The sequence below is a fragment of the Telopea speciosissima genome, chromosome 3 (genome assembly GCF_018873765.1).
Source record: "Telopea speciosissima isolate NSW1024214 ecotype Mountain lineage chromosome 3, Tspe_v1, whole genome shotgun sequence".
Taxonomy (NCBI): Eukaryota; Viridiplantae; Streptophyta; class Magnoliopsida; order Proteales; family Proteaceae; genus Telopea; species Telopea speciosissima.
In genome coordinates, this window is record NC_057918.1 from 49,042,734 (window position 1) to 49,176,577 (window position 133,844).

At 39.8% G+C, this 133,844-nt stretch overlaps 1 protein-coding gene and 1 long non-coding RNA gene across 4 annotated transcripts; one reads left to right on the forward strand and one right to left on the reverse strand.

The window, feature by feature from the left end:
* The first annotated feature begins 47,375 nt into the window (after positions 1-47,375).
* On the forward strand, positions 47,376-68,123 carry LOC122655709. The gene is made up of 3 exons (XR_006331996.1): positions 47,376-47,387; positions 52,931-52,936; positions 67,987-68,123. It is a non-coding gene; the product is annotated as an uncharacterized LOC122655709 (long non-coding RNA).
* LOC122655708 (protein HLB1) lies at positions 48,770-116,862 on the reverse strand. 3 transcript variants are annotated; one of them, XM_043849997.1, is made up of 14 exons: positions 116,403-116,862; positions 94,173-94,298; positions 89,178-89,247; positions 88,497-88,610; positions 84,181-84,264; positions 82,434-82,484; positions 82,190-82,219; positions 81,961-82,023; positions 81,760-81,825; positions 81,429-81,557; positions 81,031-81,066; positions 51,974-52,093; positions 49,539-49,727; positions 48,770-49,012 (listed from the first exon to the last, which is right to left on the reverse strand). In XM_043849997.1, exons 1-14 carry the CDS (start codon positions 116,798-116,800, stop codon positions 48,902-48,904), a joined length of 1,587 nt encoding a protein of 528 aa, XP_043705932.1. In that variant the 5' UTR covers positions 116,801-116,862; the 3' UTR covers positions 48,770-48,901. The 3 variants fall into 3 exon arrangements, with proteins under 3 accessions (XP_043705932.1, XP_043705931.1, XP_043705933.1); XM_043849996.1 differs by having other exon boundaries at positions 49,539-49,730; XM_043849998.1 differs by lacking the exon at positions 49,539-49,727.
* Between the last annotated feature and the right edge of the window lie 16,982 nt (positions 116,863-133,844).

Genomic DNA, 133,844 nt, shown 5'->3' on the forward strand with positions numbered 1-133,844 from the left:
TTTTTTTCTTTTGGTGTAGTAAATAGTGTTCACTGGTTCACCCTTGTGGCCTTATATAGGCTGGCCTTTGGAACCAGCCAGTCCAATCATGGGTCTGACTTATGGTTCAAGTGAACCCAGTCGAAACAAGAAATAAATTCTCACATGGTATAGGGTATAGTCATTCCACTATTCATTTAAAATATTTATTTAGACTATTTTTCTTAATATATCAGTATTTATGTCCAAATTATGAAATTACCCCATCCATAGAAATTTCAGAATTCAAAACTTTGGGGTATTACATATTATCATCCTATTCTGGATCATGGTCAATATCATAAAAGTATAACTGCATATAGCATAGAGTATCTACTTCATACGGCAATTCATGATATACTTGTCCTTGAGTCTGTGCCTTGTTGTTTATTACACACTCATTCCTTTAATGCTCTCAGAAACAATTCTTTTGGTTGTTTAGTTTTCTAAATTTATTTTAGAGCAAATTACTCAGACCTCCCCTGTACTATTTGACAATTCAGGGAACCTCCCCTGCCCTTTTGACAACTACTCAGACCTCCCCTACTTTTTAAACTGGGCTTCACTTAGCCCCAGTCCGTTAGTTTTTTAACGCTAGGCAACGGATAAATTTGAAAAACTTAAAAAAATTGCAAATAATAACTTTTTTACCTATAGGAAGTTACCCTATTGCCCTTACACTCTTTCCCTTCTTCTTCTTCCTCCTGCAAACCCACTTGCTCCCACCCCTCTGCAACCCCATCCACGCAGGTCACAATCCCCACCCTCCTCCACCTGAGAAACGTATTAAACTTCTCTCTCTCTCTCTCTCTCTCTCTCTAACACTTTTTTTCTTGAAGAGAAGAAGTAAATGCTTCTTAAAGTATGATGATTATTGGACCAGTTTTTACTGTACAGAACTTCAAATGAACCCACGATCTAGGGCGAATTAGATTCACTTACAAAACAAATCTAGGGCAACAAACCCACGATCTCATCAAATTGCACTCCCAGATCACCAGAGAAAACCCTAACTGAACCCAAATCCTAGATCACTAATAGACGAAAGCAAAATGAACAAGCAAAATCATGTTTCCAGATGGAGACACTCAAATCCTCACATATCATGGAGATCCGCTAAGAAAGACACGAATCAAACCAGCTCAAACAAGAATTAAGAATAATACACCGAACATTTGGCGGGGAAAAAAGTCAATTATTTTTTTCCATCAGACAAACAGATTGGATTTGAAAAGGAAATGGCAAGAGAAGTCTAAAACAATGAGGGAACCTCTTGCTCGGACAAAGGCTTCTACTGCATAAGCTGAGAAATCTGCTTATCAATGTGGCCATGGGAGTTCATATTTTATGTCTGGAAATTGTGCAAAGTTCTATGTTGATGGGTTTGATGTGAAGCAAAGTGCGGAACTTAAATTGACCAGACCTACCCCAAATGTTCTGAAGATCCTGCAAATCTGGAATGAACCCTCTTGGATGATCGGCTTCAATTTGGGAAGAATGGAAATTACTAATAATTTATGGTCTGATTTCTGAAACTCTGTTTTGTAGAATTTCGAATGGTTAGAATGAATATATTATTCTTCAATGATGTACTGAGCAAAACTTCTTGGCGAGACATCAAATTGAAGGCACAAATTTTGAAACGTAAGCACCTTATTATCTAGGTTTTCCATGTGGGACTGATGTGATAAAGATGCTGCGAAGGTGGGTTTTGGAGAGAAGAGTGTTGTTGCATCTCATCTGGGTTCAAGGTTTGCAGGAGGAAAAAGAAGAAGAGGAAGAAGAAGAAAAATGGGAAAAGGTGTTGTTGTTGTCTTTTGTAAGTAAGGGCATTTTGGTCACATCAGGTTAATTATTAACACCGTTAACGGCCTGGGGCTAAGTGAAGCCCAATTTGAAAAGTAGGGGAGGTCTGAGTAGTTGTCAGAAGGGCAGGGGAGGTTCTCTGAATTGTTAGATAGTTCAGGGGAGGTCTGAGTAATTTTATTTATCAAGTAGGAACAATATGTTTTTGATATACAATAATGTAATTTCTTTTTATGCTAGTAAGGGGGATAAACAATAAATTATTGGGTCAACATAATTGTTGTAAATTAGTATCTTTCTAAAAAATAATTATTATAAAATAATTTCTTACTTTATTAACTGATTTACTATATTCTGTTGCCGGACATCCTATCAATGTTTCGACATCATCAAATAATGTTACTGTTGTCATTTCAGTTAAATTTGAGGTTTTAAATCTTACCATGTACCTGTCATGTTGAAGTTTTCAAATTATTATAAATATAATAGACAATGAATTGTGGCTTTCTAAGGGATAAGAAAATTAAGCTTACTTTTGTGTGAAATCTGTATTTTTTGTTTTCATATTTTTGGCATCTTGCAGTCTTTATGGCTAATTGTACTTTTTGGTTACAATTTTTGTAAGCATTGTAACATGGATCTTCATTTTCCTAAATCTCGATTATTTCTTTGACATAGTAATAAGGTTTATACAAAATTTGTTTGTTAGATCGATAAGTTATTTTAATGAGTTACCTGAAATGAAATTGTTGATTTTTCGATAAGATCTTTTATTATGACATGCTTTGCATTTTGTATGTGAAATACTTAAATACGCTTGGAATTGTTTTCTGGACACTAGTTACTAATTTAGACCTGTAAAATGTAGAAATATATATATATATATATATATATATATATATATATATATATATATATATATATATTTAAATATGTGATATATATTTTAAATATTTTGTATATTTAATTAATTCTCCTCAAAATTTAAATATTTATTATTTCTTCAATTTCTCTTCCTCTGGAGTTTTTGGGTCTATCTGTATTATTGTTGAGTTAGTTGTAGATAGTGATAAACCTGAAGAACAGTAGGAACATCTATAATTTATATTAAAATATTTTGTACTTTATACTGATCAAATATTTTTATAAACTTTTCCTACCTTGATATGTTGATATAGTCATTGCTGTAAAAGCCAACCACTGGGTTCCCTAACACCATCTCTATTAATTTTTGTCCCTCATTTTCGGCAGTCTCCCCATAGTGCTAGCAATATTGAATTAGAACTGCTAATGTAGTAAATTTAATAATTTAATCAAGAGCTATTTTAAATAATAATATGATAACTATTAAGATTTGTAGACCTTTACTCCCTGCTTAGTAGTTAAATTTCTCCTTTAACCCTTACCTTAGTATTTTTGTTTTTTTAAGGGGGCTAAATTATTGACTTCTACAAGTAATATGAGAATATCTGCAAAATAACTTTGGATTAAATAATTAAATGTTGATTTGTTCTTTTAATGAACATTTTTTTTAATAAAATTTGATGATATTGGAGAATTAAAGTTCTTACCAAATATTTGTTGTAATTGTATATATCCTTCATCTCAATTAAGTTATATTTAACGTTCTCCACAAGATTGATGCCTTCAACTTCTTCAATTGTTGATATATCGTTGAGAGTCAATTCATGTTAGTCGTGTACATTTATAAAGTTTGGGTTCACTCTTTTGACCATTCCTTTTGATATGACATATGTCTTCCCTTCATCTAATATGTTCATAAACTTGTCTACGTTCTCATTAAACAATACTGTTTGAATTTTGACTCCCTACAGAAGTTTATATTTTGATCAATTAGTTACTTATTGATATACTATTTACTGATTAGTTTTGTCATGAAAAGGTTTCTTAAGATACCTCATCATCCATTAATATCAATTTGTGTAATTTCCCAGTTCCCTTCAAAGTATTATAAGTTGTAATGCTACTTTTTTTTGTAGTACTACAACTTTGACTTTCCATTCTTATTGTTAGATAGATAGAGAGAGAAAGTACGTGGCTATTCGAACAAGTGAATAGTGATGGCTGCATCTTTTTACTAATCATAAAGTGAGGTATAGAGCATGATGCAATATGCCAGCTCAGAAACATAGGATTAGATTAGCTTCCTGAAACATTGGATCCTTAACGGGTAAGAGCCTGGAGTTGATAGATGTTATGAGGATACGAAGGATTAATATCGTTTGTATCCAAAAGACTAGATGGAAGGGTAACAAAGCTAAGGTGTTGGACGACTTCAAACTTTGATAATCAGGAGATCAAAGTAATAGAAACGGAGTGGGCATAATGATGGACAAATACCTAAAGAATGATGTAGTGGAGGTCATAAGACTGGGAGATAGGATTATATCCATCATACTAGTGTTAACCTCATGTGGCTTTGCTTGGCTGGTTTAGGACGATGTGCTTCGGTCACGGGGTCCCAGGTTTAAGTCCCCACGAGTGAAGCGTTATATGGGGTGGGGTGGGATGGGGGAGGCTTCATGTAACCGGGGTTTTTCCTTGGCCTGAACCGTAAACCCGGTCAGGTTCAAGGGTTTCCTCGTTAGCCAAAAAAAATAAAGAGGTTGTCAATATCATTTGTGCTTATGCACCCTAAATAGGATTGGATGAAACTAGTAAGCATAGTTCAAAATTTCGATGAAATTTTGGTTGAGCGAAACAAAATGGTACTTCGAACTGAAAAAATGCAAGACTTCGGTTGAAAATTTGACTATTTGTACCATCTCGCCGAATTTTCGGCCAGGCATTACAAAAGTCAAGTATAAAAGGAGAGAATCTCATTAATCTCAGTCGAAATTTTGATTGAGACCTCTCTGGGTTACCTCATTTTGACTTTTGAAGTTCCAGCTTGCTAGTTTGTGCTTTGTTCTTCGATTTTTCGCCACATCAACGTTGGAATCACTTGGAAACACATCATTGAAGCTTCCTAGCACATTATTGAAGCTTAAAAAAAAGGCCATACCAAGTGCACAAGGCTCCCGCGTTTAGCAGGGTCTAGGGAAGGTCAAATGTACGCAGCCTTACCCTTGTTTCCAGAGAGGTTGTTTCGAGGACTTGAACCTGTGACCAAGCGTTCAGCAAGTGAGCACTTGACCAACGCGCCAAGCACGACCTTCCTAGCACTTTATTGAAGCTTGTTCTACAATTTCAGGTAAACCATATTCTCCAAAAAAAATTTTGGAGAAAAATATGATCAATACACGTTGGTTGGTGATGAATTTATTATATTTTAAACACCGGAGGCCGATCTACAACCTCACGGTGTTGAATTCTATATGGTATTTTTTTTCTTCAAAAATTTGATTATCCTACAACAAAAATCTAAAAAAATGGGGTCATGTAAACTGTATGGGGATCAATTAAATATATGTTACACACTATTGGCCGATTCACAGCCTCACAGCGTCGAAAATATTTTTTTGCCAATAAATAATTATTTTTAATTTTCTAAGATTATAAATTTATTTAAAAACTCAAAAAAAAAAAAAAAAAAAAGAAAGGAAAAAAATGAAAAAATATGAGGTGTTGGTTTGAAAATTAGTGAAAAATATGAAAGTAAATTCTACATGTTTTTGAAGTGTTGCCCCTTGTATATCATTTTCGGTTTTGTTTACTAGGCCAATATTTATTTGACATATTTTAAAATTTTGTTTTTAAATATAAGAAAAATATAAGGGTTCGGGGAAAGATACTAAATAGCTATATACTTGTTTTAGTGCTCTTAAACTAAAATAATTGATGTGCTTCAGTAATTAATGAATTGTTTTATTTATGCAACAATAAACAAGTCAGATTATAGCGGACCGTGATAGACGATAGAGGCAAGGGGAGCAGGGATCACCTAGGTACCCCAGGGTTGGCATTGTATGGTTGCACGGAGTGCCAATTGATGGGGATAAAAGAAAAACAGAGTGCAATTACTGTCACCAGAATTTTTTGGGAGGTGGGACCACTAGACTCAAACAACATCTGGTTGGGAGTTCTTCTGAAATGGTCTCATGTCATATGATCCCTATTGGGGTAGCTAGGACCATAAGTGACTATATGAAGGAAAGAAGTAAGAGGAAGGCTCAGAGGGAGAAGGCAAGGGTAGAACTTGAGGATTCAGTGAGAAGTACAGTGGAAGGCTATGATGATGTTGATGATGATGATGACGACAATGATGATCCTGTCTATGTGCCTAATGATATACAGATTGAGGAAGAGGCTAGGGATTTTCGACCAGCACATGCGAGGAGCAGTGCCACTTATCATGAGGACTAGGAGAGATTTAGAGTAGGTGGTAGTGGAGGAGCTAGTACCTCTAGAGCAGGTGGTAGGCAACCTGGGTTGCCTAATCCCTTTAGGAGGAGATCACAGAGTACGAGGGTAGCTCCGCCTCCACCACCTCCAGTAGTACCACCACGAGTTGACCCCACACTACACCAGGATCCTGTTGTCTACAGGTTGAAAGGCAACAATCAGCCTAAGATAAAGGGAGCATGAAAAAATATGAAGGGGATGGTGAAGGAATCTATAGCTAAGTGGATGTTATACAATACCATCCCAACAAACACTGTCCAAGGCCCCTTTTATCAGACTACGATAGATTCAATTGCTGAGGCTGCCTAGGGTATAAGGGGCCCACCCCATATGAGATCATGAATGTTTATTTGCCCCAACAGAAGAATGAGCTTGAGGAGTATATTGCTGAAATAAGGGGGGTGTTGGAGAACTATGGGGTGCCTATCATGTGTGATGGTTGGACTGGTCCTACAAGAAAGTCCATCATCAACTTTATGGTGTATTGTGATGGGAGGACAATATTTCTCAAAACTGTGGATGTATCCAAGGAGAAAAAGGTTGCAAAATATATCTACAAGTTGTTGAAGGAGGTGGTAGCAGAGGTAGGAGTAGAGAACGTTGTCCAAGTTGTAACGGAAATTGAAGCAGCTTCATGAAGACTGGTGAGAGGTTGATGGAGTTACAAAAGAAAATGAGAAAAGTCAATGGCAACTGCTGAAAAAGTATGCATATTCATAATTTTTAAGCAAAAAATTCCTTATATTGTGCATTATGTGCTAAGGAGTATAATAGAGTAGTTACTTGTAATTCTGCTTAAGAAATTTGGATGACTCTTGAAGTCACTAATGGATGTACTAGTCAAATTAAAGAGTCTAAGATCAACATGTTGGTTTTTAAGCAAAAGATTCCTTATATTGTGCATTATGTGCTAAGGAGTATAATAGAGTAGCTATTTGTAAATCTGCTTAAGCAATTTGGATGACTCTTGAAGTCACTGATGGATGTACTAGTCAAGTTAAAGAGTCTAAGATCAACATATTGGTACATCAATATGAATTGTTTAAAATGGATGGTGGAGAATCCATTAAGGAAATGTTTACTAGGTTTACTAATATTGTGAATGGTTGAAGTTCTTTTGGAAATGTGATACCCACTAAAGATCTAGTTAGTAAAGTACTTAGAAGTCTGACCAAGAGCTGGGATTCTAAGGTCACAACTATTCTAGAAGCTAAAACCATAACCGATTGATCATGGATGAATTAATTGATTCGTTGATTACTCATGAAATGGTGATAGTACCTAATGATCATAAAATGAAAAATAGTCTTGCTTTAAAGGCTAACAATCCGATTCCGAAAGTAAAGGAGATTTGAATGAAAAAGATGAGATTGCTCTTCTTCCAAAGAGAATATCAAGATTCTGCAGAACAAAAGAGAGTTTGGGAAGAAAAATTTGAAGTATTATAATTTCAATAAATTTGTATCCTTTTGCAGGAGATTGCCCCCAAAAGAAACCTAGTGAGGATAGGTCCACTAAAGGTAAAAAGAAGCCAAATGCATTTGTTTGTATGTGGGTTATATGACTATGAATCAGAATCTGATTCTGATAATAATGAACAATGTAATTTATGTTTTATGGGCTTTGAAAATTGTCAACAGGATCATCCAAGTCTTACTTGCACTGGCTGGCAATCCTCACATTCAACACATTTTGCACATATAATATGAAGTTCTCAATCAAATATTGGCCTTCCTTTCTTGTAAAGATTATGTTTCCTTTGTATTTCCTATTCCAATTAGCTAGGATCTGAATCCTAGAAGATTTACGTAACTAATGGTGATCATCTATTGTTAACAAAACAGAAAATTAGTGAATGCTTGAATGATCAATTAGACCAAGCAAGCCATGTATTTATAAAATAAGAATTACATCCTAAAGGACAGAATTGTCCCTACTCTAGCCAACTCTAACTAGTAGAGTCAGCAGTGTATAAAACAAGAAGAATAAAAGCCCAAAAAGATCAGAATACCCCCACGGTATTCGGGTGTACATTAGTCAACATCTATAAATACAAAGATCTTCTATTGGAGGAGTGTGGATTGAATACTATATTACCAAGTTATCATGGTATCTAGAGCCAAGCACTCCAATGAGTCATCTTCTTAACACTTTAATTTTTTTCTTTCATTACCTTCACTCATGGAAGACCTATATTACCAAGTTATCATGGTATCTAGAGCCAAGCACTCCAATGAGTCATCTTCTTAACACTTTAATTTTTTTCTTTCATTACCTTCACTCATGGAAGACCACCAAGAAACGATGGAGCAGCACTCCACTCCTCAGACGACATCTCTCAACACCACCACCGTGGGTCTCACCGCTTCCACCGATCCGCCACCATCCATCTCATCTACCACCGTCACTTCTTTACTGCCCATCGCACCCGCCATCATCACCTCTTCCACAGTTCATCTATCATTTCTTGGTGCTCAAAATTTCTTATCCTTGAAGCTCTCCGCGAATAATGTTCTATACTAGAAAACGCAACTAGTTCCATATCTTCGTGCACAAAATCTCTTTGGTTTTCTCGACGTCACTCGCCCATGTCCATCTGATTCAACTGCTGCCCAAACTTGGCTCCAACAAGACTCCTTAATCTTGAGTCGTCTCATAACATCTCTCTCTGAAGATGTGATACATCTGGCCATAGGCAAAACAACCAGCAAAGAACTGTGAGAGGCGCTTCATGCATCTTACGGATCTGCCTTCAATACACGTAGTCTCTCCCGTCACATGGCCCTGTAGGACCTTTCTCACAAGGCTGATGAGCCCCATCTCTCAATTTCTTCAGCATGCAAAGGCTATTTTCGATGAACTTGCTGCTGCGGGTAACCCTATAGCGCCATTTGTCTTCAATATTGCCTCCTTCACGCTGATTTCAACCCGCTGATTCCAACATTATTTGCCTGTCCCAATGCTATTGCATATGATGAACTACACAGCTTGCTTCTCAGTCAGGAGTTTCTCAATGCCACTTATATGTAGCAACTCACTATCAAAGACGCGAGTTCCTCCCCTGCCCCCACTGCCTATATTACACAACAAAACACCAGCCCTCCCTCCAATGGCTCCCCTACATCAGCAGGCCGTATAGGGAGCAAGCATGTGGCTGTGGCCGTGGTGGTCATTTTCAGAACCAAAGACGCTTATTTTGCACTATTTGTCACCGCACCAACCAATTGGCCGCCACTTGTTTCTATCTCCAACACTTTGAAAAATTCATTAAGAAATTGAAAGAATTTTCTTGAAAGAACAAAGTTCTATTGGACCATGTTAAGAGATTTGAAGTTGAAAACAATGTTCTTAAAGTATCAAAAGAAAGTTTGGAGCATCCGGTAGAAGAAGAAAAGTCTTTACTATTTAACACTATTGCTTGTTGTAAGAAGGATCTTGAGGTACAAAAAACGAAGAGAACTTATCACAATTTATCTTATAAGGAAGATATATAAGACTCCAAAGTATTGGCCCAAGAAGAATTCTTTGTCATATGTTTATTGGTACAACTATGGTAAAAAGGGTCATATGAAATATACATATTGTGAAAGGACTAACTTCTATGGACCCAAGTTCAAATGAGTACCAAAAGAGAAAAAGAGTTCTGTTTGCAGGATGAACTTAAAGACAAGTCAAAGAAATTTGACAAAGAAAAAAGCTACATTACAAATTACATTGTCAAAGCAAAAGCAAAGGTAAGGAAAAGGACGTGAATAATGAACCTTCAAAGTTTCACACATGTTTCAGCTCCGCAAGAAAAAAGGTTAGAGAAAGGGATCCTCCCTACTCACAAAGTCGGCTATGTCGATGAGAAAAAGGTTCAATAAGTTGACTTCACCCATACTCTGTAGCGTAGTTCATCAGACCTAGTGTAGGTTCAAGTCCGATAGACACCTGCAACGATGTGTCCTATTGAGTCTAATACGCTCACTAAACTCATTCATGTTTTATCAGAAACAAAATACAAAACAAATAAAAGATATTAGACTATAACTAACATTCAAATGTGAGCTCAATCCTTGCTAGCTCACAACTCAAGCATGTAGTAGACTCTACTATCTACCAACATGCCATAGGCCCTTTGGTATGCTCAAAATAGAACTTGATCACGCTCACCAGCCATATCCTATTGGTCGACCTTAATGATCAATCCCTTTTAAACATGGACATTTTTTAAACCGGCCTTGTCACCCTATCTTGGTCTCATGGATGTTTAGAGAGTTCGCATATAAAAACTCTCATCGGTAAACGGCCCCACCTCCTACATCCACTTCGATCAACCCACAATGTGCACCACAGTTTACACACCCCCACATTTTATGAGAATTGGCTTGATTAAAAGTATATTACTCATCCTCATTTCTTTGTGGTGGTATTACTTTAACTATCTAACTAGAATGAGCGACATATAGTAGTATAAAACAAGTCATCCAATGACTTTGTTGTCACCCTTGAACCTAATTTAGGATTATACCTCCTCTTCACGTAGGTTGGCTGTCCATCACATGACTTTATGTCAGAGGCCTTAAGCCCATTCCTTTAGATACATTGTGTATAATCTTTGTACACAAAGGCTTTGTGAATATATCTGCCAGTTTGCTTTCTGACTTCACAAAGTCGATAGATATCATTCCTTCACTTATAAACTGTCGTCCAAAATTATGTTTAAAACAGATATGTCTTTTTTTCCCATTGTACACCTTGCTTTTTGCCTTAGCAATAGCTGACTGATTATCACAATGTAGTGATATTGAGGGTACCGACTTTAGCTACAATGGTATATCCACCAACAACCATTCAATTTCAGTGCCGGCTTTTCTAAAGCTATGAATTTCGCTTCCATGGTGGGTCCTGTTCCACAGGATTGTTTTATCGACTTTCATGAAATCTTTCCACCCCCTAGTGTAAAAACATAACCACTAGTAGCCAATGTTTCATTTGTATCTAAAATCCAATTGACATCATAGTAGCTTTCTAAGACAGATGGGTTACTGCTATAATGTAAACCATAATTCATAGTACCCCTCAAATATCTTAGAAACCTTTCCAAAGCATGCCAATGTTCCTTACTTGGTTTATAAGTAAATTGACTCAACTTACCAATGACTAATGTAATGTCAGGTCTTATACTATTTATTAGATACGAGCTTGAATCGATAATTTGAGAATCTCTCTTTTGATATAAAAGTTCACCCGTATTTTTCTCTAAATGACATCCAACTTCAAGAGGCATTTTAATCGTTGGATAATCAAAATATCCATATTTTTTAAGCATGGCTTCAACATAGTGAGCATGAGACAAAATAATCTCATTTTCTTTCCTGAAGATCTTGATTCCAAGAATCACATCAGCTTCTCCCATATCTTTTGTATCAAAATTAAACATTAGGAGCTTCTTTGTTTGATTCACTATGTCCAAACTTATTCCCATGATCAACATAGCATCTACATAAAGTATGATAAATACACATTTACCATGATGAAACTTACTATACAAACAACTTTCTGCATCGTTTATGAGAAATCCATTTGATAACAATACTGTATCAAGTTTCTCATGCCACTACTTCGGTGCTTGTTTTAGTCCATACAAGGATCTCACAAGTTTACAAACTTTGTGTTCTTGTCCTTGTACAACACAACCTTTCGGTTGTTTAATATATATTTTCTCTTCCAAGTCCCCGTTTAGGAAAGCTGTTTTTACATCCATTTGATGTATTACTAAATTATATATTGATGCTACAATTATCATAACACGTATAAAAGCAATTCCAGCCACTAAGGCATAAGTGTCAAAATAATCATCATTTTATTTTTGTTGAAACCCTTTAATAACAAGTCTTGCATCTGGAGAGGTTACAGCTTTTCTATAGGTTAGAGGATCTTAAATAGACAAGTCATTCATTTTCCTGAATAAATAGACTTTCTGCGTCTTTTACCTCTTTCAGGTTGACTTTCTTCAACCAGTAAGAGGTCATAATTAATTGATACTTCTTTTCCCAAGTTAAAATTACTATTATCATCAGTATTTGTAGGTGAACTAGACTTGAAAGGAAATACATGTTCAAAGAATTCGGCATCCTGGGATTCTATTATCGTGTTTTCTTCAAACACATCTTCCATGGTTTTAACGACTAAAAATCAATATGCCAAATTATGTTTTGTGTAACTTATAAATACGCAATCACAGGTCTTCAGACCTAATTTTCTTTTCTTCGGCTCTGGTATTGCTACCTTAGCCAAACAACCCCAAATTCTTAAGTGTTTGAAACTCGATTTGTTTCCAAACCATAATTCATAAGGTAACAACCAAGTCTTTTTGTGAGGTATTCTATTCAAAACATGACAAGCAAATAATATAGCATCTCCCCATATATCCAGCGGTTACCCCGAACTTATCAACATGGAGTTCATCATTTCTTTAAATGACTCATTTTTTCTTTCCGCTACTTCATTCGACTTGGGTTGATAAGGAGTTGTTTTTTCATGGATAATACCATTAATTTTGCAAAGTTTAGCGAGACTAGTGGTACCCATATTCAGTGCCCATATCGGTCCAAAGACGTTTTATCTGTCTACCTAGTTAATTTTCTACCTCCGTTTTAAAGGACATTAAAGCATTTTCCATTTCATCTTTAGTCTTAAGAAGATAGATCATGGCATATCTAGAATAGTCATCAATAAAAGTAATTACATACCTATTTCCACCCCTCAACTCGTACGACTTAAAGTCGCATAAATCACTACGAATTAAATCATGAAGACCACTTTGCCTGTTCACCGATTTATGGGGTTTCTTAGAGAACTTGGCCTCTACACATATAGGACATCTACTGATATTTGATTTAAAATCAACATTAATCAGTCATACTTTTTGAAATTTTCTGAATATAGGATGAATTACAATGACCTAATCTAGCATGTTTCACATGTCATAAGGCTCAACAAGGTAAACCGAATAAGCACTAGGCTTGTCTTTCATTATTTCATTAATACTGAGTACAAAAAAGGCCCTCATAACCTTTCCCAACAAATACATAATTCGTTAAAAGAATACACTTATTCGACTCAAAACATAACTTCATCCCAACCTTATTCAAAAGCGGTCCTGAAACCAAGTTCCGACGAATGTCTGGCAAATTTAGTACGTCCTTCAAATCCAAAGCTTTTCCAGATTTAAGTTTGAGCATAACTTGTCCCTTGTTGATCACTCTTGAAACTTGAGAGTTTCCCATAAATACCTTTTCTTCGGAGACATTTGTAATATATTTCAAAAATGAATTTCTTTCCCCACTTATGTGCCTAGTGGCATCGGTGTCTAATATCCAATCATCGGGTTTTTCAACCATGTTGATTTCGGTGGTCATAGCAGTAAAATATCATCTTCGGTGAGATACTTTTGCCTTGTCGAGTTTGTTGGACTTGTCGGATTTGTTCTTCTTCTTCTTTCGACAGTCCTTTTTGTAATGTCCCGGCTTTTCGCATACAAAACAGTTGCCTTTCTTTTTCTTGAAATCATCTCTTGGAAGAAGTTTTCTTTTCAGTATCAACCAAATTGGCCTTGAGTTTAGGATGCTCCGCTTGGACTTTGGTTCGGTTTCGCCTCAGTCTTGATACGGACAACCACTTGGTCAAACGACCAATCTTCCTTTTATGCTTCATAGTAAGTTTGAAAGCATCCTAGGAGGTTGGTAGTTTCTCAATCTATGAACCAGTTACAAATGCATCGGGTAGAATAATGTTCTCCTTCGACAATTTACCAACTAAAATTTGATATTGGTCTATTTGAGAGAAAATATTTCACCGTCCTTCATCTGAAAATTCAAAAAATTGCCAATAATATACTTGCTACTCCCGGCATTGTCAAGAGTATATTTTTTCGTTAGTGCATTCCATATCATATAAGCATATTTATATGCGCTATAGACATTATATAGTTCAATAGAAAATACATTAAGAATGCGATTCTTGCACTGAAAATTAGCTTGTATCCAAGATAATCTTTTGGCATCTTGAATTGGATCATCAGATTGAGGCGGTTTGGGGTTTGTGAGAGCAAAAGTAACTCCCAATTGAGTAAGAGCGAAAAACACCACTTGCTTCCTCAGTTGATGGCAACAACTTTAAGAGGTGGAAGCAAATGGTGTTTTTCGCTCTTACTCAGTTGGGAGTTGCTTTTGCTCTCACGGACCCCAAAGCGCCTCAATCTGATGATCCAGTTCAAGATGCCAAAAGATTAGCTTGGATACAAGCTAATTTCCAGTGCAAGAATCGCATTCTTAATGTGCTTTCTATTGAACTATATAATGTCTATAACGCATATGAATATGCTTATATGATATGGAATGCATTGACGAAAAAATATACTTTTGACGATACTGGAAGTAGCAAATATGTTATTGACAATCTTTTGAATTTTCAGATGAAGGACGGTGAGAATATTTCCTCTCAAATAGACAAATACCAAATTTTAGTTGGTAAATTGTCAAAGGAGAACATTATTCTACCCGATGCATTTGTAACCGGTTCATTGATTGAGAAACTACCAACCTCTTGAGATGCTTTCAAACTTACTATGAAGCATAAAGGGAAAGATTGGTTGTTTGACCAAGTGGTTGTCCGTATCAGGATTGAGGAGTGAAACCGAGCCAAGTACAAAGCGTTGCCTCCTAAACTCAAGGCCAATTTTGTTGATACTGAAAAGGGAACTTCTTCCAAGAAACAGAAGATGAATGATTCCAAGAAAAAGAAAGGCAACTGTTTTGAATGCAGCAAGCCGGGACATTACAAAAAGGACTATCGAAAGAGGAAGTAGAACAAATCTGACAAGGCAAAAGTACATCTCACTGAAGATGAAATTTTTACTGCTATGATCACCGAAATCAATATGGTTGAAAAACCCGATGATTGAAAATTAGACACCGATGTCACTAGGCACATTAGTGGAGACATAAATTTGTTTTTGAAATATCCTACAAATGTCTCCGAAGAAAAGGTATTTATGGGAAACTCCCAAGTTTTAAGAGTGATCGACAAGGGACAAGTAGTGCTCAAACTTATTCCTGGAAAGGCTTCGGTTTTGAAGGATGGGCTACATGTGCCAAACATTCGTCAGAACTTGGTTTCGGGACCGCTTTTGAATAAGGCCGAGATGAAGTTATGTTTTGAGCCGAATAAGTGTATCTTTAAAGAATGATGTATTTGTTGGGAAAGGTTACCTACATGAGGGCCTTTTTTGTACTCAGTATTAATGAAATAATGAAAGACAAGCCTAGTGCTTATTCGGTTTACCTTGTTGAGTCCTATGACATGTGAGGCATGCTAGATTAGGTCATTGAAATTCATCGTATATTCAGAAAATTTCAAAAGTAGGATTGATTAATATTGATTTTAAATTAAATATCAGTAGATGTCCTATATGTGTAGAGGCCAAGTTCTCTAAGAAACCCTATAAATCGGTGAACAGGCAAAGTGGTCTTCTCGATTTAATTCATAGTGACTTATGCGACTTTAAGTCGTATGAGTCGAGGGGTGGAAATAGGTGTGTAATTACTTTTATTGATGGCTATTTTAGATATGATATGATCTATCTTCTTATGACTAAAGATGAAGTGGAAAACGCTTTTATGTCCTTAAAGCGGAGGTAGAAAATCAACTAGGTAGACAGATAAAACATCTTTGGACCGATAGGGGCACTGAATATGGTACTTTATCTATGAAAAAATAACCCCTTATCAACCTGAGTCAAATGGAGTAGCGGAAAGAAAAAACCGGTCATTGAAAGAAATGATGTACTCCATGTTGATAAGTTCGGGGTTACCGTTGGATATGTGGGGGGGATGCTATATTTACTTGTCATATTTTGAATAGAATATCTCACAAAAGATCGGGTTGTTACCTTATGAGTTATGGTTTGGAAACAAATAGAGTTTGAAACACTTAAGAGTTTGGGGTTGTTTGGCTAAGGTAGCAATACCAGAGTCTAAGAAAAGAAAATTACCAAAAACATGTAATTGCATATTTATAAGTTACGCAAAACATAGTTAAACATATCGATTTTTAGTCGTTAAAATCGTGGAAGATGTGTTTGAAGAAAACACGATAATAGAATCCCAGGATGCCAAATTTTTTGAACATGTATTTCCTTTTAAGTCCAGTTCACATACAAATACTGATGATAGTAGTATTTCTAACTTGGGAAAAGAAGTGTCAATTAATCATGAACCGTTACCGATTAAAGAAAGTCAACTTGGAAGAGGTAAAACACGAAGAAAGTCTGCTTATTCATTTTTATACGTATTATGATAGTTGTAGCATCAATATATAATTTAGTAATACATTAAATGGATGTTAAAATAGTTTTCCTAAACGGGGACCCTGAAGAGGAAATATATATTAAACAACCGGAAGGTTGTGTTGTACAAGGACAAGAACACAAAGTTTGTAAACTTGTGAGATCCTTATGGACTAAAACAAACACCGAAGCAGTGGCATGAGAAACTTGATAAAGTGTTGTTATCAAATGGATTTCTCATAAACGATGCAGAAAGGTGTTTGAATAGTAAGTTCCATCATGGTAAGGGTGTATTTATCATACTTTATGTAGATGATATGCTGATCATAGGAACGAGTTTGGACATAGTGAATCAAACAAAAAAGCTCCTAATGTCTAATTTTGACACAAAAGATATGGGAAAAACTGATGTAATTCTTAGAATCAAGATCATCAGGAAAGAAAATGAGATTATTTTATCTCGAGCTCACTATGTTGAATCCATACTTATGGATATTTTGATTATCCAACGATTAAAACGTCTTTTAAAGTTGGATGTCATTTAGAGTATATCAAAAGAGATATTCTCAAATTATCGGTTCAGTCTCGTATCTAATGAACAATACAAGACCTGACATTGCATTAGCCGTTGGTAAGTTGAGTCAATTTACTCATAAACCTAGTAAGGAACATTGGCATGCTTTAGAAAGGCTTTTAAGATGTTTAAGGGCTACTATGAAATATGGTTTACATTATAGTGGTAACCCATCTGTCTTAGAAGGAAATTGTGACGCCAATTGGATTTCAGATATAAATGAAACATTGGTTACTGGTGGTTATGTTTTTACATTAGTGGGTGAATGATTTCATGGAAGTCGGTAAAACAATCATGTGAAAAAGAATTTAACATGGAAGTGGAATTCATAGCTCTAGAAAAAGCCGACAATGAAGCTGAATGGCTTAGAAACTTTTTGGTGGATATACCGTTGTGGCCAAAGCCGGTACCCTCGATATCATTACATGTTAATCAGGCAGCTATTGCTAAGGCAAAAATCAAGGTGTACAATGGAAAAAGAAGTCATATCCGTCTTAGACATAATTTTTTACGGCAGTTTATAAGTGAAGTAACGTTTGTGAAGTCAGAAAGCAATCTGGCGAATTCACAAAGTCTTTGCCAACAAAGATTATACAAGATGTATCTAAAGGAATGGGTTTAAGGCCTGTGACTTAAAATCATTTGATAGACACCCAACCTATGTGAAGAGGAGGTACATTCGTGAATTAGGTTCAAAGAATAACAACAAAGTCACCGGATGACTTGTTTTGTACTACTATATGTCGCTCATTCTGGTTAGATAGTTAATGTAGTACCACCACAAAGAAAGGAGGATGAATAATATACTCTTAATCAAGCCAATTCTCATAAAACGTGGGGGTGTGTAAACTGTTGGTGCATACTATGGGCTGACCTAAGTGGATGTAAGAGGTAGGGCCGCTTACTGATAACAGTTTTTATAGACGAACTCTCTAAACATCCATGAGACCAAGATAGGGGACAAGGCTGGTTTAAAAAATATTCATGTGTAAAAGGGATTGATCGCTAAGGTGGACTGATAGGATATATGATTGGTGAGCTAGTCGGCTATGTCGATGAGGAAAATTTCAAGAAGCCTGACTTCACCTGTACTCTATTACGTAGTTCAACAAACCTAGTGGAGGTTCAAGTCCAATACACACCTACAACGATGTGTCCTATTGAGTCTAATTAGCTTACTAAACTCATTCATGTTTTATTGGTGTTTTCGAAACTTGTGGGGGGATTGTTGTATTTATTTGTTTTTAGAATTGCATTTGAAAGTTTCAAAAGCTTACTGTCAACGGATATCCGCAAACTGGGACTGTAATAGACGGACTTCCGTCATCTTGTTTGTGTTGTTTACGGTCATCCGGTGTTTACCACTGACATCCATGTGAAGTTCTAGGAGTTTAAGATGAACTCCCGCGAGTTTCAAATTTAAATGTTTGTTTCATTTATTGCTTTATCATTTTCTTTTAGAGCTTTTAAACTCAAAATTAGTAATTCATATCTGCATTTAATGCTTGGTTTGTGTTTTCTAAGAACTATTGATATGTCCAACAAAGGTTGTTTTAAAGATTGAACTCATTGCTTTGGGTAACGTATGGATGATTAATGTTATGATATTGTTGATTGATTTCACATTGAAATTTATGTATTTGTCTAGGAATTTGAAAGGACAAATCTTGATTACTGCGTCTTCAATCCTTTCGTATTCTTTATTCTTGCCTAGAACATGGCTGAGCCATTTGCTCATTTTACATCAATCCAATACTCTCCATCTATTCTTATTCTTTCTTCTAATTGATCCTATGAAATAGAAGGTGAAAGTTCCTTTAGCAAGCCTAGCAACATCGCTCCCTTGCTACTAAGAAAGCGATTTGAAGTGAGCTCGCTTTTCACAAGCTCTCATCTCCTCGAACTAGAAGGTAGCATATTCTGCTGAAAGTTTACGAAGGGATAATAGAAGACGCTGATATGATTTCCCATGATGAGCTCAAATTCAAGACCATGATGGATTATTTGAGTGATCATATAGAAAGTCTGGATCAAAGGATCATTAATGTAAGGTGGAAATCCTAAATGATGTTTTCTCATGTCTAAATAAGGATAGAGAAGAATTTATGGGAGAAAATGTGAAGGCAAAAGACATGTTAATTGGACTAAAGATGAAAGTGTTTGATCTGGAAGAATTGGAGGAAGAATGCCACATTGTTTTAATTTTTCTCCTTGATTATTTTGCCAAAATTTCCTTCCTTTTAAGGACTTGGATCAGTCCTATTTTCTTCTTGGCTATCAAGCCAAGCTTTCTTATTGTTTCTTTTGAATGTAAATACATATAATATAGTTCTATTTTAACAATGATTTGCTGTGTGTGTGTGAATTAATTTTGATTGGAATGATTCATTAATCTTTTATTTAACAATAAATTCATATTCTCACTAATGTCTCAATTGCATAAACATCACCTAGATTAATTCTCTAATCTTTTACCTAACAAGAAATTCATATTCTCACTAATATCTCTATTGCATAAGCACCACTTTGATTCACTAAACTTTTATATAACAATAAATTCATTAAGTGTCTATATATAAGACCTATGTTTTGACACTCATTTTTATATATCCATTTTTTTTTTTTTTGGGAGAAAGTTAAATGATAACAACTCATCCTTCTTCTAAGTAGATAATGTGTTTTGGATATTAAACGTTGTGTGATGTGTGTTGGGTATTCTAACATATTTTTTTATGTATTAAGAGAATGATGAAACCCAAGTCCTTGAGGTGGAACCATTGATGGAAAAAATAACATGTTGATGGGAAAAGAACTGGTATTGACGAACATCCATGTGGAGAAAGATTGAAGAACTTCAAAGCTGCATCAAGTTGAAGAATCTTTCAAGATTAGGGTTTAATTTTATTTCTATGTTGTAATCTTAATGTAAGCTATCCACAAGATGAAAAAGTCCAGGTAAAAGCAACCTAAAGAGCTTAATGAACAGACCTAAGAAACTAGGTGGTTTGATTTAGAAAAAATGTCTGAAATTACTATTCATAGATTTTCGTGAGTCAATGACAGACATCCGTTCTTACAAAGAAAAAAGAAGTTAGATTAGTTTTCTCGGACGGACAACCATGCTTTAAGTTAAGTGTTCATGGACGGTCCTACGGAGTTCCGTTAGCTATCTTCCATCCTAACAGAGACTAAGGTGCGGGGAGCTTTTAATGTTCTATGGTAGTTCTATTTGAATTCTTTCAACTTATTGAATATACCACTTGGACTCTAATCAACTGTGTGAGAACTCTAACATCTTCACTAATGTTGAGGATCACCAACAATTAGTTTATCTTAGTAAACAAAGTTGATTTTTTGGAGACCAAAATATTTGAATACTTCCAAACTTTTGGAAAAACTATGCTCGACTCTAACATCTAGTTTGTTTCCTCTGTATAGGCTTGTGGAGCTTGGATTGTACTTTGTGTATTTGCTTGTGGATGTGTTCCATTGTTGTGAAAGAAATCCTTGAACCTAGGTAGAGGTTCCGGGTAGAAATCCTTGAACCATGGAGTATTCCAGGAGCTTAATCCGAAGGACTGTGATTGAGAGGTGTAAGGCTTGATTCCTGGCATTTGGAAAGGAACTGTTTATAGTAGAAATCCTTGGTCTGTGTGACCCGGGTAGTGGACATAGAACTAGTTGGATCCGAACCACGAACCACTCTAAATCGGTTGTGTACCCAATTGTCTCTATCTCTCTCCCTTGCACTCACAACACAGTTTCTTTATATTTGTTTTTGCACTGTTATTATAATTGTTTGTTATATTTTGCAAGAAAAATTCATCACCCAATTCACCCCCTCTTCGGTGTTGCTATCGATCCTACACCTCCTGTGCGTTCAAATGCTTAGCCGTGATTCCATTTTTATTAGATATCATCAATTTTTTAGTAAACTCTCAGCTTCATTATAGGTAGCACCATATATTTCATGAATACAATCATGTTAAATCATTAGTTCAATTGATTTTATGTCAAGGACAAGGTGCTTTGTTCAAATTATTCTATTCTGCAACTTATTATCATGATGCATTAAATTTCTACAAGGGAAACAGTCATGGCTTTCCAACATTATATAGTGATGCTAGGAACTACGATCATGATTACCTCCCTTGTTGTTCCTTAAATGGGTGGGGACAGTGTGAGTTCTCTTCATCTTATATCTCATCGAAACTTAAACAGTTGGATTATTCAATAAATTTGAGTTGCTGACTGCTCTTCTAAAAGAATTACCAGTCGATCATGAATAAAAATTGAAATTAATCTCTTTGAATGATGTTTGTTTCTCTTTCTCAAGAATTTACACTAGGCTTACAACTTGGACTAGGCTGGTTTGAGCAATTGATGATTTTTTAATAGGGCTGAATTTGCGTGTTCAAAATCTAGGCAGCCTGCAGTGAACTTCAATTCCCAACTCTCTCATGACTAGAAAATTGCGTGGGTAAGTTCAAATCTATGAGCTACCAGTTGTTTCTCTTATCTCTTGTATTTCTTATGCTTCAACTGATTGATGTGATTTATTTGGCCCCTCATTTATAATATTAATTTTCAGTTCTATAATTTTGAAAGATTAATTTGTCAAATTATAACCACCTATGCTAGCATGGAACTCAGAACACTGCTCAAGGCAAGGAGGAACACTCTCGGGTATAACTAAAGGATCCCCACATTTCAGGGGAATTCCGAACTCATCAATGTTCGGGCCACTGCAGCTTGACATATTGAGGTGTTTACAAGGTGGTCGAACTCACTATCCACCATGTGGCAGATCAAGTAGAGCCTAAATTTTGTGTAATAAGGATAGTTTGGGCACTAGTGTAGTATCTTATTTTCTTATGGTTTATTTTTCTTGTTTTTCTTTTTACCTCCCTACGGAGGTGGTTGTAATTCTTATTTCATATTAGTGAATCAAATAGGGGAGAGGAAAAATCTTTCTCCATCATTCGGTTACCATCACTTTCTCTCTTCTCTTACTTTCTACCTTCTCCTCTTATCTCTTGGATTGATAATTACACAATTTCCAACTTGGTATTAGAGCACTCTCAGATTCTGGTTTGAGTGGTTTTACAAGCTAATTGCCTTCTCTCCCTCTCTTTGGAACCCTAGGATACAAAGGGGTTCCAAGGAAGGGGCTGCTATGTTAAAACATTGAAGGAATCATGTCATATGTCTTGATGAAGACTATGGAAGCACCAAGATAGGTATTCAGGTGAAGATTTGACTATTCGAATCTTAAATCAACAAAGGAATGTTCAAACTAGTTTACCGCCAGTCCCTAAGTTTATAGCTTGCCTCTCCTTCATCCTACATTTGTTGAAGTTCAATCTTGGCTCTTTGAAGTTGCCCAAGGCTCCCCTTTCAAGCCTCCAAAAGCTTGGTTGCAAAAGAAGAAAACTTAAGGCCTACAACTCATGTTTATGCTGCTGCTACAGTACCGCCAGCTTCCTCTCTTTTTTTTTGATTCTCCATTATTCCACCATAGTTTGCAGTGGGGGCGGGCTTGTTAGAATCACCCAAAGGCACCCTTTAAAGTCCTTAGGGACTCAGTTGGTTATATGGAATGGTTGAAGAACATAGGAGTGTTATTGATTATTGTGGAATGAAGCTAAAGTGCAAATGTTGCTTTTGATTAAGCAATTTTCAAGAAACTGTTGTTTGTTTGCTTACTAGTGGTGGACTTGATTATTGGTTTGGGTATCATCCCTACTTTCTAAGTGTGTTCTTACATTATGTCAGAGATCAGAAGAAGGGGCCAAGGGCCACCCCAGGGGAACTACAGGGATAAATTCAGTTGTGATCACTGTGGGATCTGGGCACACTAGAGAGAGGTGTTGGATGCTTTATGGTTGTCCCCTTGGTATGTATGAAAGCAGGAGAGGGGGAGCCACAAAACATACTATGGATTGAGGTTGAACCTAAGGAATATATATCTAGACTGCAGACAAACATTAGTTCCCTCACACGGGCTGATATTGCAGCGTGTAACAGGTTTATATCATATCTGGATTGCTCTTCTTCTACACTTACAATGCAAGATTCTTTAGCTTCCACCTTACAGGCCTCTACATCTGCTTCCTCCACTATCCCTTCGTGGGTCATTGACTCTGGAGCCACTGATCATATGACCAACATATCCTAGTATTATGACTCCTACTCTATTTGATCTGGCAAAGATAAGGTTAGGGTCGCTGATGGTTCTCTTTGTTTTATCTCTGGTAAGGGTAGTGTCCGTGTTACTTCTCTACATCTGCTTCCTCCACTATCCCTTCGTGGGTCATTGACTCTGGAGCCACTGATCATATGACCGACATATCCCAGTGTTATGACTCCTACTCTATTTGATTTGGCAAGGATAAGGTTAGGGTCGCTGATGGTTCTCTTTGTTCTATCTCTGGTAAGGGTAGTGTCCTTGTTACTTCTTCTATTTCACTTTACTCTGTTCTTTATGTTCCTAAGTTTAACACTAACCTCTTATTTGTAAGCCGCCTAACCAAATCCTTAAATTGTTGTGTCACTTTTTTTTCCATCTCATTGTGTTTTTCATAATTTGGTATCAAAGAGGATTATTGGCAGTGGACGTCAGGAATAGGGACTCTATCTTCTTGATTCAGGGACACCCCCCTTACCTACTGTTCAGTCTTACGCATGTGGGCATAATGACAACAGTATTGTTGACTTTGTGATTTTTTGGCATCAATGTTTGGGCCACTCTTCTTTCGGTGTTATGAGTATAAAATTGCCACACTTGTTTTCGTCCATTCCTTCTTCCCATGTGTTTCAGTGTGAATCCTGTTTGTTTGCCAAACATTGTCGTTCTCCTTATCCTTATCATGTTAATAGATCCAATGTTCCTTTCCATATTATGCACTCTGATGTTTGGAGGCCTTCTCTGTTACATCTGTACCCAAACCCTGACCCGAACTCCGAATGTAGGTCTGGAACCCGATGAATCCAAGGTCTTACCCACTAGCAACCTGTGGTGCACTGACTCGGTGATCATTTTTTAGGGGAAAACTCCGATGATGTCATACCTACCAGTCCGGAGGCAACCACTAGACCTATGTTGTTGTTCTATGCATCAGATGATGTACAACCTAAGGTAAAGCTCCTATTTAACTAAGTTAGGTTTTAAATTATTTATAAAATGGTTAAACACTGCATGATGGCCAAAATTATGCATGGATAATGCCCAAGCCATGGCATAGGCCTCTGTGGAGCCCAAATGCAAAAACAACAAGGATTCACCTACTAGTCCATCCACAATGGTCGATTGGATCGACCACTGCTGTTGTCACCTGTGTTTTCCATTTCTAGTTTGTGGGGCCCAGTGTCTCGCACCCCGAATCACCTCCCCATACTTAAATAGACCCGAGAGAATATTGTTCCAACAATGTGGCCATGTGGGACCCACCTAATAGCCCATGTGCCTTTAAAAGGAACCTTAGAATGAGTTTTTGGGCAAAAAGGCTCCTAGCCAAACAGGCCCTATGGCAGCTCTTATATAAGCCAACTCAAAAACAGAAACCCTCTCCTATTCATTGCGTTGGAGAGAAAGAGGAGAGGAAGAAGAAGAGAAAGAAGGAGAAGAGAGGAGAGAGAGGAAGCTTGGGTCTCTCCTTGTCTTTGGAAATTCATCAAGGTAACCTTTCTTAGCTAAGTTTTCCTTTGATGTCAATGCTGTCCATAAGTTATAGCATGATCATCCTTCATTCCCTATGATGTACCATGATCTTTCATGATAGTTTGATGATATGCCTTGGGTTTTTAGTATAAAGGACTAGGATCCTTACATGCATGGCAAGATTCATCATTCTTAACCTGTCATCTACCTTTTTCCATGTTTTATAATCTGTAACCATCCTTTCCAGCCTTGGATGATTAATCTTTATGTCTATGGTGGGCCTTGAATGCATCTCATAGTGTAGGATATGTTTTCCCTTGATGTTTATGGCAATTCCATGACCTTGTGCCCATAACAGTACTAATTTTAAGTTGATTGAACTCCTTCTTAGTTGATCTCTGTTGGTTCTCATATGTACAACCATGCATACTAGCCATAGATGCCAAGAATCCCAAACTCCCCCATGCATGTTGGATTTATCACCATGTATATGATGGTTGTCTTGTATGGAACCCAACTGTAATCCATGATCATCCATGCATGCTGCTGATCCAAAGAACTAAGCCAAAACAACATTACTTTTAAAAAATTTCGAACTGCACCGGTACTGATCAATTGCCAGTGGTCGATTGGATAGACCACTATGAATCGACCACTACAGGATTTTGGGGTCTATGTCATCTCAGACCTACCCACAGGTCTGAGATGCCTTGCATGAAGCCCTGATAGTGAACCAAAGTGAAGATCCTATTCTGATGCTGTCTTGTAAGGAAGAACTGGCTCCTGGGACATGTATCGGGGAACCAAAACCTTGTTTAAATGGAACCAATACCAAGAACCTTGATGGAACTACTGGAATGGCACCTAAAAACCCTTGGTGTGAACCCATGACCCTTCCCCTAAAAATCTTGTTAATTTTTGCAGCTATGACCCTACTGGTCCATTGCTACTGGAGTACCAATCGACCACTACAAGAAATTTAGCCCTATGTTGTCTCAGACCTACCCCAAGGTCTGAAATACCTTTCTTGGAGCCATTGGTATAATCCATAATATAAAACACATTATTTCAGCTTTGTTCTTACACTTTGAGCAATGGGTTGATGGCTATTGGTCCATTGGATAGACAAGTCCAATCAACCAGTACTGATCATGATTGAATGACATGACCCTAACCCCTGAAGTTACTTAAAACAGTACCTGGGTACCCTTTTGATCTAAAACCTATAAATCTCTTTTGATTTTGACCATTGCAGTTCTACTGGTCCATTGCCACTAGTCCGTTGGATGGACCAGTGCCAATCGACCACTACTGCTTTCCTATCTGTTTTGAGTCTGGCTTTGGTTTAGGACTTGAACCAAGGGTACCCCCATACTCCATTACTCATTTAACACTCATTGATGTATGCTTTTGAATTAGTAAACCTAGGCTTTGACTATTTACCTGGTGACGCGTATCCGAGCACTTTTGTGGACCGGCAATCCTCAGAGCAAGTGGGGCATAGTCAAGGTGAGTGGATATGAATCATCCCTGTAGGTGTAACCTTGTGAACACTTCAAAGATAACAAAATAACTTATCTTATATAATATCTATTTTATATTCCTATTTATATGCTTTTGGATATTGAAATTAAGATCATGACTGTGAAATGTGGTTATGGATGTGTTGATAAAATATTTAATGGCATTAATGCATGATGGTTGAACTGCTAGATTAGATGTCGTAGTAGATGGCTTGGGAATGAAAGGTATGGTGAGTTGTAGTATGGGCCACGGGAGTATTGTACATTTCTTACTTGGAAATGGGGTGTGTGATAGCCCGTAGAATGGAATACGGTTGACACCACTCAACTCATACTTATCATGTAGATCATTTGGCTAGGTGAACATACCCTTATGCTACAGTCCTTACCAATAGGGGTACATATGTTGGGTGATCATGGCCTCTTGAAAGACGAGGAGGGCAGAATCCGGGATAGGTTGTAATGATTATCTTGGGGTTTGCCAAGGGAGGGAGTCAGTGCTCCCGGACTACCGCGGGTCCCACCCACAATGATTGAGGTGGCAACCGAAGAACGAAAGAGAAGCAACTGAGGTTGTCGCCCGAGTCATTGCAAGTAACATATACCTAGTGACTTAGTTGTGTTTCTAGGTGGACTAGAGTAATAAAATTGAACTCAAGCATGTAGTATGATGATGATGATGGTTGTATTTGCTTGTATGATTTATTATTCATTTGTTGGGCTCGGCGGAGCTCATCTCTTGTAGATTGTTTTTTTTAGATGATTTTGCAGGAGGATGTCTCCCTGAATGGGAGGATCATTTCGGACAATATGTTGATGGTGATCATGGTCATTTTGGTATGGACCCCGACAGAGGTGATCCCTCTAATGCGGGTGCACAGAGTTAGGTTGGAGGAGGTGATCTGATGGCGACTGTCGTTCTCTTGATGTTCATAGAACATTCTTTTTGTGGATAACCTGTTGGCATTTTTCTTTTGTATAGCTTACAGATGCAGCTTTTGTTTATTTGTATCTTGATGTAAGGCTATGAAAAGGCCATGTATGTATGTAGAGAAATATTGTGGGTTGTTGGCTACCATTGAACAATGTAATTATGGTGGCTCATTTATGTAAATATAACACTTTAGCTTCTGTTGCACTCTGTTTCCAATATTATATTGTAAATGTTGTGTGTGTCTGTTGAATGATATTTGCTTCTAGTTCCTGGAGATTTGGCGGATGTGGTTTGACATCCGGGTCACCCGCTCAACCCGCCTAGGGGGTGGTTTGGGGTGTGACAGAACTTGGTATCAGAGCGAGAAGCTCTCTAAACTTATAGACAACGGAAATAGGATTTACAAGCAAACTAGATATGAGAAAACAAGAACATTAGAATATATAGACAACGAGAAAGTAGAATGACATAACAGAGCATTGATTCAAATTCATGAGTTTAAATTACATAATATTTAGAGGGGGCATAAAGCCATTACACCAAAATTGGAAGTACTACTTCCCAAGATACGTTTAAAAAAAAAAGTTTAGAAAAAGTAGTACAACTAGCAAGTTAGAAAATCAGAAACAAACAGAAAGTAAAGTCCTAGAGTTCCTAGTAGGAATAAAACACAGCTACTCCTGAGTTGGATCCTGTGGTGGCTGTGGTGGACGTGAATCGACCTGAAAGCGTGCATCCCAGAAGTCTAACCTCTGCTCCATGGTGCCCATCCTACCACCTAGCGATGAGAAACCCTGCTGCATTGTGGTAGAAAGCTCCCTAAGCTGACCACCCATGGCTCGAAGCTCCATCATCATGTCCCTCATGCTGTAGGTCTCTGGGGAAGGAGGTGCTGCCTGAGAAGTCGAAGCAGTAAACTGTTCCACACCTGGAAGGTCTCCTGACTGTGGATCAGCCTCTGTTGGATCATCTGCTTGACCCGCATTTTCACCCTCATCATCGATCCCTAGGGCACCCAACAACCCCATCTTCTTAATGGTAGTCTTGCTAATAGGAGCTTTGCCCTCCCCTCCTTTAGCCTCACCAGTAAAATCAACCCCAAAATGCCTGAACACCTGGGATAGAAGCCTACCATATGGCAGGTTGCCATCCGATCGGTGCTTAGCATGATACATCATCACCTCCATGATCAGATATGGCAGGCAAATCTTTGGACCCCCAATGCCTACCCTATACAAGCAGTAGGTGATAAAGGCCCGTAACATAGAAACACCTCGCCTGTTCCCACCTTTGGGGCAAATGTTGTACTAAACACACCTGCTCAACAACCGGGCTGATGGCTTGAAATCAACTTCTGATCCAGGGAATTCCTCCCTACCAGTCAATGTCTTAAACATCCGATTGTGGGATTCCATAGAGAGATTTTCTGTGGTGTCAGCTCTCGGTCTACAATAAAACCTTGTACCTCTGTTGGCTACCTGTAGCAAGGCAGCTAGCTCTGCATAGTTAAACACTATCTTGACCCCCTTCACCCAACTTGTAAGGCCATAGCCTTGGCACTCATCACTATCAGCCGGCCTAAGATTGCAATAGAAATGCCTAACCAAATTTGGGTAACAGGGAAGCTCTGGGTTTAGCATTGGAGCCCAACCCATTGCATTGAACCTCTCATATACCTTGAACTCTGGGAAGTCCTCTACTTTCACTATCTTCCCATTCTCGATCTTCTTGTGTTGAAAGCCTCTCTAATCTTGAGCATGTTGGTGGTTGGAAAACCAAAACTCATCATACCCACCTTCTTCTGATGATGAGTCATGCTTAGAAGAATAATCCTCGGACTCCGGAGATGGAGGTTCCGATGCAGAAGACTCAGATTCAACTCTTGGGCGTTTACTGGTCGTAGCCTCCTTGCCCTTGCCACGAGTTTGGCGTATTGACATCTAATAAAAGAGCATGAATACAATAAGATGAAGCAATAAAACCATAGGTTTTACTTTGACGGGCATTTGAAATGAAGAAAACAAGAAGAAGTGCAAAAAAAAAAAAAAAAAAAACTAGGTTATTTGGTAGAGAACAAGAAGGAAACAAAAAAAAAAAAAAAAAAAACCTACAAAAGAAATGGAAAGTTTTAGGTTTTTCATGGAAACTCACCTTGGTACTTCAATTGGTTGCAAGGATCCTTGGAAAGCACCTTGGATTGGTGGGGGAAGATGAGTACAAGTCCCTTTGGTCGTTACTAGAGCTCCCTCTCAACTAAAACAGAAAATAGAGTGAAGGAAAGATGAATCGCGGGCTAGTTTATAACCTGCCCGATGCACTAGTTGAATCGACCAGTACCAAACGACCAGTAGAAAATAGTAACGGATTTTGAAAATTTTTTTCCCAAGACAGCATGAACCAAGTTAGAGCCCGAGTACAATGTTTAAAAAAAAAAAAAGAATCTGTGCTTACTTGGGTACCCTCCCATTATGAATAATATATATATATAAATAAATAAAACAAAAAAAATATACAAATTGTGTGCATATGCACATACTACAAAATATGAGTGGCATATATGCTTGATGACTGATGGTTGGACATTTCTTTTCACATTCTACCACCCATTTTGAAAGAACATTAACCCAATGGGTAGTCATGGTTCATTACCTAGAACAAAACACCTAGGCAATTGATAAGTTAATTCCTGTATATAAGCTCTTGACTGTGTACTATGCTGAAATTGTAAAGTCAGTGTAAGACCTTATATGAGTGTATTATTATGCTATTGTGATCTACGCTTTTCTTTTGTATATTGATGCGGACTTGTGACCAATAAACCTACCATAGATTGGACCATCCCTGGTGGACTAACAACAGATTTTCCTACGACAGGGAATGGTCGTGTTGTTTGGACTTGGCAGCATGCGTTACCTTAGGAAATTAAGGAAAAGACTAGCCAAAATTTGTGCAATCAAGACTGCAGCCAAGAGAGTACTAAAAGAACACTTGGATTGGGCTGAAGTTTGTAGGATCGAGGAACGAGAGTTTTTCCTCGGGTTAGCGGAATAGGCTAGAGCCAACATCTTCTACCTAGACTTGGACGCGTATATGACCAGACAGCAACTTGAGAGCCTAGCTTGCTGATCTCAGGTACCTAAGAATGCGTATATCTATACACACATGCATAACAGAGGATATTCATGCACGGGCATGCATTTAGTAAAGTGCAAGATGCATGCCAACTTGGATTGGTAATGCAGAGTTTGTGCATACTTGTATGTGTGATGTTGTTCTACTGCTTAGGTTACCTCAAATGTATGATTATTTTAAGAGATACATAGAAAATTTAGATGTATCCCAGAGCACAAAAATAACAAGCATATTGCCCTCCCTTTCAGAGAGAAATCATGGTTAGGACAAGGTCAAACAAGAAAGCTCGTAGCAAGATGCAATCTCAATTCGTACATGAAGCGGGACCATCCAATGATCCGGCCCTGACCATTGAAACATCTGCTACCTCTGAGGGCGTGCCTGAGGTCCCTCCTACACAAACACACGAGTTTCCCCCAACACCTGAGATTCCTCCGGCTCATGCACCTCCCCCTCCACCAATTATGACTGCCGGATAAGTCTCTGCAATTATGGCTACTATGATGCAGTCTATACAACAACAGCAGCAAGTTCAACTGCAGATTCAGCAACAACAACAAGAGCTGATGACCAGCATGAATGCATAACTCATGGCTGCCACGCAACAGAGAATAATGCCGCAACCTAACCATCCCCGAACTTTCCTCCTCTTGTGCCTCAGGTTACACTAGAAAACTCCACCGTTAGAGTGATGGAGAAGTTCAAGAAGTACTGGATGTACCAATGCCCAGAAACTGATATACGCTGGGTACCAGTTGCAAAATGAAGCCGCAGCTTGGTGGAAATCAGCTCGGCCAAATCTTGAACCAACTCATCCTGACCCAACTTGGGATCAGTTCAAAGAGGTATTCTTCAAGAATTACTTCCCAGAGAGCCTCAAAGATAGAAAGGAAGCAGAGTTCTCTGCCCTCACACAAGGATCAAAGACAGTACTGGAATACCAACAAGAGTTTGAGGACCTGCTCCATTTTGCACCAGAACATCTGAGGAATGAGGCAAGCAAGACTAAGAAATTCGAGAAAGGACTTAAACTGAAAATTGGAGCTATGTTGTTAATCATGGAGATTGAAACCTATGGTCGGATGGTTGATAAGGCTAAGACCGTTGAAGATAGACTGAAGGAAAAGTCGACTGCATCGCAAGGATCAACTAAAAGGCCTAAAAATTTCTAGAATTACAACTGGCCTAACAAGACTTTCAAGAGTCCTAGCAGCCCCAATCCACTGCAATACCGGTGGCCGCAAGCGGGTCAAAACTCGCAACCATACCGTTCGGTCTATAATCAATCAAATCAGTATGCTCATCAGGCTTTTGGTCAAGCTACAACTTCTGTTCAGACTCCGCAGTCGGTGACAAGCCAAGCAGGTCAAGCTTCTTCTCAATTTGCCCGCTCTGTGCCTCCTTCCCAATCTACTGATTCCATCCAATGTTTCGAATGTGGTCAACTTGGTCATTGGGCAAAGGACTGTATGCGTCGGAGAAACAACGTACCCTCAAGATTCCTATCATCTAGCCAACCCTACCTGCTCCAAGACGGCCAGACTCAAGGAAAAGTGTGCGCGTTAACCAATGAGGAAGCAGAAGCAGATCCGGAAGTAATGATAGGTATTTCCCAAAAGAAACCACAAAATCAAATTTAGATAAGCTATATAACATAAGGTAGACTTTTGATTGCATCATTATCTTAATTCAAACTTAAGCACTCTCAACCTAGCATCCATCCCTGCGTATGTGCTATTTGATTATGGTGCATCGCATTCCTTCATCTCTAATACCTTTGCAAGTAGATTGAACATATCTCTAAGAAATATAGGGCACAAGTTTACAGTTAGCACCCCAGCCGGAAGTGTGGTAAGTTTGAAGGAAGTGTGCGATGCTTGCCCGATAGAAATTTGCAGGCAGAACTTGGTGGCACGTTTGATCAAGTTTGACATGAAGAACTTTGACGTAATCCTTGGAATGAATTGATTGTCCGCTTTCATGGGGCAAACGTTATGTGTGCAGAAAGATGGATTGTATTTAAGCCTAAGAATGGGGACGAGTTTGTTTATTGGAGCAAACGGCTACGAAAACCCAAAAAGGTGACGATATCAGCACTCCAAGTGAAGAAACTATTAGAAGGCAGATGCAAGGGATATCTGGCTGCAGTTATGGACATGGAAGCAAAAATAAGGCCATTAGAGGAGTTAGATGTAGTTCGGGAATTTGCGGATGTTTTTCCTGATGACCTAACTCAACTGCCACCAGAGCGAGAAATAGAATTTGCAATAGATCTAATCCCTAGCGCAGCCCCGGTGTCTAAAGCACCGTATCGTATGGCACCTATAGAACTGAAAGAACTACAAATTCAACTGCAGGATCTATTGAAGAAAAGGTTTATCCGGCCCAGTGTGTAGCCTTGGGGAGTGCCGGTCCTTTTTGTAAAGAAAAAGGACAGAAGTATGCGTATGTCCATCAATTATCGGGAACTGAACAAACTTACAATCAAGAACCGATACCCGTTGCCTCGCATCGATGACCTGTTCGATCAGCTGCAAGATGCAAATGTTTTCTCAAAGATTGACCTCAGATTCGGGTATCACCACCTGAGGATCAAGGGTAGTGATATCCATAAGACTGCATTCAGAACAAGGTGCAAACACTATGAATTCTTTGTGTTATCCTTCGGACTAATGAATGCCCCCGCAACATTCATGGATATGATGAATAGGGTGTTTCACGACGTCCTGGATAAGTATGTCATAGTTTTCATAGATGACATCTTGATCTATTCAAAGAATGCAAAGGAACATGCACATCACTTGAGGTTTGTACTTCAACGGCTAAGGGAACATCAATTGTTCGCAAAATTCAGCAAGTGCAAATTTTGGCTCCGCCAGATAGGGTTCTTGGGACATATAGTCTCAAGTAAGGGCATTGAAGTCGACCCAGGGAAGGTCAAGGGGTCCTCGAATGGGAGACACCGAAGAGTGCCACGAAAATCCATAGTTTCCTGGGACTAGCCGGTTATTACCGTCGATTTATTGAAAACTTCTCACGAATATCGGCACCTATGACTCGACTGACCAGGAAAGGAGCAAAGTTTGAATGGTCAGATGCATGTGAGAAGAGTTTCTGCGAGCTTAGAAGACTATTGGTAACAACCCCGGTTTTGACCATCCCAGATGGCACAGGTGGCATGACTGTGTACACAGATGCATCAGGAACCGGCTTGGGCTATGTATTGATGCAAAAAGGGAAGGTGGTTGCCTACGCATCGAGACAGCTAAAGGAACATGAGAAAAACTACCCCACTCACGACCTAAAGTTAGCGGTGGTGGTTTTTGGCTTGAAAATTTGGCGGCAGTACTTATATGGCGAGAAGAGTGAAATCTTCAGCGAGACAAAAGCCTGAAGTACTTCTTCACATAGAAGGACCTAAATATGAGACAAAGAAGGTGGCTGGAGTTAGTAAAGGATTACAACTGCAACATACAATACCACCCCGGAAAGGCCAATGTAGTCGCGGAGGCATTAAGTAGGAAGGTCCAGACACAATCCCTTGCCTCCCTAGTCATTAGTGAGCAGTTGATAGAGGAAGCCAGGAGGTTCGACTTAGAACTCATGATTGATAGGACAACAGCATTGTTGGCAGCTCTGGATGTCCAACCATCAATCAGAGAAGAGATAATAGAAAAGCAGCTGAGAGATCCGGAGTTGTGCAAGATTATCAGAGGCATCCAACAAGGAACTTGGGGAGACCCAGACTTCTCAATTGCTAGTGATGGAGTGCAAAAATTTAGAGATAGATTGTGCGTCCCAGTCGATTATGACGTGCAGGATCGAATCCTCAAGGAAGCCCACAATTCGTCATACTCCGTATACCCGGGCAGCACAAAGATTTATAAAGACCTGAAGGAGTATTATTGGTGGATCAAAATGAAGGAGACCGTAGCATTGTACGTTTTGGAATGTCTTTCCTACCAATAGATAAAGGCAGAGAGGCACAGGCCATATAGGTTGTTGCAGCCATTACCGGTCCCTAAATGGAAATGGGATCATATTACCATGGATTTTATGATTGGTCTACCATTGAAGAAGAAGGGCATGAATGTAATTTGGGTGATTATTAGTAGATTGATGAAATCGGCCCACTTCATCCCTATAAAGGTCACTTACCCGTTGGACAAGCTGGCACAGCTATACATCGATGGCGTGGTTCGTCTTCATGGTGTGCCTGTCAGCATCATATCTGATCGAGACCCTAGATTCACCTCAAGATTTTGGAGATGCCTTCAACAAGCTACGGGTACTCGATTGAACCTCAGTACTGCCTTCCACCCTCATACCGACGGGCAATCCGAGCGGACCAAACAGACATTGGAAGATATGCTCAAGGCATGTACCTTGGAGATGAAAGACAGTTGGGACTCTCATGTTTCCCTGATAGAGTTTGCTTATAATAATAGCTACCATTCCACTATTGGAATGACACCTTATGAAGCACTATACGGAAGGAAATTCCGCACGCCCCTCTACTGGGATGAAGTTGGAGAGTGGCGCATGATAGGCCCAGAGATAGTACAGATCACTTGTGAGAAAGTAGATATGATTAGAGAAAAGATCAAGGCGGCTCAATCAAGGCAGAAGGGCTATATAGATAATAGAGGAAAGATTTTGAGTTTACGGTAGGCAAAAAGGTATTTCTTCAGATTTCACCAACTAAAGGCATCACACACTTTAGCAAGAAAGGAAGTTGAGCCCAAGATATATTGGCTCGTACAAAATCCTAACTAGGGTTGGACCGGTGGCGTACTGGTTAGCTCTACCTCCAAAATTTGAAGGCGTTCATAATGTGTTCCATGTGTCGATGTTAAAAAAGTACATCACCAATCCGACACATGTATTTTGGTTGAACCAGAACATCTTGACTCCGACCTAACCAATGTGGAGCAACTTAAAGAAATTTTGGATCGAAAGGAACATAAGCTCCGCAATCGTACCGTTGCTTACGTCAAGGTTCGATGGAGAAACCACACCCCCAAGGAAGCATCGTGGAAAAATGAAGAAAAAATGCGTAAAGAATACCCTCACCTTTTCAACTTACACGGTAAGTCAAATTTCGAGGATGAAATTATTATAAGGGGGGGAGGATGTTACATTTGTACCTGAACCCTGACCCGAACTTCGAATGTAGGTCCAGAACTTGATGGATCCAAGGTCTTACCCACTAGCAACCTGTGGTGCACTGACCCGGTGATCATTTTTAAGGGGGAAACTCTGGTGACGCCATACCTACCAGTCCGGAGGCAACCACCAGACCTATGTTGCTATTCTATACATCAGATGATGTACAACCTAAGGTAAAGCTCCTACTTAACCAAGTTAGGTTTTAAATTATTTATAAAATGGTTAAACACTATATGATGGCCAAAATTATGGATGGACAATACCTAAGTCATTGCATAGGCCTCTGTTGAGCCCAAATGCAAAAATAACAAGGATTCACCTACTAGTCCATCCACAGTGGTCGATTGGATCAACCAGTTCGATCGACCACTGCTACTGTCACCTGTGTTTTCCATTTCTGGTTTGTGGGGCCTAGTGTCTCGCACCCCGAATCACCTCCCCGTACTTAAATAGGCCCGTGAGAATATTATCCCAACAATGTGGCCATGTGGGACCCACCTAATAGCCCATGTGCCTTTAAAAGGAGCCTTAGAATGAGTTTTTGGGCAAAAAGGCTCCTAGCCAAATAGGCCCTATGGCAGCTCTTATATAAGCCAACTCAAAAACAGAAACCCTCTCCAATTCATTTTGTTGGAGAGAAAGAGGAGAGGAAGAAGAAGAGAGGAGAGAGAGGAAGCTTGGGTCTCTCCTTGTCTTTGGAAATTCGTCAAGGTAACCTTTCTTAGCTAAGTTTTGCTTTGATGTCAATGATGTCCATAAGTTATAGCATGATCATCCTTCATTCCCTATGATGTACCATGATGTTTCATGATAGTTTGATGATATGCCTTGGGTTTCATCTACCTTTTTCCATGTTTCATAATCTGTAACCATCCTTTCCAGCCTTGGATGGTTAATCTTTATGTCTATGGTGGGCCTTGAATGCATCTCATAGTGTAGGATATGTTTTCCCTTGATGTTTATGGCAATTCCATGACCTTGTGCCCATAACAGTACTGATTTTAAGTTGATTGAACTCCTTAGTTGATCTCTGTTGGTTCTCGTATGTACAACCATGCATACTAGCCATAGATGCCAAGAATCCCAAATACCCCATGCATGTTGGATTTATCACCATGTATATGATGGTTGTCTTGTATGGAACCCAACTGTAATCCATGATCATCCATGCATGCTGCTGATCCAAAGAACTAAGCCAAAACAACATTACTTTTTAAATTTTTTGAACTGCACAGGTACAGGTCGATTGCCAGTGATCGATTGGATCGACCATTACAGGATTTTGGGGTCTTGTCATCTCAGACCTTCCCATAGGTCTGAGATGCCTTACATAAAGCCCTGATAGTGAACCCAAGTGAAGACCCTGTTCTGATGCTGTTCTGCAAGGAAGAATTGGCTCCCAGGACATGTATCGGGCAGCCAAAACCTTGTTTAAATGGAACCAAGACCAAGAACCTTGATGGAACTGCTGGAATGGCACCTAAAAACCCTTGGTGTGAACCCATGACCCTTCCCCTAAAAAACTTGCTAATTTTTACAGCTGTGACTCTACTCGTCCATTGGATGGACCAGTACCAATCGACCACTACAGGAAATTTAGCCCTATGTTGTCTCAAACCTACCCCAAGGTCCGAAACACCTTTCTTGAAGCCATTGGCATAATCCATAATATAAAACACATCATTTCAACCCTATTCTTACACTTTGAGCAATGGGTTGATGGCTACTGGTCCATTAGATATACTAGTCCAATCAACAAGTACTGATCATGATTGAATGACATGACCCTAACCCCTGAAGTGAGTTAAAACAGTACCTGGGCACCCTTTTGGTCTAAAATCATAAACCTCTTTTGATTTTGACCACTGCAGTCCTACTGGTCCATTGCCACTGGTCCATTGGATGGACCAGTGCCAATCGACCACTACTGCTGTCCTATCTGTTTGGAGTCTAGCTTTGGTTTAGGACGTGAACCAAGGGTACCCCCAGACTCCATTACTCATTTAACACTCATTGATGTATTTTTTTGAATTAATAAACCTAAGCTTGGACTATTTGCCCGGTGACACGTATCCGAGCACTTTTGTGGACCGACAGTCCTCGGAGCAAGTGTAGCATAGTCAAGTGAGTGGATACGAATCATCCCTGTAGGTGTAACCTTGTGAACACTTCAAAGATAACAAAATTACTTATCTTATATAATATCTGTTTTATATTCCTGTTTATATGCTTTTGGATATTGGAATTAAGATCATGACTATGAAATGTGGTTATGAATGTGTTGATAAAATATTTGATGGCATTAATGCATGATGGTTGAATTGCTACATTAGATGCCGTAGTAGACGGCTTGGGAATGAAAGATATGGTGAGCCATAGTATGGGCTACGGGAACACTGTACATTTCTTACTTGGAAATGGGGTACGTGTGGTACCACTGAACTGGGATACTTGACACCACTCAGACTCATTTGGCTAGGTGAACATACCCTTATGCTACACCCCTTACCAATAGGGGTGCATGTGTTGGGTGATCATGGCCTCCTAAAAGTCGAGGAGGGCAAAAATCCGGGATAGGTTGTCATGATTATCTTGATCAAAGTTCAGCTACCCTAGGCGCCAAGCCTTACCAAAAAATTGATCAAGTTCAGCTACCCTAGGGACCAAGCCTTACAAAAGGCAGTCATCTATACATGGAATGCCCTACTCAAGAGGCTAGTCACGATCGGGGGATAAGAGGAAGAACACGGTCACCAGTGTTCAAGGCCGGAAGCTGGTCGACAACCAGTTAGTCATCCATCGCATGGTGGACACCTTGCTGATCGGAGGTATCAACCTCCTCCTCCAAAGCGGAATCCTCATAGGCGAACACCGAACACCCATGGAAGCCGATGTTGGGGTACTTCACGAGGGCCCAGTCTCGCACCTACGAGTCTCCTTACAGTAAGGCGTCTGTCCCCTCCTTGGCAACGGCTTGACTAAATTCTTAGGATTTCTTGAACTCCTCCACCGTCGCGATCTGGGCTTCACGTATTACAGCCCCCTTCTCCAGCTACCTCTCAAAATCCTTCTTATGCAAGGAAACAACCTTCTTTGCTAGATCATCCCGCTATTTTGCTAGCCCCAACTCCTTTTCAACCGCCCAATCATACAGGGTTGTCATTTCTTTCAGTCGGGTAGCCACCTCGGTAGTGCATAACACAGCCTGACATCAAGGACAATCAAGTAAAAAAAAAAACCAAACAACAAGGGGTAACGAAAGTAAGTGAGAGAAGCTTACTTAGCCCAATCATGGCCAAGTAGGAGCGATTGGTAGCTACCCCCATTGGTGAGTTTCTTCAAAACCACGATATCCCTTGGGAGGCGGCTTCCCAAAATAATCTCCTGGGAAACTTGAGGATCACCCAAGGCAGTTTCGTCATCCTTCACGACCCAACCCGGGCTTAAGAGGATCTTATTACGAACAGGACGAGGCCGCTCAATCGATGGTGGCAAAAGGTTGCCGCTTGAAGTCGAACCAGGGGCAGACAAGGAAAGGACGGCCGGGGGCCATAGCATAACACGTGCGTGTTGAGGAGAACTCTCCTTGATGGCCGGCTCGTCGAAACATGCTTGCTTCCCCCCTTTCTTCACGTGACAGGAAGCTAAGGTAGCAAAGAAAATTCACTAGAGCAAACAAAGCACATATCAGAGGTCAACCTAAGGGCTCACCATGGCTCAACCCATATTTGACCAAAAGGGCCTCCTCAATCTCAAACGATTGAAGTCGCCCACTGCCACACTTAGCTAAGGCCAGAGAGGTTTTGTCCTCCGCGTCAAGAAAAGGTTTTTCGTTCAACTCGGCACAGACAACGGCACCCCACATGGTACTAAAAGAAAATCTCTCCTCGGATTTAATGAAGAAGAACCGATTCTTCCATCCATGGATAGACAACTTGACCTTATCGAGGATTTTCACCCCATCCCGTTTGCAAAAATAGTACCAACCATCACTCCCAGAGAGGCTATAGAGGGAGAAACAGTGAATAAATAAGTCCATGTTCACCCTTCTCTTCAACCGAGAAAAAAAGATGAGGAAGGCGATGACCAGACGCCAACAATTCGGAGCAAATTGTGCGGGAGCTAACTTGTAAAAACATAATACTAGCACAAAGAAATCATGGAAAGGCAAGCGAAGACCAGCATCGAAATGATCCCAATAGAGGCACACCTCATTCCGATTCTTGAAGCTAGCCTTTCCCCATCCCTTGCCGCCCTAACTCTAAAAGAATTAGGAATGCCAAATAGGTCCCTAATCCTAATCAAGTCTGCTTCTTTACAGAGTAGGGAACATTCCTAGCCGCCACCCCTAAGATGGGGTCCGCATAAGTCGTGGCTGTCGCACGCACCTCTATGAAACCCTCCCCCTCATCCTCCACAACGGAAAGAGCAGGGGATGGCGTCCCACTCACGATGCACGATCAATCGGTTGAATTTGACTGTGTCTGCTCAGGGTTGGAGCTCGAGGCCAATTCACAAGAAGGAACCTCGGTGACCAAGGGAATAGTGTTATCAGAAGCCATGAAAAAAGGTAAGAAAGACTTACTCATGGGAACCCTTGACCGACCATAATAGAGCACCCTTAACCGAGCAAAGCAGATCACTCTGCGACTAGAGTTTTTTGTTTATCAAAACAAGATCATCTTACAAGGGCAACAGAAAGATATCTCTCAAGTGTGAACAATTGCCATGCTCTCGGGTCACACTTCGCTCCCCCTATTGTTGCCACCTTGCTAACCTACCACTGCCTTCTCTTTTATTCACCCCTGAATGACACCTACGTCATTTACTTTCTTCTCACCCTCCCTTGGATGGATTAAGTGCGACTGGACGTTGTATGAACTGGATCTAGGCTTTTTTATCTTCTGAGTGGGACATTTGAGCCTGTGCAGTCGTCTTTGTCTCTTCCTTCTGTGGCTTTCGTTTGCTGCTTACTGTGGCTCTAGTTTCTCGTGCTTGAGGAGCGCCCTGCTACGTTGGGGTTTACTCTTCTTGCGACCTCGTTGTCCACGGTTTTGCTTGATTCCTGTTTGGGGGTCATGCGCATCTTTTCTCTTCTCTTTTTAATTCCTTTTTTTCCTATTTGTCTGTGTCTGATTCGGTGGGTTTGATCCTTTGTGGGGTCTTGCTCTTCTAATACTATTTTGGTTTGTGTTTACCTTCTGTTTCAACTGCTATGTTGCCACACTCCTCTCGTCGAGGATCGGTTGGACCTTCAAACCGATGCCCCAACCGAAGCCGTCGCAGGCTAGACTTTGACACCAATTGGCGCACTTCTCCTTCACGTCCTCGACCTGTTGAAGAAGTTCCTTTAGACTCTGATTGGATTATCAATGCTGAGGCTCTGGCTGCGGGGGTGAATAGCAAATCGTTGACCAGGTTCTATAATTTGGACCATCCGGTTCTGTTTGGCTTCTCAGTCAAGTTGCCAAAGCCTTCTAAAGAGGTGCTCTGTAGTCAGTTTCAGCGCCTTTGGGCTCCATTGGGTGTTACTGATATTACATGGGTAGCAGACGGAATGTTTGTGGTTCATATCTCCTGTATGGCTGCTAGGGACCTTTTGTTATCTATGTGTCCCTGGTGGTGTGAACGATGTTTAGTTCAATTGGTGCCTCATACCCTTGACGATGCTCTCTATACCAGTGAACGTGAGAATCTGTCGGTTTGGATGCAAGTTAGCCCGGTTCCCGTCGACGCGTTCCCCTACGAGACTATCAAACAAGCGGTGTCTTGCGTGGGGAAGGTGTTGAGCTTATACATGAAATTTGACCTGGGGTTGCCACTTTCAGTTGCACGTGTTAAGGTCAATCTGAAATGGAAATGGCCGATCTGCACTCACTCTAAAATCAGAAATAGCAGGGGCGATCTTTTGCCGGTTTCCCTTTATTATGAAATATTTCAAATCTGTGGCCTCTGTGGTCGATTAAGCCACAACTGCTCGGTCTGCCCCTTTGTGATTGGGATGAACGTGAATGACGAATCACAAGTTGGTCAGTTTGAAAGGGCTCTTACAACTCCATTGCTGATGAACGCTACTGGTTTAGAGGGTTTGTCTTCTGAGAAAGGTGCTTCAGCGTCAGGCCCTTTATGCATCACGGATGAGTCACTTATTGGAATGCCTTCTGCACCAGTCATCACAGATGTTACCGATGATTATGACCATTTGGCTGATAACCAGGGCCTGGTGATTCCGGAGATGGACTGGGAGGTTTCAGATTATGAACGTGGAGGGATTGGACTGAACGCCGGTTGCTTTGGACCATTGGCTATTATGCCATCGGAGGAGATGCAGGAGCATTCTTCTATTTCACCTTCAGAGGATTTTTTTCTCTTCTCTTTTGGATGATCCCTACCTGGCGGAGTTGAATGTGGATCTCTTGGCGCCCACCGGTGCTGGGGAAAGATTATTGGATTCTGGTTCTCTTCCCATGCCTGTGTCACCCCACGCATTGGACGTGGATCCTTCCTTTGGTGTTCAGTCGAACCCGATAGCTTCGGAAGGGTTTGTCGACCAGTCTATCTTCGATGGAATACCTGTGGATGGACCTCCCCTCAAGAAGCGCAAGTTCTCTCCTACTCGGGTACCTATTTCTCTTGCCCGTGAACTCTTGGAATTTCGTCTCACCCTTGACAACGCTTTGGCTCGGTCCAGTGACCCCTCTGCTTTCCTTTCTATGGTTCTGAATTGGCTGCTTGATCGACGTTCTAATGGCTCATCGGCTCATATCCCACAATCTTCTACGGACTCTGGCCTCGATCCTGGTTCCACAGTGCCTCCAGTCTCACTTAATCCGGTAAGTCTTGCTACCCTGCTGCGTTCTCTTTTTAATATTTACTGTGTCTTTTGCCTTGTTCTATGGTGTACTGCTTTCTTTATTTGGGATTCAAATCAGCGTGCTAACCGAAACCCTTTGGTTGCTACCAGGATTTTCCGTTTCTGTATGTTCTACCCTTCTGATTTGTTTTTTTATTCAAATATGTTGCTTTTAGCTTCGAATGTCCGTGGTTTGAATAGTAAATTTACTTGCAAATGCCTGGATTTTCATTTGAAAAAATCAAAGCTTGATGTAGTTTTTCTTTGTGAGACGAAGTGTATCAGTGTATGGACCATGAGAGCATGGTGCAACGCCAACCTTTATCTCATTATGTCTCTGTGCACTACCAAAATGGTTTTGGGTCACATGGAAAAAAGGGGGGTCTTTGGGTTCTGGCTCAGCAGCATGTTAAAATTAATTCTTGCATCTCTCAGGAAAACTTTATTGCACTTTTAATTTCTGGTGGTACTTTGGAGGATGTTTGGTATATTTGCATTTATGCTTCATCCCAACCTTCGGCTCGTCGTCATTTCTAGAACCAGCTCTCAGTTTTCCTAGAAAGCATGCGGGCTCCCTTCTGCATTTTGGGGGATTTTAATGAAATTATTCGAGCCTCAGACAAGCTCGATGGATCTCAATTTCGCAACTCCCCCTCTGGACTAGCCCTTCATAACATTATAAATCTTCTTTCTCTCGATGAGGTTACTCTCTCTGGGTCTAAATTCACGTGGTCTAATAAAAAAAAAACCCCTCATCTAATTAAAGAATGCCTGGATAGGGTTTTTGCTTCCCGCAGTTGGTTTGATTTATTTCCATTACCTTCCCTGACGAAACTTTCCCCGATTGGATCAGACCATAATCCGATCCTTCTATCCACTGTTGGGCTGCGCCCCTCCTATAAGAAACTTTTTCACTTCCAACAAGCTTGGCTGCAACACCCTTCCTTTCCCACCTTTTGTCTATCCACTTGGAAGTCATTACCATCCTCTAACATTGGCAGCAAACTGTCATCCTTTCCTATTTCCCTAAAACATTGGAACAGGGATGTTTTTGGCCATGTTTCCCGTTTGAAAGAGCAGTTATTCTCTGATTACCTAACCAATGCTAACAGATCCTCGCTTGATCCAGAGTTGCTAAGGAATATTAACAGAAAGGTGGAATGGATTTTCGATGCTGAAGAGATTTTTTGGTTGCAGAAATCCAGACACATGTACATTCGTGACGGGGATCGGAACACCAAGTACTACCACTCTATCTCCAAGACTAATCTTTGTAAACAAAGAATTGATTTTATCTTTGATGATCAAGGACAAAAGGTTTCTAACCCTAAAGCAATTGCTCATATTTTTTTGGGTTTTCTACAAGACTTGTTTACTACTTCCAACCCTTTAGATGCTAATTTTATTGAATGCCTTTTTCCTTCTATTTTCCCCGTGGGGCAGTTGGATTCCTTGGTCTCGCTGCCCTCGTTGGAGGAGGTCAGAAATGCGGTTTTTTCAATTGGGTCTCTTAAAGCACCTGGGTTTGATGGTTTTAATGCTGATTTTTTTCCAAAAGTTTTGGCCAGTTGTTGGTGATGATTTACTTCATTTAGCGGTTGATTTTTTTAATTCTGGCTATCTCCCCCCTGGCCTTAATCACACTTTGATTTGCTTAATTCCTAAATTGGAAAATGCTTCTTCTGTCTTTGATTTTAGACCCATTAGTCTTTGTAATGTATCCTATAAAATTATTGCTAAACTTTTGGCTTTTCGACTTCGGGGTACCCTCCAATCTTTTATTTTCCCCTTTCAAGCTGCTTTTGTTCCTGGGCGTCAAATTGGCGATAATGTTATAATTGCCCAGGAAATTTTCCACTTCCTGAACCACTGTAAGGGCAAACAGGGGTTCGTGGCTCTTAAGATTGATGTCTAAAGCTTATGATAGGGTGGAATGGGGCCTTATTACTTCTATCCTTAGGTTTTTGGGGTTTGGCGATAAATGGGTGAGTCTCATTCTTGCTCTCATATCCACCACTTCCTTTTCCATCAAGCTTGACGCAGTCCTTTTGAATGTTTCTCCGCTACTAGGGGTATTCGACTAGGATGCCCTCTTAGCCCCTACCTTTTTTTGGTTGCCATGGAGGCGCTGTCCCGTCTGTTAACTGCCTACCGTGACTTAAACATGTTTAAAGGGATCAAAATTTCTAGATCTGCTCCCGAAATCTCTCATCTTCTGTTTGCAAATGATATCTTTATTTTTTGCTGGGCTACTTTTGATGATCTTCTGACTATCAAGGTCGTCCTAGATCTCTTCTCTGACTTGTCAGGTCAACAAATTAATCTTTCTAAAAGTTGCATCCATTTTAGTAAAAATGTGTCACTGGAGTCTAAAAGAACCCTTTGCTCCCTGATTGGAATTAAAGAAATGAACTAGGATTCCACTTATCTAGGTACTAATCTGTTTCATGCCAGGTCCAAAGTTAAAGAGTTAGATGGAGTGATTGATCGAATGCAGAGCAAACTTGCTTCTTGGAAAATTTCTCACTTATCTTTTGCAGGACGATGTGTTCTTATCAAATCTGTTCTGGCTTCAACCCCTTCTTACCTTATGAATTTCTTTAAATTCCCTATTAGCATTTGTCATAAGATTGATTCTATTTGTGCTAATTTTTAGAGGGGTCACTGTGTTGGTGCGCAGAAGAGAAAAATTTCTCTTATCTCTTGGGATAGGATGTGTGTCCCTAAATCTAAGGGGGGACTTGGGTTTCGTAAGGCGGAAGTCCATAATAATGCATTATTGTTAAAGCTCAGTTGGCGCTTGATTACGGAACCTGAATCCTTGTGGTGCCGGGTGCTTAAGGCCAAATACTTTCCCAAGTTATCCTTCTTCGACCCATCTACGAGGAACCGAAAAGGATGATGGACCTGGAACAGTATATCGAAGGTCATCCCAAATCTGGAACAAATGGTGATCAAGAAGATTGGGAATGGTAATTCAACTTTTTTCTGGTATGATAGATGGATTCCTCCCTTATCAGGTAATCTCTCTTCAACTACTTCATCAATGCTTACCCATTCTGATAGACAACTTTGTGTCAGCTCTTTTCTACAAGGCTGCGATTGGAACCATCATCGTCTTAACTTGTATATTCCTCCTTCCATTTTTTCCCATATTCAACCTTTGACTATTTCTAATTCAGAAGATAAGTGGTGGTGTTTAAAAGCCAAAAATGGTATTCTTACCACTAAACTTGCTGCTCAATTTCTTAGCTCTGTTAAATGTAGGTGTTCATCTATTGAACTTAATTGGTGGAAATTCTTTTGGAAACTTTCAATTCACTCGAAATTTAAGATTTTCTTCTGGCGTTTGCTAAATGCAGGAATGCCTACCAAGGCAACTCTTTCGAAATGGATCCAGATTGACTCCTCATGTTCTCTTTGTGGAATTGGTGTTGAATCTCCATGGCACCTTTTCATTTCCTGTGATTGGGTCAAACGCATTTGGGCAGCAGGACCTCTAGGATTAAGAACTAACTCGTTGGGGTTTGACTGTCTTAAGAATTTCTCTTTGTTCTTTTATTCTCTCCTCCGGCCGAATAAACAATTGGTCTCTTGGGTCTTTGGTGTCATATTAATAACCTGTTACTTTATTTGGATGGTAAGGAATCGACTTATCTATAGGGCACACCCCCGATCCCACTTGGGTGCTTCAATGCATGCAAAAATGGATTGTTGATCAGAACTTACATCCCCCCCTGTTTATTCCTCGTCTGTAATAGATGACTCTGACTATCTTTCTCTTACTTCTATTGATTTGAAGTTACCAATGCTCAATTTTTTTGTTCAAATATGTGCAGGATACCATACCCCGGGGTTAACCTTAGCAGGGTGGTCCTATTTCTTTTTGATAGATGGCAGACTTAAGTTTTTTGATACAGGCTCTATGCAAGCTGATGATGAGTTAACTGCAGTCCTTTTTGCGATCCGCAGAGGTATCGACCATGCAGCCAGTATTGGGTTGAAGATTAAAGCGATTTGGAGTAACAACAGTTTTGTTGCCGATACGCGTCCATCTCCCACCAAATGCTTATGGCCATGGACTTTGTTTATAGACTGTTTATATATTTCTGATCGTACTCAGGATATAACCTTTGTAAAGAATGGGAACAAGTTGTGTATAACCCTAGCTACAAACTTGGCGAAGAATGTTGTATCTCTTCAGATTAGTTAACTAAAAAAAAAAAATCAACGCATTAAGGAAAACAAGCAACCCAAATGACAAGGCGCCACATCGCGAAGCTTACCTGCTCGGTTGCGCCCAGCGTCATTAGCGACCAGAACGCGCCGAGCAGCCTGCCAGGCCACGCCCAGCCTCGCAGACGGCCAGGTCACTCCGAGCAGCCTGCCCAGCCATGTATAGTGTCGCAGACAGCCAGGTTGCACCGAGCAGGTCTGTCAGGCCACTCCTAGCACCAAGGATGACCAGAACCAGCTGAGCAGATCTGCCCGACCAGATGCCCAAAACCAGCTGAGCAGGTCTGCCCGGCCAGACACCCAGATGGGCAGGACCAGACGAGCAGACCTGCCCAACTAGCCAGAAAAAAAAAAAAAAAAAAAAAAAGAGGAGAGAGAAAGTCCATCCGGTCAGGGTCAGACTAGAACACAACATATGTCGAAATACATGTCATTTCGAAGATCTTGGCGAGCCCTACACAACACACAACCTTTGGCAGTGACCTACGCACTTTTTAAGCCATTCATGCATGTTTCGAGGTCGAAACGGCCCTCCAAAGATTTCCCACACCACTTTCTAGCCGAGATCAAGCTTCAAGAGAGTAGAGGATCACTCCCCAGGTTCCCTACGGCTCCCCGCGGAGTGGGCCTTTTGCAGGTCTCCATGTCATCCATATACTTTTCGGCGGCAACACCAATCAAGTTGGGGCTTGATTGGCTTTGGGGTTGTAGCCCTAGACTATGTACGAACATAGTCAGAAGCAGGTGTTGTTGCACCTAAATCATTGCAACGATCAGAATTTGAGTAGTGTATTGGGAAAATTTGAAACCCTTTACGGGTATTGCTCTGTGGACGTAAGCACTCTTTGGGTGAACCACGTATATCTGGTGTTGTTGCATTGCTTTTATTTTCAGCATATACTTGAAGTGATTGTTGTACAGAGTGGTGGGACACTGTCTGGTAGACCCAACCACATTGTGGTTTGTAGTGGACATGTCTATATGTGATTGATAATTACGGGACTGTCCTGGCCAATCTTGAATATTGTCTGGTAGACCCAACCATATTATGGTGTGTGGTGGACATGTCTATGTGTGATTGATAATTACGAGACTGCCCCACCAATCTTGAATTGCATTTAAGTGAAATGTTACGACTTTGCCTCCACAATGCAGTAACTGGTTCACCTAAGAAACAAAGCCACAATTTACCCTGATTGAATTCATTCACCTCTCTTTTGTCTCCACCACTAAGAACCATACCTTTTTCAACCCATATATTTCAGACAACACTAGATAAGGTGTTGGAAGGGAAAAAAAAAACAGAGGGGACGGGGGGGGGGGGGGGGGGAATGCAGCGCCATCTTCAGCTTTCTTTCTGCAACACTCGCAATAATGTTTCAAGAGCCGTGAGTCCGAGGAGCACAAAGTACCCTCCAAACAAAAGCACTAAACTACATCAAGCATTGTGTCTTCATTCTTTATCAGCTAACCAATCATTTCAAATATCCCAGCATAATGATCAACCCAATGAATGATTACATTTTTCTGCTCCATAGCTGCAAAGTTTCCTCACCAGAACCATCAAATTGCAAATAGTAGAATCTGAGTTGCGCATCACTTTTAAAGACTAACCAAATAGCACAGTTTCTCACTTTTGGAGAATGTCAACAGCGGGCTGACAATGATGGAACTAGGGAAAAACCACCACCAGAAGCACAGGCTGATGTTAGAACCATGGTTGCTTTACTGCTCAGCCTTTATATTTTGGATGATTGGCTCAATTTCCAGTGGATATAATCATAAAGAAATGACCTTAGTCCAGAATAAGCTATGTCAACTCTTCTCCTTTTCAATTGCATAGAATATACACGAGTCAAATTTCTTCTTCATTATCTACCAAATAGTGAACAGAATTTAAGTTCCATAGAATCTCATAAATTTCGTCAGTTCAAAAAAATTTCTTCCATCTTCAATTACATAGAGTTGGCTGAAAACTTTGCCAACTTCATCCAAACTACATGCGCAACTGAACTAATTTGCTCTTACTCAGGAAAAAGATGGGGGGGGAGCCCTGCAAATGGGAGATTACACCAATGGGGATCAAGAATAGCAACACTTCAGTAACTCAAAATGACCACAAAAAAAAAGAAGTTAACTCAAACCCTTGTATAACGCAAGGCTATCTGACCAAACCCAATACAACTGGAACAATCTAATGATACATGTAATTTTGATTTGAACAAATAGATCATGTGTTTTTTTCCCAGGCACCATATTTCTTCAAGAACATGGTTATCAGTGTCTCATTATATGCAATCAGCCAGTTATGATGCCTGCAAGTACATCACTCTTTCCCCGAGCATAGATTGTGTAGACAAGACGGATTGCATCAAGCCACCAGTCCAAGGACTCCCACGTGTCAGAAACCTGTGTATCACATAACAGAAATTAACTATGATCCTTTCCATTAGTTGGTACTTATATTTGTTCAAAGGTGGCTCACCACATACAAGAGATCTTAAATTAGAGACAAGAAGGCGAGGCTATCATATTCGCCATCATAACCACCCTGAATTCACTTATTGTTGAGAATTACAGCAAAAACCTCAAAACCAATGGGATTTTGTGAGAAATAAATTTGCCAAAGATGGGATAAGAAATTGGCCAACAGATGGCATTGATGAACCAGAAAAGGTGAAAAAGTGGCAAGACAGCTGAATGTAATGAATTGTGCTTTTCCATCTTTGATATAAGTAATAGATATTCAATCTTAAAATTACACAGCCAAGAAACCAATTTGCAAACCATGTGAGATACTTCACAGTGGTAGGTACTTAATCCTATATTATGTTTCAAATCTAAGACAAATTTAAAATTTACCTATCAAATAAAATTAAAAAATTTCCCAAGCATATATACAATATGGTTTCACATTGATTAAGGAGACACTTACCAAGTAAATTGGTCCATGAATTGTATCAATACAAAGGCCTGCACCAGGTGGTAATGTAAGGTCCGCACACGCTGACACAGAAACAATATGTGCAACATCAACCTTTACAGCTGATGTATTTGTGTTCACAGCAACTCCTGCCATGCCAGAAAGACTTTGCGGTGACTGCTTTTGATCAACCTTGTTAAGCTGCATGAACAAAGTTGGACAGTTCACTAATGAACAGGATCTGTGTAGCTAACCCCATCTAGTTAGGATAAGATTTTGGGTACATATCAATAACTCAACAGCATAGAGCAAAGTTGTACCATATAACAATGAAGAAATTACGAGGAAAAAAGTTCAATGTGACAGACATTTAGAGGAAATTCTGCAAGCATATGATGCACATTTAAATATCCCAAATACTGATTTAAGGTAAGCAAATCCCACATAAAATTTAATTTACGTGGACAGAATATATAAATATCTAAGAGAAAGTTGAGGATTTTGAAAAATCTGTTTTACCTCTCATATACGTAAGATACCCATGTTAATGGTTGCCACAGATTCTATCCAATCCCTAATTCTGAGTTTGGTTGCTTTCTTAGATGAAAAGAAAGAAAAAAAGGGAAAAGGAACAAAAAAAAATCCTTCACTAGGTGCTTGGTTGCACGAAGAAAATCAAGAGAAATATGACAATAGTCCATCATTATTTGCTTGTCCGAGAACTGTTGTTAGCGGTTCTCCACTTTGTGATAGGGAGAGGAAAAGCCAGGAATGACTAGTTTTCTCTAAGGCCCCGTTTGTTTTGAGGGGACTTAGGTGGGGTGGGAAAATGCTGATGTGGCACTTCAAAATCCCACCCCAACCTTGTTTGGTTAATTTGGGGTGGTGAATTTACAAAAGCTAAGGGTACATCATTAATTGCTTTGTCTGCTGATGTGGCACTTCAAAATCCCATCCCTTTGTTATCCAAAATCCCACCAAATTGGTGGGACTTTGGTTACTGAACTTTACCTCAACTTTACCTCAACATTTCCACCTCAACAAAACCCCACCAACATGTGGGTCCCATCTTCCCAACAATCCCACCCCACCTTCCCCTCTAAACATATGGAGCCTAAGTTTCTGTTTGCCATGTTTTCCCACGTAATGGGTGAGACACAAAACCAGTGATAACCTTTCCCAAAAGCAGTTTTTTTTTAGCAGAAGGTTCTTTGAACAATTTACTAGGAAGGCCTTCCTAGGCGGGTCCACTTGATGTGTGGCATGGAAGGGTGCTTTGGCAACTCTGTCGGTAGGATAGATAGGGCATTGGCTTGATTTGCCTATGTGTCAAATTTCAAAACCAAATTCAATCATGTACTCCTCCATGTATTTTCAGCCATACAATATTTTCAACCATTTATCAAAAGATTCATTTTCTTAAATGGATTTTTAAAGCTTTATTTCGCCACCTGACCATCTCCATCCAAACTGAAACTTGATATGTGAACAGGGGACCATGGGCCTACCTGTCCACAAAATTTGGGCCACATATAATCTGCCACATATCAGATAGTTGGGCCATACAAAAGTACGTCCTTGGTGGCAGATCAGGAATCCGGAGCACCTTTTTTCCACTAGGTTTTCTCCCACTAATGTAATCAAATGATCACATCTCCCGTTTTTCTCTCTGATTTTCCTTTCCACATCATGAAAGAAAGCAATCAAATGCAAAATAAGGTTTCATTTGTTTCACTAGAATTTTTTTCTTCCAGAAAATCAACTTTTAGTTTTTTTATTTTTTATTTTTTGTATATAATTTCCGTTAAGTCTTATTTCACATGGCAAGGAAGAATAACTTAAAATATGAGGTTGAGGAAAAGAATCAAGCCATATGATGGGGCTGGTGGTGCCCCCATGGGTGGCAATTTTCTGATTGACTAAGATACAACCACTGTTTATGGAAAATGACATCATAAATTTTAATTCGAAAATGCTTTCTATATTTTTGTATTTAATTTAAAAAAGTGATTTCTGTTATTTCACCCCAATACAATTAATTTTTCTTTTAAGATAATTACTATAAATTTTTTCACCCGAAAGAAATGGAACCTAAATGGTTTCTGATATGATAAACATGCACACAATTTATAAAATTATAAGGCAACATAAAAGTTCCTATACGAGAAAAGATCATCTGGTGTACCACCTACAAAGATTAGAGGAAATTTGTAAGAATGGATGCATAAATCGATTATGGAAGATGACCTTCCAAGGTTCATACTGATGGATTAAGGCTTCCAATACTTCATAAAATAATTTTGGAACATATATCAGTTATTAAAAATAAAATACATCTCTATCAAGAAAATCACAAAATTTTGCTTTTAATATATCAGAATCTTCCATAAACAGTAAAAACCAGATCAACATCAACAGTTGACACAGAAGAATAAGAGAAGGCTTACCTGTTGGAGTCCTTCATGATTTAAGACAAACATCGATCTTTTCCAATCACTATGTGGTGCAACTGGGTTTCCTGCTGGTGGTGCGATCAAGTTACCCACCTTAAGATAGGGCAAAGGGAGCTGTAATGAAAAAACTTCAGTCAGTAATTCACATAGAAACAAGCATCACAACCACACAACTCCTCCCCCAGCACCACACTTTATTTTTTTGGGGGTTCCAGAAATAAATAACTTGAGTAGTTACAGAAAGAAAAAATGGAAAGAGTGCAGGTCTCTCAGATTAATAGTGGTTCTACAATATCAGGGTGCATCTACAGAAATGTCCTAATACAATTTTAACATCAATTCTAATCTGGTTCATAATTGAAGAAACATCACAAAATATTGAAATTTCACAGTTTCATCAGAGAACTAGGATAACTGAACCATAGTACAGTAGTCAATATCATAATATCACAAAATATTGAAATTTCTCAGTTTCATCAGAGAACTAGGATAACTGAACCATAGCACAGTAGTCAATATCATACAAACTAGTAATGGTTAAGGAAGGTATTTTTTACTAAGGTACTTGCATCCTCACACAAGGATTTGTCCCCTTTAGGGGTTTTCACTGTCATGTAAATTGTACAAATCAATGCATGGAAATTTCTGTTTTTCAAACTTTCTACAACACCCATTGCTGTGTATGCAATATTTACGTGTAGGACAGTAGTAGAAAAGGTGATCGGACTATAGGAGCTCGAAGAACTAAAGGGAAAATATTTCCTAAACAGTGTGGGAGATATTCCCATACGGACAGCTTGTTCTGACACGTTTACAAATAATTTGGTCATCCTAAGTGTTAGATAGATGGGATATCTCTTTGGTATGCCACATGATCCCTCTCAAGTGTATGACCCACAATGTACCCCTTGTTTTTCAAGTAAATTTAATGTTTTCAAACAATTTTTAAAGCATTATGTCCGTGGACAAGATGTTCATAGAGTTTGGGCCCCATCAAACACTTCTATGTGGCAAAAAAACCATTGGTGTGAGAATGGTTTCCCCCACTGTCCGTGTAGGAAACCTGATGCAATCTGAAAATCCAAATTAATAATCAAATCTGAGATAAAGGAAGCAACTGCATTGTCAAGGGAAGAAATAAGATCAATGGAAGGGGAGGGAAGAGAGATCTCAGAGATGAGATTGATCTTCTTGGAAGAAAGAAGAAAGAAGAAGAGGAAAAGAAATCAGATTTGGGACACCAATCTGCACTGCTCAACAGCACCAAAACTCTTTCAAAAAACTCATAGTTTTTATTCAAATCATCTCTAATTGATAGGGGATGTATTACATATATATAGACTTTCTAAAATTCTTAATTTGACTCATAAAAGGACTCATAATCACTCTAATACACTCAATAAAGTAATAAACTCAAAACAGATTTCTATCTAGCAATTAAGTATCGTAATCAAACTCAAACACTAAATTTAACTATTAATCCCGTGTACTAACACTATGCCCACTTCATAGGTTATAAATTAGGTCCATTATATCAATAACCCAAAAATAAGAAGCTTAAGGTCTATAGAACCCAACCATGGGCCAAAATAAAGTCTTTTGAGGCCCAATTGACCCAATTGGACATCTTAACTGCATCAAAACCTCCTCCAAATTAATGGGAAAATGTGTGGTTAATCGCAGATGACAGTCTTTGTGAGTAAAGGAGGTATTAGATACCAAAATTTCTATAGAATTCTAGCCAGAAATAATGTTGTTATGTATGTCTCGAATTCTTGGACCCGTTTCGAAGAATGACCCGCTCCGACATTTTTGGTGGCGACCCGAATGGAACTTTTTCACCCCCCTGTGGTACGGTTCGACCCGACCCGATGGATCGACCCGGATCCGATGGAGGAGTATTTATGTTCCTTACCTGCTTTATTGTAAAGAGAGAGGAAGATTTTGGGGTTTTCGTTCTAGGGTTTCTGAGAGAGCAGCAGCAGCAGCGATTTGGGTGTTCTTGAGAGTTTCCATTGTAATTTTTCTCCGATTTGCATAGTGAATCATCTTCGTCTTCGCCCGTGGATGTAGTGTGTGAACCACGTTATATCTCTGTGTTCTTTTGCTTGGTTCTTGTTTCTTTTCGTGATTTTGTTCGTGTTTGCTATAACAAATGCAATAACATTAGTGTAAAGATAACACAATATGCCATAAAAGCCAAAATCTTTATATCACGTCATCACAAATCTGTATACCACAATATGCAATTGAAGACAGAATTAGGTAAGCAGAAGCTAGGATATAACAAAAGGAAGAAAAAAAAGCTTCAGTCAAGCTGTCACCTAGGGTTTCCCACTCAAAACTGTCCCCCTATGACTCCTTAGAGCTGTTTTTAAAGGCATTTGAAGTAAGACAAAGGCTCAGCTGGAGACTTGGAAAGCTCATTGCCATTCAAAAACCCTAATTCTGGGTCACTATGGGCCCACCCAAGTGATTAATGACTCAAACATAAAAGCAATGGTAATTCTGTAATTATGTAAGTTCAGGACCAACAAATGAAGAGAAACAGAATTATAGACTTAAATGGAAGCAAATATTTAAGTGGGAGGTGTTTCTAGAAACAAAAAATAAAGATGAGAATAAATATATATGATTAAGACTACAAGCACTTAATTGTAAATAACATAAAATATGACATTAATAGCACTAAAAAGAAGAGTTCTTCCTCATGATATGAACAGTATCCCAGTGGCAACCTCTCTTGATTTCCATGGAGGGAGCTTATTCAATAGGAGCCCAATCTAACTGAGACTTAGGGTGGGGGGTAAGTTTGTGACTCAAAATTCTACCATAAGCAAGTAATATCAGACCAGTACTCAACCGCAGAATTAGAATAAACGCTCTGAAACTTGACTCGTATCTCACGATCCAAGCAACTATTTAGTACCAGATTGCACAGGAAGAACCGCCTCCAGGTAAGGAATAGAAGTATAAGGTTTCAGGATGAAAGGACGAGATCTGGTAGCAATCGACCCAATCTATTTGGGCTGTGGGTACCGCCCAGAACTGGGGCAGACCAGAAAGAAATAGTAAAAGGAAACAAGAAAGGAGAAACGAAGAGGGAAACGAAAGTTAAGATAGCTCACCTGGAGGGGAGGAGAAGAGGATTGTTGGAGGGGGAAGAGAAACCAGCAGTTGAACCAAAGAGAATAGGAGTGGACAAAAAGGAAGAAACACACGGCCAGTCCTTGGCAGCAACTCAAATCAAAATTTCATTCCAATAATTAACTCTCTCTATATCGTTGGATTACAAGCATATAAATAAAAATAAATTGTACTCAAACAAGGAAACTTAAAAGTAGAATCAAACAAGGGAACTGAAAAACTGGAATCTCCTACGTATTTAACTCCTACCAAAATAAAACAGAACAAAATAAAATAAAATATTACAATACCAATCCCTACCAACCCTCATTAGACCAAAATCCCGGTTTGGGTCTGATTTGCATTGGTCACATTACTGAATTAATTCTCCCCCTCTGAAAATAACTCAACTATGTCCAGTTTGGATGAGGACCAAGGATACTATCTGAGTCACACGCTGGAAGAGAAAAGATCCTGCAGTCTGCTTGAGTTTAATGGCTAGAAAGTCCTTAACGGAAAGAAGCTTCATCTCGAGTCCACCATGCAATAGGAATAGGTATTCTCATACCCACAATGTTGTACCTTTTCGTCATAAACCAGGGCCGCCTAAGAAGAATGTACCAAACTGTCAGAGGTAGAACGTCACATTCCACTATATCAATCAACCGACTAATAGAATATGTGAACAAACACCTATCATTGATATTGAGATTAGTGTTGTTCACCAAGCAACATCATAGGAATTGGGATGTGGCTCTGCCTTTAACCTAAAGCTTGCGAATGGCACCTGCAGAAACAATGTTGATACAACTACCGTTGTCAATTACCATAGTACAGAAGTTGCTGTCGCATCTCATCCTGGTCTGAAAAATACTATTGTGACGCCAATCATCCTTTTCAAAGACCTCATATGTAGCCATAAGAGGACGAAGAATATAGCAAGGCCACTGCCGTTCACCATCACAGCTGTTGACTTCACTATGTTCACGCTCTGCCTCCAAATATACTATCTCGTTCTTCTATTTCTCTTCCAAAACAATACCGACGCGATCTTCCTTGTCAACAAAAGCAACTAGACGATTAGGATTGAACATAAAAATGCATGTACCCGTTGCATATAAAGCACTGTATTTCAGCCCTTGGCGAGGTCTGTCAGAACCACAACCACAGTGTGAAGAATAGGTGTGATTTGGCTGTGATGATGCCATAGAGGAATCGCTGACCTATAATTGCTAAACAACTTCTCCAATTAAGAAGGAAATTTGTTGGCACTCTCACCTTTTAAGGCGTCTGGGAAGTTCCTCAGATTGTAAGGCTTCTTCAGACTTTCTTCTACCTAATATTCAACCTATATGGCATCCTCCATCATAGGCAGTCAACTGGAAGCCAATGCAATCCCGATCTAAGGGTGCACACCATTCCAAATTTGAACCACTAACACCTCTTTGTCTAATCCACATGTTCCTTAATGGTCATATTGTCCTGTCCGGGCTGTTCAAATTAAGGTGCATGAGCTGCTTGTAGTCGGTAGGCAAAAATCGCCGATTCATCGCCTCTTTCATTTCAGGCCAAGTGTTGACCAACCCGATGCCTCGTGAATGATTCTGTTGTTTGTACTTCATCCACCACACTCGAGTCGTACCCTTCACTTAGGCTTCAGCAACTAAAGCTTTCTAGCCTCATCAACTTGTACCATCCAAATAATGTCTCCATGCTATAAACCAAGTCAAGGTATTGCTCTAGATTATTATCCCCGTAGAAATCGAGGACATCCAACTTGGCTCCTCTTTCAACTCCATAGGTAGCATCGCCCATGGAAGAAGATCTCGCGAGATCTTGACGAATTTCTCGCTTTTTGAATTTGTCGAGACGACATGCTACACAAGTTGAGAAAATACACCATCTCAGGCGAACCAAATTTCGAAATTTCGACTCTTTTCCCTTTAAAAACTTCCAGAACTCGACAGATCTCGTGAGTTCTCTGTCGAATTCTACTTAGACTACCATTTTTTCCCCTGTGAGTTGTTGTTGCTGCCTCATTTTGCACCTGGATTTCAACGTACAACCTGCCGGAGACTACATTCAGCTACAAAATTAAAGGATTTGCATCATATTTGTGATTCATCATCTCAAATTTGAAGAATTTTTGAAAAGTAAACAATTTTTCCCCAAATCTAATTTTTTCAACAAAATTTGTTCAAACCTTGGTATATATGTCAATTTAATATATGTTACATAACTTTGGACTATCTATCACTTGATGGAGTCCGTATTTTTTTCTGTTATTATTTTTTTATTATATTTTTTGCAAAAAAAATAGTGATTGTTTGGAAGTGATTTTCATGTATGTTGGACACCTTTGGATGTTCTACAGCCTCATGGAGTCATTTTGTTTTTTTACCCATAAAAAAATTATTTATTTTTCAGAATTAATAAAAATATTATTAAAATTTTAAAAAATATATAATATTAAGGAAAAATATCTGTTTTTGTTGGAAAATTATGTACAACATATGCACATAATGTCCAAATTCAAATGGTGTCAAATACATCATTACAATAATGTTTTATACTTTAAGGTATAAATATTTTTAATAGAAACTATAAATTTTATTTTTAATTAAGAAATAAATATTAGGGTTAGGGGATAAATATGAGATAGCTATTTGATTGTTCTAGTATCTTGACATTATGTTTAACAGTTACGAATACAGTATTTTAAGTCTTTTAATACATTACTTTAAGTCTTTAATAGTTACTAATACATGTTTTCTTATGTAACAGTGTAAAACGTAAGACATTTGATACACAATGGGGGACCGTGTTGATATAGCATGGCAACATGGAACCCTGATGTCGGATGATAAAAAGAAGGCCAAGTGTCGATATTGTGAAGGTGCTAAATTCTGGAGGAGCCACTAGATTAAAGCAGCATTTGGCTGGTGGCTATAAGGATGTTCTCAACTGCACCAATGTTCCTTATGAGGTGCAACAGGCCATAGCAAAGCACATGAGAGGACGAAGAGATAAGAAAGCTGCTAGGGAAAGGCAACAAAGAGAGTTTGATGAGGCAGTGCTAGAGAGGCCTGATGTAGAGATCATTGGAAATGATACTAGATATAGGCCTCCTCCTAGTGAGATCCAATCAGAGTCTAAGTGGAGAATCTACCAACAGACTTTGGCAGAGAGCAGACAAAGTTTTCATTTTGGGAATATGATAGCATATGAGCAGGCAAGAGGAGCTGGTGCCTGGTGGATCTGGCTCAGCTGCACCGGAGGCAGTGCAACAAGATGAGAGGAGGAGAAGCACAAGAGCAGGATCCATCTATGTTCAGGCAACAAGATGCCTACCAGCCAACCATCCCACAAATGTATGGTAGTAAACAAGATGAAGCACAGGATGCCTTCAGCAAGTTCATGTTCTATAATAGCATTCCACCTCATGTAGCACAGGGAACATACTATCATGAATTCCTTGACGCTGTAGGGAGGGTAGGCGCAGGATGGAAGGGGCCCACACCATTTGAGTTAATGAATGTATATTTGCTTAAGGAGTAGAAGGAGTTGGAAGTGTACATTGAGAGTCTGAAGCCAAGGTGGGAGATGTATGGGGTTACCATTATGGCTGATAGTTGGATTGGACCTACTAGACAGTCCATTATCAATTTGATGGTCAGTTGTAATGGAAAGACAGTATTCTTGAAGTCTTTGGATGCATCGAAGGAAATAAAGGATGCATCATATTTGTATAGGGAACTGAAGAAAGTGGTGGAGGATATAGGACAGAAGAATGTTATTCAATTTGTGACGGATAACGGTTCTAACTTTAAAAAGGCTAGGGAGAAGTTGATGAACAAGAAGAATAAGAGGATCCACCTCTTTTGGACTCCATGTGCAACACATTCCATTGATTTGATGTTGAAGGACATAGGGAAGAAAACCTTGGTGGCAAGTATGGTCAAGAGGGCAAGACAAGTGACCACATTTGTATATAACCATGGTTATGCATTAGCCATGTTGAGGGAAAGATGCAATGGTGATTTAGTGAGGCTTAGTGTCACTCGATTTGCCACCAATTACATTGCATTAAAGAGCTTTCAGACAAAGGTGGTAGGTCTAAGGTCTATGTTTGCAAGTGAACAGTAGTTTGGTTGGCAAGGGTCGAATTCAGAAGAAGGGAGGGCAGCACAAGAGACCATTGCAAGTGACTTATTCTGGTGTGACTTAAATAAAGTTGTTGCCATATTAGAGCCAGTGGTGGTAGTACAAAGGATGGTTGATACAAAGAAGAAGCCTACCTTGCCCCACATTTATGTTGCACTTCAAAAGATGAAGGAAATGGTCAGAACTGCGATACCCCGGAGTACAAGGGCATAAACTAGCATCATTGATGATCGATGGGAGAAGCACATGAGTCATACATTGCATAAAGCTGGTGAGTTCAACACTTCAACATACTTTACACTTTACATGAGTTTTTACATTTACATATTCAAAACTCAAAAGCATTAAGTCACTAACAAGTTATAGTTGTGGTTTCCACTTTACCAGCATACTATCTGAATCCAAAGTATCAATATTCGCATAATCTTGGGCTAAACACAGAATTGCTAGAGGCAATTGAAAATGTTATTAAAAAGTTGGAGCCCAATACATCGACACAGGTTGAGTGCAATGATGAGGTAAGAGTATGGGACTTGGTAGTAAGTAAAGGAATGTAAAGAGTTATTATACCGTGTACTAATTACTAAATAGTAAATACTAATGCCTCAAGCAATGATTGAAATTTAAAATGAAAACAGATCCAATACTTCAAAGAGGCTACAATAAGTTTCAGTCAAAAAGCTACAGTGGAGGGTAGACAAAAGTCAGACCCTGGTAGGTGGCATGGCATTACATTTATGAATTATAATTTTATCCCTTCAAGATATACATATTCCTAATATTCTATATTTGTAAGCAACCGACTGGTGGGTGCTTTTATGGTACAAGTTCACCCAACCTGAGGAAGATAGCAGTGAGATTGCTCGCATAGATTTGTTCATCCTCCGAATGCGAGCGCAACTGGAGTACATTCTCATTGATCCACACGAAGAGGCGGAACAGATTGGGGCACGACCGACTAGAGCAGTTGGTGTATGTGCATTACAATATGAGACTAAGGATGAGGCACATACGTGAATGAATAGACACCAATGATAGAGAACCCATTGAGCTAGCAAACATTTTCCAGGAGGACTCTGATGATGATGAGGATCCCCTATTCCAGTGGGTGAGGGATCGTGGTGCACCAGAAATGGATCTGGCTGGGCATAGGCCTGACCCCACCATTGCGACTACAGCCGGTATAGATGTTGAGGAATATATGTCAGAAGAGGGCCTTGTGTGCATTCAGAGTCACCGAGTCCTTTTGAGGCTGCAGCAAGAAGTGTTGTTTAAAGAATCGGTGTGTATCATACCGTATCGGCTGATACGTCTCAGTATCGGTCGGTGTCGATACGATACATACCGATACGTATCTATTTTTTTTTTTAAATCTAATGTATCAACTGTATCAATATGTATCGACCGATACATGTCGATACGATACGATACGATTGATACAGCCGATATACTCTTTCAATTTTTTATTATTTTTAAAATGTATCGGTACGTATCGATATGTATCGACTGATACATATCGATACGTATCGTTACTTAAAGAGACATGTGTTATTTTCACTTTTTCCAGCAAAACACGAACGATACACATGCCTTTCTTCATATTTTACAGCAAACACGAACCAGAACCCCCAAAATTTTTTCCGGGAGCATAGCCCTCCACCCCACCCCCCCAAAAGAGATTTGTTCGCTTGCTACAGGTTGGGCAGATTCGCTTCACAAACTAAATCTCTACTTTTTCTCCCTTCGGGTCGCACCACAAAATATGTCGAGTCGGGTCAGATCCACATCGCACTTGAATCCTTGAAATACAAAACATACTCAACACTTGAAGGGAAATTAAGGTAGGTTTGTTTCAGAGAACTTAATCTTTTGCTTCAAATCTTGCATTTTAGTTATTTTTTTTTGTGCTATGATTCAAGGAGAATAGGTTCAACTAACTATTAGATGCATGCTTTATATACATTTGCAAAGATTTGAACTCAAATCCACCATTTTTCACCCAAAACCGAAAATGGCTTCCTTAAGGGTTAATATTGTGCTTATGTTCGGTCAGTACACAACATCATCCTAGTTGCTCTTATTCTTGAAGACCCTTGCATGTAAGAAATCTCACCTTTTATAACAATTTCATATTGCCGCATTTTGTCTGGTTATACATTATTCACAATTTTTAGTGTATATGCATGATATATGACATATATTGCTTGTTTATATTGTTTTTTGTGTCGAAAAGTGTATTTCCATGTGTATTTTGATAATTTTCATGCGTTTCTGCACCGATTGATACGTATCTCCGATCCGATCCAAAACGATACGATACGTCTCTTAAAATCGCTCGACCAATACGATACCCAATACCGATACTTTAAACCTTGATGATGGTGATGATGATGATGATGATGATGATGATGATGGTGGTGATGGTGGTGATGGTGGTGATGGTGGTGATGGTGGTGGTGATGGTGATGATGATGGTGGTGGTGGTGGTGGTGGTGGTGGTGGTGGTGATGACCCTGCTGGTGATGGTAGTAGCATGCAGAGTGGTGGTTATTATGATGATCTTCATGAGGAAATGCACGAGCAGTACCAGTATGAGCTGAGGACGCAAGCGGGGCTTGTGCGTTACACAGGTGAGTCTCAGTTTACCCATGCCACATAGGATCGAGACCATGGTGTCCCCACTACGTACAAGAGACAAAAGGGTCGCAAACAGTCACAGGCTCAGGATGATGACATGAATATGAAGATCATGCTTGCAAGTTTCAGAAGTATATGTATAGATACTACTAGTAAGTGTCAGTCGTGGCATTCATCTCAACCTCATCATGACTATGATTATGGCCAAGAGAGCACCAGTTCCGAATATAGTGGCTATGGTCAGTTTAGGCAGTCAGTACTTGAGTTCGACAATCAAAGCATTGGGTCAAGTTTTGTGGACATATTCCTAGTCCCAAACTAGCCACACCCATACATGCGTCAGTATGACAGTAGCAGTGGATCTCATGCCTCATGGCAACCGGCTCTTCTATACCCTAAGATAGGGGACTTGGAATATGTTGATGACAACATTAATATGAGTTTTGTGGCAAACTATGTGCAACCCTACAGCAGCATTATGACATGGGAAGAATATGTTGACCAAATCATTCTGAATGAGTGATTCAGTCACATTTTATGGGATGATAGATGTAACATGTTAAACAGATTGATGTATTGTACACTTTAACATTTGTTCATTCCCTCGGCTTACCTTGACTCTTTGAGCTCCATTCCCAAAGAAGATGAGATAGTGGCAACCATCCATTCTCTCAAGGTGTTTGGTGCTCCTGGTCCGGATGGGTTTAGTATGGGATTCTTCTTAGCTACTTGGGACATCATCAAATTGGACCTTATTGCTGCCATTGAAAGCTTCTTCTTTAATCCTAATCAGGTCAAGGGTATGAATCACACTTTTCTCTGCCTCATCCCCAAAAAGGAGGGGCCATCTGCTATGAATAACTTCAGACCCATTGCTCTCTGCAATCTTCTGTACAAGTTCATTGCCAAGATTCTTGCTCGAAGGCTTAAAAATGTAGTGGATCTGCTTGTCAATGACAACCAATCTTTCACGCCCCTATTCCAGACAAGGAATATAATATAATATAAGGGGTGACTAGGACGGCGCGTGTCATCCCATTAAGCTGCCAGGATCACTGACACAGTGTCCCAACGCACAGTCATAACCAATATTAAAGAAATATAATATCAGAGTGCGGAAAGGGAATATTTCATTCCAAAGATCAGTAGTTTTGCAGAAACGTATAAAAGCAAATAGTTACAAGATGTTCAAAGGCTAAATGATAAGTACAGTAGTTAATACAATTCCCATGACCATCTAATAACTATCAAAAGGGTATAACAGCAAATGTTTATACATGGGCTTAAGCCCCAAAATAATCAAAAAGGGATCAAGTCCCAAGTATCCTCATGGCCCGTAGGCGCAATCGTCACAAGGACACCCGTCGCCATGTTCCTCTAACACAGCTTCCGGCTCCTCCGTACCAATATCATCGTATCCCGAGGGCTGGACTTCGAGTCCCACGAGATAACTACCATCTGCATCATAATCTAAAAAGTGTGCGCACAAGGGGGTTAGCTCCACTGAGCCAGTGAGGGGATGAGGATGCACAAACACACAATTCATATATAGTCCAATGATGCATGCACATGTTAGTAAATTTTTCACCTATCACACAGACTAAGTCAAAGGTATATGCTACTGTGACAACACGGGAGACACTGTGGGTCACTTAACTTCTCACCACAATGAAACCTCAATTGTCACCAGGGGGCCTACGCCGGTCGAAACCTCCAAGACCACCCAGTGGCAAACCCTGATAACCATTACTACCATGACTGGCTCTCTCTCACCTCCACAGAATCCGGAGTTCTGGTTACCCAACACCTAAACCCTTGTTGGAAAGGGTCGTAGCATGAAGGTACAAAAGTCCTAGCCGCTGATATACTACATGCAAGTTCTATCGTCCCGAGAGGTATTCCGGGTGCATCAACGTCCCATTCCATCTAGCACCCGGGTACCAGCACGGCATGGCACATATAATTCAATATGACATTCAATAAAGGTATTTCATATATATATATATATCTAGGGTTCTGGCACCGGTACTCACCGGCACCGTAACCCAACAAAAGATGGAAAGCAACCACAACATCATCATATCAATCAAATATTTAAAAGTATGCAAAATGCACAATCATGCTTAATAAAGTATACTAATAACATGGTATATATACAAGTAGTAATAGCAAACCCAAACAAGAACCAAACCCACTCACAATATGTGTTATGCCCCGATGTTACAAGTCGTCGCCGCGATTAAGTAATACTTCACAAGATGGGAGTTTAAACCTAAGCCAAAGCGAGAATAAGGTTAAACAAGTAAAGGGGAGGATCCCCAAAAGGTATCCCTTAAATCACCTAAGTATAAGGTTTCAGAGGCAGGGTGGTTTTATGGGTGGTCTCATGCCCAATTCCTGAAACCGCATGTAAATCCTCTCTTACCAGGGGCTCAAAAGGGTCTCGGCCAAGTGCGATTTTATGGGTGGTTTTTCTCAGAACATGAAACCGCACGTAAATCCTAGCTAACCAGGGCTTCCTCAGGGAGGTGATTTCAAGGTGGTTTCTCGTAGGTCTTAAAACCACATGTAAAACCTCATACCTCCTAGTCCGAGATTCAAGGGGTTCTTCACCAAGGGTTCCATTTCTAAGGGGTTTAAAGGTAAGGAGACTTCAAAGGAGCTTCCCCTTTAGGTCTATTAGGGTTCTAAGACCTCATTAGGTCCATACAACCCAAGGGATTCAAGAAGAGAATCCAAGAAGAACCTATTCTAAGGCATGATAGGGTAAAAACACTAGGTTTCTCAAATAGAATGAGATTGTGAGTCTTAGGGCTGGCAATGGAGTGTAACAACTCCACAATAGCCTAGGTTAAAGGTTCCATCGATCCTTGGGTTCCACTTGGAACCCTATGTCAAGTCCTTTCCCATTTCCCAACCCCAAAAATAGAAGAAGGGAAGAGGGTTTAATGGCTTACCTACCCCAAGATGGAGGAATTCCACGTTTAGGGCTCCAAGAGGTAAGGTCTCAAGCTTCCAGCCAAGCTTTTCCACTCTCCTTCCTCCTTTTCTCCTTCCTTCTTGCTCTCTTCCACGTTTTAGGGTAGATGGGAGGAATAATGGCCAATGAATGCCCCATTAGCTCTATTTAAGGTAAGTGGGGCTTAGGGTCCATTTGGTTGGGCAAGATAATAGAATAAAACCCATTCTTGGGTCAAATAAGTTAAATGGGTCACTTTAAGTTACATGGGTCACCCAAGTTAAATGGGTCACCCAAAGTTAAATGGGTCACTTAAATTAAATGGGTCAACCCACTGGTTCTAAATAGAAAAGAAGTCTATCAAAGGGGGTCTATTAAAGGGTGGGGTCCACATAATATGAGGTCATAAGTCCCTTATACATTTCCCAAGGTAAGTGGGACCCACAAGTAGAATATTCCCTACTCAACTAAAATAGCCCGGACGGTCCAAACCTTGACCCGCACTTCGAGGACATCAAGGGAAAGAGTAAATAAATAAGTCAAGGGCTAGAACTTACTTCTCCATTGTCATGGTTTGTCCCCCATGACCCCGAATAGTTTCCTCCACAGGCAAACCCGTACTGTGGCCAATAATTTTGTAGCTGGGTTTGACCACCGGTGAGAACAGCTCACCAGCATACATGGTAGCGGTAACTATACGTCACGGGTAAGAAATAATAATTAATTATAATCCTGGGGTGCGGGTATAACACAATCAGCCTTCATCCCAGGAAGAAACATCTCGGACAACATCCTTCATTGTCATGATATTGTCAGAGGGTTTGATAGGAAAAATCACTCCCCCTCTATGCTCCTGAGGATTGACATCCATAAGGTTTTTGATTCTCTAAGGTGGGATTTCATTAGACAAGTGATGACCAAGATGGGATTTCCGGCGATATTTGTCAACTGGATTCAGGCCTGCATCTCCTTCCCAAGGTTCTCAGTGTCAGTTAATGGCAGCCCGGCGGGGTATTTTGATGCTTCAGTGGGAATTCGGCAAGGCTGTCCCCTCTACCCCTACTTGTTCACTTTGGCTTTGGAAGTCCTCTCCAGGAAAATCCAAATTAGCACAGATCAACAGCTCATTTCTCCTTTGCTAAAGTGTAAAGTTCTCAAGCTAACTCATTTGGCGTTTGCAAATGACCTGATGATTTTCTCTAAGGCTTCCATTGCCTCTCTAGAATCTTCTTTGCTCTGTCTTCAGCATTTCCATGAGTTATCGGGCCTTCGCATCAACCATTCAAAGTCTCTTTTGTTCTTTGCTGGGGTTTCGGATTTGGACAAAGTGGCTATTATTGAGAGATCTGGTTTCCAAGATGGTCATCTTCCTGTCAAGTACTTGGGTCTCCCTTTAATTCCAACTAGGCTATCAGCTCACCACTGTACCCCGATGCTTGATCTCATCCACAAAAGGCTTCAGTTGTGGAAAGGCAGACTTCTCTCTTATGCAGGCAGGTTGGTGCTTATTAGATCAGTTTTGGAATCATCTTATATCTACTGGTCCGGCATCTATGGTCTCCCCCAAGCTACTATCAAGTCCTTGGAAACTCTTTTGGCTTCCTTTCTCTGGAAGGGTAATGATTCTTCAAGGTTCCTTCACCCTCTTAGCTGGGCAGCTGTGTGTCTTCTTAAGAAGGAAGGTGGTTTGGGTATTAGAAGAATCAAAGAAGTGAATTCTGCTAGAATCATCAAGCTCATTTGGAAGATTGTCTCTAAACAGAAAAGAATCTAGGTTGACTGGATTTACTCGGGTCTCCTTCGTCAAGACTCCATCTGGACGGCTTCAGCTTCCTCTGATTCTTCTTGGGTCTAGCGCAAGATCTTAGACTCCCGTCATCTGGTTCTTCGTAAAATTCACTCTCAGATTGGTGATGGTCTCACTTCCTATCTTTGGCTCGACCACTAGCACCCAAGGGGGATCCTCATCCATTCGATAACCCTGTGAATCATATATGCTTATGGTCTTCACAAGCTCTCCTTGGTAGCTGACATCTTAGATCAGACTGGCTGGTCCCCTCTTACTACCTCCTCTCTGGAGCTTAATATCATATGGAATGAGCTTCCCTTCATTTCCAGAAGGCATATGGGTAGAGGTGACTGTGTTTCTTGGATGGCAAGCAATTCTAGTTCTCTCTCCTCTAAATAAGCTTGGGATCTCATTCGTCTGAAGGGCCAATTGGTCCCTTGGAGAAAGCTTCTTTGGTTCAAGCATCACATCCCTTGGCATTGCTTCATAGCTTGGAGGATCTTCTCCAACTGTCTTCCAACTCAGGCCTTCCTTCGTTACCGCCAAATTCCTGTTTCGCCCTCTTGCTGCCTCTGCTGGAACAATATGGAAGATACTAATCATCTCTTCTTTGAGTGTCCTACTGCGGCAGCAATTTGGAAAGGTATGCCCGATGGGGGTTCTTTTCACCCTTCCCTCACGGTACTACTTCGCTATCGGTCACCCAGGAGTATTTAGCCTTACAAGATGGTCCTTGCTGATTCACACGGGATTCCACGTGCCCCATGCTACTCGGGTCCCCCAACATTACCCACCTGTCCAAATGTTGTTGAGCAGTTTTTGGATATCAAACAGACCTCCCCATAAGGTAATTTTAATGTGGCCGATTTACCCTCTTGCAATCAGTTTCGCTACAGCACCCGCTGCTCTAGCTAATTGTCCACTCTTTCCAAGTGTGATTTCTATGTTATGTATGGACGTGCCTAAGGGCATATGAAATAGAATCACATTCTTTATTTGGCCCAATCTTTTCCTATAAAGGAAAAGAAAGATTGGGCCGAGTTTTATTGCAATTCAATTAAGGGAACAAAGAGTAATTACTGGATTACAAATATCCTTTACATTCCAATACGAGCAACTCTATGAATTGGTATGAGTTTGTGACAAATGCAATTTTTTTTGTTAGTATAGTTTATTTTGGAATATTTATAGCGTCGCACAGAGATGGTGTGATTTGATTTTTTATTTTTTTTTAAGTTATTTACCGTTTTCAGTTTTACGAGAAAGACACTAGAAAAAATATATCCTGAAGAACTGTATAATCAATGGGTTTATACCAATGAAGAAAAAAAGCGATCGATTTGGGCGGATATGCAAAAATATTTCTCATTATCACAGTGGATCCTCAAAAAAAAAAGAGTTTGTACTGAATAAAGTATATACTTCGATTTTCGTGTGCTAGAACTTTGGCTCATAAACACAAAAGTACTAACTTAAAAACAATAATGCTTTAGAATAGGCATGGGTGATCAAATGAAATAAAGCAGCTCGATAAGACCCCATACCTAAAGCTAACATAGTATAACCCAATTGAGACATTGTAGAATAGGCTAAACTTCTCTTAATGTCTTTTTGAGCAAGAGCCAAAGTAGCTCCTAATAGGACTGTTATTATACCTATCAAAGAATTCGTACATAAATATCGGTCTAAATGAAATTCAAGGTCTTTCATGGATTAGGTCGAAAACAGGGGTCTAGTGATTCAGAGAATAAAGATTCAGAAAATTTTACAAATATTCTATTAAAATATAGATCTTAATTAGTTTCAGACGATTCAGTTATTTTAATTAAAAATATCTGTTTTGCACTTGATCAAATGCTGGCCTGCCCCTAGAAGAATTCTTCCCTACTCCCACGAGTGGATTTGGATTGATATGACCTTTGCCGGTTCCTCTATCTGTGACACGGTCGGAAAGCTTGCTTTTTGTGCAACTCTTAACCATATTTGGATGGAGCGTAATATCAGGAAATGGACCTCCAACTCTAAGTCTTATCAGCAGATTTGGGATTCCATTTCTTTTGAAATTAAGGCGAAATTATCGTCAGCTCCTCCATCTTCTTGCCTTGACACCCCAAGGAACAGGCTCATTGTTGTCTCCTGGCCCTCATTTATGAGAATTTGGCTTCTGATTCTTTGTTTTGTTGCTCCCCTTTAAGGGCCCTGTATTTTTTTTTCGTCTTTGGTAATGAATTTCTTATTCAGCCCCCCCCCCCCCAAAAAAAAAAAACATTTGTAATGTTTATTTAAGTTGTTTTATATTAATTGTATGATTTGATTGCTTTTAATAACTAAATTATGTGTAGAATAGGGCCTATTAGTACGTCGTCTCCTACCAACCTAGGGTCCGAAGTGAAACTCCTATTTGGACTTTGTTTTTGCAAAATCTGATAGTGCCATTGTGTTTAAATGGCCTAAAATAGGTCGTGTACCAAGTTTCGGCCCCAAAATAGGTCTAAAACCCATCGAAACCAGCCATCGAGTTGGAAAAAACAATTACCCCAACTCGCTATTTTGGCTGGTCGAAACTTGTACTCGAGACGAGTTCTAGTGTTCCTTGGCATCGCCAAAAGGTCAGCTAACTCCATAAGGTAGTGGTAATGATGGGGTAAAATGAGGTAGTAGTGGTGCAACGTGAGATCAGTCTTGTGGGACGGAATCGAAAGAATCCTCAGATTGAATTGGATTTTTTCCTTTATCCGAAGGGGTCAGTCTATCAATTGAAGCTTGTAGGGATCCCATCATGGTCTGAAGGGTAGTAACAGTTATATTGAGGGTATCAACACTATTCTGCAACGAGATATTAGAAGTCTCTAAAGCGGTCACCCTGTCTGTGAGACGAGCAATATCTGCTTTATTTTCCTACATATGGGAGTTGAACTGCTGAATAACCTCATTATTGGTCACCATAGTTTAAGGTAGGAAGGAGAACTTTTGGCTCTGATATCAATTGATGCAACCCGGGATTCGAAAACCCTAATTTGGGGTCGCTATGGGCCCACCTTAGTGATAAATGACTCAAAAATTAAAGGTAAAGACTAAGGACCAGAGTTGTCACGGCGTCTAGGCGACAACAAGGCACCTGGACGCCTAGGCGACACTAAGGACAATTCAGTAATAATGTGGAAGTTCAGGACCAACAAGGGAAGAGAAAACAGAGTTATAAACTTTACTAGAAGCAAATATTTAAGTGGGGGGTGTTTCTGGAAATTAACAATAAAGATGGGAATGAATAAAAACGAACTTAAGGCTAAAGGGACTTAATTGTAAATAAAAAAAGATATGGCTTTAATAGGATTAAGAAGCTTCTTCCTAAATATATGAACAGTACCCCAGTGGCAACCTCTCTCAATTTCCATGGATGGAGAATATTCAATAGGAGCTCAATCTAACTAAGAGTTTGGGGGTAAGTTCATGACTTAAAATCCTACTGGAAGCAAGCACTATCAGACACAATACTCAACTGCAGAACTAGAATAAAATGCTCTGAAACTTACCTGGCCGAACAATGGAAGCCAGCTCTGATATATCACTTGTATCTCACAATCCACGCAAGTATTTAGTACCAGATTGCACATGCAGAAATACCTCCAGCTAAGGAAAATAAGTATAAATTTTCAGGATGAAAGGACGAGATCTAATAGCAATTGACCCACTCAATTTGGGTTGTGGGTACTGCCCAAAATTTCGACGGAATGAGTTGAAATGGGGATTAAATATAACTGGTTTATACCGTTTCACTGAAATAATCAAAAGAGACAGAATTTTGGTCATTTCGGTGAAACATTTTGCCAAAATCTAGAAATCTTTTTAATTCTCATATCATCTCGTTTTGATATTTGTCGAAACCAAAACATTTCACTGAAATTTCCACACTTTGATCGAAATTTCGAACCATGCTAAAAATCGCACCCAAGACTGAAACTGAAATTCCCTACATAACTTGTAATTCTTAATGGTTAATGACTTAGGGAGATAAAAAGGCAAATAAGTCAAATTCCTATTCTTAAAAGCTACACCAAATATGGGCGTTCAAAGCATAGTTGTCGCGGCGTCACGGCGATCCAAGTCGGTGGAGGGGTGTCGCGTCGATATATCGACATGTCGCCCGCCATGGCGTTGCCATGGCGATCATGTCGACCATGGCAGAATTGTAATTAAATCCAAAGTTGAATGGCAAACTAGTAGATAAATCAAAATTCATAAGAGCAACGGCAGAATTGTAATTAATCTGAAGTTGTAAAGGCATGGCAGAACTGTAATTTAATGGAGTTAAAGAGAAAACTGAATGGGCTAAACAGAATAGCAATAGAGAGTATAGGGGGTTTTATATAAATAATATAAGTTGTCCTTACTTGCAATTTTAAAGACTTAATGTCTTCTTCAACCTTGCAATAACACGATAGAAAGAGAGGCAGAGAGGTGGTCAACTGGGGTAGTTCTAGTAGAGGAAACTCCTTATGAATCCCTGCAATTTCTGGAACAAAATCGCAGCACCAAGGTCTGCCAATCCCAACGAGAAATAGCCCCAAAATTCTGCTGGCAACCGAATGGTGAGATCTGAAACCAGATCTGGCGGATGTCTTAGTTGCAGGTTACTTTGGTGGAAGCAGTGTGATATGCATCTTCTGGGTTAAAATAGGAGATTTAGGGAAACAGGGAGTGGGTCTAAGGTTGGGGAAGAAACAAAAAATTAAAGAAGAAGAAATCGAAGAGGGAAAGAGAGACAGGATGCCATGGCGTAGGTCGATATGAACATGTCTCCAACACCAGGACGCCATGGCGGCGCCATGACAACTATGGTTCAAAGCAGGCCTATTTCAATTATTATCCATGAAATAGAAGGCCAAAATTATCTTAATGAAACCCAAAACTCATATCGGCCTAAAACAGCCTCCGAGGCTCCAATACATCACCTGTGGGGCCATGGTCGTGAAAACAAAGCTTTCTTTTGTATGGTGGCCTCCTTTGTCATCTTTCACCAAACATGCACTCAATAGGAGCTCAATCTAACTATAAGTTTGGGGGCAAGACTGTGACAGAGCTTGTCTTATACATTGTGGAACCATGTTGATTACTCAATACTAGAGACCATTAACTTTGGGTTATTAAAGTAAAGGGTTCAACCTTGCTTAAAACGAGAATGATATTTGAACTCTCAACAATTTTTGAAGGGGAAAAAGATCTTTGATCCAATCTGTAAGTCATCTCTTTCTCTATGCCTCTTGAAAATAGTTGCTCAGTTCAAATGAGCTCTCTGTTTTCTTTTTTTCTCCCCCTCTTATGTATACAATTTCAACGGCAAAAAACGGATTGTATATCTATATTTCGACATCTATATGCAGCAATATTTTACCTCCATGGCATTGTATATGTGACAGAAAACTATCTGACTAGACAAGATTGCAATGTTAAAAGAGCTATGCATATATTTAAGGACAAAATTAGTTTAGCTATAGTGATGGGCCAAACTAAGGCACTACGTAATCCGATTGCCTCAGAAAAAGGTGCACAAAGAATTGAAGTAGGGTGTGATCAATCCAAATTCATCTCTTTCTAGGCATCTTCCGAAAATTGTTCCTTGGTTTAAACGACTCCCCACCTTTTTCATTTTTTTTTGCAATTTCACACAACAAATTATATATTCATACTTTGAAATACATCTTTAAGCACCAAGACTAAATGCATCATAAGCATTAACATTTTTACTCTATGGCACTGCCTTGTTTTCGGCAGAAGGGGGGGCAGAGGTACACAAAACAAGTATGGCTCTGAATGGAATTCATTGGCGAAAGAGGATCCATGCAGCCTACCCCGTTTAGTCGGGATATGGCTGAGTTGAGTTGAGGGGTACTTGACAGAAAAAAAATTATCATTGCTTAGGGAGATTCACAAACATTTGAAGATAAAAGTTTCCTAGATAAAGATATAGGTTAAACTGAGAGACTAAGTAATCCTCTGGCCTCAGGCACAGGTGTGAAATAAGGTGCGCAAGCTATTGAAGTAGGGTGCCTTGCACAAGGGTGTGCAATTTCCTCCCAACATACCAAGACATCATATATCCTTTACTGCTTATTAAATGACCTTGAGTGGCTGATGTAGATCACAAGTCCATATGTACCCGCAGGAACAAGCCCCAAAACCAGCCAGCAAGGTTGTGGATTCGACTGCTGTGAGAAACAGCCTGGTTTGATGATGTGGCAAGTTTTTGTTTGTTCGATGGAGCATCACCGAAGGCAGCCCGGCCCAGAGAGAAGCATGGAGAAGATAAGAGACCAAAGCAGAAATTAAAAAAGAACAGTGATTCGGGGGCTGATATGGACAGCTGGTGTGAAGATCTGATTTTATTTTGTTACTATTCTCTTAGTAGTACCTAGTTACTAAATCTATTAGTTTCTATTTTAGTTATTCTTGCATGTGGCTGAATTATAAAGCCTAGTAGTTTCTAATTTTCTAATTTTAGTTACCTTCTATTTAGTTAGGATTTAGTAGTTTCTATTTTAGATTAGTTTCTACTTTGGAAAATTTCCGTTCTATTGTAAGCTTGCCTAAGCTATTAATAGGCATCACATCTTAATGAAGGAACAGATTTTGGAGAATAGAATTTGTGGCCAAGTTTGCCATTGGTTATGGGAGAAATTCAATGTTCCAACCATAGTTATCACGGCGTCACGGCGATCCAAGTCGATGGAGGGGTGTCACGTCGAAATATCAATATGTCGCCCGCCATGGCGTTGCCATGGCAAGCATGTCGACCATGTTTTATTTTTTATTTTCTCTATTTTTAATGTCATTTAGTATGCTATAATATATATCCTATAACATCAAAAATCAACAAGAAAGTGACCTACTAATATACTATGGTTTAATTCATGAAAGTGTAATATCCATTAGTGTTGAAAGTATGAAAACATAGATTAGCCTATCAAATAATTGAAAGCAATAGTCTTGCTGATAATAAAGTTGAAAAATCAAATGATAGGCATGTAAGCACAAAATCAAAGTACTGGTTTTTAGCAGATTAACATTGAGCTGAAGGGAAAAAAAAAAACTGAAATTATGGAGTTGAATATGTACTTGCTGCTGTTGTGTGTGTGACACTGTGACTGTGTGTGAGACTGTGAGTGATGGACTACTGGCTGTAATCAATCCCTCCCCCCCCCCCCTGTCTCTCGACTCACTCCCTGTCTCTGTGTGCCTGTGTGCCTGTGTGCAAGGTAAGAAGAAGAAAAAATAAGAAAAAACACCTTCTCTGTGACTTTGCAAGCCTGCAACTGCAAGGCAAGGGAAGGAAAAAAAAAAAAAAAAAAACAGAGAGAACTACTGGCTGTAATAAATCCCTCCCCCCCCCCCCTGTCTCTCGACTCTCTCCCTATCTCTGTGTGTGTAATTGTGTAATTGTGTATGTGTGGCTGTGTACAGGGCAAGAAGAAGAAAAAAAAAACATGTGGAAGCCTGCAACTGCAAGGCAAGAAGAAACAAAAAACCGAGAGGTTGTGTGCAAGCCTGCAACTGCAAGGCAACAAGAAGAAAAAAGGAAAAAAAAAATAACTGAGAGGTCTGCGACTGTAAGCAAGCCTGCAACTGCAAGGCAAGAAGAAGAAAAAAAAAAAAAAAAAAAAAAAACTGAGAGGTCTGTCACTGTGTGCAAGCCTGCAACTGCAAGGCAAGAAGAAGAAAAAAGAAAAAAAAAACTGAGGTCTGTGTCTCTGTGACTGTGCAAGCCTGCAATTGCAAGGCAAGAAGAAGAACTGAAGAAGGAGTTAAGAAGACGAAGAAGTGAGAAGAAGAAGAAGAACTGATGGAGAGAGTTGCCGGAAGTGAAGAAGACGAAGAAGTGAGAAGAAGAAGAAGAAGAAGAAGAAGGATCGAGTTGCACTAGCCGGAGGACTGGGAGGAGATTGGAGAAGAAGAAGAAGAACCAAATAAATAAAAAATAAAAAATTACTTACCTGGAGGTTGCCGGAGGGGTTCGAACTTGCCGAGAGTTGCAGACTTGCAGCTTCAGTAGTTCTTCTTCTTCTTCTCACTTCTTCGTCTTCTTGACTCCTTCAGTCTCCAGACGTCTCACGAAGTCTCTCCTCTGTCTCGACAAACTTTACGATTTCTAAAATCCCCCAAATTTCAATTCCAATTAGGGATTTAGGGTATAGTAGTAAATTGTACTGTTTAATCTTTAATGGTTTTAATTTTTTATGTTAATGTGACCAATACAAATCAAGGAAAAAGCATTTAAGCTTTTAAATGGTTTAAAAAAAAAAAAAATTTAAACCTAAGTTTTATACACTACTATCGACCGATATGCCCATATATCGTGGTATGGCGTCCATGGCGTCGCCATGGAGGCCATATCGGGCGATATTTATACATCCTCCATGGCGAAGCTCGACATGCTTGCCTCTCCAGCGCCATGGCGATGCCATGACAACTATGGTTCCAACAGCTGGGATAGCTGTGGGTGAGAGACCCAGGCTGAGATAGCCATTCTCCTACCCCCTTTCTTCTCTTCTTTATCTTCTTCTCATTTCTTCTTATCCTTTTTGGTTCTTCTTCTTCTTTCATATGTAAACAGAAAAGAAAAGGCAATAAAAGCTTTTGCATTAGTGGTAGGGGCAAATATGTTCATCCTGAAACTCTGGTGATTGCAGCAGTGCAGGCAACAGCTCCAGATGACTCCAGTGACAGTAGCAGTGGCAGACACCTCTCCCAGCAGCCCCTCTCTCCATCTACTCATTCAATCCCTCATTTCCCTCACTCTTTACCTCTCCTTAAATCATTTGACGATATCTCAATCTCCAGCAGCCTCCACAGAAAATGATCTCTGTCCCCGGAAATCTCTGCAACTCCTGTTAACATATTCACAGCTTGGGATTGTCAACCCCAAAATTTTCAGGTTTAGACTTTTCATATTTCAAGGTTTAGGGTTTCATGGTTTAAGGTTAAGGTTTAAAGTTTAGGGTTTCATCAAGGTTTAGGTTATTAAGTTTTTATGGTGTTTTAGATGAACTTATCCAACCCCACTACTGAAGGAGATGATGTTTCAAGCTTTGGAAAATGGACAGTATTGATGGTTGGAAATCAATGGTCCAGATCCATTTGTGACATTAGTTATAAGCATGGTACAAAATTTCGCGATATATCGCGAAATTTTGGTAATTTTGGTAGGGCCGAGACGAGATGGGCTTCCGAAATGAAAAAAGTTCAAATTTCGGCGAAATTTCGGTATATTTCGTAGAAATACTATGTATTGAGCAGTATATTTCGGTAAATTTTAGTACATTTCGGTAAATTTCGTAGAAATACTTTGTGTATTGAGTATTGAACTATTGACTATTATGAAGTTTATGAGTTATGACTTATGCGCTTATGACTTTATGAGTTTAAACTTTAAAGTTTAAACTTTAAATTAAAGGCTACATTTGACTTTATTTTTGTTTCATTACTTTGTTTAAATTTCTTATTATGTCTTTTAGTACTTAAACAATATGTATTTAACTATTTTATACAACAGGGTCCGACCGTATACAGTCAATCAAGGGTGCGAACCCAAAACACCACTTTGAGTTCATTTTTTTTGCAATATGAAGGTTTAAATGTGTTTATTTAGCTTAAATAAGGGTGTCTATGAAGTATCAGGCCTAGATATGGCCAAATACCCACCGAGATGGACTCCCGAAATATTGTAGAAAAAATGCAATATTTCGGCGAAATTTCGGATATTTCGGATATCTCAGTAGGCCCGAGATACCGATATATCGCGAGATATAGTACTATGGTTATAAGCAAAAGCATAGTATTAATGCCACAACTGTCGCGACTACCAGATCTAGCTGTCCATTTATCAATGAAAATTGAAAATCCATCTGGACCATTCACTTGCAAAGTTTTGAAACAATATTCCTCTCCACTGATTTCACCATAAACTGCCATGAAATCTTAAGCTTTAAACCTTAAACATTAAACTATGAAACCTAACCTAAATCTATTATTCTATTAAACCTAAATGTGAAATTTGGAGGAGAAGACTGAAACCCACCTTTAACTGTCTGTCTTTGGAGTTACAGTAGAGATTTCTTAACAATCTACAAAGAGAGGCAGGAAAACAAAGGAGAGGGTGAGAGGAGGGAGAAGATGTTGGCACTACCATTGCCTATAGTTGACAAGGCATCACCTTGGTCGCCTAGGCGGGCACCATGGCCGACTTGGGCTTGATCATGTTGTTGGTTTCACCTTGCGTCTAGGCCCCCTCCAACGCCTTGGGTCGCCTAGACGTCGTGACAACTATACCATTGCCTCTGCTTGAACCATCACCATTGACACTATTGCTAGGTCAATCAGAGAAGATCAATAAGAAAAGGGACTCGTGTAAAAAAGAAGATACTGAGCAGCTCCCATGTTTGCCACAAATATCAACTTTCACACTGTGACAACTATGCCATTGTTCACTTGAACCATCACCATTGACACCATTGCTGAGTCAGTCACAGAAGATCAATAAGAAGAGGGACTCATATAAAGAAGAAGATACTGAACAGCCCCCATTTTTGCCACAAAAATCAACTTTCATAATATTATTTTTCATAGATTTCATATTTCATGGGTTAGGGCTTCTCCTGAAGTGTACAGTGTAGAAAACCTAAGACCTGTAAGTCTGTAACTAGTAACTTGAGAGAGAAGAAAAGATGAGGAAGAGGAGAGAACGGTTAAACTTATCAGTCTCCCTCATAATGCTTGTATTTATAATCTCAAATTACAATAGAAATGGGAACTCCTAATCAGATTAGTAATTCCTAATCATGATAGGATTCCAAGTTACAATAGGAAAAGAACTAGAACTAATAACTCAAACCGAAACTAAGACTAATAACTCACAGAGAATTAGGACTTGACATAATTAGAAACTAGGACTCCAACTAGGACTAGGAAAATAGAAGATACACATATCAACCAAATCATGTTCACGTGAAGCAGTGTCACATGAACAAGATTTCAACACTCCCCCTCAAGTGGATTATACAAATAAGTAAAGAAAGAAGATCCACTTGAACTAAAAGGAAAAAAGATCTCCAAATAATGCAAACACTCCCCTCAAGTTGGGCATACAAGGTATCAATGCCCAACTTGAACAAAATGAGAAGAAACTAAGTTGCAACAGAATCCAGCTTGACATATGAATGCAGCTCCCAAATAAACCTTCAAGAACTTGAAAAATAGATCTTCAAAACTTGATGACATGATCAAGAAACCGAGACTAGAATGTCTTCCAAAAAAGGTAGCTTTCAACGATCTTCAATAGCTATCCAGTGATGAATCTCAGTTGTCATAGTGACTTAGAATCTTGAAGTGAAATAACTAGAAAGAAGCAAAAAACAAACTCGAATCAGCAGCGGCAAAATATCGTATCAACCAACCGAAAGTCCTCAAATAGGCAACAACCAAATATCTTCAATACTCTTCAATACTTCAATCTCCCCTTACGGCAAACTCAACCCAATAACAAAGTAGATACCCGTTGGCAATGGTGAAAACTCGATCTTCTATGCTTTGCACCTAGTGTTCCCGCAAGTTCTCGCTTTCTACAATGTCTCAGTGTATCGTACATAATTCCCCCTCACGTGGACATAACAGAGATAATGTAAAAGATAGCGCAAAAACATAGTATTCCAAAATTTTCTAAAAGTGCTACGGGTAATTATAAAGGAAGGAATGGTAAAATTGTAATTTACGTAAGTTTCCAAAGGTGTTATGGGTAAATACCAAAGATATGAGATATGAAGGGAATTATTGAAATGGAATGGAGTTGGAAAAAGGATGGCATGGCTGTAATTTGGTGGAAATCCACTTTGAAATACAATCCAAACCAAAGGGCAAAATGGTAATAAACCAGAAATTTCAAGGGTCAATTGGGTAGGCAAATAGGGGAATGGATGAAAAAATAATGGCAGTTCCGTAAATAATCAGAATTTTGCAAGGGCTTTTGGTAAACAAAAAGCAATGGGATGCAATGAGTAAAATAACCAAAATTTCATGAATGGCTAGGAAGGGTGGCAATTTGGTAAATAACCAAAATTTTCAAGGGGTTATTGAAAAATAATGAAGCAAGGGAACAGATTTGGAAAATAATTTAATTCCCTAGTAGAAAGGGTAAACTAGAAAAGGAATGTAAAAAATGGATAAAAGAGAATAAGAGACAAAGACAAGGGAATTATTGGAACTCATAAAATAAGGTTTTTAAATAAACCAACTTACGAAGGTTGTCTTCAACCTTACGACGAGAGAAACCAGGGGATTGAAACCTTCACGTAACCACGGTTTCAAGCTCGAGACGAAACCAGCAAAGGCGGAAAAAAGGATCTGCCCAAATCAATAACCTCCGGACCCCATCATCACCTTCACAAAACTAGGGGCGGTAGTCGTGGATGCGGCAACCCCGCAAAATCTCGCAAGGAAGAGAAGTAGTCCAAAGGGAAGAGGAAAACCACAGGCTGCAAACACCATACAACCAGAGCACTAAACACCGCAACCAGCCCAAGCAGAACCCCCCACTAGTTAGTCTTATTCTCAACCAAGTCTTCAATGCTAGCATAATAGATCCAAACCAGATCGGGGAACCGCGCCAGCAAGCGAAGAACTTTCAACAATCGAACAAGATCAACCGATAGCAACCACAACACCAAATCGATTCAGAGCAAACCAGAATTTAATTCCACAAACAAACCTTCGATAGCAATCAAAGTAAACAACAGAGCGACAATTGATGAATCGATCCAACTAAAATTTCCCACAGCAATAATCAACCCTGGAAACCAGAAATCGAAGAACAACTTCTTCTCTATTCACTTGCTTCTCGGGAGGAGAGGATCTAGTCGAACCGAGAAACCTTCATCTTCGAACCGACCGTACGGTAAAGTAGGGAAGAGTTGGGGAAGCAGCAAAAACAAAAGTTCCAACAGATCAATTCAGCAAATCGATGTCTGTTCTTCAAAAAACCAGATTGGAAACCCCTGCAAGATGGAGAAGAAAAAAACCTGCAACTGAATCGGGCAGAAGAGGAGGTATTGTAGTAGCGGCAGCATATCATATACCCAACAAGGAATAAAACTCCTCGAATAAAAACAGCGGCAAACAAGAACCAGATCTGAAACTGGCCAGGAAAAAGAGTTGTTCCCAATAATAACCTTGATCGATCTCCAAGGAATCTTCAAACAGAACAGCAATCGATTCCAAAAAACACACTGCAGAAAATAGATCTCCAAAAGGCAGATCAGAACCTGAGCAAATCAAATCAGCAACTCAATGTACGAAACCCTAGTTCTTCTTCTTCTTCTTCGATGAACTGGGTTTCTTTCTAAAAACAAGAAACCCTAAACGACTCTCAAAACGGCAATCTTGGAGAGAATCAGTCACTAGTTGCCTAGCTCGATACCATGTAGAAAACCTAGGACCTGTAACTAGTAACTTGAGAGAGAAGAAAAGATGAGGAAGAGGAGAGAACTGTTAAACTTATCAGTCTCCTCATAATGCTTGTATTTATAATCTCAAATTACAATAGAAAGGGGAACTCCTAATCAGATTAGTAATTCCTAATCATGATAGGATTCCAAGTTACAATAGGAAAAGAACTAGAACTAATAACTCAAACTGAAACTAAGACTAATAACTCACAAGAGAATTAGGACTTGACATAATTAGAAACTAGGACTCCAACTAGGACTAGGAAAATAGAAGATACACATATCAACCAAATCATTGTTCACGTGAACAGTGTCACATGAACAGTACTTCAACATACAGCAATACAAAAATTGGAAAAAAAAAAAAAAGGGACTTTAGTGTACTTTTCCATAGTAACCTTAACAAAAGTGTATTGCATAAATTTACTCAGATAAAAGAAAACACTAAAATATAATACAGGTGTACCTATATACTCATACATGCACACTTCATAGAGAAATTTCAGTATGACACTTGCCTAGGCACCTCTCTAGCTTCAGGCATGTGCTTTAAGCGCAAAAATGGGCACCGAACTTAAATGTGCATGTGGGTTCCAGACAGTGGACCTAGGCATGCCTCACTTCACCTCAACTGAGGCATTGCATCAGCCATTCCCTAAACACATCTACATACCCTCACATGCACACTTCAAAGAGAAATTTTTGTTTGACACTCTTCTGGGACACATTAAGCACAGAAGTGAACACCTTACTGAAGCTGAATATGTGGATGCAGACAGGGTGCCCAGGCATGCCCCATCTTCTCTCAAATCTGAGGCATGCCTTCAACCGCACAGCAAGAAATTTTATTAAACCATAAATACTATCCAGAGAAATCAATACTGACCATAGAGCGAACAAGTCTCAAGGCACTCCGGTAGACCTGCATACAGCAACAATAAATCAAAACATTCATCTATTTCGCCAGAGATAAAAATGTTGTTAGTCAACACAAGATAATATCAGAAACCAATGGTAGACATCAAGAACTAATAACTTTTCAAAACAGTCTCCCACCCTCTCATATGTCATATCAAACCAAGGGTTTAACATCTCAATACTGACCTACCAAAGGGAAATGATATGCTAAACCTAGTTACTTGACAATGACGACAGGCAGTTTAGCTGGTGTTGGTAAAAGGTAGAAGGAAGCTGCGAGAGGCAGTAATTAAGATTATACAGGCAGCCTACAGATTGAGCTACCAACGGAAAACAAAATACGGACTCCAAATGCAAGGCACTTACAGAGTAATTTGGTTTCAAGGCATGAGCAGCTGCAATATAGATAGCTGATTGACCGTATAGCTCATTAGGGGAGACTTCTTTTGCGTTGATTGGTCTCCCAGTTCTTAATGTGTCCTCTGCTAATCCATACTGTGCCATATTACGTTTAAAAAAAATAAAGAATAAAGTTAGACTTTTATGTGTTTAATTGTTTATTTAACTTGAAAGGGAAAATTGCATAAGTGCACACAATCTCATGTTATTTCATTGTAGTTTATAATTCATAATAGCCTGAATTCAAAAAGAGAGCTTTCAATCCAAAATTTGGTAGCAGAAGCAGCAGCAAACCAACCAGAACAGTGCCCAGGTTGTATATTGCACGGTGGAAGTCAAATTGCAACTGTATTGCTGCACGGAACTGTAAATAATACAATTGCCAAGTACCAAACAAAAAAGATCAGTACATTGCAGAAAAACAAAAATTAAAATAGCTTTTCTGACCACCGTACAGAACATCCAGGAATTTTCACATGTTCTGAACTGATATCTGTACCTTACTAATTGCACTTATTACAATTGTTTGCTTCTCTCTTGCAGGAACAATTGAACTGAGTTCCTAAATTGCAAATACATAGACAATTTAATCAATTTAACCAGCAAAAGAACATGAAAAGATATGTAAATATTAGTATCAAGGTACACACACACACACACACACACACGCGCACACACACACACAAAAACACTAAAGAGAAGTTCTCAAACTATCATAAATACAGTACCTGTAAAGCAAGTCCCCAGTTGTTAAGAGCCTGAAATCAAAACCAAGAGGTATGAGGGAAAATGGTATGTAATAACTGAAAACCATGATTCTTAGCACCAGTACTGAAGTTAGTAACAGCAGCCTCAAGAAAATGATCAACACAATACAATAAGGGAATGACAAAAACAAAGCGAAAAATAAAAAATGTAAAACACTGGAACTACAATGGAAACAAAATCAAATAGACAAATTCTGATATAAACCTGAGGGCTATTCCAGTTCAGTTGAACAGCTCTTTCATAATTTCTTGTTGCCTGCAAAATCAGGAATGAACATCTCAATGTTTCAACAATATTCTCATTAAAATAGGACATGAACTATTCCATGATACATTTCAACAACAAAATATAACAGTAATCCTATATTGTAATGAAACTAAAATTGGTTGGCCTCATAGTGACATTTCAACTAGAAATTATTCATTAAATACTCACTAACAAGTAGCAAAACCATTAGAATAAAGCATGATGATATTCAAATTTGATTTCAAAATGCTTATCCTCTTAAACTTCTAAATTTGTGTCCAGAAAAACAAATTATGAACTCCATATAGCAGCTGGGAAGAAAAAAAAATCAGCACAGATGGAAATTAAATAACTGAATCAGCTTTTCAGTACCAGGCGCGCCAAAATTGAGGTTACACAAACTTCTCATTCTTGGTATAGCAGAAAAACTAAAGACAACTTTCAAAATCCTGTAATATTTCAAATTTTTTAGAAACCCTGATGGTGATATATACATGCTAAGGTACAGAAATTAATTTATAATATGAAGTGGTATTCATTAACCATGTGGCAAATTGAGTTAGCCAACTGATGGATTTTGGGGAATTGAACTTATGTCAATGTGACACAAGTCCTCTCTATTTATACTAATTCTTATGAAGTACAAGTTACAATTATACCCTTAGCCATTCTTCGGCGACTTTTTGACCAAGTCTTAGGTCTTCTTGGAGAGTGAGAACTTTACAATTTAGATTACAAGAAATGTTAAAATATGAAACTGATCCTAAGAGCTTGTGCCAATGTGAAGTACCCCTTGAAGGGCGCTTGCTGACACTTTTCTCATCTGAAGCATTTCAGCTCGTAAAGTATCTTTTGTCGATGCTTGATCTTCCATTTTGCACTTTCGACACTTTGCGCTTCTTATGTCATCAGAGCTTATAAAATGTTCTTCTAAGGATGTGAGCCTTCAGTTAAGTGTGTTTTTCTTGACTTTATTCTTACATCAGTTTCATGTTTGGGAAAAATACTTCCGGATAGATGCTAAGACATCATAAGTACCAATTGACATGCTTCCAAAGAATTACTTTTTTATCATTCAAGCAGAAGCTTTTTCATCAATCAAACACAAGCCTTTTCATCAATCAGGCGGATGTCAGTGATCACCAAAACATAATGTAAAATGCAATGTCCCAACAACCACAAGTGAACATTCACCAAAGATCCTCCCTGGAGCTGAATGCCAATATGGAGACCAAGGAGACCAAAACCAATAGTTTAACAAACTGAAACAGATTGAAAGGTTGAACCAGTTTGGTTGGAACTGGGGCACCTTCACCATTCAATTATCCCCATACCAATACTGAGGATGAAACTAAGTTAAGTGGATGCTTCTTTTTCATGGCTTTTTGCAAACTGTGAAAAACGGCCAGTTTCCAAATCTCATCTAGTAAACCAGTTTGTTAATTTTACTTCCCCATTCTTAATTTTCCCCTACCATTGTTACATTTAAGGGGAAAAATTCTGTCACAGAAAGTAGTAGGAAGAAGCAAGAGGGAAGGGGAAGCTGAGATTCTCAATCTGCGAAAGAACTAGGGAAAAGCTTACTTGTGGTGCAGAAAACAAATCCCAGGATCTATAATTTTCAGGCATCTATCAGCTTAATCCATTTAAGAACAACATTATGAACAAGGGTATAACAAATATAGAGTTAATTTCAAGTTCAAACCTGTTTCCATAATTCTTCTGCCTCCTTAGTGCGACCACGCATTTTTGCTCGATCAGAGATCGCAATTGCCCAATTATAGAAGGCCTGGCATAAAATGCCAGAATAATCCCAAGCATGCAAAAAAGAGATAGGTTCAGTTTTAAAATTTATGGACAGAGCAGAATTGATACATATCAAATTCATATAGAAAAGAATTGTTAATATTATCATCTCTAGCGTCCAACTTTTTCCAGGTTAGCTACAGAGCTTCATGTAGCAAGTACCTAAGAGTAGTAAGCAAGGATTTAAGTATCGGTATCGGGTATCGTATCGGTCGAGCGATTTTAAGAGACGTATCGTATCGTATCGGAGATACGTATCGATCGGTGTAGAAACGCATGAAAATGATCAAAATACACATGGAAATACACTTTTGGATAATAAAAACAATATAAACAAGCAATTTGTGTCATATATCATGCATATATACTAAGAATTGTGAATAATCAATAACTGCAGACAAGTGCGGTACATTGAAATTGTTATAAAAGATTAAAAGATGAAATTTCTTACATGTAAAGTCACTCAATTGCCATGAAGAATGTCGGGGTGGATCAAAGTCATGTCTGTAAGGGTCTTCAACAATAGGAATGACTATTGTGATAGATTTTAGGGTAAATATATAATCTTCTTGGAATGTGATAGATCTATACATAATATAGTACATATATTATATACATTAGCATTTGTTTTAAATTTTAGAAGAAAATTTAAAAAAAATCATTTTAAAGAAGCAATTTTCGGTTTTGGGTAAAAATGCAAAGAAACATGGATTTTGAACTCAAATCTTTGTAAATGTATACAAAGAATGCAATACTAAGTTAGTTTAACATATTCCCTTTGAATCATAACAAAAAAATACCAAAAATCAAAGATTTAAACAAAAGAATCAAGTTTTTTTCAAAAACCTACCTTGCCCTTCAAGAACACCTTTTGATTTCGAATGTGGGCTGTTAGATGCAGCAAATGATGAGATTTCACCTCCTTTAGGATCGTTTTTGGCAAAGGAATCAAAGCCCTCAACAAATCTTTCGCAAAAACCAAGTTTAAAGATGTTTTTTATGGTTTCTCAAAGCTGGAACTGTTTTTTTCTGCCAGCCTGCTCCTGCTCAAGTTTTCTGTTTTGAGAAGACTTGGGCCCATGTGGTTTTTAAGCTGCTGATACGTACGAGACGTATCGAGACGTCTCGGTATGTATCGGTCGATACATATCGATACATACCAAGACGTCTCACGATCTCGATATGTATCGTTATTTCAAAAATAATAAAATAATGGTTTAAATCATGTCTCGTCGTATCGACGTATCGACCGTATCGTGATCGTATCGTGTCGATATGTATCGGTCGATACACACCGATACATTCGAGACATTTGCATTTTAAAAAAGATACGTCTCGGCCATGACCGATACCGAGACGTATCGGCCGGAACGATACGATGCGCTCCGATACTTAATTCCTTGGTAGTAAGTGTACCCACACACATGTAACAAACGTATATAATCATATAGAAACTATGGAAAAACCTATTTAGAATAAGGTGACCTTGCACCCAGGTGATAATGTAGTGTACGACTTCCAGGATATGCCCAAGTATCATATTCAACCAATGAATTACAAGGATTTCACCAAAAAAAGAGTCTTGCAATTACGCTGGCTGCCAACCTGACACAAACCACCTCTTATATCCAGCTTGGGACCAGTAGGGCCATAGTTGTCAAGGCGACCCAAGGCATTGGACAGGTGCTTAGGCGACAAGGCACCTGCCGAGGCGTCACCTAGGCGTCCTAGGCATGCATTAATGATTATACATAATATATCAATAATAATTTATATAATTATTTTTATATGCAACAACTTCCTGCGGCTGTATTTCTGGCCAAGGAACCTGTCTACATCATTTTCTGCCTCACATTGCCCATAATTATCAAGGCGGGAAGGTGACCATGGTGTTTTAGAGGGTCAAAAATCAAGGCGACACCGCCATGGTGGTAAGGCACCCAAGACATCCAAGGCGACCAAGGAGCCTGGACGCCATGGCGTCGCCTTGATAACTACGCATTGCCCTCCTTACTAATGAACTCAAACGGCCTTCATCACATATGCCCAAACCACCTCAAACAACTTTTGTTTAACTTATCTACTCTTCACACACTCCTAAATCAGATTACTTTTTATTCTTCTATCATTTTTATTTTATCTTCTCTAATTTTGCATCCAACATCCTCATCTTAGCTTCACTTATTTTGTTTATTTATCGTTTCTCTGTCACCCAACATTTAGCTCCATACAGCAATGCTGGTTTCACAACCGTCCTATAAAATAACTTCATAATTTTTTCCAGTTCAGTTAACGGCTTCAAGGATCAGATGACTTGGTCCAGAACACCTGATTGCAGTATTTAGATGTAACGAATCCAATCAGCCGATCCCCAATCCTCCCAGATAGGTATCGACAGAGAATGTTCCAATGTCTACATCCTTGGTTTATCTTGTTTTCTTTCTTATCTTGGATTTGTAATTTCTCATATTGGTGTTGTAGTTAGTCATCATTATTCCATCAAAAGCTTTACCAGACATTATGTAGAATTGGGTGGTTTGATAAGGTTAGCCACTGGGTGGAAACCTTAGGTCAAATCCAAGACAAGAAAAAGACCTCAATTTTGGGGCCTTACTTGGGCTGTTATAGCAGGTCACATGCGGGACATAGTAAAACCTTTGTCAATGGAAAGTTATTATTATAATTTTTGTTTTAGTGACAACAGTCTTAAGTATGAATGTTTTAAGTCATGGTAGTTAAGTCTATGGTATAGTACTTTAGTTGGTCTTTAGGGGTAGTTGTATCCTTTTGCATTCAATTGGAGCCTGTAATAAGTAATGTATTCAAAATATAAGGTGTTTTATTGAATTGGATTGAATTTAGTTGTGAACCCTCCCTCTCAAGTGTGGAATCCTAGGTAAGCTTTCTCTCTGGTTTCTCATAGTTCTCTGTTCTTCTATTTTCACTTCCTCATATTCTTCTTTTCTTATATTGCCAATACGATATTACATTTTCTTTATTCTTCAAGTTAGGTCACTTCTCTCTTCTTAGCTGCCTCTTCCATTAAACCCTGCAACCCAAACTCTCAAATAGCATTAAAACCAGAATAGATTCACAATCCTTCTATCCCTTTCCAAGTTCATAAATCCTAGCACTGAACTATACCCAGATTTATCACCTGCACAGTTCACAACTGAGCTTCGAACTCAGTCCAATTGCACCCTTCTAAAAGCAACGACAATAAGTAATATTTTGTCTAACAAAACAACCCATCTCCGTACTCAAAAAGCAACAAACCTTTTTTTAGCCCTTTTTTCATATTTCAAGTCTAATGTTAAACTCCCCATCTTCTACTTTCTCCCAAATCTTCAAAAATTAAATATTGAACTTATCTTTGTATTCAAAAAATGTACTGTGCGGAACTGTTTATTATCTGTTTCAAGTATCAACTTTTACCTATTTTGACATCCGCTTGAACACAGTAGAGCATAGTTATCAAGGCGTCAAGGCTCCTTGGCCGCCTAGGCGGGCGCCTTGGTCCGCCTTGTTGGTGTCGCCTTGCCGCCTTGATAACTATGGCAGGAACCTAAGTGGTCAGGTCCATGTTCCTACATAAGTGGACCAGACCCATGGGCTTTTGGGCCAACCAGCCTTGGCTGTGCCAGCCCATACAGCTGGGTGTTACCTGGTTCACTCAAAACCAGATCATGGGGGACAGTTTTTATTTTTTGTCCTAAAATTAGGAAGTTAAGTTGCTATTAGATTTCATTTTATCTTAGTTTTATTAGCACTACTCATGGTTATCAAGGTGTCTCCTAGGCTTCCAAGCTCTTTCTTGGGTCCAAGAAGACAACATGCCTTGTTGTCACTTCATGAGTTTATGTTGATTTATGTTTATTGCTTTGTTTTTTTTATGAATATGCTTATATTATATCTTATGCTTTGTTTATTATATGTTGGTTTTCTCATATTAGGCCATTACTAGCCTAATTATATCATATTGCATTGATATGGCTTCTATGTTGCACATAGTTATCAAGGCGGGTCAAGGCGCCCGCCTAGGCGACCAAGGAGCCTGGATGCCTAGGCGACGCCTTGATAACTATGCAGTAGAGTGCTCAACAGTAGGTTTCACTGTCTTCCTTTGTAGCCATATATCACCATAGGCCCTAGTTCAAACCAAAGCTGAGACATTCTAAACAACATATTGAAATAGAAAAGGATACCCATACATACATCATGGAGGGTAGGGCATAGATGAGTGGCCTCATCATACTTTTTACAAGCTTCCTCAAGCAAAGCATCTTTTGAAGGAGAACTGGAGTCTGAACTAACATTATCTGCACTTTCCTGCATGCCAAGTTAAATCAGATGGAAAGAGTAGCTGAAGTTGGATGTTCTTTAGAATTGATGGAATATGCTTAAGGTCTGATCATAGTATCCTTGATCATCTTTAATATGAGGAAATAACGTATATACATTGTCAATAGGAAAAACAGCATATCAGAGAAGTACAATCTTAAGTACATAATGATTAGAGAAATACTTATAATGCAGTCTTCAAAAAAAAATTAATAATACAGATTCCTAAGCATGAAATGGAAAACCGATGTAGTCAGGAGATACCATAAAGTAATGAGATAAACAAGTCCTATCTATCGCAATTGCATTCTATCTGCATCTAAATCCACCAACTTAGTAAGGTTGCTCCATTGTGACCAAGTGGTCACGGGTTTGAGTCTGGAAACAGCCTCTTTGCGAAAGCAGGGGTAATGTACCCTACCCAGACCCCGCAGTGGCGGGAGCCTCGTGCACTGGGTATGCCTTTTATTTTTTTTTTTATCTAAATCCACCAACTTCATCAGAAAATATATGAAAATATCTTGCAAGCAATAATTCGAGCAATTCCTTACAAACCTGAAGAACCAATGCCCAATTGTATAGAGCATCATAGTCTTCTGGGTTCTTCTCTATTGCGCTAGCATACCTACATGAAACAGCCAAACCATTGTTTAGGAGATTTGAAAAACCAGCATAAAGCCTTAAGTATAGGAGTTTGACAAGTATTACATAAAGCATCACTTCATAAGGTAGTGAACTCTGTGCTGCTTATTATGGATCATCTTGGGCCAGATATAACAGACAAATCTATTATCAGAAACATAAAGCTCCGTTGAGTCTATATATCTTTATGGGTTGTTTTCTTTCAAAAGAGTAATTAACTAATTACAATGGTGGTGCTACAGACCAGGGGGTTTCAAAGTGGACTGTGTGACAAGTTTAGAAGCAGGAGAAGAGAAAAAAAGAATACAAGGAAAGAAGAAAATGACAGGAGAGAAGAGAAGCTATACGATTAGGGTATCTCACCCTAACCGTGACCAGTATATTGTATTTATAATAGAAAAACTTCAACATGTTACAAGAAGCCCCTTGAGCATTTGGGTAATTACCCATAAGCCCTTGGAACAAAACTTCCCTCACAATGAAACCCCTGCGGTACAGTATACTACAGTAATCTCAACACTGCCCCTTAAGCTGGATCATAAATATCACTCATGCCCAGCTTGGAACAACCTTGAAGAAACACATTTCAAAACTAAACTTTGGTAAACAAGTCACCAAGTTCAGCCCTGAGGAGCTCCCGTAAATGTATGAAGTTCCCCTTCCCTTAGCGAGTGTCCCCCTCTACCCTGAGTGTCCGCTGGCATGGCCGGCCACCCCTCAGTGCCCCCGCCGGCCTGCACCATCCTCTCCCACCCATCTTCCCCTCCATCTAGCACTACCTCACCTCCCTCTTCCCCTCCCTCTCAAGGTGCGAAGGCTTGGAACTCTATTTTCACCCATACTCCATTGTTTGTTAGGGAGGGTCGCTCCCTCCATTTAGTCTCGTCATCCCTAGTTGGGACTTCCAAAGTTGGTCCTTGCCCAACTGGGCTTCTACATTCAGAAATTCAGAATGGAAAATTGTTTGATTGGTCACTTCATCGGCAATAGACCGTCATTCAACATTGTCAATATGTCTCTAAACAAACAATGGGAAATTCAAGGAACGTTGGACACTTACCTAATGGACAATGGATTCTTCATCTTCAAATTCTCTACTGAAGACAACATGATGCGAGCCCTTGAGGGTGGCCCCTGCAAGTGGGTAGAAAACCGATCTTCCTCCGGCAATGGGATCGATACATTCATTCAACTACACAGGGTGGACCTTAGCACCATCCCTTTGTGGATAACTCTTCCAGGCCTTCCCTTTCATTTCTGGTGTGAATCAGGGCTTAGTATTATTGGGTTGGTGCTGGGAAACCCTTTGTACTCTGATGCACGAACAAAGAAGATGGATAGACTGGCCTTTGCGAGGATCTGCATTGAGGTTTCTGCAGACGTCCTACCTCCTTCCTCTATCACAGTTGTCGATAACGAGGGCTTTTCCTTTAAGCATGAGTTCCTCCTCAATGCTTGGTCTGAAAACTAATTGGCCACAACTCTAAACTCTGCTCTTCTAAGACTAACATCCCTACCGCTGCTCCTGTGGACCTTCTCCCCTCTGGCACTGAAGTCCCTGCCCCCACCCATAACAGTAGCTCCATCTACCCGCCTCCCCTACCTATCCTAACTCATTTAGTCCCTTCGTCTGCCTCTGGTCTCCGCGACCTAGCCATAGCAAGAGGAGAAGTCAGCATCGCAGGCCTCGGTGACAAGAAAAATTGGCCTATAGTTCTCATCCAGACCATGACGCCGCTAACCCCTTGCTACCACAGGTCCTTCCAACAGCACCTGATGGTTCCAATCGCTTTTCCTCTCTCCAGAACCCTAAAGACTGCCCTTCTGTTGTCACCTGCTCTGATCCTCCTCAGTCGTTGACACGACCTGTCATCAATAGTCCTCTCCCATCTGGTCGCTTGAGCTATCGTACTCCCTCAACGGTACGTTCTGCAACCTCCGTGCCTCCTCCAACCACCTCCCTCCCCTCTTTGGCTTCCTTGCCTCCCTCTTCTCCTTTGCGAGAGTTCCTCACCGTTGATTTAGACCCTTTTCCCCCTTCTACTCCCCCTCTTTTGCCGCTTCCACCTGTTGCGATGGGTCCCACACCTGCCACTTCACAAAAACAACCCTGTCCTCCTTATGCCTCGTTGGGCTCGACCGCAATTGGGTCTCCAGTTCATCTAGGCCCACTTCCCTTCTCTGATTGTACTCCAAGTACCCAGCTCGTGGCCCACCCAGTTCAACCCTCCACCTCTACCCTTCCCTGGCCCAATCAGCCAGCCCTCTCACCATATCCCCTCTCTAGTGTCGAATCAGCTTGGTAGATCCCCCAACCCAAACACCCACCCATCTAACCTTCCTCATTCACCCGACCTTGCTATCTCTGCTCCCCACCCCGCGAATCTTCAGCTGCCCCCTTTATCATTTCTATGCCAATCCTTCCTCTAGTGATGCTCATTGTCCCTCCCTCCCCTTGTTGCCCCTCCCCTCCTCTGCGAATAACATAGGAGGCACAAGAGCCACCCTTCTTCTTCCCGCCTTGTCTCTCTTAGTCCCAACCCCCCTAGGCACTTGCGGCACCCTCCTCCTCCCACCTAATGAACCAAGGGGTCCTCTAGAATATCTGAGGCCTAAATACCTCGTCCAAACATGCTGTAGTTTTTTCCCATTTAATATCTCTATCATCCTGTATTTTGTTGTCTGATCGAAACCAGAGTCAAAGGAGAGAATGTTTCCCGTATTGCCTCCATTATTGCCCCCTACGAATCCTTTTGCTCTTTACTATTCCCAAAACCCCAATGGCCGATTATGGCTTCTCTAGGACCCCTCCAAAATCCAGATTTCTGGGTCATTATCCACCTCCCAGCTTCATCTTAAAATCTACGATTCACATGTTTCTAACAGTTTTTTCTTCACTGTTGTTTATGCCTCTAATCGTTCCTCTGAGAGAGCTTCCCTCTGGGAGGACCTTTGCAATATTGCTCTGCAAGTTGGGCCCCTCCCTTGGGGAGTGAGTGGTGATTTCAATGTTACCAGATTATGGCATGAAAAACAGGGTTGTGATATTATTGATTCTGCCTCAGTTGAAGTTTTCAATGATTGCTTGGATGATATCGGTGAATGATTTGAGATGGTCTAGCCTTAAATTTATTTGGCATAGTAGGAGTGGCACCTCAAGGATTGCTTGTAAGCTTGATAGAGCCCTGATTAATGAAGCTTGGCTATCAATCCTATCATGATTCCCCTCCTTCCATGCAACTTTTGACTCTCCTGGCATCTCTAACCATAGTCCCATCACCATTCTTGTCCAACCTTACATCTCTTTCTGCCCTAATTATCAGTGAAATTATTGCGCAAATTTCAGCAAGCTACATGAGTGAGCAAATCTGAGATTGAGAGTCGATTTGAAAGAAGGGCAGCTGCAACTTGCGGCTGTTACACCTTGTCTGAGAAGGTGTTCTCAGGTTGAAAAAACAAAGAATTAAATTGGTATGGCAACAGGCTGAAGGAGATAGCTGCCTCTAGCAGAGAAGAAGAAGAGAAGTGAGGAGAGAGCGAGGTTATGCACATTCAATGATCATTTGATGCCTGCCTCTCAGAAAAGTTCAGCAAGAACTTGAGTTCGCCGTTTGCTGCTGCAAAACGGTGGAATTGAGAGAACATTTGAGGTTCTTCCCATTGGGAAAGCTCAATTGAGGTAATCTATTTTCTGCAAATCCCTAAATTTGACATAGGTTGTAAGTGTTGAAACACCTATGATCTTAATTTGTAAAGGGTTGGGGATTTGAATTTATTTCATCCTATCTTTGTAAACCTATCAGGTTGTAACCTTTTAGTATTGGGGTTGTAGTCCTAGCCTTTGTTGTAGCAAGGGTTGAAGCAGGGGTGGGTGCTCCTGGATTGTTGTAGCGATCAAAATATTTTAGAGTATTGAGCAATTGCTCATGGCATTGCTCCGTGGACGTAGGCATCTTAGCCGAACCATATAAAAATTGTGTCCCCAGTGTGACTGCATCTTCTTGCATATTTGGAGTGTTTTGTTTCTGCGGAGTGGGTGTGCATATTCTGGTAGGCCTGGCCACTTTGTGGTAGCGAGGTTGGGTTGCATATGAATTGAATGTGATTGGTAACTATGGCATGCTCCGGCAAATTAGGTTTGATAGTCTGCATCGTCAGTTAACTTCAGTGCCAAGTACAGCCCGTCAAAATTACAGGAAGAATTTTTTAGGGTCACTGATTCAACCCCCCCCCCCAGTGTCGCTTTGGGACCAACAATATGTGCATTGGGTAATTGGGTTAACAAGTAACACTAAGCTCTCCCATTAATTAGTTTAAATACCCTAATGTTATATGAGGAAAGACCAATATGTACAAAAAATCTTGAAAGGCATTATTTTAATCAACACTAACAAGTTCAGTCCATAGTTGCTTAGAGCCCATCCCAATTCCTAATCTATATGGTTTTTTTTTTTTTTTTGGGAAAATAATCTATATGTTTCACATATGTTAGATTTGAATACCATATTTGCATCCCATGACAGAGATGTCTATTGTTCTCTCTATATCAAAGAGTCAACCTATAGAGGTTAGGTTGAAAATATGTGAGCAATTGAACCACTAGAAGAAATTGTATCCTCAGAAAATGCTGCTTTCCTTCCCCTTATGAATTAACATTTCTGGGGGTCTCATAAATTCAAAAATTCAAAAATTCAAAAAAAAAATATGCACATGCCCATAGAGTCGTTGTTCTGGTTGTTAACTCATTATATCGTCCAAATAACCAACACAAACTCTCAAGAATGGCAATACCAATTGCAGCCAATTTTACCTGATCACTATAAAAAGCAACTAATCTAACATCATACGACTCAAAGATTACTAGTCTCCCTATATGAAAAAAATGGAAACAAAATAAGTTAGCCATACCTTTTAGCAGCATAAGTAAGAATTCGCTGACGAGAGCGGCCCTCTTCATCCACACCAGTGACACTATTGATCAGGTCCATGGCAACACTGTTCTGACCCGTATATTGTTGTTTTGTGCTTTCTTCGCTGAAAGCATAACATAAAGCAAGAATGGAAAAGGTCAAGTTATTTTCTCAATATTAAAAGAAAATAAATCCCATATTCTGGCAGTTCCAGATTCCAGATCACACATTTCTTGCAACAATCAAAGCTGTATTTTTTTTATATCAAAATTTTGATTTGGGAGACCATAAAATTCAGGATTAAAGAAAATAAATGGTTAAATAAAAATTTGTAATATGTATAAAAAAAATGTTGTAGATGTTAAAAGAAATGGTGATAGCATAATATCGATTAAACTTGTGTTAGGAAAATAGGTAATCAATATAATTAGTGCTTACAAACCCCAATAAGATTGAATGAAAATACTAAGAAGCAATTTTGGGAATGCATGGAGAAAAGATTATTATAGGAGGAGATCTAAATTAATATGTTGGAAGAGATAGTAGAGATTATAAAGAATTCATGGAGGATATGGTTTTGGAGATAGGAATGAGGAAAGACTTTAGTTTTAAAATATATAATGGCTTATGATTTATCAATAGTAAACACATTCTTTGAAAAGAGAGAAGAAAATTTAATAGCCTTCAAAAGTCGGAAAAATAGTAGCCAAATAGATTTCTTTCTTACTAGAAGGACCAATAGGTTATTATGTAAAGATTGTAAGGTTATACCAAGGGAGAGCGCAACCACACAACATAACTTAATGGTCATAGATATGTGTTTTAAATACTAAAACGTAGGAATGTGAGATTGTTTGCTAGGATAAGATGGTGGAACTTAAAAGACGAAAACTTGAAGACAATTTATAGTTAAATTAGTTTTTTTTTTTAAAAAAAAGGCCGGTGGAATTTTGATGGAGATACTAATATGATGTGGAACAATATGGCTACTTCTATTAAGAATGTGGCTAAAGAAGTTCTAGGTGAATCTAAAGGAAAACGATAATAATCTCGGGAAATTCAGTGGTGGGATGACGAAGTTCAAGCAGCCAAAAAGGCTAAAAAATCTAGTTTTAAAACTTAGCAGAGGACTAAGGATGAGGAGGATTTAAAAAGGTATAAATTTGATAGAAATGAAGCTAAGAAGATAGTATAGAAAGCAAAGACTAAGAAATATAAGGATCTCTATAATAATTTGCGTATAAAGGGGAAAAAGATATCTATAAACTAGCTAAAATAAGAGAAAGGAAGAGTAGTGATTTCAACCATATTAGATGCATTAAAAGTGAGGATGATAAAGTATTGAGTGTTGAGGATATTAAAGAGAGATGGAAAACCTATTTCTGCAACATACTAGATACAATACAAGAAATAGTGCTTTTAGATTGTTGATATAACCAAAAATAAAACACGTCTTAGATATATACAAACAATTAAGGAATCTGAAGTAAGGGAAGCTTCAAAGAAGATGAAAATAGGTAAGGCAACAGATTCAGATGGTATAGATGTGGAAGAGCATAGGAATTAGTGAAATAACTTGGCTAACTAGGTTGTTTAATATGATTATGAGCACAAGAAAAATGCCAAATGAATGGAGGAAAAGTATTGCAGTTCCAATTTATAAAAATAAAGGTGATATTCAAAGCTGTAATAAATGTAGAGGAATATAACTTATGAGCCATACTGTGAAATTATGGAAGAGAGTAATTGAAACCCACTGGAGAGAAGAAACTAATATTTCGGATAACCAATATGTTTTTATACCAAGATCAATCATAGAAGCTATTTGTTTGCTTAGGAGACTAACAGAATGATTTAGAGAATGTATGAAGGATCTCCATATGGTCTTCATTGACTTAGAAAAAGATTATGATAGAGTTCTTAAAGATTTAATTTGGCAAGTGTTAGAGAAGAAAAGTATTTCGAGTAAATAGATGGACATAGCTAAACATATGTATAATGATGTAGTGACTAGTGTAAGAACTATGGGGGTAAGGTAGTGAATTCCCAATTACAATTGAATCACATCAATGATCAGTTTTAAGCCCATATTTGTTTGTGTTAATCAAAGACGAGCTGACTAGAGACATTCAAGTTCAAGTCCCTAGGTGTATGCTTTTTGCGGATGATATTGTTTTGGTGGATGAAACAAAAGCATGCATAAATGCAAAGTTGGAATTATGGAGACCAACCATGGAATCAAAAGGTTTTAAGATAAGTATATCAGAATATATGGTGTGTAACTTTAGTAACAATCGGACTAAATGTGTGGTGTAAATTGATGATAGAGAGATACTGCAAAATAAAAAATTTAGGTATCTAGGTTCAAACATAAATAAAGTAGGAAAATAGAGGATGATGTTGCACATAGAATTAGAATAGGGTAGACGAAGTGGAGGAGTGTCCGGAGTGTTGTGTGATTGACGTATTCCTTTAAAACTCAAAAGAAAATTTATATGACAGTTTACCACCAGAAATGAGAGGGCGGACCTCGGCTTAACGGTAAGGTTACTCCATTGCAACCTACTGGTCGTGGCTTCAAGTTGGGAAACAGCCTCTCTGCGAAGCAGGGGTAAGGATGCATACATTATGACCCCTCCCCAAACCATGCAGTGGTGGGAGCCTCGTGCACTTGGTATGCCTTTTTTTTATACAACCAGCAATGATGTATGGAACTGAATGTTGGGCAGTGAAGAAACAACATATAAACAAACTTAGTGTAGCTGACATGAGGATGTTGAGATGGATGAGTGGTAAAACAAGAAAAAATATAAAAAAGGAGTGAACAAATTAGAGCTAATTGTAGCTCCAATACATGATAAGTTGTGAGAAAGTCATCTGAGGTGGCATAGACATATGCAACAAAGGACTTTGAATGCTCCAGTATGTTGGGGTGATTTAATTCAAATTGAAGGAGCTAAAAAGAGCCAAGGGTAGGCCTAAAATGACTACAGGAGAAGTGGTGAGGAAAGACATGCATAGCTTATGACTAGTAATAAGTATGGCTTTGAATAGAGCTGATTGGAGAAAAAGATCCATACAGCCACCCCCATTTAGTTGGGGTAAGGCTGAGTTGAGTTGTAACATGAATAAAATAAATACTGCAGAATAAGCAATAAGAAAAAAATAGTCAGTGAAAAAAGAAGTTCATGAATCAAAAGAGGTGTGAACAGGGGCTGGGAATTCGGCAATGTAGGTTAGAATCCAAGACTTCTGCAGAAATCCTTGGAATAGATCCGGATATATGAAGTGGGCTTTGATGTGGATCAGATTGGAGCTGTTGTAGCCCACCTCAATGGGTATAAATCAAGTGGTTGATTTCTTCTTCTTCTAGACAATAAACTCACAGACAACTTTGGAGTGGATCTGTTAGGTTTTTAAAGTGGGACTATAAGTCTTTTATGTTTCTTTGAAGTTATTATCTGTTTGGAGGGTATTTTATAATTCAAGTTAGGATAAGGGTTCCTAGACTCCTAGTTATAGATGCTTTTATTTTCTTAATCTTTCATTCTTTTCAATCAATGAATAGCACTTCATTATAGGGTTAGAGCCCTTGTCTATCCTTTCCTTCCTTGGTTTTTCTTTGTTTTCAACTAGAGAAATCAAAGAGCACTGTGACAGTGATCAAGTTCTTCATGTTTCCCCTGAGTTAGGTAATCTTCAGTACAGAAACAAACAAGGGAGAGAAAGGGAAAAGGAAAAAATGGGGCTCCAGGGGGGAGAAGAATGAACTCACCACAGAAAACTTCACTCACTCCAATACTTCTTAATGACCCAAAAGAAAACTATTTGTCACTTGAAACTAATTAATGGCCTCATTGTTTCTATCTTAATACAAAAATGCGAATCCAGGAAAAGAAACACCTAACATACATGATAAATGGATAAGGGATATTGCACATTCCTCAAGCTGTATGATTCAGAAAACAGTAAGTGGAAGCATAGTACTAAAACTCGTTTCGTCTCGGTCAAGATTTCGAGAATTTCGAGTATCTCGGTCGAGTCGAAACAAAATGCAACATCGAATTGACAAATGCAATATTTCGAATATTTCGGAAATTTAAGTGAATTTTCGAAAATTTCGGTCATCATGTTTCGGAAATCTCGGTCATTTTTGGCATTTTACACCCACAGAAAAAATACCATATTTCGACGAAATTTCGGTATCTCAGAAATTTCAGTCTGACCGAAACACCAAAACGAAGCGAGTTTTAATACTATGAGTGGAAGAAATCAGAAATGATGTTGATGAGTAATACAAAAAGTAGTAGTTGCTGTAATGGTTTCTGACTATTAAGCAGGGGAAAGGTCGACATTGTAAGTTGGAATTGATATTCCGTAGAAACCTACTTCCTACTTCCTAATCAAATAATAGTATCTCATATTCTTATCAACCACCCCCCCCCCCCTTCTCTCAATAAAATTGATTCCCACTGTTGTTTTGCAGAGAGAGAGAGAGAGAGGGTCCAATTCACCAGCACACCATGGAGTAAATTGAGAGAACCAATTCCCAAATTCAGAAAGTTTCCTAATCCCACTACCACCATACTTTCCTGTTTAACTATGAATGACAAACACAAAAAAGGATCCTCCTGCAGCACCTGGCTGATAGTGCAAACATGTAAAAACAGCACCTAATTGACTCGCAATTCAATGATTCATTGTATTCGAAAACCACAAAATGTTAAATCCCATGACGACCAATAGACATATAAATTGTAAAGAACATGAGAGGTTTGATGCAAACTGAGAAAATTTAAACATTACTGCAGAAATTTGATGACCAGATCAGCATGATGCCATCAATTGTAGAACGTTTTTGCAAGCAAGTGCTTTCTATGAATGCCATCAATAGCTATTTGTTCAATCTCTTTGATATATACAAATATCTGAGATTGAGGAAGAGACAATAGTGCGATCACCGAAAAAGCCATCTATTGCTGTCCGTCATGGAAACAAATCTCGCTTGAAGTTTCGAATGAGATGTCTCGGTTTCGCAGGTGTCCGAGACGAGATGCCCAGGGAGTTTAAAACATACAAGGTTTTGACCTGTTTCGACCGAAACAGTAATTTCGGTCGAAACTTGGTTGAACCAGGTTTATATATTACAAAGTTTCGATCGAAACTTGCATATTTCGCGCAAGTTTCAACAAAGAGCAACATGTTTTGGTAGTTTCAACTATGGGAGGGTGATTTTGACTCAAAACTTGGCATTTCTTCGCGCAACTTCGACATTCTGTGCATCTACAAGCCGTATCAAGCTTCCTAGAAGAGTGTTTGAACTTTCTATCTCAAAGGTAATAGTGTTCTCTTTCCAAAGTCAAATTTTTTGTACAATACATGTGAATACATGGTAGAATTCTTTCAAATTTATATATGTTAGCTACAATGGCTCGATCTATGACTCTACGGAGCCGGATTTTTTTTTGGGTGGTAGGAGAATAATTTTTTTAATTTCCTGTTTTATGAAAACTATTTTCCTACAACAGATTTTTGAAAAAAAAATGTCTTATATATGATGGATACACCAATTAATATATGTTAGACACCATTGACTGATCTACGGCGTGAGGATGATGATGGTGGTAGTGGTAGTGATGATGGTGGTGGGTATTATGATGATAATGCCAGATTAGCATCCTTGCGCGATGAGGACGACCAAATGATTCAGGAACCAGAGGGACATCTAGAGCCAAATCCACAGAGATTCATGGTGGTGGTGGTGGTGGTGGTGGTGGTGGTACAAATGGGTATTATGATGATAATGCCAGATTAGCATCTTTACGCGATGAGGACCAGATGATTCAAGAGCCAAAGGGAGATCCAGTGCCAAATCCACAGAGATTCACAGGAGAGACTCAATTTACTCATGCAACACAAGATGAGAATCATGGTGTGCTTACCTTGAGAGGTTACAGTTGACGTCCTCGCAAGCATAGACTTGGACCAACTGATGAGGCATCTGAGATGGATATATCAAGTTTATTTGGCACTATGGAATCCATAAGTTTAGGGGAGACTAGAGGATTTGGGCATTGGCACGCGTCATCCTTCATAGTTGAGACCCCTAGTCCAGCACAACATCATGATAGTGGCTTCGAGAGCGTCGGATCATCTTTATATGTTGGATATGGACCATATGGTGGATATGCTGGTGGACCATCCTATGAGAGCACCTGTTCATTTGGATATGGGAGTGGCCATGATGCATTTTCTGCTACATATGGATATGGGGATGGGTTAGGTGTTGAGTCATCCTTTGACGACAGTATCTTCGGGTATCCAGCCCAGCCATGTGCCGACTCTACCTCCTTACAGTCTCAAGGAGCCCTTCCCTAGATTGGGATATCTCAGACAAGTTGATGATGGAGCTTATAGATGAGTAGTTATGGACTATCAGAACAATTGGGCCCAAAGCATGTCATGGGATACATATGTGGTGCATTCAGAGGAACGGCTCTGACATCTTCAACAGTACGTAGCTCGTGGATTAGACCCACCAAAAAACTCCGCTTGAAATTGACTGAGTGTTGTATAATTTATGTTTTATTTGGTTAAGACGAATTATTTAGTTTTCTAGTACTTCAAGTATATGTGAACTTAGTATTTCTAATATGGCTACTGTACACTGTACAAGATCATTCAGCGTACACTAGCAAACTTTGGTCAATAACCACAAGTACCATTTTAAGTTCTTTTTTTTGGTGAAAATAGTTCATGCATTGTGTATAGAATGTCAAAAATAGGCTGTATAGAACAACGAAAGCAAAAAAAGCATGTTTGGGCCTCGAAATCACCAACTCGAGTTGATTGGGAAAAAATACCTGGTTTCGACCAGTTTCGACCAAATCTCAGTTTCTGGCTGGTCGAAACCGAGATTTAGAACCATGTTGTCCATTCAATCTCTTAAATAAACCCACATACCTGTAATTAAAGCATAGTTGTCAAGGCGTACCAAGGTTTAAAGTATCGGTATCAGGTATTGTATCGGAAGGGTGATTTTAAGAGATGTATCGTATCGGAGAGACGTAAGATATGCTTTTGATTATATATAAAAGATGCGGTTACTTACATGTACTAATAGCAATTTTTAGGTATCGTATCGGTACCTTAAAAATAAGATACGTATCGGCGGATACGGAAGGATACTTTAAACCATAGGCGTTACCTAGGTGACACAGTTGACATATTGTTCAAGGCACCCAGATAGAAAATAGGGGGAAAAGAGGGAGGAAAGGGGGAACAACAACGAAAATAGGGGAAATAGGGAGAAAAACAGAGAAAATGGAAACAATAAAAGAATGAGAAGCAATAGCAGCTGCAATACTGCTGGAAAGGTTGCAGTGGTAGCTACAGCCGCCACCGTCCAATGCCATCATACTAGAAAAAAGAGGAGGGAGGTACGTACCGTGAACCCACACTACAACCACCACCACCTCTTCCACCTTCAACATAAAAGAAGAAGAAGGCCAAATGGGTTTTTGTTAAATTATAAATTTCAAGAAGATAAATTTTAATTGGGGAGGGGTTTTGTGTACGACTGCCTTCGGAAATTGGAAGCTTCGTCAATAGGGAGTGGGTTTTGGTATTTTAAGGGGGGCTTTATCCCCATCTAAGGGTTTCAAGTACGACCGTGCAACATGCACAGCCATACACGAAACCTTTGCTTTTTTAATTTTATAGATAGCCCCCTCATATTCAGTAAAAATAATAAATTTTCATTTTACATATAAACTACCACACCCCGAACCCACCCCGTGGGAGGATTCGATGGCTAACCCGAATACCCGATGTATTCGGAGACCACCAGGATCTTGATGCAATAAATACACGTCATAAGCACAACACAATTTCAAGATAACACGTGTTACATTGATCAGAGTGCAGGGAAAGTAAAGTGCCATAAGTTTTATACATATTATTTACATTGAAAGTTCCAACAGCTCGATGTTCCCAAGTTCACGACCATCGAGCCAACACACAACTATTCTAAAATTTCATTCACCAAAAAGGATATTATTATACAAAAGAAAATAAAAAGGTAACGCCACGTCATCAGTTCCTGTTCTCCAAGTGATCCTTTCTGCCACAAACACATTCACCTGCAGGATCATCTAAAAAGAGGAAATTCCATGGGGGTGAGCTCCACTGAGCCCAGCAAGTAAAGGATAGACCACGCACACACAAGCATGCATCCTAAATGCATGGGTTCAATTTTTAATATTAAATCCACCTAACAAAAAAATGCCTAAGTCGGGTCTGTGCTACGACAACAACTCGGGAGACGTTCTTGGTTCCTTCTTAACCGCCCCGAGACGTAACCTCAATTGTTGTATGTAGCCCACAGCAGTTGTTGGTATTATATACCTTCCCGTGGGTAGACCCCGATAATCATAGCCAGGACCCCATCCCGGTGTCCTTCACACTCCTCAGTGACAGGGAGCTATGATCACCCAACACCTGAACCCCTGCTGGTAAGGGTTGTAGCACTGAGGAATGACATTCCTAGCCATATGCAGTCTAAATGACATAGTACAAGGTGTACAGTGCTCCCGCATCCCATACTACGACACACCATACATCTCGCTTTCAAGCCAACTATGGCATCTAATCTATTACAAGCATTCACATTGCCAACCATTCCACATCATATCATTCACAACCATAAATTATAGACAATGAAATCAATTAATATCGTAAATAAAACAGGAATAACACATGCAAATGATTACTAGCAATTGTATCTAAAATTTGAATTAAACGTTCTTAAAAACAATCAAAGCCTACCCCCACTTACCTTATTATACCTGCGATTAAGAAGTCGGGTAATGCTTCGTGTCGGTGGTCAGCGCGATTTGACGAGCGAATGGTAAAGTCCTACGAATGTTTAACCACATCCGGTGTTAGGAAATGTCAAAAACTTGAGTGGAGTCCTAGGGTTACCTTGTGATAAGGTTAGGTAAGGTCTAAGACATGTTCACGAGTGAAACAGCATCTCAGGTTAATGAGACAATCAACCGGGACATCAACCTGAGATGGTAGTGGTTTAAAAACTGAAACAATTATTCTCTGGTTGATGAACCAGTCAACTGGGACACCAACCTGAGATATGATAAGTGTAAAACTAAGGCAGTATTCTCTGGTTGATGGTCCAATCAACTGGGACATCGACTAGAGTTAGTAGTAGGTGTAGAATTAAAATGGCATTCTCTGGTTGATGACCCAATCGACTAGGACATCGACCAGAGATGCACAGCACCCTCAAAAATGCAGAAAAATTAATCTTTAATGGGGTTTTGGGCCGAATCCTCATTCAATTGATCATGGATATTGTTCGCGTGATCATTACCATGAATTGGAATCATGGTATGATCAATTTGCATGGAAAAATCGGGGTTTCGAAGTGGGTACAGCTATAAATGTACTTTCATGAATCGACTTTGATTAAAACAATTCCATATGGCTGAAACGTGAATCTATCACAATAATTCAAACCTCTGAGATATGAATAATTTGGTAATAAGGCTAACACAGGGTTAAGGTTTAAGATTCGAACATGTATGTGGGTTTTAGGTTCTAATCCTATAAATTAAAGACTCAATTTCATAAGAAACACGAACTGAACAGTACATGGTTCATTCCAAATTTTTGATGATCAGCATGGGTTCCATAGAGTCTACCATAATTAGGTTGAAGAGAAGATGAAGAGGTGAAGATTATTACCTTAGGTTAGCAAACCCCTTTAGTCCAACACTCTTCTTCTCCCTTTCTTCTTCTTTTTCTTCTTCTTTTCTTTCCTTCTCCGGTTTAGTTCCTACTGGTGGGAATAGTGCAAGTGGGTGAGTTAATTATTAGAATAGATTTTAGTTTCTTTACTACGTTAAATCATAAGTCGGTTTAGTGGGTGCAGATAGAGGTTAGTTTTTTTTTAATTAATTGGAATAGTATGAAACGTCTTATTAGATACGTTTGGGTCGATTTTTATATTAAGCTAATTATAGGGCGGTTTGTGCATCTGAATAGTAAACTGAATAGATGTCAGTAATCTATTACTTAAGATTTAAATAATTTACTATCTTATAATCCAACCCAATACAAATTCCTAGTTTTTGTCTTTTTATAGAATTTTGTCTATTTATGCATTAAGCCGGTCCTTACGCAGATATTTGGACTTTGTGGGTCCCATGGGTCCTAGAATGTTGGGGAAAACATTCCAAGCCATTAATTGGGATGCGGCGACGAGATCCCTGACCCAAAACACTGGGCCCTGCGCCTCTTAGAACAAAATCCGCTTTAGTACAATTCTCTGGTCGATGCAGCAATCAACTAGTACATCAACCTGAGATTTCTGACTTTGTTTTCTTCGTGTCGGAACATCCAAAAGTCGATGCGTTCCGTAAGCGAACCCACACGAATATAGTTAAAATACTAAAAATACCTAATACGTGGTTAGGATCTCTTACCACGAGTTGTACATCCGCGTATGGATCCCACAACCGCACAGGTGAGGTATCTGTCGTTTTGCCGACGAGCGACGGATTACCACCGGGATTCCTTCTTCATCTTCTATTTGTTCAAACATAAATCAATATTCTATAATGCACACGATGCCACGACTTCGGGTTCTGGATCTACATTCGGATTCAGGTTAGGGTTCGGATCAAAATATGCCAGGCCGTAACATTCTCCCCACCTTACAAAAATTTCGTCCTCGAAATTTGACGTATCCGGGGATCCGTATAAGTGAGGATACCTTTACCTCCTTTCATCTTTTCGTCACCCAAACTTTCCTTGATTCGATGCGATTACATCATAGTATCTTTTTGTCTCATATTGGCATGACTCTTTTTGTTTTGATTGAATCGCTAAGGTAAAATTTTCATAGTATTCGTTCCTCGACAAGCAATCTAAATCATACCCTATTTTAGTTGACCTAGCTCCGCTTAATATCAGGGCTAAAGGGAAAACGAATCCCAAACGTATAGTTCAAGAAATCAACTGATCAACCTATCCTCGTGTATTTCACCTACTAATCTATGTTTCTTACGGCTTTGGATCATATGGGAAAAGTCTATACTGCTTTGTTTGCACGGCTTTTCGTATGAAGGTCTTTATTTATGGTTCTCCAATACCTAACTCAACTTTAGAATGAATTGAAATATTGATGGAATCCCTACTGTTCACTCCCAATAACGGAGGGGACGTTCGGTGACCCATTACTCCACTCATACCTATTGTTGAGCAAGGTCTCGTCAAAAGTCCTTCGATTTCGGTTTCTTTTCGTTCTCGGTTGTTACGGCCTGGCATATTTTGATCCGAACCCTAACCCGAATCCAAATGTAGATCCAGAACCCGAAGTCGTGGCATCGTATGCATTATAGAATATTGATTTATGTTCGAACAAGTAAAAGATGAAGAAGGAATCCCGGTGGTAACCCGCCGCTCGTTGGCAAAACGACAGATACCTCCCCCGTGTGGTTGTGGGATCCACACGCGGATGTACAACTCGTGGTAAGAGATCCTAACCACATATTAGGTATTTTAAGTATTTTAACTATGTCCGTGTGGGTTCGCTTGCGGAACGCATCGACTTTTGGATGTTCGGACATGACGAAAACAAAGTCAGAAATCTCAGGTTGATGTACTAGTTGATTGCTGCATCGACCAGAGAGTTGTACCACCGCAGATTTTGTTCTAAGAGGCGCAGGACACAGTGTTTTGGGTCGGGGATCTCGTCGCCGCATCCCAATTAATGGCTTAGAATGTTTTCCCCAACATTCTGGGACCCATGGGACCCACAAAGTCCAAATATCTGCGTAAGGACCGGCTTAATGCATAAACAGACAAAATTCTATAAAAAGACAAAAACTAGGAATTTGTATTGGGTTGGATTATAAGATAGTAAATTATTTAAATCTTAAGTATTAAATAACTGACATCTATTCAGCTTACTATTCAGATGCACAAACCGCCCTATAATTAGCTTAATATAAAAATCAACCCAAACTTATCTAATAAGACAGTTCCATACTATTCCAATTAATTAAAAAAAAAACTAACTTCTATCTACACCCACTAAACCGACTTATGATTTAACGTAGTAAAGAAACTAAAACCTATTCTAATAACTAACTCACCCACTTGCACTATTCCCACCCGTAGGAACTAAACCAGAAAAGGAAAGAAAAGAAGAAGAAGAAGAAGAAGAGTGCTGAACTAAAGGGGTTTGCTAACCTAAGGTAATAATCTTCACCTCCTCATCTTCTCTTCAACCTAATTATGGTAGACTCTATGGAACCCATGCTGATCATCAAAATTTCGGAATGAACCATGTACTGTTCAGTTTGTGTTTCTAATGAAATTGAGTCTTTAATTTATAAGATTAGAACCTAAAACCCACATACATGTTCGAATCTTAAACCTTAATCCTATGTTAGCCTTATTACCAAATTATTCATATCTCGGAGGTTTGAATTAATGTGATTGATTCACGTTTCAGCCATATGGAACTGTTTTAATCAAAGTCGATTCATAAAAGTACATTCATAGCTGTACCCACTTCAAAACCCGATTTTTCCATGCAAATTGATCATACCATGGTTCCAATCCATGGTAATGATCACGCGAACAATATCCATGATCAATTGAATGAGGATTCGGCCCAAAACCCCATTAAAGATTCTGTTTTCTGCATTTTTTAGGCTACTGTGCATCTCTGGTCGATGTCCTAGTAGACTGGGTCATCAACCAGAGAATGCCATTTTAATTCTACACCTAGTACTAATGTTGGTTGATGTCCCAGTTGATTGGACCATCAATCAGAGAATACTGCCTTAGTTTTACACTTATTATATCTCAGGTTGGTGTCCCAATTGACTGGTTCATCAACCAGAGAATAACTGTTTCAGTTTTTAAACCACTACCATCTCAGGTTGATGTCCCGGTTGACTGCTTCATCAACCTGAGATGCTGTTTCACTCATGAACACGTCTTAGACCTTACCTAACCTTACCACAAGATAACCCTAGGACTCCACTCAAGTTTTTGACACTTCCTAACACCGGATGTAGTTAAACATTCGTGTGACTTTACCATTCGCTCGTCAAATCGCGCCGACCACCGACACGAAGCATAACCCGACTTCTTAATCGCAGGTATAATAAGGTAAGTAGGGGTAGGCTTTGATTGTTTTTAAGAACGTTTAATTCAATTTTTAGATACAATTGCCAGTAATTATTTGCATGTGTTATTCCTGTTTTATTTACGATAGTTATTGATTTCATTGTCTATAATTTATGGTTGTGAATGATATGATGTGGAATGGTTGGCAATATGAATGCTTGTGATAGATTAGATGCCGTAGTCGGCTTGGAAACGAGAGGTATGGTGTGTCGTAGTATGGGATGCGGGAGCACTGTACACCTTGTACTATGCCATTTAGACTGCATATGGCTAGGAATGTCATTCCTCAGTGCTACAACCCTTACCAACAGGGGTTCAGGTGTTGGGTGATTATAGCTCCCTGTCACTGAGGAGTGTGAAGGATGCCAGGATGGGGTCCTGGCTATGATTATCAAGGTCTACCCACGGAAAGGTATATAATACCAACGACCGTTGTGGGCTCCATACAACAGTTGAGGTTACGTCTCGGGGCGGTTAAGAAGGAACCGAGAACGTCTCCCGAGTTGTTGTCGTAGCACAAACCCAACTTAGGCATTTGTTTGTTAGGTGGATTTAATATTAAAAATTGAACCCATGCATTTAGGATGCATGCTTGTGTGTGTGTGTGGTCTATCATTTACTTGCTGGGCTCAATGGAGCTCACCCCTATGGAATTTCCTCTTTTTAGATGATCCTGCAGGTAAATGCATTTGTGGTAGAAAGGATTACTTGGAGAACAAGAACTGATGGCGTGGCGTTACCTTTTTATTTTCTTTTGTGTAATACTATCCTTTTTTGTGGATGAATTGTCACGGTTTATATTTTAGAATAGTTGTGTGTTGGCTCGATGGTCGTGAGCTTGGGAACATCGAGCTATTGGAACTTTCAATGTAAATAATATGTATAAAGCTTATAGCACTTTACTTTCCCTGCACTCTGATCAATGTAACACGTGTTATCTTGAAATTGTGTTGTGCTTGTGACGTGTATTTACTGCATCTGAATCCTGGTGGTCTCCAAATACATTGGGTATTCGGGTCCGCCATCAAATCCTCCCAGGGGGTGGGTTCGGGGTGTGGCATAAACCCCTCAAAATTACATCTTAAATAAAAGAAATATCATACTTTACATCTAAACACCCTCCCCCTCCCCCCCCCCCCCCAACACTTTGGTCGCCTAGGCGCCCTTGCCACCCCATTGGCAACAAGGTACCTGGCCACCACCTAGGTTCGCCTTGGCGCCATGACAACCATAGTTCTAAAACTCGTCTCGATTCGGCGAGATCTTGGCGAGTTTCTAGGTTTTCTGAGAAATCGAGACAAGATGGCATATGGTACATGAAAGTGCAATATCTCGGCAAGATCTCAGATCTCAGGTCGAGATCTCGGGTTGACCCATGGAAATCCTATGTATTTACTTACCTAACTCGACAGAACTCAACATATCTCGGTGAGATCTCGGATCTCGAGTCGAGATCTCGAGTTGACCCATGGAAATGACCCTTCTACTATGTATTTACTTACCTAACTCGACAGAACTCGACATATCTCAGCGAGATCTCGGGTTGACCCATGGAAATGACCCATCTACTATGTATTTACTTATCTAACTCGACAGAACTCTTATATGCTTGTTGTGGAGCACTATATGCAACATTACAGCAACACAATGTCATGGGAAGACTATGTGACACTAGCGGGGACTGAATGCTTGATTCAAAGTCATTTTATGTGATGATAGTTGTAACACTGTTAAACAGTTTGATGTATTACTTTAACATTGCTAATTCTTATTTAGGTTGTTTAGCTATTAATTGAATGCTTTGCTTGCTTTCTATTACTAAATTATGTGTAGAGTAGGGTATTTTAGTACGTCATCGCCTACCAACCTATGGTCCGAATTGAAACTCATATTTGGACTTTGTTTTTGCAAAATCTGATAGTATCATTGTGTTTAAATGGCCTAAAATAGGCTGAATACCAAGTTTCAAACCCAAACTAGGTCTAAAACCCACCTAGTTGAGGCTTCGAGTCGAAAAATAAAAAAATGCACCAACTCGGCGTGATCTTGGCGAGATCTTGACTCGACTCGGTTTTTCCAAGGGCCGAGTTGGTACCGAGACCCGAGTTTTAGTACCTTGATGACAACTAAAATATGAATTCGGTGTCATCTTCTCTCCTGGGGTTTCTATTTCCTTCTATTTCAGCAACTACAAGGTTCTTTGGCTCAAGACATCAAGAAAGCAATTCATTTTGCTTTTTCACTTTCACAAGTTTTGATTATCAAGTTTTTATCGTCGCCAGATGGGGGAAAAGACTAAGGGTAAAATCCCTAAGAAAAGTGAAGACAAGGAAGGGCCCTCAAGAGGGTTTTCCCATTCCACCCCAAATCAAGATCCTACCGGAATTGCTACCCTAACTAGGTAGGTTATTGGACATCGCTCCCCTGATAAGGAGCAGCTTCAGAAGTTCTTAGAACTTGCCTGGAAGCCGATGGGGGCATTGAAATTCCAAATCTTTGAAGAGGGCTGTTTTGCTGTTGATTTTACTTCCCAGGCTCTGCGTAATGATGTGTTAAGACTAAGCCCTTGGTGGTTTGGAGAAAGCATTCTGCAATTACAGAAATGTTACCCTGGCCGAAATTGGCGAGCGAAGACATCGAATGTTATTCTATTATGGATCCAATTATCTGGTAGTCCTCAAGACTGCCTTCATGATGAATTAATTAGCAGAGCTGCCTCAAGGATTGGAGAAGTGCTTGATATTGAGATTTCACCTGAATCGCTTGGATTCCCCCCCGGATATTGCTCGTGTTAAACTGAGGTACCCTCTTAAAGCTCCAGTACAATCTAAAGTACGTACTAGAAACTTGGAGGGCAGATCATTTGAAATTGGGGTTTGATTTGAACTTTATTTCCTCTGTTTGTGTTGTGGGCAAATTAATCACTGAATGGTGGAGTGTTTGGGTGAAAAAGCTGCTAAGTACCCTAAATCAGCAACTGATTATCGATGGATGACCCTATTCCCTCGGCACATTACTCAGCCATTGCATGATCTCATATGCCCCCCAGTTCGCAAAGAGATGCTACTGCCCCCTGGCTCTCATGGAGCTACTTCAAAGGGACGAGTTCCACCTCCACCCTCCTCTTGCTCGGTGGTTCATTCAAAGGCTCACAACCCTTTCCAACCTACTGAGTATCTTCAGGATTTTTTTACCCATTGCACGGAAATCGATGCTTCTTTGACCTCACCTAATTTCAATATCACTCCCTCCCTTCGCCTCCCTGATACGGTATGTTCTACTGACTATTCTCATGTTACTATTTCACTACCTTCCAATCATTTAGTTACCTCTGACATCTCTCTTAACTTTCCTTTTCACCTTTTTAATGAAACCCTACCTGCTGTATGATCTTTCTCTACCACTAGCTTTAACCCTTCTCCTATGGTCATTTACCCATTCCAGGACCAAACCCATAAACCAGGGCCTCATACTGCTGGGCCAAGTTCCTTTTTGAACCAATCACACCTAACACATAGCCCAAGTAATCCCAACCCCACCGACCCTCCTTTCCCTTCTCCCAAAAGCACATCTTTTCAAAAAACTCTAGATGCTATCTACCATCTTCATATTGGGAGTCCAAAGTATGTTTTTGACCAAAATTTCTTTAGACAATCCAAGTTACCCAAAGGGAGGGTGTCTCTGTTGAAGAAAAACTTTGGCATCAAAGGATTTCAACATAGAGTTCATCATCAGAGCTATATTGTTGGTTTGGGAGCCTCTAAATCCAGTGGCACTTTTCAAATGTCAGCCTTCTCAAGTAATTCAGAGGCAGCCTCCGATCGTAGTGAGCCCTCTGAGCCTCGAGCATCTAAGTCCAAGGATCCTTCTTTTGCTCCCCGAAAAAGGAAGAGAGATACATAGGATGACCTTTCTGATTCCAAGATATCCATGATGATCAAGCCTTAGTGCAACATCTCTCCAAGATATACTTTCTTCACTTCTCCAAACCTCCTGAATTCCATCTACCTGATAAAGCCTGGGTCTGTGAAGTTCAGAATGAGCAAGTGCAACGTCAATCTTCTACATTTAGCAAAAGCTTGAGAATCAGAGAGAAGATTGAAGGAGGAGTCTCGGAAGGGAAGTCTGTTGGCCACGCCAGTAGGGTATCTACTGTCTTTTCTGCTTACTTTCGTTCTATTGTTTTTGTTACTATTTCGCTTGTTTTATCTCTACAGATTTTCTCTTTGAACGAACGTGCTCTTACTAGATTGTCGTAATTTGAAATTTATTGTTAATCACTTAATCATGAAACTACTTTCCCGGAATTGTAGAGGTTTTGGCTCTGCTTCCACCTCTCGAGCTTTACTTTCTCATGTACATAAATATAGCCCTGATTTCATTTTCCTGTGTGATACTAGACTTACTTCCTCTTCTATTCATAAATATTCAAAAAATTCTCTCATCTTACCACCATATGCTGTTCTGATTCGTTGGGACAGATGGGAGAATTATGGCTTCTGTCTAATGGGGTTTGTTCTTCTACCTCTGTTTTCATGATTCTAGAATTATTATGGCTGATGTGTTTGATCATAAGATGGGCTCCACTTCGACTATTATTTGCATTTATGCTCTACCGAAACCAAACCTAAGGATCTCTTTTTGGTCTCATTTATCACAGCTCCTGACCTCTTGCCACCAAACCTGCCCTCATTGTGGATGATTTTAATGAAATTTTATTTGATTATGAGAAGTTTGGGGGTCGAAAACGAAATCTCCCTACTGGATCTGTCTAAGCCTTTCAGAATTACCCAACCAAGGCCCTTTCTTTACCTGGTCAAACAAACAAGGCCTTCCCAATTTGATTAGAGAACATCTTGATAGGGGTTTGGCATCCTGGTCTTGGTTGAATTTTTATTCTAGTGCGTTTACTTCTGTTATGCCTAATGTGGGTTCTGATCATAATCCCCTTTTAATTTTTACTGACCCATCCCCTGTGTCTTACAAAAAAGTTTTCCACTTTCAAGTTGCTTGGTTTTATCAGTCTAATTTTTTAGATTTCATCTCAGACAAATGGTCTAATATTCAAGCATCCAATTTTACCCAAAAACGGGTTATCTTGGTTTCTTCGTAAGTGGAATAAAGAGGTCTTTGGCAACCTCCAGGCCTTTAAAGACTTTTTGTTCTCTCAATTCCAAAGTGCCCTCTCCTCTGAACCTTCTCCCGATAACCTCACATTAATTTCCTCGTTGGAATCTCATTTAGATAATTTATTGTATGTTGAGGAAATTTTTTGGAAGCAAAATTCTTGAGATAACTATGTCATGTTGGGAGATCGAAATACCCGCTATTTTCATGCCTTAACCCGTACTAGGCAGTGCTCTAATAGAATCCTTTCTATTAAAAATGATGAAGGTATTACTATCTCTTCCCACCCCCCACGCCCACCACAAAAAAAAAACAGAATTGCTTGTCTTTGCTGATTTCTTCTCAAATCTCTTCCACACCTCTAACCCTTTATCCCCAGTTTGTCTGGTAGACCTTTTCCAACCTATTATTTCAGATGAAGAAAATGAAGGGTTTAACCAGCATTCCTTCATTAGTTGAAATCAAAGAGGTCGTTTTCAGCATGGATCCGTACAAATCAATCCCCTGGACCAGATGGCTTTCAGGCCTTTTCTATCAGAAATGCTGGGACTTGGTATCAACTGATTTGCTCCATCTTGTTACCAATTTCTTCTCCAACTGCTCCCTCCCCCCCCCCCTTTCCCCACCCTACTGCATTAAATCCCCTCCCCACCCAACTGCATTAAATCACACTCTACTCACTCTTATTCCTAAACAAATAGGGGCTAATCGTGTGGATCTTTTCCGGCCTATCAATCTTTGTAATGTTGCCTATAAAATCATTTCAAAACTTTTGGCAAATAGGCTACGCCCTTTCCTGAAGTCTTTTATTTCTCCATTTCAGGTGGCCTTTGTAAAGGGGCTTCACATCACGGACAACATCATCTTGGCCCAAGAAATTTTTCATTTCTTGAATCATAAAAAAGGAAAATCGGGTTTTGTGACCATGAAAATTGATGTCTAAAGCATACGATCAATCTGAATGGGGTTTTGTATGTACAATTCTGAAAATGTTAGGTTTTAATGACCATTGGTGTGATCTTGTATCCTTGTGCATGTCTTCTTGTTCTTACTCTATTAAACTCAACGGCTCAGCCTTCTCGCATTTTACTCCAACTAGAGGACTCCAACAGGGTGACCCTCTTTCACCCTATCTCTTTTATGGCAGCTCAAGAAGATGGCCTTTTTAAAGGCATTAGATTGGCTCGTACAACTCCGATCATATCTCATCTTTTTTTGCTGATGATCGTTTTATTTTATGTCGAGCCACTGAAAATGATGTCTTATCTATAAAATCTATTCTTGATCTTTTTGAGGACATGTCGGGACAAATGGTCAACCTTGATAAGAGTTTTCTCCATTTCAGTGCTAATTGCTCTGATTCCACTCGCCGATCTCTGTCTAGACTTCTAGGCTTCAAAAAACTTCCCATTGGTGCAAAGTATCTGGATACTAAATTATTTTGGCCTCGATCTGGCTCCTCTTCTTTTCAGGATGTTCTTGATAAATTAGAAAGCAAGTTGGCTGGTTGGAAAATGAACTTACTTTCACAGGCTGGACTTACCACACTAATCAAATATGTTCTCTCCTCCATTCCAACTTTTCAAATGGTCATTCGTCAATTTCCCCTTTCCATATGCCATGAACTGGACTCAATCCAAAGAGATTTCTGGTGAGTTCACTCTTCGAATAAACGGAAGGTCCATACCATTTCCTGGAATGACTTGTGTCAACCCAAATCTCAAGGAGGACTGGTTTTTCGTAGCAGTAAGAATCATAACTTTGCCTACATAACCCTTCCTCTCTTTGGGCTCAAACACTAAAAGCGAAGTACTTTCGCAACTCCTCACTTTTCAAAGCCTCTATCCCTAGGATTTGTTTGAAGTTGAGGGGTATTTTAAGAGTTCGTCCTACTCTAAAATAATTTCTCGTGAAAATATGGTAAAGATCTTGTTGGATCCTTGGATCCCCTCTCTCCCTCATTTCACTCTCCCATCTTCTTTCCAACCCTCTCCTCTATTCTCTCGGGTTGCTGATTTATGGGAATCCAATGGCAATTGGAATCTCCCCCTAATCTCCTCTCTCTTCCCCTCGAATATTGCTACTTCTATCATAAAGGTGAAGCTATCAGCAGCTGTCACAAGTGATGAATTATTTTGTCCCTTTTTCAAGACGGCACACTTTTCCACTAAAATTGCTGCATCATGTCTTGTGAAACTTAAATCTAACTGTTCTACTGCTATTCCTCCCTTTCAACCTTCTATTTGGAATTTCATTTGGAAACTAAAGGTGTACCCCAAATTTAAACAATTCCTGTGGAAATATTGTCATAATGGTCTCCTCACAGAAGTTATCTTAACAAATTATTTCCTGTTGAGAACACGTGTTTGATGTGTCAAGATGCTGAGGAATCACTTTGGCATCTATTTTTTGAATGCCCCTTTTCTCGTATCATTTGGTTTGCTAGACTTATTGGTTTCCGCATTTCTTCTCTTTCGATTTCTTCTTTTTCATCCCTTTTTTCTACCTTACCTCTTCTTTTTCCAAAGGTGACATTAAATGTTTTTTGGAAGTTGGTTCCTTTATTTTATACTTCATTTGGATGGAAAGGAATCGTGTTTTACATGAGCAGGATCGACCAAACTCCCATCGTGTTCTCTCCCATATTCAGCAATTGATTGCAACCTTAAATCATAACCCCACATCCACACAACTCGAGCCCCCCCCCCCCCCCCATCGGCCTGTAGAGTCCTCCCCCCCCCCCCTCTAGTTCTATATCAGTTTCCGTCAACAAATTCAATTATCCAGGTGAACATACATTATTGCTTACTGATGGGAGTTTTCATCTAGCAATTAAGGAAAGTGGTTGGGCTTCCATCTTATGTCTTAATAAAGAGATATATGTTTTCTCTTTTGATTATGGCACTGTAGATTCTGCAGATGAAGCAGAAGGGAAGGCAGTTGAACAGGGTATCCAGACAGTAAAAGACCAAGGCATCAAGCTTCAAGCCATTTGGACTAACTCTGCACATCTGGCTTTGTGGCTACAGAAAGAAAACTTTCATTGCTGGCCCTGGCAGCTCTTTCACCTATTAAATTCTAAAATTTCTCTCGTTGGGTTTTTTGAATCGGTTATTGTGAAAAAGGTTACTCAGGATGCAATTTGGCCAGCTCATGTTCTAGGCTAGATCCACCAAGACTGTTGATATGGTTTTAGCCTTTTAGGTCGTGACTCTGACTTTTGTAATCGTTGCTAATTTTATGCTTTATTTTAGTGTCATTAAAAAAAAAAAAAACTATGAATAAAAGAATAGATGTTCTACACAAGCTTACAAAGCATTCGGTTGTCAATGCCTTTCACTGGTTTCACATTCCAAAACATGAATAAAAGTAGTTCTTGCCAGAGAATAGATCATGAGTACCAGATGGACCCAATAACAGTAATAATGAAAAATGCATTTGCAAACTACTTGACTGGGGTGAGCATCCTGGAGAAGTTAATTTGAGACAAATAATATTAGAGTGCACGAGGAATACATGCTCGTGGGTACAAAATTGATTGAACCGTGCATAGATTAGCTGATCTAACTCAAACAACCAGGCAAAAGATAAAAATAACATCAGGACAAGACAAATTCTTCATTGAGAACCAAATTTCTACATGGACCAAGTGTAGACATCCTATTTCCGTTAATTCTCAAAGTTTAGTATCAACCGTCTATAGATCCAACTAATAAATCAAAGTTATATTACATTCTCTAAGAGCTAGCGATTTACGCCTCTCAAAAGTAATGAAATCCAAAAGCAAACCAAGCGTGAACAGAGGTATCTGAGTATCGCTTTCTAACAAGTATTCCTAAAATGGAATAAATTTGAGATTAACAGATTCTAAAAAGCGTACCTATACGGAGACCCTCCCTCACGTCTTTCTGCATCAGAAGCATTTGGGGTTCTCCGCAATTCCCCATCGGAAGCTTCATTTCCTTCTTCCTTCAATTCACTCAATAACTCTCTCATAGAAAATGTCCGGTTCCCTTCATCTTTGCGAAGCTCAGAAGGCTTGGTTTCCTTCAACAAAGAAGATTCCTCTTTTAGCTCGTTGGATCCGTCTTCGTTCTTTTTAGTTTGAACAGGCTCGAGATCTGTAGCCGTTACTATATCTGGTTCATTTCCATTGTTGCTCTCTTGTGATTGAACAGTCTCGGAATCAGCAACGATTACTGTCTCTGGTTCGCTTGCGTTCTGCAATTCCGGCGTCCCTCCGTTTTGTAGCTCTGATTCTTCAACGTTTGCAGCCATTTTTTAGAAATCGAGAATTTGAGAGAGAGAGAGAGAGAGAGAGTTTTACAGGCACAGAAATGTGTATTGTGTATAAATTTGCAAACTTAGAATGGTAACACGTATTTGGCGAAAGGGTCTATAAAAATAGGAAAATTACATCCCCTCCCTGTATTTTGACCTAATTAACGTTCCTCCCTTGATTTTCCCACCTTACATACCCCTCCCTCTACTTTGAATAAAATTACTATTACACCCTGTCGTTAGCGTCCGTCTGTTAAGTGCTGATGTGGCGTACTAAAATTTTTATAATCCCCAAACTAACCTTGGATCCTTGTGAGATGACCCATTTACCCTTATGATTTAATCCCCAAACTAACCTGGGTTCATATAAATAGACCCTTTACCCTTCTTCTTCTTCCTCCTCCTCGTCCAACCCTTCTCCGGCAAACTCCGGCGAGAACAAAATGGAGTTCCTCCATCTCTTCCTCTCCGCTTCACTAAACCCTAACCACAGGCAACCCTTTTACCCTCCTTCCTCCTCCTCCTACAACCCCTTTTCTTGCAACCTCCTAACCTAAAATCGTCGATGATCAGAAGGTACTCACTCTCTGCCCTCTGCAACTCCCCACCCCCGCCACTTATCCTTGTCCCTCCCTCACGGCCTCACCCCCACCTTTGTTGTTGTTCATTTAATACCAGAGCTGGCCAAAAATAACCCATGAAAGAACCCATCTAAGACCCCTGTTGTGCATATGAAAGACTAAAACAAGGGGTTTCTTTTGTTTTTAAACAAATATCATCATTGACAAGAGAGGAGTTCTCGTCTTCTTCAAGCTCTGTTCAATCAAACACCCATAACGCATCTGAAACAGCTTTATTTTTTATTTATTTTTTTAGTTCCGAATTTGCAGGTCACCATGGACCCGCAAGGTCAGGTGGGATGCGAGCACAGAGTTTTAGGGAGGTGGATTGGCAAGTATGGGTTCAGGGAGAGGAGCTATTTCGGTGAAGTGCACTGCCGATACCCTTTAGGGTTTCAGGAATCAGCAGCGCAGTAATGGGGGTTTCAAGGAGATGTTTCAGGTGGGGTTTGAAGCTAGTAACAGGGTTTCAGAAATCGACAGGGGTTTCAAGGAGGTGTTTCAGGTAGGGGTTTAAGCTAGTAATGAGTGTTTTAGGAAGGGGTTTCAGGTGAGGGGTTTTTATAGATGGTTTTCTGTAGCAGTTCGGTAACTTAGAAGTACTTGTCATTTGGTCTTGAATCAAGACTTATACAATTGGTTCAACTATGCACCTGTGAATTTCTGAAATGTATTTTTGTTCTTAAGAGAAATAGGCCAAAAAACAGGATACCACCAGACTGAGATGGAGATTTCTTATTGCCAACAGACCACAGCCCAGATGGGCCACAAAACTGGATCGAAGTAGGTGTCCTTGGAGGGCAATAATCACACACAGTACGAAGAAAAAATTGCTGGACAGATAATTAATAATTTCATAAATCAATCTGAAACCATGGAATGAGCTTGATCTGTAGAAGGTGTTTCCGGTTTCTGGTGCAAGCTCTCATGAAACCATCTTTTGGGATCCTTCAATATGAGCTTTCTGTTTGGCCATTAATTGGTTAATATCAAATTTGAGTTTCATTGGTAGGTGGTTAGACCCTCGTATATCACCATGTATATCACCATCGACGGTGACGGTGACGGTGGTGGTGGTGCTGGCGGTGGAGGAGGAAGAGGAGATGGCTGCAGTAGTGGTGGTGGTGGTGGTGGTGGTGCTGGCGGTGGAGAAGGAAAGAAAGAAGTATTTTAGGTTGAAGATGATGAAAAGGGTAGAATTGGAAATGCAGTTTTAATTTGTTAGTAAAGGATAACATTGTCTTTTCAAACCATTAACTAACAGCACCCTAACCCCGTCAGCCATAAGGGGTCAAAACGTAAGGTGGGAAAACCAAGGGGAGGAACGTGTAATTAGGGCAAGTACAGGGAGGGTGACGTAATTTACCCTAAAAAAAAAAGGTAAATTACAAGTCACCCATTGGTTTTTATACGAAACTCAGATCACTCTGATTTTTGAAAAAATCAAATCATCTCCTCTGCAGTAATGGTGTTAATCTATTGTTAATTATTGATGTGAAATGACTATTTTACCGTTGTACTAAAACATTAAATTAAATTTACAATACAATCGCTAAAAGGTAATTTAGGAAATTAAATTTATTTAAGCTGCGATTAGGTGACATCATCACTTAATAGCATAAAACTAACGTTAGAGACTAATTTATCATATTGGTGTCTAAACCAAAGGTGATTTGAGTTTTTTCAAAAATCGGGGATAACTGAGTTTCGTTTGAAAACCAAGGGGTGACATGTAATTTACCTTAAAAAACTGGGAGAAAGCAAATTTTCTAGTTTAAGAAAAAGTATTTCACCAAAAAAAAAAGTTTAAGAAAAGGTAAAACCATGAAATCAAAAACTACCTCAAAAAATATGAATAGATCTGCTTTGTGACTTATGAAACGTCACAATCATTTATGACATCAAAAACTACCTAAAAAAATATGGAAAAGAACTCTATCCGGAAGTGTGGTTTACACCAGCACTCCCAAGAATCTATCTCTCTCTTCCACATATGAAAAGACAACTCAGCCTCCTTGTTTTGAGGAGAGAGACCAACACATGGGAGTGTTGGCATAGGCCACACTCTCAGACATGAAACTTCATCCCATGAAATATATTATGACTTTTGGATATGAAAGTCATTATATGATGTGTGTTTTGGTGTACTAATGTGTGTGCTAAATGTGTTAAAGATGAAACTCAAGCTACTAAAGAGGTACAGTTGAAGAAATAACAAGGCATGTTGATTGAAAGAAGGACTATTGAAGACGGTCTTCTGTGTGGAATAATCTAGGAGTTGAATGCTTCATCAAATGGAATATTTCTTTAAGACTTAGTATTGGGATTTGATTCTATTTGAATAACTATGAAATCCTAATGTACATGATCAACAAAATGTGAAAAATCAAAAAATGACATAAAAAATACTTAAATGAAAAAACCAAAAAACTAGGTGGTTTGACTTAGAAAGAAATTTAAGTTTGTTGTCCACGGTCTTCTATGAACAAGGACAGATATGAGCTTAATTGACCGATCCAAAATATCTTAAGTATAAACTCACGGACAACTGAGGTTTTGATGTTAAATGTCCGCGGACGACCACTGCGGTCTTCCGTGTGATATTCTGTGAATGTCCAAGAGTTTATAAGTTTAAGTCATCTCAGACGGATGATGCCATGGTCTTCCGTGATCATCTTCCATGCATGTCCTAGAGTAGTCATCCCGAGTCCTTGTAGCCACTGTCTTTTGTGATTGTCGCACGGTCTTCTGTGCCACCGGATGGACAACCAGCGTTTCTTGCTTGTTTTTGGTGGCATGACCTTTTCCCTAGCATCATCAGATGATCGGGCAGAATGGGCAACTGAAAAAGAATCTAGCTAAAGAAGCTAAACATGAAGGCAAAAGGCTTGCTCATACCTGGCAGGACAAAGGTTAGGAAGTGTACCTGAAGGTTTCTGAGGAATGTTTGCCTTTCCTTTCTTTCGTTCGGCCTGACCAGGTACACCAGAAATGGGCTTCTTGCTAAGTGCCTTGCTGGGACAGGAGGTAAAGGAAGCTGAGTCAACAATGGAAGAAAAGAAGTAGTTCGCCCACCAAGTCGAGAATTCTTTTGAGACTGCAGGACTCGGTCTGAAGTACAAGAGCTGGAACTCGGATAAGACATAATCATTCACAGACGAGGTGAATTGAATGCGATTCACATCCATGAAGACTGGCCACTCAAGCTCGCAATCTCTGGCAGAATAGTAGCTGGGGTAGGGTATAGCTTGGCACAGGCCGAACTAGCGTGTACAAAAATGAGGATTGTACATCTCAATCCCGCATATGTTGTTGCCGGAGGGTTCAAGGATATCGCCAAAGTGAAGGTCCTGGCAGACTAGATAACATCCTCATAAGGTGGGGCCAGACGTAGGATGTTCTATGGCTAAAGAAAGCCAATGAGGAATATCTTCTAGGTAATGAAAGGGAATGAAGGATTCGCCGTGTTTGTTAGACTCGATGGACAGGAAAAAGTTATGATATTGGTCTAACGTCTGTTGATCACCAAGGGGGGAAGAGGCATAAAGAAAACCGGCCACCGTGTGGTGTTGCAGGGGGGTTGGGATAGTATACGGGGCTAGAAAGTAAGCCCTAAGCCATAGTTGGAGGAGCCAGAAAGGGCCGCCTCCGTGTAGAAAGTCAGACCAGACAATCTTGTTGCACCCTCGGTAAAGGGCAGCAAAAGCAAAGCTAAGTCGATTGAATGGTCTGTCAGCAAGGCGTTGGCTAGGCGGAGATAGGCTTTGGAGATTTTGCTAGACCAAACACAAGCTAAATGGCGCAAATCCAGGTAAGAAAAAATGTCGCCCGCTCAATATCAGAGACCACACCAGATTCCTTCCGATATTGGTTGAGGTAGAAGCTAAAGCTAGACCTCTTAGAGAAGTCGAGACCAAGGTCTATCTCAACATCATCTTGATCAGTGTGGCCCGAGGAGGCACCATTAAATTCTTCCCCTTTGACCTTGAGGCCGGTTAAAGCTCCTACGTCTAGAAGGGTGAGGGTCAGTATCCCACAGCTAAAGTGGAACGAGCTGGTGGACCGGGACCAAACGCAAAGAGCTGCTTGACGAAGGGGGCGGTCTATTGAAGTGCTGGAGAGTTCTACAGCGTGCAAAATCCCACGATTCAATAAGTAAGGGGCATCGTGACTGGTCATACGATAGACCCACATTCCCACAACTTCCAATCAAGGAGATAAGAGGGCCAGAGACGATTGAAGGCTCTTTCCTCGAGCTCTAAGGGTTGGTTTGAACAGAAAAGGATCTTCTCCTTCTCTTGTCTCTGGAAGTTGGAGATAGTGGCTGGGAAGGAAGAAAAAGCAGGACCAAGTTTGAAAGGAGGTTTAGGGAAATGAATTTGTTCCTCAACCTAGGTTGAAGGAGGAAGCAGAGCTCGTTTCTTTAGTAGAAGCTCCTCGATCTCGTGATCCACATCTGAGGTTTAGGGAAGTTCAGTCATGGCAATGATGGTGAAAGGTGTTCGCAAAGAGGAAAAGAAGTATGCTGCAGAGAGGAAGAAAAAGAAGAAGATGAACTGTGAAAAATGGAGGAAAAAGGCGATACCCTTTAAAGGGAAAGAAATGAGGAAGTCTTCCATTTTTTTTTCCAGGAAATGCACCCTTGGTGGTCTCTCTGCCCATTTAGTGTCTTAAACACCCCCTTTGCCTACTTCGGGTTCCTACCCCACTCCCATTCTGAAACTTGAGATCCCATAACTCTATCTATGACGCGAGGTCCCCCAAAATCCTACTTTTTTCATCATCTTTAAACATATCAAGCTCCATTTCCAGCCATTGTTCTACCCAAAGTCGTAGTAGCGAAAGCTCCATTTCCAACCGTTATTCTGCTCGAAGTCTCAGTAGCCAAAGCTCCATTTCCATCCATTACTCTGCCCGAAGTCTTAGTAGCAAAAATTCTATTTTCAGCTATTTCTCTGCCCAAGGTCTGAGTAACGAAATCCATCTTATATAGCCCTTATCTTGTCTAACAAGAGGAAGGTGAGCTAACCATCCATCTCCATCTGAGCCGGGAGACAACCCACATTTCGTGTGATTTGGCATTTGTTGCGCGTAAGTATATACTTTTTCACTTTTCCTTTCATTACGACACAATGTAGATCATTAAAGTCGTTCATTTTAGTGTATATAGTGAATGACACTTATTCTTTTCTTCGTATATTTGGTACATTATAATCTAGCCATGCATGTTGGTAAACGACATATTATTAAGGGAGAATTTTCAAAATCCTGCATCTAGTAGGAAGACCGGTTTACCTAGGCAAGGTGGGGAGCTAACACCTTCTTATCCTCCTAACCTGGCCGCTTATCCAGACTCTCTGAACAGACCATATGGAATCATGTAGCCTTATCCATTCAATCTGGGTTGGCTACACCCATTGAGTCCTAGGCCCATAGGTGACGACTCCGTTTATTTCAGTATGCATGTGGTACGATCCCAACCCCCATCTCAATGAAGAATCCCAGTTGAAAACCCACCATGACCACTATTTTCGTCGCTAGAGAGGGACCCCGAAAATCGATTCAGACCACGAACCCCAAAGATTACGACCCAAACACTAATTCGCAAGCAGACTGGTATCTTGGTTCGACTCTCCGCAACATTGGAGATCATATTTGCAATTTGTCCATTTGATGATGATTTGGTATGATTTATATTTCAATTTCAAGGGGTGATTTCTATTTCTGAAATTGTTTGGTCTGATGTTTGCACCTTATTTCAATGAAATAGAAATTAAGTGGAATAGAAATTCTAAAATTGCTAAGGAGTTGTTTCAGAATTTCTATTTCATTTGATTTCACTCTTGCTCTTTAATGACCACATGGTTAATTTGATGGGTAAAGCAGTAATTTCATGCTAAAAATAAATTACCCATATTCTCGTAATGGTCTCACCACCACCACCTTGCCACCACCGCCACCAGTATCTCATCATCACCACCACCGCCACCGCCACCATCACCATCATCACTTCCATGTCACCACCTCCACCTCCCGCCACCACTACCACCCCACACCACCATTGCCACCACTACCCTCACCACTGTCACTACCTGCACACAATCATCGGACCACCAGATTTTCATGGATCCAGGGTCGTCCTAATAGTAGATTGTAGGACGTGTTGGTTTCAATGACATAGCAGGTAACTTGGGACGACGGCTCCCTAGCTGGCACTTCAGTCGGATCTTTCTAATTGTTTTTTGGGTATTAGCATCATACCTACGGGATAGTGATGTTGGTGTAGCTCATTTGGTTAGCAGGGATTTCGAGGAAGGCGAGTGCTTTCAGCGGCATGACATTTATTGCCGATCCCGGATCAACTTGCACATGAGGTAATGGTGCTTCTCCGATGTCCACCACCACTACCTTCCCAAAGAAATATTGAAAATCTAGTCTCATAAATTGAACTACCAAATGGATTTTTTTAATTCTTGTTTCATATTGATACAATCGAAACAATTTCAATTTTTTGACCAAAAATCTATTGTTGACTATTTCATAAAATGGAAATCATACCAAATTTGGCCTAATTGTTTCATATTTTCTCTTTTCATTTGTTTCTATTTATTTTGGGGAAAATTACACTGCCACCCCCCTGAAATTTATATTAAATACAGTGCAACACCCTGTGTTTTCAAAATATACACCCAACACCTTTAAGTGGACAGTGTTAAGTATAAAATTTAAATGGCAATTTTACCCTTCAATTAAAATAATCCTATTCTAATTTTTTATTTTTCTAACATAAAAAAATGGGACCCACCATTATTTCTCCCTCTCCTTCTTTCTTGTTCTTCTTCAACTACCACCGCTGCAACCTTCGTCAGTTCGTCCCACTCCAACGACGGAACGCAGTGAACCAAAATGGAAAAAATAGGGAAGAATATGGGTAGAATGATGTCTCACAATCCGGCTCGTCGCCGTTGATGGAGACAACACTTGGGAGCTCTGACAACAAATTCCCCGGTGCAGCAGAGACCTCCTTACCAAGTAGTATGACTACAACCTCCCTCATGGTAGGCCTGTGGTGCGGGTCAGGATGGCAGCAAGCCAGAACAATCTTGAGCACCGCGTCCATGTCCTTCGCCTCGTACTCCCCTGCAATCCTCAGGTCAGCCGCTTCGCTTAGCCTCCCTTCCGCATAAAGCTCCTTCACCCCTGTTTTGCTTTTCTTTTTCTAAATTCAACGGCAAGATTCGCACAAACTCCGCCGGATTTCGGTGGCACTGCATGTGTCTTCGTCTCCACCTAACCCTCCAGCTGAACAACACGACGACAACTTCTGTTTGACTCTAATCGTCTCCCTATATCGGCTCTGTTCGATCAGATTCGATTCGAATAGTGAGGTAATTTGGTTATTCTTTTCGTGTTTAATGTTGTCTCAATTTGTCTATGTTCCCAATTGGGGATCAATGACGTTTTCTTGCATTTTTTGTCGATGGTTCTTACCTTGATATCTTGAATTAAGGAAAAAGATTCAGGGGCAGTTTCTGTTTTGTTGGTACTGGGTTAGACTTCAGGGTTTTTGATTTATTTAGAGAATTTGGTTGATGGGTAGTGATCGGTTTTGTCTTTAGGGATTCTTATCTCTCTAATAGTTTTAACTATGTGAGAAAAGGTGCATCTTGCTGGACTTTATGTCACGATGGAGGACCATCTGATCCCATCCGTGGTGCAGGTTGTTCAAACCCTCCTCCACATCGCCCAACACCCTTCGCCTTCGCCTTCCCTCCCACCCCATCACCTTCTCGGGCTTGTCGAAGATCCACCGGTTGAGACTACCGCTGGGCATGTAATCATAGACCAGCATCAGCTCGTTCCCTCTCATCTGAACCAGGTTCTTGTGTTGGAGCCTCCCCATGCTCGATATCTCCGTCATGAATTCTCTCAGTCCCTGTCTCGAGTTATGGTTCATGCATTTCACTGCTACCTCTGTGTTGTTCTTTAGGGTTCCTTTGTATACTCTGCCAAATCCACCAGACCCGAGAATCTCGTCCTTGGAGAGCCTTTTCGTAGCTGTGCTATAAGCTCTTCGTATGAGAAACGGTGTGGCCAATACTCAAGCTCCCAATCTTCGATCCCATCATCTTCTGTGGTCTTCCTCTTCTTCTTCTCCCAAAACCAGTAAAGCCCCAACAAGCAGAGGATTTGGAATACAGCAAAAGCGATTGAATTCTCGACTATGGCCCTGGCAGAAAAGGAAGATGACGATAACAATTCGAGCAAGAAAACCAGCAGATTCGTGGTGTTTAAATCCCTAGCAGTTCCGGTGTTGCTAAAACTCCATAATTAGCGATGGCGGGGTTCTTGGGGGATCCGACTCCTCTACTTCCATTATTTGTACTTTCATCTTCCTTCCATGGTTTGCCAGTACGCCACCTGTCTTTTGAGCATCCAATGGCTGTGAATATATGAATTCAAAATTTTTTGAATGTCACCTGAGCTCTATTTGAATTCTGAACCACCATAAACCCCACTCAAAACAATCCAACCGGTTTGTATCAAATCGAACCCAACCCAACCTTTATCACAACCCTAACTTAACATACTCTATACATCGTTTTGTTCAAACCCTTCTTCCCAAATGAACATCAAACCGCCATTGCTGCTCAAAACGATTCCGGTGAGATCGTAGAGTTCTCTTCTATGGTTTGAAATGTAAAATATACAATCGATATTAAAGAGTTTGTTGGAATGGAAAACCCACACTTGACAAACACTAGGAACTGGGCACCACCATTTTTCTAGGACCAGATCTTGGTGAAGATGAAACAGTCAAAACAGAACAAAGAACTTTAACCAAGGCCGGTAATGAGGGAGGATTCAAAGTTCAAACCCGGTATCTGATTGCTTACCTAACTCTCACAGGTTACTTACTGAAGCTATATTCCAAGAAATCTCTTTGTTTCCCATAGTCTGCTTTCTTTGATCATAAAAAACACAAACAACTAAAGAAAATTCATTATTTTGATATAATCTACTCGTTTTTCAATTGTTAAGTTGGCCGGTATACCCACTTCTTGAAATGATGAATTGATGATGATGAAGAAAGGTTCTCTTAATTTGCTGGTCTTACCATCAGTATTCAAAAGGTTAGGGACCACCACTACTCTGTTCTACTCTAATTCTATCCTATTTCTAATAAAAGTTGTGCCAACAGATTATGCAGGATACCAAAACGAAAAAGTATTCATCATGCGAAACCAAAGCCAAACATTTTAGATCCAAATAATGGTGTAATAAACTGAATTAACTGATGAATCTGAGATCAGAGATCACAAATAATCCATCAAAGTGTTTATGTATGTATGTATCGGCTACGATATAGTGTTATATACATGAAAAAATAAATAAATACATCTCCCCAAAACAAAATTGGGGGAAAAATTAGTTATTCTCTACTGCTTCCAGAGATCTACTCCATCCAAAAACCAAGAAACAGAATACGATCACAGAAGTCAAAAGGGATCTCAGCATTTCATGATCTAATGCTTGAAGAGACCGAAGAAAGGCAAGGGAATTATCTGAATTTGATGCCATGGAGGATACTGGGGTGGGTTTGAATACCGGATGTTTTGAGGGTCAGCTTGAAATCCCTCTTCTCTTGGATGTTGCTGATGCTATTGTTAATACAACCACTCCACCTGTTTCCTCTCTTGTGGATGAGTTTCTTGCCTCTATAGTAGTGGAACCACAGCTCGATCCGTGCCCAAAGAATGAGTTGGTTACTGTCCATCCAGGTCCCATCTCCTCGGTGCTTCCTGGGTGCTTAGTTGGAGGCCCGGGTTCATCTCTTCCACTGGATCTCGACCCCTTATATTGGTATTGCTTCGACTGCTGATGTGCCTGTGATGTGCCCAACTCCGTGTCCCGATGCCACCCAGACTATGATCCATATGGAGGACCTTGTTGGAGGGACAACATCAAAGAAAAGGAAAGTCACATCATCTCCCATTCCATCATCCACTGCTTTTGAGTTCTCCACATTTCGTCTGTTTCTTGAACAGTCCATGGCCACTTCTACTGACCCACCTACTTTCCTTCAGTTGGTTAAGAATTGGGTTAATGAGCTTCAATTTGATTAAGCTCGGAGCATTGTTGCATCTACTGCGGCTACTGGCATCGCCCTTGATCTGGACTCTGGAACTACGATGGAACCCCAATCTCTTAATCCGGTACATTTCTTCACTCATTTCCTTTCCTTTTTTAATTATTATTCTATTTTCTTTATCATTCTGCTCAATATTTCTATTAGCATTTGGAACCTTAATCAGCGCGCTTTATACAGAACTTTCACCCCTCAATGTTGTTTTCGCTTTTGTACGTACCTCTTTTTACGTTCTTTTTTTACTATACTAATCCTTTCTTGGAATACTCACCGATTCAATAATAGATTCACCCAGAACTATCTTGCCTTTCATATCAATAAACATAACCCTGATATTATTTTTTTGTGTGAAACTAAATGTTTAGATCATGCATGTTTAAGGCTTAAGTACCCTATGTCTTCTTACAACTCTGTGAGCTTCTTAAATAGTGTTGGATCACAAGGGAAAAAGGGTGGATTATGGTTATTAGCTTTACCTTCTATTATCATTCTGACATAGTTGGTTGCTGCCAATATGATTAGTGTGCTAATTAGTACGAGTGACAACATTAAGTTCTGGTTAGTTTGTTTATATGCCCCCCCCAGTTGGTAGCGTGTACTGCTTTCTGGAAGGAACTTATGAATTTTCTCATCTCCCTCAAGGAGCCTTTTTGTCTTTTTGGGGACTTTAATGAAATCATTGATGGTTCGGAGAAGATTGATGGTGTGACACCTGCACCCCAAATATACCCCTATACCCTAGGGCAGTTTCGACCTTTACCTAAGGGGCAATGCCACAATGGCACTGGCCAACACTTGTAACTTTAGACCTAAGATATTACTAAGAGCATCCCCTCGAAAACCTGGAAGTGTAGGCCAAAGCCCCGCGACTTTCCTTGAAGTTTGGGCCTTGACAGCAGCACCGAAGTCACGAATGGACTCACTTGAACTGAATCCGCTTGAGGATCCGCCCGTGCTATCATCTGCCTTTTTGGTTTATTTTCCTATGGGACCCACATCCCCGTATCCCGAACACTATAATTGGACCTTTGGACAATATGGACCCCTACCCTTACCATTAGATGGTTAGTTGAAGCATGAAAATGGATCCAAAAGCATAACTTAAAGGAATAATGGATTTTATACACCCTAACCTAAAACCAAACAGACCTTGGAGGACAATTAAGCCCTATGGAACAGACCTTGGAGGACAATTAAGTCCTATGGACTTAGGATACACCCCAAACATGACTTAATGGACCTAATGGTTATGACTAAGGTCAAACAAGCCCTAAGACCTAACTAAAATCCATTTAAAGACTCAAGGGCCACTAAGTGTTTGGGGGTGCCTAAACCAAACATGGCCTAAGGCCCATTTAACCTGTAAAAGGATAAGAGAATCCTTATTCTCTTATCTCTCCCCCTCCCAATCAAACCGTTGAGGAGAAGAGATAAGAGAAGAAGGAGAAGTTGGAAGGAAGAAGAAGAAGTAGAAGTAAGAGAGGAATAGGAGGGGAAGGGAAGAAGATGGGAGCTATGCCAAAATGGTTGGCTGCCCCACATCTCCTCCCCAAGCTGACCGAACCCAAGGGAGAAGAGCAAGAGGAGGAGGAGAGATGGAGAGGATGGTTGGAAGGAGAATCTCACCAAGGTAAGACTCCAAGCTTGGTACCTCTCTCTCTCTCCATTTCCATTTTATATTTTTGATGATTTCTTGAGCTTGAGCTAACCCAGGGTTCTATTTGGGACTCAAGGTGATGCTTGGCCCTAATTGGGAGCTCTAATGGAGCTAATCTAGACTTCTAAGTACTGCATTTGCAGTCATTGTTGGTGAACCCTTGGTCCTAAGCTATGAAACCCAACCCTTGAACTAATTTGAGACCAAACCTTGTAGGATCTTGGATCCTTGAGGTGAACCTAGGTTCTAGTGACTCTAAGGAGGCTTAGACACCCCCTCCATGACCCTGATGAGCTAGGGTGCTCCAAGCTTCAAGCTGGAGCAAAAGTCCTCTGAAATCTCAGAAGAGACTGTCGACGAACGAACGACCGGATCCACCAATCGTGGTACTGTCCGTCAATCCGCCCAGTATAACCCCTGTGTGTTGAACTGCCCGGATGAAGGAACGGACTCAAGTCTGTTGCATCCGCCCGAGGCCAGTTGCTCTTGGGTATGTCTCAGGGATTGACCGGATGCAGGGCGGACCTAAGAAGCACATCCGCCTGTTAATCCGCTCGCCCAGGTGAGATTCATGTCAACCACTCACGGCGACACCTGTGTTAGGTGAGTGGGTTCTGGGTGACTTTGTTGGGTTTGAATATAATATTAACAATCTTAAGCATGCTATTATATAATTATAAGCATTGTGCGCATTGCATTATTATTCAAATATGAACTATTATGAATGTGATAGTATTCTCACCATTGTATCGGACTACGATGCCAGGTGTGCCGGTATCGGAACCCCAATTTATTTAATTATGAAAACTGTTATATGCCATCCTGATCTGTATGTGTCATGTCGTACTGGTACCTAGGTACTAGATGGAATGGGACGTTGATGCACCTGAAATACCTCTCGGGACGATAGGACTTGCATATAGTATATCTGCGGCTAGGATGCTTGTTCCCTTATGCTACGACCATTGCCAATAGGGGTTTATGTGTTGGATAGTTTAAGCACATGTGGTCTGTAGAGGTGGGAGAGGCCATAATAGGGATAATGATGGCTATCGGGGTCTACCACTGGGTGGTCATGATGGCTTCTACCGGTGTAGGTTCCCTTGTGATAATTGAGGTTTCACTAGGGCGATAGCATAAGTGACCCTCAGTGTTTCTCGAGTTATCACAGTAGCATATACTTGACCGATAGAATTGTGTGCTAGGTGGAAAATGAATCTAACATTAGCATGTATCATTCTGGTTGATATTAATTGTATGATGTATGTGCATTCCCCTTTGCTCCCTCACTAGCTAATGTAGCTAACCCCGTTGCGCAACCCATTTTTAGTTGTTATGCAGGAGGTACTACTTTAATGAGCACCGTTGGATGCAAATCAAGTGGAGCCGGTGGCTGTGACTTGGATGTAGATGTACACCCAAGATTTATGCCTTCGGGGCAATTATTTGTTATTTAAATCATGTATTCATTCCACAATCATGTATAAACTATATGTTTAATTTTAGGAGAGATCAAATGGTTACATATATCGAAAGTGTACTATGTATTATCATTAGAGAATCGATGCTCTATAATTTCACATAATTTAATTTAATTTTGTTTCCGCTAACTCTGTATTTGGAACGGTTTATTCTATTCTTGTACGTTCCTTTTTGTTATTAAAATGTGATGACAGGGTGGGCCGCGGCTCGGGACACTGTATCTGTGATCCTGGTAGGTATTGGGATGATGTGTGATTGTCCCAGTCACCCCCTATTGTGGCAAAATATCTTACATCGGGATGGAGGCCTGACAAATGAGTCCCCGTTTCATCCTACATCTGGCACCCATTTATTGCGCGAAATTGTTTACACCTTCTCTCTTGAAGATGTGAGTTTCAAAGGCTCCAGGTTCTCTTGGTCCAATAAACAAAAACCTCCAAAATTAATTAAAGAATGCCTAGACCGTGCTCTAGCCTCGCCTTCTTGGTTTTACAACTTTCATGGTGCCTCCATAACCAAACTTTCCTCTCTAGGTTCAGATCATAAACCCTCTCCTCCTTTCAACTTCTGGTTCCCGACAGAGTTATAGGAAACTTTTTCAATTTCAAGAAGCTTGGACCTTTCACCTAGAATTTAACTCTTTCTGCATGGCTTCTTGGAATGCGCACCCCCAGGACTCGATCATTGTTAAACTTTCATCTCTATCCAATTCTTTAAAACTCTAGAACAAAAACATTTTTGGTCATGTTAACAATCTTAAGTCCCAACTTTTCAATAATTTTCTCACTGCTTCTGAAGGTTCCAGTCCTGACACTGAGATGTTAAGCAAGATCCAGAAGCAGATGGAGTGGATTTTCGATGCTGAAGAAGTTTTTTGGATCCAAAAATCCCGACATCTCTACATCAGGGATGGAGACAAAAATACTAAATTTTATCATTCTGTGGCAAAAACCAATCTCAGGAAACGAAGAATTTGTGACTCGGAGGGAAATAAAGTTGATGATCCTAAATCAATTGCACATGTGTTTGCCTCCCACCTTAAGGAGGTTTTCACTTCTTCGAACCCTCTGGAGGCTGATTTTATTGAATGCTTATTCCCTCAAGTTTTATCTTTGACCGATACTAAGGATCTCTGTTCCCCCCCCCCCCCCCATCAGATGAACTCAGGAAAGTGGTGTTTTCTTTGGGGCCTTTGAAGGCCCCTGGGATTGATGGATATCAGGCTGGCTTTTTTCAAAAATTCTGGGACTTAGTTTGTCATGATTTCTTGGAGTTAGCCTCTAATTTTTTTAGGGATGGCTCCATCCCGCAGGGCCTTAACCATACCCTTATTTGTCTTATCCCCAAAAGGATAATGCAGCAAAGGTGGAGGATTTCAGACCTATTAGTCTTTGCAATGTTTCTTACAAAGTGTTATCTAAATTAGTTGCTAATAGACTAAAAGGTTTATTGACCTCCCTTATATCCCCTTTTCAAGAAGCTTTCATTCCTGGCAGACAAATCACTGACAACATAATTGTTGCACAGGAATCTTTTACTTTCTAAATCATACCAAAGGTAAGAAGAGATATCTTGCCATTAAAATTGATATGTCTAAGGCTTATGATCGAATTGAGTGGAATTTGCTCATTTCCCCATTTAGGTTTCTAGGGTTTGATGAAAAATGGTGTACATTGATTCACTCCTTCATTTCTTCTTCCTGTTTATCTACCAAATTAGATGGGAGTCTGTTTGATTGGTTCACTGCCTCGAGAGGAATTCGACAAGGATGCCCCCTCAGTCCCTACTTGTTTATTGTTGCCATGGAAGTCCTTTCGAGGCTGCTAGCTGCATATAGAGAGTTAAACCTTTTCCAAGACATCAAGATTTCCAGAACAACCCCTGAAATCTCCCATTTACTGTTTACTGATGATATCTTTGTTTTTTTCCGAGCTGAGCAAGATGATTTACTATCTATTAAAGCTATTTAGGATATTTTTTTTTATCTTTTTGGTCAAGAGATTAATCTTGCCGAGAGTGGTATCCATTTTAGCAAAAATGTTCCCCCCACTGATAGGCGTCTTCTCTGCTCTCTAATTGGCATTAAAGAAATGTCCATGGATTCAGTTTATTTGGGAACTCATCTTTTTCACTGCAGGTCCAAAGTTAAAGAGCTAAATGGGGTAGTACTCCGAATGCAACGAAAACTGGCCTCATAAAAAGCTAATTGTTTGTCATATGTAGGGCGCACTGTTTTGATCCAATCCTCTTTAGCTTCTACCCCGGCTTATTTGATGAACTGTTTTTTGTTTCCCCTTATAATCTGCTGTTAAATTGACTCAGTCTGTCTTAACTTCTGGCTGGGAAACAATGAGGGTAAGAAAAAGAAACCCCCTCTCATATCTTGGGATAAACTGTGCATGCTAAAAGCGAGAGAAGGGTTGGGCTTTCGAAAGGTTGAACACCACAACAAGGCTCTTATTATGAAGTTAGGTTGGAGGTTAATCACTCAAACCTCCTCCATTTGGTCTAGGATCCTCAAAGCAAAATATTTTCCCAAACTCTCTTTCTTTATCCCAAAACCCGAAATAGAAAAGGCTTGTGGTCCTAAAACAACATCCCCCACATTATTCTGGATCTACAAAAATCTGTGATCAAGAAAGTAGGTAATGGAAAATCCACCTTTTTTTGGACTGACAGATGGATCCCCTCTATCCCAGGTAATTTATCTACCCTCTCTCTAACTCCCCTGAACTCTGAAAATCACACTCACTTAATTGATGGATTTAGACTCGAATTCTGAGTTACTGAAACTTTTTTTGCCTTCTAACATCACTTCTCAAATTCATTTGATTAATCTTTCAAATACTGATGACATTTGGTGGTGTACGAAGTCCACAAATGGCTTGTTTAGTACTAAACAAGCTTCCACTGAGCTGATTTCCAATTCTAGGAACGTTAATTTCTTTACCACTGCTTGGTGGAAATTCTTTTGAAAACTCAAACTTCATCCTAAATTTAAATTATTCTTCTGGCGTGTTCTGAATGCATGACTCCCAATTAAGGCTTCTATTTCAAAATAGCTTTAGATCGACTCTTCCTGTGCTCTTTGTGGAAATTGTGTTGAATCATATTGGCACTTATTCATATCTT

Coding starts and splice junctions, on each gene's coding strand:
- LOC122655708 (XM_043849996.1), bottom strand. CDS start 116,800: ATGGCTGCAAACGTTGAAGAATCAGAGCTACAAAACGGAGGGACGCCG. Junction 89,248..94,172: donor CTTACTTATGCTGCTAAAAG/GTATGGCTAACT, acceptor TGTTTCATGTAG/GTATGCTAGCGCAATAGAGA. Junction 81,826..81,960: donor TAATAAGTGCAATTAGTAAG/GTACAGATATCA, acceptor TATTATTTACAG/TTCCGTGCAGCAATACAGTT.